This window comes from Melitaea cinxia, chromosome 14 (assembly GCF_905220565.1).
Source record: "Melitaea cinxia chromosome 14, ilMelCinx1.1, whole genome shotgun sequence".
NCBI classification, from domain to species: domain Eukaryota; kingdom Metazoa; phylum Arthropoda; class Insecta; order Lepidoptera; family Nymphalidae; genus Melitaea; species Melitaea cinxia.
In genome coordinates, this window is record NC_059407.1 from 4550810 (window position 1) to 4694988 (window position 144179).

Genomic DNA, 144179 nt, shown 5'->3' on the forward strand with positions numbered 1-144179 from the left:
TTTTGTTACAATAAACCACATTAATGCGGTTTAATTACGGGGAAAGAACGGATGGTTAAAATATCAACTTGTCGACCGATACAATTAGTATTCTGTACTATTAATAAATAAAATCTTAAGGTCTGAGATTTTAGTTTTTATTCTCTTCATAGACTTTGTCACATTTTAAGTATAACGAAAAAAGGGAAAAGAATCTTAAAGTTTTTATAAGATACCTCTATAGAGCATTACTACCAAAAAAGAAACAAAGAAAAGTAAATATGGTTAATTTCTTATCAACATATATTATTTTAATTCGTCTTAAATATTACATATTATTAACTAAACTACGAGTAGAGCAAACCAATAAAGATCTAGTTACAACTATGAAATTAATTATAATAATAATTTAATAATAATAGTTTATTTATTCACTCCTTTTAACAAAACAATTTACAGCACTTTAAGTATTCACATTACAAACAAAACCATATACGAGTTACCGTTGGCAGCCGTAATAGTATAGACTGTGATACAGCTGCCTGCCTCTTCCACTCTGAGATATGAGACATAGCAACATTATGTACATAACAGATGCAAATCTACTTGAGAATTTTTTTCTTTATTTTATTACTTAAATAAAAAAGATGATTGTTTCACCATGAAGTACATTAGCACCAGAGATTTTAAGAATTAACTACTAGATAATAATTTATGCAAATATCACCGTTGCTCATTTACATCGATTTCACAAAACTTTAGTAAAATTACTTTCACTTATAAAATACACTGAAACGTATAATCACACAGCGTAGATACCAAATGCCGCTTTATCTTTGAGCTTTAAACCGAGAAGCCGCAGGTAGCGTTTTGGTTATTTTATAATAATGCGATCAACCCAATTGTTCGCGGCCACTGGTGGTGAAAGTTGATAATAGCAACTCACCAACAATACACCTGCATATATCAGGTCTGATAAAAATATATAGACTCCTAAACATATCACCTTATCCCATATGGAGAATAGGAATAGCCTAACATTGAGAAATGCAAATTTAGCGTTCGTTTTTTTTGATGGCTTCAAATAAGGAGATGGTCTTATAACATAACATAACAATACACTTTATTGTACACCAAAATAGAGATAGTACATATCAGATTGATTTTAACAGAGTATCATAAGGTACAAAGGGCTGCCTTATCGCTGAACAGCGATCTCTTCCAGACAACCTAGGGGCAGAGGCGATGGTATTGTGTCGGTGTAGGTGTACAAATTGTGTGTGTGAATTTATTTACTTAAACACATATACATATAAATACATACATAGATAGATACATACATACACACATACTTACTGCTCTTATGTTCGTCCATATTTATTTTGATTCTTCAAAGTTTGGCAATATGTTTTTTTTAAACGTTTACATATTTCTCTATACTTAATCATTAAAACATATGTACAAATTTATTATTAATTGTTACATTATAACAATAAAATATAAAACAACTGAATATAATTGCTTTTGTATCATAGTAACAAATGTATTCGTAAAACTACAGGAAAAAGGGTAATTTTTAAATTGCATGCAATATGATACCATCGTATTGCACCTAGTCTTTATATTCTGAATGAAAACTTCTCCAACAATGGACTAGAAAGCAATGAGTGCTCATTGTTGTTATGGGATCTCATATCAAATGTGTGTAGGTTAGATGCTCGTTAGAATTATATTGGTTATTACTCTTTTCTTGTGTAATCAATAAAATCATCTAAATTCAAGTTTCGAGCCATCTCAACATAATTCATAGCACGGCTGAATGGACAAAACTTATTAATTGACATCAAATTGGTTCAATTTTAAACTGACTTTCCTTAGTTTTCAAGAGCTGAATTTTCATTTGAAATTGTCACTCTTGGCAGGGAAGTGAAAAGTCATCCAAAAAATTATATTTTTGGTATAATTTCGCAACAACGTTTGTCCTTTATCCCGACCTGTGCCCAGCAGTTGGATTTTGATAAGTTTTAGGAACTATTTGTACATACAAAACGCTACAGTTTTGTAAGATCGAGTTAAAAACTCATACTAGACATATTACTTAAGACGGACGATTGTAAAGTTTACGTTATAAAATTCTGTAGGTCCTGCAGCTACAGAGCAATAAACAGACTAAAAAAACCACTAGAAAGATCCTTTCAATAGCAGTTAAATGATATTTAATGTAACACCAAACAACAAAAGCGAAAAATACAAAGCTACATAGTTTTAAAGTCTTAAGTGTCTGCATTAAATTTCTTAAAAATACATTTAAAATAAAAACTCTGCAGTAAAAATAAAACCTGCATACAATACAAAGAAATGTTAAACTCTTTAAACTTAATGTATATTTAAATCTGTTTTGAATCTTTATTTTAATTAACACTGTAAAAAAACTCCGAGCTTAAGACATTTAGAATATAACGATGTTCCAGAATCAAACTGTACAGTATGAAAGAAACATATTCAACAAAGATTTAAAGTCCAATAGAATTGAACACAAACTACAGATTGTTACTTTCCGAACAGGCAGTTTATCGGAATACGATTAAAAGCGGTCGACTAGCAAAACGGTACGCGTAAACAAGAAAATACAAATTAAGTTTGAAAATTCTGTATTTTCGAGTAAATGAGAAACCTAGTTTTTGCTTCAGTTTGAAATAATAATTAAAAAATCGTTAGTACGTTTTTTATTTGTTATTTTATTTTAATATTAGATATGAAACTTTTTTATTGTGCCTCTTTAATGTCTGAATAGTTTTATTACTCTCTTAATTTAATTACTTTAAGAGTTCGTTATTAAGTGCGTCTACTTATCACCCCTCTTACTAACCAACACATGACTGATTAGTAAAAGCGTTGATAGTGACCGTAAAAGCTTTAAAACCTATACCAGCTTTATTTCCATAATATATATTATAAAATCTTGCAAAACCAAGAGCAACACAATGACATTAGTGAGTATCTTCTGTTGTAAACACGGCACATCCCCTGAAGCTCTGACTGCCATACTCACTAAGGAACATAACATTGCTTGAGAGCAGTCAGAGTAAGCTGTGATCTTTTTAATCTACTTGCAAAAAACGAGGAGGTTCTCAATTAGATTGTAATATTTTATGTACCTATGTTACCTCAAAACTTTGTCTGGGTGGACCGATTTCGATGTTTTTTTTAACAAAAGGTAGTGCGTGTCACGTGGTCCCACTTAATTTTATTTGAGATCTGATAAGCATTTTTCCGCCGCGTTGGCGCAACGGTCACAGCCATGGATTGTACCTGTTGCGCTGGCGATTGCGGGTTCGATCCCCGCACACGACAAACGTTTGTATTGGCCATACAGGTGTTTGCCGTGGTCTGGGTGTTTGTGCAGTCCTTGTGGGTCTCCCCATCATGCCTCGGAGAGCACGTTAAGCCGTTGGTCCCGGTTGTTATCATGTACACCTGATAGCGATCGTTACTCATAGTAGGGAATATATCCGCCAACCCGCATTGGAGCAGCGTGATGGATTAAGCTCTGATCCTTCTCCTACATGGGGAAAGAGGCCTATGCACAGTAGTGGGATATTCCAGGCTGAAGCGTTAAGTATTTTTCGAGCTATATTTAATAATGCGTTTTTACTTGATTACTTTTTGTCGACCTACGTTGTACTATACCGCATAACTTATCTCTAAGTGGACCCATTTTTATGATTATTGTTTTAATCGTAAGTTAATGCTTATCATACGGCATCACAAATTTGATCGAGATCTGGTGACATATCTTCGAGTAATCTTTGATAACGCATGTTTAATCGGCTATTCTTCAACCTATGTTGTATTTTTTTTTTTATATCACTAGTTCGGCAAACAAGCGTACAGCTCACCTGATGGTAAGAGATTACCGTAGCTTATAGACGCTTGCAACACCAGAAGCATCGCAAGCGCGTTGCCGACCCTATACCCAATCCCCCCCAGGAGCTCTGATCACCTTACTCACCAACAGGAACACAATACTGCTTGAAAACAGTATTATTTAGCTGTGGTCTTCTGTAAGGTCGAGGTACTACCCCAGTCGGGCTGCTCCATATTTTGAGCAGGAAATTCCTGCTTTGCCCTACCTCAGTGTATTACTTGTTGATGTAATTGAAGTCGGTTTTTTTCCGTTTGCGAACAAACACAATTATGTAAAATTGAACTACTTGCTCAATCGAGCTGCTCTACATATTAACCAAAATATTTGTTGTTCCACCTCACCTTGAAAATACATAGCTTTTATGTATACCCTATATGAGTTAAACTTTGTCTTTTGGTTCTTCGTGCCGTCTTTATAGGAAATTTTATTGAGTGATGTGTACACAATAGAACAAATTGGTACATGAGTTATGTCAGAAATGTGTCTCACAATGCGAATTCCTATACGCAGAGATGACCTTTCAACTTTTTATGAATGGTCCTTTCGAGAAAATTTCTGATGCGTATAAGATTTAAGATTTTATTTGTTCTATATTAATATCGCAATACAAAATGCGTTCACAAGCTAAACCCTCCTGCACAGTAATTGGTTTTTTGAGAGACAAAGCTTTGCGCATCGATTGGATTGATGAACTCAAAAAGCACTTTCCAATCGTCATATTAATCTTATATATAAAATTCTCTTGTCACAATGTTAGTTAAAATACTCTTCCGAAATGACTGGACCGATTTTTTATGAATTTTTGTGTGCATATCGGGCAGGTCTGAGACTCTGCCAACATCGATTTTTCATACCCCTAAGTTATAGGGGGGGGGGGAGTAAAGGGGGTTAAAAACATATGGCAAAACAACGTTTGTGGGGTCAGCTAGTAATCATATAATATTCTTTCATTCATTATTAATGGCCAACGTGCAGGAAACACCGACTCTAAATCTAGATTCTGCTGAAGAAAATCGTTAAGAAACTAAACTGCTTTAAAAAAGTCTTTTAAGAAACGAATATCACAAAACCCTTGATAGATGAGTCGGGACATTTCTCAAAGGGACCATTAAAGAAAAGTTCTTATTGTTGACAATTATTTTTCGACGGAAACATAAATAAAGTCTCGTTTCTGTGTCGCTATTGTTATCTCAATCACTTTTCGCACTTACTAATTCAACCTTGAGAAAACATTCGACAACAAAGAAGATCAAAGATTGAAAAATATTTAATCTTGAACCAGTCCTTGTGGCAAATTATCCTAAAATAATTTTATACGGAGTGGATACAAGCGAGATATACTTACATACATAAAATACGTACCATTTCTAAGTTATAGAAATCACTCACCTAAATAGCACAAGATAGGTTTACAACTGAAAAACGGTAAACAACAAATTAAACTTGAACTAATTATGGCATGGTGTAATCAAAAACATAATTTGGCTCAATATATATGTACGTTTTTATTGCGATTTTTTTTTATTTATTTATTATTTATTCATTGCAGCGAAATCTACATTAATTCGATATCCAAGTATCGGCATATTTAAAAAGCCACGTAAAAATATTGCATTTGTATCTCGTAAAAATATATAATTTGATAATTATTCGTTAACGTTAAAAAAAGTTATTTTTACTCCGTTAGATTCTAACTATTTATAATAAATATAACTAATCTAATATATAAAATTCTCGTGTCGCAGTGTTTGTAGTTAAACTCCTCCGAAACGGCTTGACCGATTCTCATGAAATTTTGTGTGCATATTGGGTAGGTCTGAGAATCGAACAACGTCTAATTTTCTTCTCCCTAAGTATAGAATAGGAGGGGGGTGGGATTGAGGAAGTTAATAACATATATGGCAAAACAACGTTTGCGGGGTCAGCTAGTATATGTATATATTCCTTAATTGTTTAATAAGCAAAAAATAAAGCGGGAAATAAAATAACAGATCTAAAGAAACTTAATAAAAAATATTGAGACATTTTAAATTATTTTACTTCTGTATTATAAGTTATACTCGTAACTGTGGTGTTATACAATAATCCATGCTCAAGTATCAGTTACGATTCGTTGAATAACTAGTCTAATGAAATATTCTCAACCAAGGTAATATCAGTACAGGGAGCCTAAATACCTCAAATAACGGTCAAATTCCGTTCCAATATTTTTTTTCCGTTCCAATCATAAATTTACATAGCCAGACCAATGTCATTCTGTAAACTATGCAAGGTCACGCTGGTAACTGTAGACGAAATTGTAGTTTCACTTTACCACAATGAAATTGGATCCAGACAGTAGCGTTATCGAAATATAACCAAAAATAGAATGCCGAAAGCCTTAAATTGCTCTATGAATTGCATGCAAAAGACATCTCGACACTTAAAAATATTTTACTACCCTGTTTATGAAAAAGAAAAACGTGTTATTGACTCGTTTATTTTTTTGGGTTTTTCCAGTTTACATTATCAAGACAGTGTAAAATAGAATAATTAGAGATTGCTCCCTTAGAAATAATACAAAGACATAGAATAATGATAAATCGTATGAAACGACTGATGCTGACGTTTGGTGACTCTGAGAGAGCCTTTTAGTTGTTTCCTTGAGATATCTATATTACGTAAAGAAAAAACTTTGTACCCATTTTTACGAAAATTGCGCGAAAGGAGGAGTATGAAACGCATCGCACACTTATAGTTTATACAGAGAAAGAGTGCAGAATGCTAATATGTTTTTCATCATTCATCATCATTTCAGCCTATCGCAGTCCACTGTTGGACATTGGCCTCCACAAGTTTACGCCAAAAATGGCGTGAACTCATGTGTGTTGCCCATAGTCACCACGCTGGGCAGGCGGATTGGTGACCGCAGGGCCGACTTTGTCGCACCATAAAGACGTTGCTGCCCGTCTTCGGCCTGTGTATTTCAAAGCCAGCAGTTGGATGGCTATCCCGCCATCGGTCAGTTTTATAATTTCTAAGGTGCTCGTGAAACTGTGTTATCCCTTAGTCGCCTCTTACGACACGCACGGTGCATATGCATAAAAATATATTAAATCAATAAAATAATTGAGTTTGCTCGCAAACGAAAAAAAAAACCGACTTCAATAACATCGACGAATAATACAACATAGATCGACAAAAAAATAGTCAAGTAACAACGCATTATCAAAGATTACTCAAAAAGTAGTTATCAGATCTCGATGAAATTTAAATGTGACCACATGATAAACTTCGGCTTTCGATTAAATTAAAAATCATTTAAATCGGTACACCTAATAAAAAGTTATTGCGGATTTTCAAGAAGTTCCCTCGATTTCTCTGGAATCTTATCAACAGATTCTGGTTTCCCTATCATAGTACTAAACTAGGGATATCTTCTTTCCAACAAAAAAAGAATTATCAAAATCGGTACACCTAGTTAAAAGTTATTGCGGAATTTCAAGAGTTTCCCTCGATTTCTCTAGGATCCCATCATCAGATCCTGGTTTCCTTATCATGGTACTAAACTTGGGATATCTCCTTTCCAACAAAAAAAAAATTATCAAAATCCGTGCATCCAGTAGAAAGTTGTAAAAATGTATGTTACATCAGAACTTTTGACCAGGTAGACCGATTTCGACAAATTTTGTTTTAATCGAAAGGTGGTGTGTGCCGATTGGTCCCATTTAAATTTATTTGAGATCTAACAACTACTTTTCGAATTATATCTAATAATGCGTTTTTACTTGACGCTTTTTTCGTCGACCTACGTTGTATTATACCACATAACTTTCTACTGGGTGTACCGATTTTGATAATTCTTTTTTTGTTGGAAAGGGGATAACCGTAGTTTGGTACCATGATAAGGAAACCAGGATCTGATGATGGGATCCCAGAGAAATCGAGAGAAACTCTTGAAAATCCGCAATAACTTTTTACTGGGTGTACCGATTTTAATAATTTTTAATTTAATCGAAAGCTGATGATTGTCATGTGGTCACATATAAATTTCATTGAGATCTGATAACTACTTTTTGAGTAATTTTTGATAACGCGCAGTTACTTGAGTATTTTTTCGTCGATCTACGTTGTATTACTTGACGATGTAATTGAAGTCGGTTTTTTTTTCGTTTGCGAGCAAACACAATTATTTATCTTTTAATCAAGTCAGTATACACTGTCAAATGTAAAACAGGATTACGCCAAGGGAATAATTCAGAAAAGAATGCATAATCCCAGGTAAATGTAATCGCTACATTTGTACCGGACGCTGGAATCAAATATCGTGACAGGCGAACCGATCACACAAGTTTTAATTGGCTCGTTTTCGCTCTGAACGTAACCACAGCCTGAAAATGGCAAACGTTTTAAGTCACGTTTTCATGATTGAAATGGAAAATGTCGTTTTGTATTCATTAATATCGCCATTTCGGATTGATCTTTCATAATTATTCTGAACATGACTTAAACGTTGAACATTACAAGCCTACAAAGATATTTAATGTTTTTTTTTTTTTTTTTAAATGATTTTCGATTGACGCGCTTATGGTGGGGAATATTTTATTTTATGATAAAAGCGTGTTCTTTATTTAAAAAAAATGACCCGGAAAACGCTGTTTCAACGTCTTGATCAACCATCGTATCGTCATTGTTTTTCTAAATTTTCGTTAAAGCGAACCATGTCACCGAACATTAACGAACACCAAAAAAAAAAAAAAATAAGCCAACGGTTAAGTCATTCGGAAGTTATACGCGTAATACATTCCGGTGATTTATTTTTACTTATGTGTTACAAACATGTAAGCCGTTACGAGTTACTAAAAATAAAGTAAATTTAAAGTAGGTTTAGCCGGTAACGATTCATACTCTGTCTATCCCTATATCCCTTTGCCCTTGATAACCAAGTACATATCTTGAGCATTTTATTATTGCCTTTTTCTCACTTCCTTCAACCGCTGATATATCAATACGACCCTTTTCACATGTGATCGCTGCTTGTGCTATTTTATTTGATTTATCTCATTTTTTTCTATGTAATAGCACTTTTTTATAAAATATTACATTATGTGCTTTATATTATATTATAGGTTTTATGTTAGTTCGAATCCTAAATATTTTAATGGTCGACGTATTCGTATAATTTAGTATTTCTTCAAATGGTTTATTCTCATTTCAAATAAAAAAATTCTTCTTTAATTGTATAATTTTATTATTTTAAAATAAAATTTCATAACATATTTAGTTACATATAATTCTTGTAGATATGTGTAAAAACATGCTTTTAGACCCTGTTTTTAAAACTCTACCCATTACACATTAACATTTTTGTGAAGTCTGTAAAACTAATTTTTTTAAAATGACTTACAATTTAGGTAATGAATAAATAAATACGCACTATTTAATGAAAAAAAAATCGCATAAAATAAATATATAAATACATTTTTAATACGCCTTCAGAAATCCTACACCTCCTAACTACCTACGTTTTATAAAATTTCACATGAAAAGTATTTCACAAATATTTTACTAGCAAAATATAGTAAAATTTGAGATCCCTTCATCAGACACTTGAAAATAACTATGACTCATAAGAAGGTAAAACAATTACGATCACGACGAGAACCTCAGAGATTGCAAACCTTTTGTTTCATGTTCCATTTCTTCCTTTATTCATTGTCTTTATTGCGTTAGGCTTTTAGCTTTTACGACTTTAGCTACGTCTGTTTCTGAAGTAGAAAACTCAAACACATGTGTTATCTTAGATCAAGTTTAAAATTTTGAGGTAGGTCTTTTGAGGTAGATCAGATTTACGAAATTGAAGGTTACGAATAAATTGTGACTAAATGTTTGTTAAGGTATCAATAAAATTAATGTACGACCATCAAATCATAGAATAGATAGTCAATTTCTCTATTAGTTTCTATTTAGTTAGATCTTGAGTCAGAAACGAAAAATTTGTAATAATATTTAATTAAATAATCCCTCTATATTTTTTCAGTACTTCCAAAATTTTTAATCAGTAACCTTTAGCTCTGCACGACTCGTACAACTCCATCAAAAGATCGAGCAACATTATCATCATGTCAGTAAAATGTTGTTATGAATAATTAAACAATATATAGATTTTAGCTGTGTTGCCAAGGTTACTACACCGCCCCGCTATTTAATTTGGCCTTTTTAACCGACTTCAAAGAAGGAGGAGGTTTCTCGATTCGACCATATATGTGTGTGTGTGTGTGCTCACGGATAACTTCGTTCTTTGTAAACCGATTTTGATGATTCTTTTTTTGTTGGAAAGGAAATATACTAAGTGTAGTACCATGATAAGGAGACCAGGGTCTGATGATGGCACCCTTGAGAAGTCGAGGTTAACTTTAGGACGAGAAAAATCGTAGTGGCGACTAGTGCGTTTGTTAATTTTGTTCATCTACTTACGTTGTATTTACTTGTCGATGTAATTGAAATCGGTTTTTTTCGTTTGCTAGTAAACACAGTTATTATATCCAACGTTCTCAACAACATATAATAGAGTGTTAACAATTTTTAAAATATCGTAAAACCCGATACAAGTTTAAATTAACCAATTTCCTTTATATCACAATTAACATACATATAATTAGTTGAAGTTTAATCAAATACATCGATCTTCATTGACAAACATTGATACCCCTAAACATAGGATGTTACAGATGTAGTTATGTATATCGATGTAACGACGTAAAATTAATTTCCGCTGCTTTATCAATATATCGATATTGAATTATCTTCTGAAGGGAATCCTTAGGTAAATCCTGTGAGATTGGCTTTACAAATATAGCCTTCGTATATTACACGTTGAGCCTCCCTGTGACGTAAAAAAAAACGCTACTTTTTCACATTATCTAATATATAAAAATTTCGTGTTACGGTGTTTGTAGTTGCACTCAACTGAAACAGAACCGAAACAGCTCAAAACCAGGGTTATAAGCCATGATATTAACTTATCCCTGCTACAGATGTAATCAGGATCACTCAATTTCCTTCCGAAATACTTATTGACTTAAAATGCTACGTAATATTTACGGCTGTATAACTGTATACGACTATTAAACATTTTTTTCATTATGTAATGATGAAGGTATAAGATCTATCTTGTAATTTCTAAGCAAGATTCCAGCAAAAATATGACATTACCTTTTTTAGTTTGTTATATGATCTTACAGTTATGATTCAACGGTGAAGTAAAATTTAGTTTCGTTACCAAGTAATCTTTAAAAAAATGCAAATATTAACCAAAGTAAGTTAACGGAGTAGTCTCTTCATCTAAATATGCATAAAATTCTGTTAATGGGGCCATAAAAGAAGTAACAAATATAACCAGCCCTAACTAATTAATTCCCCTGAAAGAGCAATGGCCTTAATAAAAAAGATTATAGCGTAACAACGTACACTAGTGAACGATAGATCTCTCTTAAGCTAAATTTTTCCGTTCTTTTAATGAATAAGGGTGTTTATAAATAACTTACAAAAAAAACCCTTAAACTCTTGTATTAATTGGTTACTAGCTAATAACCTACTGGTAACAGCCTACAGCTTCGATCGCATGGAAATTTCACCCCTTTCATCGAATGGAATTTATAAATCCTTAAGCACGTGAATTCATATTTATACGCACTTAGCTTATTATCGACTACAATTCGAATTTATTAGTTTTAAATTTGAAAGAAAAAGTTTTATACAAATATTCATTCCCTATTTAACTCATTAAGGGGACGTATTTACGAAAGTCTTTACTTAAATCCTTAAAATTTGCAATGTAAAATTATAACCTCTCATAAAATATTTATTTAGGAGCTGAGAAAATCATACAAGAAAAAAAATTAATAAAAATAGACATATATAAATTATTACTCTATTTATTTACTGTCATATACAATTACAAAATATGTTCAATTTTTTTTGTTGTTCGTTCGCTGTAAAATAATTTACCAATTTACAAAAAAAAATCCTTTCCGAGAGCGTTTTAACTTTCTCACTTTTTAAATTAATCAATATTATAATATCTAAAACGTATTAAACGTAACGTATTTATTTAGGTTTTTGCTATGTTAGGTTTTTACTATAAAAATGTAATCTAAATCTATCTTCACTATTATTTGTCATATTAATTTTCAATAGTCACATAAGACGCTTACGTCATCGAGGCACAATCATTCATCTTTCGGAAAGTATGTCACAAGAATATTTAAGGCTCATTAGAGAGGCCTTCAACATCTATTTCCTTATGATAAAATAGTATTCTGAAGAATTTTATCGTATTTCTCCTAAATTTCTTATCAAATCGTCATCACTTACGAATGATTTATGACGCTATCGTCAGTTAATAATTAGGTCACACTGTAGAGTAGCTGTAGAGCACTGTAGTAAAACACTGTAAAGTTTTGAAAAAAAAAATTGTATTTACGAACAACTTTAGAACATATTTAATACTTTTAAACCAAAGAAATACAATAAATAAGTCCCAAAAACTTAGAAGTTCCAATAACATATCCTGATTATACTTCTTGAATTTCCTTCTCACTCCTATTCCTTTTGTACTAAATCTTTCACTGTTCAAGCTTCTCGACTTTGAAATTCTTTACCCTTGCATATTAGACGTGTACAATCGCTTTCTATTTTTAAAATGGCTGCCAAGAAGCATTTTCTTGATATTCAACGTGAATAAAATTATATATATGTATGTATGTATGTATCTAATCAGATGTATATATGTTCAAGTAAATATATTATATATATACTTTGTTAAAATCAGTCTGATATGTATGTTATGGTTATAGACACGACATCCTCTCCACCACCTCTTAATTTTTTTAAACGCTGCAAGCGTTGATATACCTACTTGCAATAGGTGAAGATAACGCAAAATATAAAAGTCTTCATACAGAGAAACATTAATAATAATAATAATAATAAATAACTTTATTGCACACAGTAACATATAACAATTACATAAGTATAAAGCTTAAAGGGAAAAAAAAATAATTACGTCGCATGCAACGGGCGGTCTTATCACTAGATAGTGATCTCTTCCAGACAACCCACCAGAAAGGAGCTTGTTGAATTTAAGGGCTTGTGCAGCTTAAGAATATAATATAATATATAATTAAATAATATATACAATCCATATATTATACATATATCCACACATGCGCAATACTCACGGTATTAAAAGGTATAAATAGATAAAAAATAATTAAACGTATAACATTACCATTATTTTTTAACTGGTAAAAACTAAATTACATCAGTAGTATTATTACATTAACGGGTACGATGACATGACAAAATCAATGAATGGTAATAATCAATAAATGGTTTGCCAGATAAATTGTAAACGAATTAGCCTTCCCCATAACCTGATTTATAGTAAAATTTTCCTTTTGTCTCCATTTATGCTCAATCACGAAGGTCCATTTTCTGTTAACGAGATCTATTTTCTTGTATCTCGTTTGTCCCTTAAAAAACTAGAACCTGTCGATATCTCATTTTTTATTTATAAGTTATTGCTTGTGTCCTCAATTAATTTCGTTACCAATATATAGACAAAAAAAAAATTTTCACTTTTACAAGATACTTTCATCTAATCACTATTTTCCTTCTTATTAAAGACTAGCTTTGCCCGCGACTTCGTCCGCATGGAATTTAACAAAAAAGTTATTTTCCAGTTCGCAGAGTTATAAAATAAATAAATTTCTAAAATAAAAGTAGCTTAAGTTACTCCTTACTACATCTACCAGTGAAAGTCCCGTCACAATCGGTCCAGCTGTTTCAGAGATTAGCCGGAACAAACAGACAGACAGACAAACAGACAAAAATTGTAAAAAATGTTATTTTGGTATATGTACCGTGCAATCCATCATTCATCATTATCATCATTTAGTAAAAAGCGGTTATTTTAATATTACAAATAGAGACACTCCAATTTTATTTATTTGTATAGATACCATCACTACATGGTATAAATTAAAGTCGCTTTCCGTTGTCTCTATGCTTAGATCTTTAAATGATGCGGTCTTTTTTTTTTAGTAAATAGCGTGATTCCAGAGGAAAGTTTATATCTATAATACATGGTATGTAATGTGATGTCGTAAATAAAAAAAAAATTGCGCTTACATTGCAAATATTTATTTTATATTTTATATTTATTTAAAGAAATAAAGAAATTGTTTTAAAATTAAAAAATGACATGAATAGTTTTCTTGTTTCTTCATCTTTGGAAATATTTTACAAAGCTTTTTTGTAGCCAAATGTATTAATAAAAATTTTTTTTGCAATTAGTTAAAATATCACGAAAACTATACAAAGAAGGAAAATACATGTATTCATGTATTTTCCTTCTTTGTATATATACATGTTTCAAATCAAATAAATAAAAACGCGTAATGTTCAATCATGTATATTTAATTCGAATTTGCGAACATAATTCAACTTCGATAATTTTTTTCACCTACTCCAAAATTATATGCTTAAATTGTATGAAACACGTGCCTAGATATAATACACAATAGCCTTCCAAGTTAAATTCCTTTAGGAAATTTCTATTGAGTGAAATATTGTTATTTCCCTCAAAACAAATCTCACAATAAAATAAATTGGGTAAGTTCTCGCAGTGTTCAGACTACTTTTGTTAAATCTGTCGCACGAAATACTACAAAGATACTGTAGTCAACAATATCCTTCTCTTTAAGGACCTTTTTTTTTTTAAATTCCTCAATGTTAATAGTTTTTGAATTATTAAAAAAAAAAAACGAAATTCCTTTTTTTGCAACTTAATTTGTTAATAACTCCTTCCGACCTAATTTTCTAGGCGTCATTCGGGATCGAATGAGCTCTGTTTAACTCGTTTTTAAACTTGTTGACTAGACTACGAAGGTTTTATTGAAATTTCAGATTGACAACTAAACCAAAATCTGTTTTTTCCTTACTTCTGTAGAGGTTGTGGTTATTAAACATCGGGTACTGGGAGTTATTTTAGTAAAGCTTCATAAGTTGGGTTTCAATTGAATAAGTAGATACAGTTTTTAAACTTTCCTTTCTTTATAGACTGGAATGGCGCGATTTTTAAAAAATATTTTTGTTGAACAAAATATAATATTGTTTTCTATTGTTTACGCGAATTTCACTCATTATAACGAAACAAATCTTTCCTCCCGTGACCATGGTTGCTGTACAGTTGCTATCGTCGTGGATGTAAAAAACCTAATAAACCGCGAGAAAATCCGAAAAAGTTGTTATAACATGATATATTTAAGATAGAAGATGCGCCACGCAGCGATTTAAAAAATTACGTCAAACGTATTAATCTCATATTCGATTAATAGAAATAACATTGTTTACTTTTGATAAGCAAAAGTTGTTTATTGTGTATTTTCGATGTCGTTGGTCATCCAATTTGGAGAATAACCGTTGCAGCGCAGTCAACGCTTAAACGCAATGATTTTAATCGCGGGATTTACGCCCGATTTGAATAATTCAACTTACGCTCCATGCTCGTATTAGTGGGTTAACGAAGAAGATTAAAAGGCTGTAAAGCATTGTTAACCATAAGAATAGGTTGCCGTACTTAGCGTAAGAACTCACTATTAACTATAAAAGTCCAATCTACGTAACCTAATTAGGCAAAACCGTACGATAATTCTAGTATAGTGCTAGTTTTATATATAGGTACAAAATAAATACTAATTACTCACTTATTCCAATTACGACAGGACTTGAATTATCTTTACTTATAATAAAATTGTAACTGTATATGCGTGCAGGTCTTATTTTGTACATCAAATTTCATAACTGTAAGGCAAATAAACTAAGAAATGAATTAGTAAAAATAGTAAAAAACTAACCTAACCAAAAACTTGAGGAATGTTAAGAAAAAGGCTATAATTAGCATTCAACTTGGAACACAAATTTTATAAATAAACAGCTTCGATGGTTGGGAAAGCTTAAAATAATGTATAGACTAAGAATTCTTGATTTTTAATAATAGAAAGCCAATTTAACCGTAAGCGATACTGAGATATGCAAATAAATTTTTTGCTAATTATTAATAGAATTCTCACGTTACACATTATGGCTGAAACGTGTAACTTTTAACGTTTACTAAGAAATATAAAAAAATTAAAATACGGTGGTATAGTGATCTCAGCAACTAGTTCATCCACTAGTGGTCAAAGGTCGACCTCCGCACATGTTAATATTGGTATAAGCCACACAGATGTTTGTCGAGGTCTAGGCATTTGTGCTTGAGCGTTGTGTTTGTTTCCGAACCCTTCCCGGAAACCCATTATTGTTTTATAATTTATTTTTTACGATATTTTTATTTTTTTAAATATTTTTTTTGTACTAAGTATGTTTGTGTAGAAGAAACGACAAAAATTAACTGAGTTATCTCAGTTTCACGACGTAGTATAGTTAAAATCTCAGTGTTCAAGTATCATTCAGTTCAAGTTAAGATAATAAAGCCATTGTAAAATAGAACAAAATAAACCTTACCTTTCACACTTATGTGGCTCCTCTGTAATGTGCAATGCATAATTTAAAGGCTTGCAATGTAAGCTTATAGACAGTAAGTTTCGGAAATATACATAGGACTTATTTGCGCTACGTATCAACGTTAGGTACGACCTACTTTTATAATTATAGCCTCACGTATTTTAAACATCTTTATCGTAACTTATAAAACAGACTCAGTCACGTTAGATTTTAATTAATTTGTTTAAGTTTGTAGTAAAGAATTTTTTACCGTAGTTACGACCGGACATAAATTATTGCTGCTTAGGAATATAGCACATAATTAACAAAAATTTAACTTTAAATAAAAACCAACCTCTGAAATCATAAAAACTCTACTAAAAACAGTCGTGTTTAATTTAATTCTATACTACTACGCAATTTTTTCTTTAAAAAAATACTACGATTTTTTTTCTTTACGTAATTAATTATTTTTATCAATAACAAAACGTTATTATAAAATACATAAATGAAAATTAATGAAATTAACTGGTGACATTTTTTTTCAATGACTAAATTTATCTTAAAATATAATTTTATGGTCAATGGTAAAAAAAACTGCCTGTTACTGGAACAATTTGTTAGAAGAAAGTTTTTTTTTCTTTAAAAAATTTTTAGTTTGCCAAAACTATCTTATGACTTCTCCTATATAACCTTATGCTCAAAGGGTCTTTCAAGATTACGTTACGATCCTTAGCAAATATTTGTCTTGAATATATTCCGCTCACTTAGAAGTTGATTACAGAAATGGTCTAAACACAGCATAGAGAAGTTAAACTGCCTAAGACAAAATGTTAATTACTTGAAAACAAATTAACGCAACTTAACATGAACAAATAATTAAACTTAAAAAAAATAACTTGAATATTATGATTATTGTTTTATTATTATAGTTATTTTATTGTTTGAGTATTTTTACGTGGGGAAAATCCATCATGGATACCCTCCGACGAAAGGCGCCAGAGGGTTATGTCAGACTCCTACTGACTAAAAAATCTCGACGTGTGAGCAGTCGTCCGTCTGGGTGAGGCAAGATGGGGTCGCGCTAGCATTCGCCACCTCGCCCCGACGGTAGGCCTGGACGAAACATCCGGGCCTCGGCACAATGGTGGGGTGGCCTCACTCACAACAGGGCCGCCCTTCAGACATATGGGGTCATGTCGTCTGGCTGGCCGTTAGCCGAAGCGACCCCAGCGCGTTGTCAACCCTACTTCAACTGTCCAGCTGATTCCAGAAACTCAGGCCATCTTATACTACTTCAGAGCAGTTGAAATTCTTCCGTAATCAGATGGCTCCAAATTTTGGCCTACATTTTTTCTGTCCTGCACTACCCGTATCAGTTCGCTTTTAAATAGTAAGAATTCTATAGTTGTACAATTTTTAAGATTATGACGTAAATAAGCAGAGCCTTATGTCTAACAGTGGACTTTGATAGGCTGAAGCAAGGAAATAAGGATCCGTAACCGTAAACAACATAAAATGTTTAAATTTGAATATAAATCTTAATCTATGTTTAAATTTGAATACTTCTGTTATACCAGCTTACTTCTGTATTATATATTAGCTATACGTAAAGTCTTAAGGACACCTAAATTACATTACGGCAAAAGCATTGCGCTTCCAAAAAGCTAAGAGAGGTCTTAGCTCCGTCCTCGATCCATTAGCAGGACATTAGCTACCGTTAAATTTCATCGTATAATAAAGAAACCGAATGTAATTTAGCGAAATGGGATTTACGATCAACTTGAGGTTTACGTCTACATTCTCGCCGTCTTCTTTAAAACTACTAATGTGCGTTTTAAATATTTTTAGGGATTTATTATAGATTATAATATAGAATTTGAAAGATTTTTTTTTCTTAGTTTCGTACTCTACTGTATCAAAATTACTTAATCTCTAAATTGTTCCAATATTTAATGAGAACAGAAAGAAATATACATATTTTTATCATACATACTGAATAGTTATTTCGGGCGTTTTTCTATAGTGCACTAGCTGTATGTACCCTACGCGCGTTGGTACGTTTTTTTTATTTTATTTTTTTTGGTCGTACCAACTCAAAAACCTTTGTAGGCTTATCATGGTCAGGCACAACACTTTGCTGAGGTCATGACATGATCAAATGTTTACGGTTACGATTCTATAAAGGACAACAGACAAACATTAATTTTTATATATATAGATGTGAACGCTTATAGCGTATAGAAAAAGAAATATATTACAAACAATAATCTTATCATTCCATTACAAAAAAAGGCAAACGCTATTATAAAGCGGATCTACGCAATCCAAATTTAATCCATCCAAGAATGTATCGTATAATGACACTTCCAATAACAAAAGACGCTAGTTATACTTAAAATTCTAGTCCAAAAAAAGGTTAATAATCCGTTTTATTGTAGTACGTGCGCTCCTTCGAAATTGATGTTTCCGAGCTTGTATCAAGGGCGTTTTGGTAGAAAAAAAAAAACGATAATCGTTCATTGGAATTGTTATCGCAATCGGTTCAGAGCGTACGTGATAACGCTTCGAGAGAAAGGATTTTAAAAAGTTTCTGACGTCAGCTATCACATATGCATTTTGCTTATAGTCTATTTGCATTAAAAAACAAGGGAAATGTCTTTATCAGCCAGCTAAGCCCCTTGACCAATTTTGATTGTAGTTACTTAGAAATTCTCTCTAAATATCATTGAATGAGCAATTCTAACTCGACATCCTATTTTATTACGATTTTATTAGTCAAGCGACGTGGCTAAGCTAAGTCACGGCGATGAATCTTTGTTTTCTTAATGCGAATAGACTATAAGTGCTGTAATTGTTTACACATCAGTCTTTCTGTGGGCACCTGTATCCGCCATTTTTTGTATGTTTTACTTAAAATCTACTGTACTCTTTGCTAATTAACGATAGGAGAATTCAAAAAAAAAAGTGTGTACTTAATAATATGTGTACATTTACAAAACAATATTAATTATTATTAAATATTAAATACTACGTACACATAGAACGCTTGAGACAGGCAAATTTCAGATAAAATCCATAGTGTTCAATGAATTTCGAATACGTTATTCAAGCAAAAAGTTTGAATAAATAGTTCTCAAAATAAAATACCAAAAAGAACTCCCAAAGAATCGAGAATTCTAAATAAATATGAAATATCAAATAACTTCCAACGTTCTATAACAGGCTAAAGTTCGCTTCGTCGCCCGTAACTACGAACACGGTGAAAAGGTTAGCAACTGTCCCTAAATCAGTTGGGAAATCTATGCCCTTTATTTTTATTTTATTATTTTTATTTTATTATTATTTTTATTTTATTATTATTTTTATTATATCTAAATAATAGAATAGCAACCACCTCTCTTCCCGTGGATGTCGTAAGAAGCGACTAAGGGATAACACGGTTCCGCTACTATTTTGGAACTTAACAAGCCGACCGATGTCGGGATAACCAACAAACTGCTGGCTTTGAAATACCCGAAGACGGGCCAGCGGTGTCTTCAGTGCGATAAAGCCAGCCCTGCGATCACCAATCCGCCTGTCCAGCGTGGTGACTATGGGAAACACACACGAGTTCGCGCCATTTTTCGCACGAACTTGTGGACGCCTATGTCTAGCAGTGGACTGCGATAAGCTGAAATGCTTAAGCCTGTCGCAGCGCTGCGATAGGCTGAAGCTTAGTTGTTCAAACAGGCCCTTAGCTGACCATACCATTACATAACCATTTAAATATTAATGGAAAAAAGGCAGTCAGTTCAGTTATATTTCACTTACTAAACAAGTTATCATCCGAAAGTTAAAAGTCTAAAAATTATGAACGTGACGTGATGTCTAACCTCTTCCTGTCACTATTATTGACTTTAGGACGATGTCGTATTAAAACAGTAAGAGTTGTCAGTCATCAACCACTTGCGTGATTTTTATTTATTTACTAGCTGCCCGGACAGACTTCGTTCTGTAAAAGTGTTTTAATTTTTATTTGATTTTTTTTTTGTATTAAAACCTTCCGTAGGCCTTACCCGGGAACATACAAAAAATATTTGCCGAATTGGTCGAGCCATTCTCGAGTTATGCGCTTAGCAACAATCATTTTTATTTATATAGGTATAATATTAAAATAGATTTCAACGTATTTTCTTAGTAATAAAGATAACAAACGAATAAATATTAAACTGTTTTTTAATAAATTACTTATAAAATGTCTTATTTTCGCAGCAGTGGCTTGTAACTCTTGCGCTGGCGAAAGCAAGATCGATTCCTGCACATGGCATGCAATTGTATATATACACATGTTTATGTACACATACATATGTTTGCCATTGTCTGGACGTTTGTGCTTGTGTATTATATTTCCGGATCATATTTTACTTTTTATTTTAATATAATATTACATATAATAAATATATATATATATATATATATATATATATATATATATATATATATATATATATATATTGTTAAAACACATCAAATAATTAAAAAGTTTCCAGGAGAAATAAAAGTTTTTCTATTTCGAACGCAGTAAAACGTCAATTTGAACGAAATTACTTTTAAACACGAAAAAAGTAAAAATAAAGCAAATAAAACAAAACTACGACCATCAAGACTCACTGGAAGGGTGTAATTACACTTTAAAAAAAGGACGCTAAATGCCGTCAAAATTTTCCGTAATGAGCCTCATTTTTTATTTATTCGCTTAAAACAGTTGCTTACGAGCTTGACTTTTTAATTATTCACTTTTTTATTATTTTATACTGTTTTGTTAGAACCCTTTTACCTAATTTCAGTTTTCCTACGTTTATACAACTTTTGACACTTGATGTAATTCATTAAATTTCTAAAATTTTTGAACAAAAAATAAATTCATTCCAAAAAATGAATAGCAAAATTACTTTAGTACCAAACTGGAAAGTTCTTTTTTTGTGTTAAAACAAGGTTGGTTTAAAAAATACTTATATTCACAAAAAAATAGTTACTATATATATATCTAAATTATATTTTAATGCTTTTACTTAGATTAATTAAAATTTAACTTAGCTTAGACCCAGCTTATGTACCATCAGTATATAATAAAATTGTGAAATATGAATATTAATAAATATGCTTATACAAATAAAATCTTAAAGCCCCTAGAGTTTGTTCACCGACCTCGACAAACGAGTGGAATACAGACTTAAAATATGACATACTATAATTCAGAACTAATGAAGATCTTTATAATCTGACAGATCTGTACAAAATGCGTACCTACAAGTTTTTTTTTTATATTTTATAACAGAATATAACTAATTTACTGGTTTTTTTTTTTGCTTGTGTCGTTAAGTTCGTCAACGTGGTACACATAGTATATAATGATAAAATTAATTTCTTGTAAGCAAATAAAAATAACTTACTTGAGCCTACGTAATAACGTAATAAAATATTACATGTTAATAGTTCTAAACTATTTATTAAGTTTTTATATCGTGTATTTTTTTTAATTTATTTAGAAATTGTCTATATTTTTTTAAAGTATTTTTAACACTTTTAAAAATTATTTTACTTACAATACATCTAACGATATTTGTATATTTATATTGTTTTGTTAACACCACATTTATATAATAAAACCAAACCACGTCGATTCACTAGCCGCGATATGGTCTCGTAGCACCTACGCGCTACGACGTAGCGAGTGTCTACGACCGCCGCTCAACATACACTGAGTCGTCTGGACGGGGATGCTACAGCTTATCTTAAATTACCTTTGTAACACCCTGATTTGCTTTTCTTATATAAAGCAAGGATTTTTCTTTATTTCTCACATTCCTATTATTTTGAATGATATTAGTATTTATCCTTACAGCATTATTACCTTAGTAATAAGATTTTCTTTGTAGTAAAGCATTCTCAAAGTATTATGGAAACGAAATAAGTACATTATTTTGTCAATACATTAAAATTTTGATTATTTTAATAAGAACATATTAATACACATTGCTTTCAAATTATAAACTTGAATATTTTCAATTCCGAGTTCAAAAAATCGATTTGAACTTTCAAAAAACTTAAAACAAATATTTTTTTAATATCATATCGAAAATCGACCTTTCCAGCGGGGATCGAACCTGCATCTCCGACTGACCGTTACGGTGCTCTAACCAATTAAGCTATGGAACGACGTATAGATCGAAATTTTGATATGAGAATTTTATATTCGGTCTAAGCGACATATGTATATATAAATATGATATTAAAAAAAATGTTTAGAATTTCCTAATACGCACACAAAAATGAAATCGTACAAATTAAAAAAAAATATTTTAATTGTCAAAAAAATGATTGATTTTGTTATAACGTTTAATCAAAACGTACTAAAATCCTACTAATCCTTTAATGTTTATTATACATTTAAAATTATCCATTGAACACAAACCTTCCGTAACTTCCGGAACTTCCGTAATTTATTATTTTAGAAGGTACCATTTCAAGCAATATATAGTTTCTAAGTGGTTAATTGAAAAAACGGGAAACTAGTATAGTCTGGCAACACAGTCTAGTGGGTCAGACACTAGCAACAGATATCTGTTGCGCTGTCTACACCCTACCCTGTTGTTTAACATTTGGCAGCCGCAATTTAGTTGCCCATTCGAACTTCAATTACTGCAGAGCGCGAAAGTTAACGTTAATAAAAATTTTACTTTCCATTGGAAAAATATTAACGATACAATTTAGTAAATACTCGTTTTTACAATAAAGCTATTATTATTTTATTTTCGTATTACTTATTTGTGTGTACATAAAAATTCCTACTTACAAATACGAAAGTTTATAAGGATAGATATTTATTATTTTAAAAGTTTAAACCAACTTATTTAAATGTAACTTGTTACCTCCAACCATAACATGATATCCATAATCATACACTTTCACAATCCCAACATTTCTATGGGATTGGAAATTACGCGGGTAAAACAAACCTATACAAAAGTTTATTTTATAACGAATAATATTTAAAAGTATTTCTAGTTTTATTATATGAACACTGAGAGTTAAAAATTATAAGAAAATAAAAAATGTGTCATACAATTTGTTATCTAGTAAGCGCGCTTCCCGTTTTCTTAATAAGAAAACTGCACTCGTGAGAGGTCACGGCGAGGCTCTTGTTACTTATAAATATCAAAGCTTCGTATAATGTTATCAAAGTTTCAGGATCAAAGTTAATGAATGAGGCAAAAATATAATATCTTATGACCGTATGATAATAACTTACAATTTTTATATGCAATGTTTCGCGTATAGTATACGAGTACAAGCTATCACATTTCTAGCGCAGTGGTAACATATAACTTGTTTAAACTTCCTTACCACTGCTATATATTCAGTAAGATATAATGCAGTTGTAGAAAATCAGAGATAAAATAGAGCTGAAAGTTAAATAGGAACTGCTGTTTACCTACGAGTAGATTAGATCTTCTTGTCTGTTTATAATATTAGTCCATCGTGACGGTGTTCCCCATGAGATTAAAGTCTAAGACTATGTGAATCATCATCATCACTTCAGCCTATCGTAGTCTACTGCTGGACATAGGCCTCCACAAATTCGTGCCAAAAATGGCGTGAGCTCATGTGTGTTACCCATAGTCAGCACGCTGGGCAGACGGGTTGGTGACCGCAAGGCATCCACCATAAGCCTTGATCCTTCTCCTACATGGAGAAAGAGGCCTATGCCTATGGATATTACAGGCGGAAGCGATACGATTAGAAATAATATAAAAATCGATTACAATTTTTTATAATACTTTTATGCCTACGTCGTGTAAAAAGTATTAGAAAAACTTCCACTATAGGTTGTTTGTTAAAAATCTTATACTAAATTTTACTGACAATAAAGAAGAAACAAATAAATCCCTCAATAATTATAGCCGAAATATCGAAGCACAACTTAACGAAAAATTATTGTTGCTTTTAACTCGTTGAAACGCTATAACACTTCGTACTAAAAACACTGTAAAATGGAAAGCTTATTGTTTATTTTTCATTCGTATTTTGCATAAATACTACAAGAATTGTGTCAAACTTTTTGCTATGAAATATAGCAAAATATGCATCAACACATTAATGACAGTACCTGGTTGACCGAGCTTAGCTCGTAATTTTTTAGTAAATCGTGTTTTTTGGAAATCATTGTTTTTTGGAATCACGAATTATATATTATAAATATGAATAATATATTCTGATTTTACCGACGTAATAATAAAAAATATGAGGTGGTTATTTAAATAAAAAGTTATGAGTGCAATTAGAAAAAAAAAAGGAAAAAAATAATCTATTTGGAGATTTGAAACGTGGTCGATCCCGACCGGCTGATTTCCTACCTGAGCTATTACAACTTTATTGACAATTGGGAAATATACCTTCGTATTCTAACGATATTGTAGCCATTTTTGCATTGCCTAAAAACAGAGGTAAAACAACATTTTCTAAAAATGAATCCTAGCTATATCGATTTATCGCCCCCGAAATCCCCCGCATATAATTTCATGAAAATCGTTAGAGCCGTTTCCGAGATTCAGATTATATATATATAAAAAATATATATATATATATATACAAGAATTGCTCGTTTAATAGTATTAGATATGAAATATAAGTATTTGAATGTAGACATTTGTATGTAAGTTTATTTATTATACATCTACACCACCTACCCAATTTAGGTAATAAGTTTCCTTTCTATGTATGGGTTGTCTGGAAGAAATGGCTAATTAGCCATAAGTCCGCCCATTGTACTTCACTGTCTGTAACTATCTTTATGCTTGATATATATTTGTGGTGTACAATAAAGTATAAAATAAAATAAAATAAATAAATAAATATAATTCCTAGTGACTACTTCAGCCTTTAAACTAGTTATACGTGGTGGTGTTGCGATTGCAGTTGCGTGTTCGGTTACCGCTCGTTTTGTACAGGCAACGTTGGTATTTACGCGTTTATGTATATGTATTGTGTGAGTTTTTAAGGATCATCGTCATGAAAGTAAAAAGTGAACAGAGTACAGTGTAAATTGCGTATTTATACTTAAAATACATAAGCGTGTTGTGATAACTGCGTGATTTACTACTACGTTCGTGTGAATTGTAGATGATTATAATATTCTTTAAAAATCGAACTGTTAGCAACAGATTACTTTTATATTTTTTCCATTCAATTAATATGCACTGTCCGATTAGCTTGAAAGCTTTTTTCTGTACGGTTGTCTGGTAATGATCACTACTAAGTGATAAGGCCGCCCTTTGCACGATTTTGTATTTGTATTCTTAAAGTTTTTTTTTTGCTTTTTTGTTTTATTCAGTAACAGATTATTAAGGGCATAATAGTGTTATTTACCGTATTACATGTTATTAATATACTAAAATTAATTAGTTTAAAAAACACTTAATAAATATATTCTGTTAATATATATTTTCTTATAGTATGTAAATAGTTACGTTGAAGTGTATTTTGCTAACGAAAGACCAAGACTACAACAGATATGTTACGTACATTAACTATGTAATAAATTCGTAGATCTTTCAAAAATACTTGCCACAAGATTACAAAGAATTTAAATATCCTCTTTGATAATTTGCGTATAAGAATAAATTATCTATTTCTTAAAAACAATACAATTTAAATAATGCTTTAAAATATTACATTCCATTAAAAATACGAAATAAGCTCATTGTAAAACTACATAAAAATATAACAGTTACTCATTGTATTTACAGTTCTCTCAGTGTTCTTTCTTTTATACACAGAACAAAAAAAATATAATAAAATCACCCTGTCATACCCAATACTGTTGTCTATATTTTACAAGAGAATAAAGCGTCACGCAGACTTTGCTTTGTCAATCAATTTGGAATACGCCTAACGTATAAAATTTTTAATACAGTAGCGAACATAATTGTATTTGCTCGCAAACGAAAAAAAACCGACTTCAATTACATCGACAAGTAATACAACGTAGATCGGCGAAAAAATAGTCAAGCAACTAAGCGTTATCAAAGATTACTCAAAAAGTAGTTATCAGATCTCGATAAAATTTATATGTGACCATATGATAAACATCAGCTTTCGATTAAATTAAAAATCATCATAATCGGTACACCCAGTAAAAAGTTATTACGGATTTTCGAGAGTTTCCCTCGATTTCTCTGGGATCCCATCATCAGATCCTGGTTTCCGTATCACGGTACCAAACTAGGGATATCCCATTTCCAACAAAAAAAGAATTATCAAAATCGGTACATCCAGTAGAAAGTTATGCGGTAAAATACAACGTAGGTCGACGAAAGAAGCGTCAAGTAAAAACGCATTAGGTATTAGATATAACTCGAAAAGTAGTTGTTAGATCTCAAATAAATTTAAATGGGACCAATTGGCACACACCACCTTTTGATTAAAACAAAATTTGTTGAAATCGGTCAACCCGGTCAAAAGTTCTGATGTAACATACATAAAAAAAAAAAAATACAGTCGAATTGAGAACCTCCTCCTTTTTTGGAAGTCGGTTAAAAATATACCATTTTCTGGTAATAAATTATAACATCATTCATTAAATATACTATTATTTCTTGATATGTTTTTTTTGCGTATTTTACGATGTGTATTGGTGGCAATTTCAAATCTGAAATTGTTTTAAGCAATATAAATGTTTATATTTAATTAAAATGAAGTCAATAACTAAGTTAAGTAATTGACTTCTATTGCTACTGTTTTACTAAACGACTCTGAAATCAAATCTTGAGAATAAGACTTCAAATAGTAAAATTCCGATTATTATTTAAAGATTATTAATATTTTTTTTGTATTTAATCAAATCATAAGCTCGGAAGAAAATTATTAGTCGTAGCTGTTTTGTTTCCTGCGCGTAATTTTTTTTAAATATGTGATACGTTATCTACGAAGCGTTCCGAGACTAAAAAAAACCTGCTTCTTACTTTTTTATGGTGTCATATTTATAGTGTACATAAATAATATAATATGCAATGTCTTCAGTCTTGACGCCTGGCAACATTGTAATAATCGTAACCCATCATAATTATTTTTATACTCTTATAGCCACATCAACATATACTTTTTGATATTACATTACGCCATAGTGTTTTAGAAAGTTTTGAAAGGCCACGTAACACAACTTTAATGCTCGTTAAATATTAAAATATTAAAAAGTAAGTAATTAAATGAATAAAACTATTTCCTATAAGATATAATTTACTCCACAAATTAAGGTTATTGTGCATATAGCTCATTGCATTGAGTTTGATCAGAATTATCTCTTTTGTACTACGTCTAATTACTATAGATTGATTTTATATAATATAATAAAATAAATAAACTTAATATATCTTTACATAAAAAATTGTCTTCTTGGCATTTGTTTTCTTTTAAACTTCAAAAGTGGTCTGAAAATCACTTTTCGTTTTTAAACAAAAATGTACTATGTAAATAATTCATAGTATATGTATTATAATCGTAATATATATCGAAAGTATTATTTCCACTATTAGTAATGAATGAAACAGCGCGCTCTAGAGATAGAGTCCTGTTGTACCATTTCATTCATATATTTTTTTTTATATTATTAAACTAATCAAAATCAGTTGACATGTATCAAAGGGATATATTTTAAGTTTTTAACGTTTTACGTTATGATTGTGCTTGCTTGCAAACGAAAAAAAATCGACTACAATTACATCGACAAGTAATACAACATAGGTAGATGAAAAAATAGTCAAGTAAATATGCGTTATCAAAGATTACTCAAAAATTTTTAATCAGATATCGATGAAAATTAAATGTGACCACACGATAAACATTAGCTTTTGATTAAATTAAAATTCATCAAAATCGGTACACCCAGTAAAAAGTTATACGTTATAATACAACGTAGGTCGGCGAAAAAATTGTCAAGTAAAAACGTATTATTAGATATACCTCGAAAAGTAGTTGTTAGATTACAAATAAATTTAAATGGGACAAAAAGCACGCACCGTCTTTCGATTAAATTTTTTTTTGTCGAAATCGACCGTCGAAGCCCACCCAGTCAAAAGTTCTGAAGTAACATACATTAAAAAAAATACAATCGAACTGAGAACCTTCTCCTTTTATGGAAGTCGGTTAAAAATGTAATAGTATTAAAACAGGCAATGAAAATGTCGTCCGAGTTAATTTTCCTCGACATTAGTTAAATTAAATGAATCGGCATTTATCAGCACATGTTAATTGATATGAGGAAGTGCAATGTATGAATGAAATATTAATAATATATATGATAATTATAATTAATAAATAAAATGTATTATAATTTTGTAGCTGAAATATTATAAGTCGTAATATTTTGCATGATTTCTTGTACCTAAAAATTTTAAATCTACGTTTTAGATTTTAGTTCCTTAAATATACACATAGAGGTAAAAAGAAGTATTTTTTTCTGTTTTATGAAAATGTTATTTATTTTAAAATTAATATTTAAATTGGAATATTTTCACTCTTCTTATATATTATTCTATTTATTATATTGAATGTTTACTACTATCACTGTTGGACATGCCGTTATAAAGGACACTCGTAGATTTCAATAGACTAGAAGTTGTCACGTCGTGAACAGTCACTATCGTCTCGAAGCTATAACCTTTGTCTAGTTATCTAAGATTATCTAAGATTCCATTATTAGATTATCGATATGGTATATATTATAACCTAGTTATCTAAGATTCCATTATTAGATTATCGATATGGTATATTAATGTTTGTATTTTCATCTTTATAAATAACTTGCTGCCCGGACACAATTCGTTCTGTCAAAAGTTAACAGTACATTTTTTTTTAATTCCTTCCGTGGGCCTTTAGGAACATACAAAAAATAAGTTAGCCGAATCGGTCGAGTCATTCTCGAGTTATACGCTTAGCAACATTTATTTTTATTTATATAATTATTATATATATATTAAATCGTCAAAATGTATGTACGACGATGTGTTTAATACTTACCATTCTGTTTCGAATATCCTGCTATTCTTGAGACTTTAAATTAAGATTTGGCTGGTATTTTACTGTTTACCCTTTCCTCAAATAAAGTTTGCTTTTGCAGAAACATAAAAGTTTATACGATGTTAAAGTACAATAAAGTTCACTATCGCGGTTACAAATTTATAGCTTATAAAAATTCCACTTTAGGATAAATGCATTTTATCCTATTATTACTAATGAAATAAGTTGATGGACGACCAAGCTACAAGGCTACAAAACCTATAGAAAATACAATAAACCGCGTCTAAAAAAGTGAGTGGAGGCTGGATTGAGGGTCAGACTTACCGACGTGTATGACTCAAAATTACTGCAACATTTATTCTTCAATTTCCAATGGAGCAATAAAGCAGATAAAGATGAACACTTTTTCTTTATCAGAATTTATCACAATGTAATTTTAAGAGAGGGGGTGGCTATAATCTTTGCTGCCGTAACCACACAGCCTAGTGGATGTGATAATATACGACTCAGGGATAACACTTTAGAACTTAAAAAGCCGACCGATGGCAGGATAACCATCCAACTGTTGGCTTTCAAATACACAGACCGAAGACGGGCAGCAGCGTTTTCGGTGCAACAAAGTCAACCCTGCGGTCACTAACCCACCTGCCCTACGTGGTGGCTATGGGCAAAACACATAGTTCACGCCATTTTTGGTGCGAAGTTGTGGAGGCATATGTCCTGCAGTGGACGGCGATAGGCTGATGTGTGTGTGTATATGTATGTAATTTTAAGACGAAATTATATTTACTGATCTCAATTAGTTGGCAAGCACAGCATATATAATACGAATGGCAAATATAAATTATGAAGGTGAATGAAATATAAGTAATTATAACTAACCTAACTTAACCGATGCCTTACTTGTAGTAATGCCTTTTTATAACTACCAGAAAATAAATATTCTTTACGCGAAACGTAAAAATATAAGTTTAATGCTTCACCATTATCCTTTACGATGCAAGTACTTACTCATCACGGAGAGAGTATTAACACTTCCTAGATGAAGTGTTATATTAGTTACTGATACGTTGACAAACAGACATTAAAAGAGGGTACTTACTAAGATCCCATTTCTCAATAAAGTCTAGAAAACTTCATTAATGTGACCAAAATCCTAGTTAGACATTATATATTTTTTTTCTCAACCAAATTATTTAATTTTCTAAGATCATAGATAATGAAATTTTCCATTAGACTTATAACAATGGAGTTAAAGTTATAGTTATTAAAAGGAGTCCCTTTAGGCAAGGTTCCGAAGATACTGACAGCGTTCCCCCTTTGACTAACCTTTAGCTAGACTAATTCTTTGTCCGAGGTAGCTGCCAGCTCTTCGGTCTCCTGTGATGTCGAATAAGCTTTTTGCTATATCCTTAAAGCGCCTTATAGCGCTAGGACCCAATTAACGATTACCGCATTACGATTCGACGATTCACGCATTTAAGTTGACAGATTTTTCAGCTTTGTAAGGCTACAAAATAAATTTTTACTACATATTATAAAATTGAAGAATTTCTTAATACGAATTTAATCAGTTTTTCCCCTACGCAATATTATTAGTTTGAATATTTTTTTTAAATACAGTTTAGCATAATTTTGCTAAAATGAAATTATGGAAAATATTTCTGATACGTAGTAAAGTAATTATTATTCTAAAGTATAAACTAACATTTAAATCGGTAATTAATTTTGTATAACCCTTGACATCATTTTTTTAAAAATTCTAAGAAATAGATATAACTTCCCAACACTCAACACCAAACGTAATAATTTAATCGTCGTTTACACCAGGTTTATCCTACAAAACAATGCTATAAAGTGACACTTGTTCAATAAATTATAAATAAAAAATAAATAAAAATAAAGGTAAGAGTATTTTAATCTAAGTAGAACTTGAAGGCACAGTTATTAATTTAATTAATCTCCAGTTTAACATTTATTTTACGTATAATAATGCCATATAGGAGTATATTAGAATTTTAAAAATAAGGGTGCGTTTCCTGTGACGCGGAGTGGAGCGGAACGGAGAAAAGAAGTAAACAGTGCTTCATTGAGAAGGGACACTTCTATCAGTCAGATTCGGTCTAGAAGGAATTATTTGTTAAGTAGACTACTAATCACTGACGTATAATAGACCAGACTTCAAACTAAATCTCGTAAAACTGAATATTAACATCTTTTTTTCGGGGTTCTTATAAAACTGTCAAAGTACGCTTCGATGTAAACGGTAAAAAAAATTATGCTTCTAAGATAACTCCTTATTCCTTAATTTTAGAGAAATTATCTCGCACAATTTTCTCGATGTACTATATATTTTTTAACGAATATATTTTAACAAATATCTCGATGTACTATATATTTTTAATAAATATATATATTTTTTAACGAATACTAGCGGACCCAGCAGACGTCGGTCCTGCCCGGAAAACAGTTACCAAATTTGATTGCTTACATACCTATAGAAGCTTCACCTACCGGGTCCAATTTAGACAATAACTACTCTATCTCCCAAGTTAGACCAAATTACAGATGCTTACAAAGTTTGATAAAAATAGGTTCAGTAGCTTCGGAGTTTATCTCTCACATACATTGTGACCCGAAATTTATATATATATATATATATATATAATGTCTTATATAATCTATATATATATATAGATTATATAAGACATTATATATAAGAGAATGTTGTATTTGTAATCAGTACCCAAACTTTAAGAGTAAATAATTGACTTTTGTAACTGTTATAAGTACCATTAAAAAGTTTCGTTAAGTTATTTAACTGATTTTAATATCTTATTTACAGCAAGTAAATGCCATTATTTAAAACTCATTAAGTAATAATCAGTAGCGTCATCAGCAGTCATTGATATCAAAGCAAGTAAAATCGCAAAAAATATTTAGTTAAAATTATAACCAACGTCGCTGAAGAAATAAATGATCTAACCTATTGCTGTATACTGTTTCTAGAATTTTTTCTTCAAACTCGATACGAGGAAGTATAAAAATATTTTTACCATAAATCATGGTTCGTCTAGTGATCAACGAAGTAACAAGACCACTCGCTGCTCCGATAGCGATAGCTTTTTAGGTCGTTATTTATCTGTAAATATGGCGACCTTTCAACATAACATAACTACGATTTTAAGTTAACGTAATATGTTGCCTATCATGTATTAATAAATAAAATATATATAAACATTATTTACGAGTCATATAATTGAAAAAAAAAATGAAATATTTATATAAATATGAGCGGAACCAAAATATCGTCAACGAGTATAAAGTCGTAAATAAGTCAATTTAAACGGTGTTCCTCTTAGTCAAAAACTTAATAATAAAACAGAGAGAGAAAAAACTAATTACACAAAAGAAGTCGAGAATTTCATTATCTCGTGTATTTTTTTTGCTGGCATTAGTGCTAATAGCACAGAAAATAAATTACTGCAGCGATGGACTTTTCGATAGGTTATAGAAAAATAACCCATAAAGACGTTATTTTACGGACTATTTTGCTTCAATAAAAAATCGAACTCTATTAATATCTTTCAACAAATTGACACCCTTTTTAAAATAAACAGTTAATTGAAGCTACTCTTTGGTATACTTATTGAATGATCGCAAAAATATATCAGTAATTAATGTAATGTAAGCTACTGTTGATTCTTAGGTACCTCCCTTGTGGTGTAGTGGTAAAAAGTTCCATTATGACGGTTTCTACTCTTCTTCGGAGCAAAATAATATATTTGCAATTTTTTACTAATATTTATATCTGATCTGAATGTTTGACCTCATTGGTTTTTGTAATATTTGCCTTAGAGAGCACACAAAGCTGACAAAACACCTAACAATATTTGTAACTCTCGGTAATGAAAAGATCCCCTAAACCGCAGTGAAATAGCATAGTACCTACATTGAACTGAACATTGTCCTATACACAGTGGAAAAGAACTTAAGCATTTACAGACTGTTTCAATTTAGACATTTCAGTTCCATTAAATTCTATATCCTTCCTTACTTTACTAAAATGCTACCATTCATTTCATTTTATGGACTCGCTAAAACAAAAGACTTTAAAAATGAAGTTTAAATCCAGATTAGTGACTCTAAAGACAGATAATTTAAATCGTACCTACTTTAATATGCCAACAGATTTTACGCAGATAAAAATAGAATAGTACTTGATATTTGTTATAAAACACAGGCTTACAAGTAAATGATGCAGAAACTGATGGGTCTAGATTTTTATGTATGTGTAAAAAAAACATCATTGATGTAAGTCATAGCAGGAAATATCTTTGTGTAAACCTGTGTGTCAGAGGATGTGAGTATTGAGGTAAGGCTCAGCAGATATATAAATCTTTCTCAACATTTCGGAGCAGCCCGACTGGAGATGTGCCTCAACCTTACAGAAAATCACAGCTAAATAATACTGCTTTCAAGTGGTGTGGTGTTCCCGTGGTGAGTACGGTGGCCTGAGATCCTAGGGGAGGCAGGAATAGGGTTGGCAATTCGCTTTCGATGCTTCTGGTGTTGTAGGCGTCTATAGGCGACAGTAACCACCATCAGGTGAACCGTATACTTGTTGTCGATCTAGTCATAAAAAAACATTCAACGAATTGCATAACTCACACCCATTAAGACTTTAGTTAGAGAACTGACGCAGACAGATAATATTGCTCTGTTTGTTTCAGTTCCTGCGATGAGTAAGGTAGCCAGAGTACTTAGGGTTCTTCTCTGCGCTATATTAGTGCGCTGTGTGACAGCGGCGGAAGGGTCAGCAACGCCTTGCGATGCTTATGGTGTTACAAGTTTCAATACTGCTGAAGCATAAATAAATAGGAAAAGTAAACCTGTAAGCAAAGTTCGTATTACACGCCACCGCCTTTTAGAATAAATATTTACCTACATCACTTTTATAAATATAAACACGACGTGAAAGTCCTAACGACTTTTATAAATCGAAAAATTGAGGTTACTCACAGGCTTATATTTTCATAAACAGTCATAATAATAACGAATTGGAAAGAATCCAAATTTTTAAGAATTTATTTTCACCTATGATTAAAAAATAATAATTATTTACTGGTAAAGCGGTACGGTGGCCAAATAGGTACTTTATTAATATTACAATTAAATAAAAATTAATTTGTATCAAAATACTCTAATCAAAATACTCTAAGCTATTGCAAATCTGGATAACAGATTCTGAAAAGCAGAAAGCCTAAAACATCAACGGTTTAAGGGTTCTATTCCCGCTGGGACGTGATATATGTATGTATTGTACAAATACTTATTTCTAGTATGGATCTGTTCTTGTGGGTCTCCCCACCGTGCCTTGGAGAGCACATTAGGCCGTCGGTCCCGATTTATCATAAATACCTGATAGTGATCAATACTCATAGTAGGGAATATATCCATGGAGCAGCGTGGTGGATTAAGCTCCAATCCTTTTCCTAAACGGAGAAAGAAGCATATGCCCATCAGTGGGATATTACAGACTGAATTCGATGCGATGCGATGAAAAGAATCAACGGTAGACTCAGATCCAGCGTTGCTAAATTACATAATTATATCTTCGCCATACATATTTCTTTATATCATTTCAAAACATCTTTTGTAAATAGATATGAAAAGGCTAATTCAGTAAATCAGTACAAACGAATAAGTAATTAAGGTTAAATAATTGAAATTGACAGCCAAAACGAAAAGAAAAATCAACACACTTTTGGCACAATAATGGTATAATTATTATATAAGCCTCCATGATATTGGGTTGTTTGGTACATATCAATTTCGATTTCGGTAATAGAGTTTTTGGCCAATAAAGTAGACGGGTACAATAAACGCACTTCATCGCACATTTCGTTTTTATTGGTTTTTTTAACGTTTAAAGAATATTGCATACGAATACTACAACTTTTATTTTGGTCGTTGTAAATAATACATAAACCTTCAATGACCTCTAGTATGATGGGAATCCTATGCCCAGGGTCCGGAAACATATATAATATTGACCAACAAGCAAGGCCACGACAAATTTTTATATAGCCAAGAAAAAAAATCTTAGCGGGGTTCGAACCCAGGACACACTACTGTAACCGGTCATTATAGACATAATTATGTATGTCAGTCAGTCAGTCAATTCAGCCTATTGCAGTCCACTGCTGGACATAGGCCTCTCCAAAATCGCGCCAGCCATCATATATAGATATAGAATAGTTAGGTATTTAGTAAAGAAAGGAAATATGTACCTACATACATATTTAAAAGACCATTTTTTTATTTTAACTGTCATTGTAGCAATATAAGTGTAAGATCACAGTTAAATAACAGCTGATTAGCGAACATAAATGTAATTTCATAGCATTATAGTTATTTATATGCGTGTAGTTGTATAAGTAGTATATTGCGTTTTACAATATTCACTTGCTATCATAAATCTAACATGTCCTGTCATTTTCTTCTCCGTAGCGCCCTCTTCTTTTACGCAACTTTTCTTTAAATTTTTAACTGAATTCAAAAAAAAGGAGGTATACTTTTTAAGAGGTGTACTTTTTTTTAATCTACGCTAATCTCAGAACTTTTGACTGGATGAACCGATTTCTATGGTTTTTTTTTAGCGAAAGTTGGTGCGTATCATGTGGCCCCATTTAAAAGTAGTTGGGATATGACTTGTTGATTTATCGCTAATAATGCGTTACTTGACTATTTTTTCATTGAGCTACGTTGTAACTTATATTTATTGTAATTAATATAACTCATAACTTTTTACTGGATTGACCAATTTCATTGAAGTGTTTTTTGAGTTATCTTTTAATATATCTTTTAATTAATGTAAGAAAGTGGCTACTGTTTCTCGGTCACAAGCGATTAATTGCTATTCAGACGGTGTCTCCAGGCGGCAGATGGCTGTAAACTTTCAGACTCATATTGTTTCTTAGCAATTATTATTTTTAAGTACGACAGAGATATATTTGAAAAGTCGTTTGTAGCATTTTGTAACACGTAGGTATACCTTCCACATTTTTTAAATATTTTCTAAATGGCTTCAATTATATACACAAAACAATATGTCTTACTTGTACTGTTTTTAATTTATTATCAATAAACGAAATAATATACTACTGTTAGCGCACAAGCTTTTTTTATTTTATACAACTAGGTCGGCAAACGCATGCGGTTCATTGATGGTAAGCGATTACCGGAACCTAATAATGTCTGCAATACCAGAAGCATCGCAAGTGCGTTTCCGACTCTACCCCAATCCCCCCCAGGAGCTGGTCACCTAACTCTCCACAGGAACACATCACTGCTTGAATTGTGATCTTCTCTTCTATACGAATGAGTTTGCATAAAAACTCCAGTCGGGCTGTTCCAGATTTTGAACAGGATATGTCCTGCTATAACCTATACCTCAGCTAACTAAGCTATATTGAAGTATTTAGAGACCAAATGATAAAAAACTGACTTATACGCCTACTAAATACTATCAGAAAAAATAGTACAAAATTCATAGTACAGATCAGATATCAAAATAAATAGTACAAAATTCATCTTATAATTATTTATTCACAACAAAAAAACACATTTTGGTTGTAAATATATTGTTACGTGAAATTACAGTATTCACAAATAACCTATAATAATAAGTATAAGAACATGTATTTCTAAAAATAACATGAATACAAGCATAATCCTTGTTTCCGTTTGAGTATGTACCTACATGTAGTAAGTTGTTAATAAAATTAAGAACGTATGTACACTGCTTAAACATTTCATTCTCGGTGCGTTGAGTTTTATCGACGTCAATCAGCTTCGCGTGATCGATTCAAATCAGCAAATTCCTTTTACGACAAAATAAAAAAAATCCTTCGCACTTTATAGAGCTACCTCGTTAGTAAGTATTTACTGAATAGAACATTGAAAACGATTTCGGTTTTTATACTTAATAACTACACACTTACGTAATAGATAACTACTTTTTTTTCGCGGGGAAATGCTTTTACGCACCCCGCCGACGAGGCCGTCAGGAGTGTGGGACTCTTGGCCAACCCAGACTACCCACTTAAACCCAGCAGTACCCTCATCGCCATTGCGGGGCGCCACGGGATCGCTTTCGCATGCTAGCGCGACGCCCCGACGGTTGGCCCGCCATGTGCAGGCCGCCTTCGTCTATAGAGTGCCCACGGGCACTGTGAGCGCTCTATCACCCCGGTGGCGAGCGGGAGGAATAGTGGTGCCCTTCTCCCACTCTATTGCGAAGGGCGAAGGAGCGCATAACGGCGTCTCCTTCCCCCTGGTCGTCTCCTGCGGAGTGGATTGACGTCAGCCTCACGCTGTCGCTCCGCAGCCTCTTTTAGCGCCATGACCTCCTCACAGAAGGAGGTTACGGGCACGTAATAGGTAACTACTACCTAACCTATAGTATCTACCTACCTAACCTATAGTATAGTTACTTGGGACCTAATATGGGACATGCTCACTACCTTTTATGAGGTCACATAAACAAAATGAGTGGTCTAGTACTGGTCTTTTATTTCCAGGATTAATAGAATGACGTGGAGAATTCATAACAAAATAAAGAAAATTAATTAACGTCTGAACTACATTGTCATGATTTTATTGCGAATCTTTTATAAGGTTTTATAAGAAATGGAGGATTTTAATTATTTGTTTTATGTTAACATAAAATTATAAAAACCACATACCTGCATAATAAAATATTATAATTTAATTAAAGTAAATAATATAAAACAATATCAACAATTGTATTACAATTTGACTAGCCCGTTGGCGCAGTTTGTAGTGGCCCTACTTTCTGTTCTGCGGGTTGCGGGTTCGATTCCCGCCTGAGTCTGGGTGTTTATTCTGTTCTATTCTATTCTGTTCTGTTCTTATTTTATTCTGTTCTTTTCTATTCTATTCTATTCTGTTCTATTCTATTCTGTTCTATTCTGTTCTGTTCTTTTCTGTTCTGTTCTGTTCTTTTCTTTTCTATTCTATTTGTTTCTCCGCCACGAGTTCCCACGGGGGATCACCGGCTTGAGCAGAAGTTGCAGCCCACGATACCGTACGGTACCCCCGGATCACCCTCACCGCGATGATCCTCTGCGCAGACCGCAGCGCGGCCTTATTCCTCGCAGTGAGGCGATCCGTCCAAACCGGGGCACCAAACGTCGCCATACTCCGGCAGACTCCGGAATATAGCTGCCTGTAGGCGGCGCTGGGTCAACAACACCACCGGTCGCACCGACGAAGCCGAGTCCGGGGTCCGACCTGCATTAGGAAGTAGGCAGAGCCGACCCTCCTTCTAGGTCCCCGGGATCTGGCCAGACCGCAGGCAGCGGTCAAAAAGTTCCCGGAGGCTATCGCCGAGGTGCCCGAGAGCGATTGCGAGTACTCTCCCGTGCACCCCGTCTGGACCCGGCGCCCACTTCTTACTCCGAAGGCGGGACAACGCCGCCTCCATTTCAGCCTCTGTGACGGGTGGGTGAACACCCTCCTCCTCGTCCGGCGTCTGCTGAGCCATCCTGGGGGGCATGAAGCCCTCGGGTTCGTCGGGAAAAAGTTCCCCGACGATCCTCCCGAGTCGGTCCGGTTGGAGCGTTTCGCTGATGGGGGCCGAATGGGCGCGGAGCTTGTTTCGCGCACATTTATACGGTTGGCCCCAGGGGTCTCTCTCCAGACCCACAACTAACTCCAGCCAGGCCTCTTCCTTGGCTCGGCATATGGCCTGCTGCAGGATCTTCATTCTCTCCACGTAGTTCCTGCGCAGCCTGTCGTCCCTGTCCACGTCCTGGGGGCGTCTCTGCCTGCTCCGAGTATATTGCCTCCTGGCCCCGTTGCAGGCGGCCCGGAGACCGGCTATTTCGGCCGACCACCAGAAGAGCGCCCGCCGCAGGGGTGGACGCTTGGCGAGTGGCATGGCCGCTCTGCAGACAGCAGTAAATGCGTCGCAGAGCCGGTTAGCCGCCTGATCCACCCCAAACTCCAGAAGCGGCGGAAGACTCCAGCGGCCGATGATTGCGGCCTCCTCAGCCAGTTCCCGGTTGAGCTTGGAGAGTGCCCAACGCGGAAACTGACTACGCCCACTGAATGACGTTGATGACGACAACAACGCCGGCCGTACGGGAGCTAGAGATACCTCGAACCTTATATATTCTATTTGTTCTGTTCTATTCTAATCTATTCTGTTTTATTCTGTTCTGTTATGTTCTATTCTGTTCTGTTCTGTTCTTATTCTGTTCTATTATGTTTTGTTCCGTTCAGTTCTATTCTGTTCTCTTTTATTCTCTTTTATTCTGTTCTTATTCTAAAGCATTAAGTTGGTTACCATAAAATAAGCATTTAGTTGTTTACCATAGGAACAACCGTGTGTGTATGTAATATGTAAACCTGAAAAAACCTGTTAACGTACCTTATCAAGTATTAAATTCTTGAATCCTATTTATATCCCTTAAAATATATATTCCGACCGAATCGCCGAAGAAATTGTATTTCTTAAAATATAACGAGGTGATTAACAATACGGCCAAAAGGGGTAGCAAACGAAATAAATTCTTACGGGAAAATTAATGAGCTTTGACCAAACTTCCTTATAATGATACTTTTAAGTTATGGTTAGTTCTTACAATAAAAGAGTTTTGGTGCCCTCAATTAAGTAGCGGTGCAACCGTGAATTTGTCATGTTCCCTTGGGACGATTTTTCCTTCAAAGCTAAGTATACTACCGGAATAATACGAAAAGTAAGTCTATTAATAATATTAAAAAGTAAGCAGTCATATGATATATAAAGTAAGATGTCATATCGACTGGTGATATATAGAAATACTGAAGTCTATGTACGACGCGGCGACGATGACCGTTCATGTCCAGGACCAGAGAACAAGGCCTATTTCCCTCCAGCGTGGATTAAGACAGGGACATGTAATATCATCGAACCTGTTTACCAGTGCACTGGAGGATATTTTTAAGACCTTGGATTGGGGGGAACGAGGCATTTTCTGTACAAAAAAAGCAAGATTTATATGTGTATGTACCTATACATCTATTATTCGATTCCCAAACAGTCGCCTTTAAAAATAAACACGAACCCATGAAACGTCTTTATTACATGGGAAACGATCCGCACTTCGAATTTATAACAGACGTGACTGACGCGATCATAAAAGTTCCAATGGCAGTATTATTTAGTTGTAGACGATATGAATTCAGATCGTGTGTTACAAGGCGCAGTATATTGAAGCTGGGCCTTGATATATCACAGGCCTTGATTACAAACCGCAGTCTCACTGCTTCATAAATGTCGTGGAGGAAATGTTAATCCTAAGTGAAATTAGAATTGTTGTTATATTAAAGTTTTATTATAGTGTGAACAAAAGATGAGGACAATTAATTAAAACATATGTATTTAAAAGTTATGATTCAAACCCTTTAGAATATTAGAGATGTCCTCTCTAGTGTGTATTTATACATATTTCCTTATTTTTTAATTGTTTTATTTAATTTACCTTTTTCTCTTCTAAATAAAGGTATATAATAAGGAAATGTTAACGGAAACGGAAAGCGAATTTATTTTTGTGCTACGCGCCATGTACCTAATTTAAAGATTATTTTTGTTAAAATAGTTGCAGTTTTTCAATTGTCCGACAATTAACAAATTAAGTATCCACAGTACTCGTATTGAGGTACTTATAGAACTTGAAATATATTAGATATATGATAAGACTCTTAGAGTTTTGTTTCTTATACGTATATTTTTATGAAGTTTTATTTGAAGGACACACAGCGCCCCGGGGCGGTGGCGCCATCGTACAACACACTTGACACTAATGGATTGTGTAGGACTTTAAGTAGGTATGTATGTAGAAATAATATAAGTATGTATAATTATTATTATAAAAATAATTAAAATTTGAATACAGCTATTTTTGATTTGATTTACTGAAAGTGTATTACATCGCTTCAGCCTTTAATATCCCACTGCTGGGCATAGGCCTCTTCCCTCATGTAGGAGAAAGATCAGATCTTAATCCACCACGCTCCTCCAATGCGGGTTGGCGGATATATTTCCTACTATGAGTAACGATCGCTATTAGGTGTACATAATAACAACCGGTACCGGCGGCTTAACGTGCTCTCCGAGGCACGGTGGAGATACCCACAAGAACTGCACAAACACCCAGACCACGGCAAACATTTGTATGGCCAATACAAATGTTTGTCATGTGCGTGAATCGAACCCGCAATCGCCAGCGCAACAGCCACAAACCAGTACCGTAACCGTTGCGCCAACGCGTCTAATGCCATTTTTTGCCCTACAAAAATCAGACCAAAAGAAGTTGTATTTTTATCTATATTCTAAGAATCTAACTCGAGCATATGTACTTACTACCTACCTATCTGCAAGATAAACGGCTTATCCGATTTACAAATGTGAGTTACCCTTATATTAATTTTTATTCCATGAGTTACTGGATACCTTAAAATTTTCGAAATAAAACTATCAAAATTTGGACGCCATATTGTAGGATTTAAAAAGGTGTTCTTCCATTAAGCGTGGTAAAACTAACGGATTAAAATACATATAAGTAATCCAAATTTTTGTAACTTTTTAACCGACTTAAATAAGGAGGAGGTTCTCGATTCGATTCTATTTTTTTTTTATGTATGTTACCCTAGAACTTTTGACTTAGTGGATAGATTTCGATGATATTTTTTAATCGAAAGGTGGTGCATCTCATGTGGCCCATTTAAATTTAATTGAGATCCAAGTACCTACTTTTGGAGTTATATCAAAGAATGCGTATTTACTTAACTATTTTTCGTCGACCTATGTTGTACCTATTTATACCGCATAACTTTTCACTGGATGTAACGATATTGGTAGTGAAACTGTGTTATTCCTTAGTCGCCCCCTACGACACCCACAGGAAGAGAGAGGGTGGTTATATTCTTACTGCCGTAACCACACAGCTGACACAGCGAACCTGCTGCCGTAACAAACCTTGAAACTTAAAAAGCCGACCGATGGCGGGATAACCATCCAACTGCTGGCTTTTAAATAAACAGGCCAAAGACGTGCAGCAGCGTCTTCCGTGCGACAAAGCCAGCCCTGCGGTCACCAACCCGCCTGCCCTATGGGCAACCACATGAGTTCACGCCATTTTTGGCACGAAATTGTGGAGGTCTATGTCCAGCAGTGGACTGTATTAGGCTGAAGTGATTGAACGATATTGCGATATTGATGATTCATGTTTTAATCAAAAGCTGATGCTTATCTTGTAGTCCCATTTAAATTTGATCGAGATCTGATAACTACTTTTTGACTAATCTTTGATAGCTCGTATTTACGTGACTATTTTTTCGTCTACTTACGTTATATTACATTTCGATGTAATTGAAGTCCGATTTTTTCAGTTGCGAGCAAACACAATTATTATTATAAATTCAGTTGATTTCTTCAATTAAATCTAAATTTTTTTTAAAGTAATATTTAATTATTACTTAACCTTACAAAATACAAGCAAATGCTTAAAAACTTTTGTTTACAGGTTAGTTTAGCGGTTGCAGAAACTATTTACCTACTCTTAACAGACGAGCGATTCGATCCCCGCTCGTGACAAACATTTGTAAAGGTTGAACAGATCTTTGACGCGGTCTGGTATTTAAGTTGTATTTGTTTCCGAAGCTCTAGTAATGGGTCACAAGAGACAAAGTGAAACATTAATGAACGGTCTTTGGGTTTTTTTATTTATCCTCTTTATTTGATATCCGTATTAGATGAACAGTATAAAGATAAATAATCCACCATTTTGTGATCGTGGCCATAATGGATTTCAATTTTTTTCATAATGTATTGTAGTGTACAAGGTTATCCTCTTCATTTGATAGTCATATTGGATGGGTTGTCAACAAATATTGTATTAATACACTATTTTTGATGGTGGCCATCTAGGATATGTTTTTTTTGCAATAAAACCTTTTAAAAAGAAAACCTTCAGACTTTTTATCCTTTTTATCATGAAATAAAACAAAATACTGCGATAAACCTTTTATTGGTTTACAAATTTACTTACTCCATCCACAATATATCTATCCGTATAACCGATTCTTCGCAAAAAAAAAATTGACTTATTTACTTTTCCTAATATAATAAAAATGGTACATTAGAATAAAATAATGCATTACCTTTCCAAGACTATCTTCAAACGACAACAAAATCTTTTATTAATAGTTATTATTTAATTTAAATTATTTAAAATCTAGTTGCCTCTAAATCTGGAAGATGAATTAATTAAAACTTCAATAGATTTTGGCAAAAGTTTAAGATTATAAGAATACTTAATATTAAAGAGAAACAGAACATGTAGATTATTGAGCAGTATATAAATAAATAATGAATAAAACTACTTATTCAACTACGGAATTCAGTAAGACTACATAGTTACTTCTGCAAGCACTGGTTTTGTTTAACACTAAACTGATAAAGCGTTTTATTTTTAAGAACAAAAAGAAAAAAAGTGATGTGAACTATTTAAACTTCAAACTAATTTATAGATTTATTAAGTATTATTTATCAAGTGTACGCTTCACTCCTTTCACATTAGATTTGCTTTAGCTGAGATGAAATATTTTCACCGAAAAAGTATTTTAAACTATCGATAAGACAAATTTAAGATTCAATTTAATTTTTTTATAATTACATAGGATTATTCACATAGTATTTCCTGGTTTTATTAAATTGATGTCTGTAGGACGGATTTATGGGATTTATAGAAAATATAGACCATTTGCGACTCTGGAAATGAAATTAACAAAATTCAAGATATCTTTGCGACTAAGTTTTGTACTAAAAATATTTTTTGCAAGATTACATAGGTAAAAACAAACTTCGTTCTACATTAACCAATCGGTATGAAAATACACTGAACGTCTTACTTACGTGTACTTACGTATGTACGTTCTTCCATCGTACTATTTCAGACTAAAACTGTTGTGAATATTTAGAAAGCTAGACTCCTCAAGTAATACTTAATACTTAATAGAAGGTTCATGTCTTTACTACTCCAGTTTTTTTCTTATCTGAAAACATACTTATGTAAAAAAAATATTTTGCTAAAACTGCCTAGAAGAGTGTCCGACTATACAAGTTACATACTATTCCCACTAACCGGGTAAGTGCTACATAATATATAATAATTCCAATATAAATAGCAGATATTCTATTAAATGTTTTATTTTGTAAATAATATTTTCATTATTTTAAAATTAATACATTATATATACAATATCATTACATTTATGCGAAAAGCATGATTTAAACCAATTTCCTATAAACAAAACTTCGTGACGGTAAGTATAAGATAGTTCGATACCACATTAATATTATACAATTTAAAAATATTAAAAAAATTATGTTTTTTATCATAATCCTCTCGCTCATAATCCAATATTCTGATTATAAGGAAATATTTATTTATATTAAATTAATTTTTTTTATATTCGCAAACCAATAAAAAAATATAAGCAAGAGACATGATCTTTTACAAAAATACATAGTTCTCGAGACTATCAATTTAAACCATTTTTTCGATATAAAATTAAGAACAGTTTTATGTTTCAACTTTCAAATATATTGCACTAAATAAAATCAATCGTGTTCTAAATCACTTTCATATTAATAAAAATTACAGGAAATAATGATACTATTAACAATATTTGATATTGTTTTATTATCTGTTCAACAAGGACTAACTATGAATTCCTTTATCACATTTAATCATTAAAAAAAATACGAAAAAAAGTCTTCAAGCCGTGTACATTTTAGACTACGAGCCCTAACTTATTCTAAAATTCACATTGCAGTATCACAAGTGCATAGAAGAAGAATATATCTGTCTCTGTCACACGCCCGGTCGCGTCATTATAGCTATCTGTCTAGTTGCTCGAAGCGACGGTGCTCTGTTGTTGCTGTTTGTGTCGCCGGTGGTCGTAGTTGACCAGCCTCTGTCCCACGAGGTATTTATCGTTCTTTATATGCTCGTACAGTTTCGTGAACTGACGAATCTGGAAAAAACAGTATTGTTAATCATTCAGTTTTTTCTCGTAAATTTTTACACTAAAATCTTAAAAAGTAGTCTTTATTGGCAGGAAAATTTGGACAGTAATAATTGATGGCATATACGAGTTTTATTGGTTTAATGGTGCCCAATTTCCATCTTTAGAAGAATTATCTTCTAACGTAACGTCGTGTGTCAGTGTGACGTGTGTCAGTGTGTCGTGTGTCATGTGCACGGTCACCTGGAAGAGCGCGAGCGCGGCGAAGAGCACCAGCAACAGCAGCGCGGGGTAGACGCGGCGCGCCAGCAGGTTGCGCTGCGCCGGCGAGCTCAGCAGCAGCGGCGCCACGCTGTGCGCCAGCGCGTACGGCACGGCCAGCGCCAGCCCCAGCCAGCGCACCAGCGGCGCCGCTACACACCGCAAGATGAACCTGGCCGACATCATAAACATATACTGACTTGTTTGTTATACGGCTAGGTCGGCAGACAAGTGTACGGCCCACCTGATGGTAAGCGGTTACCGTAGCCTATAGACGCTTGCAACATCAGAAGCATCTAAATCTCACTGCCGACCCTACCCAGGAGCTCTGGCCACTTTGCCAGAGAAACACAACACTATTTGAGAACAATATTATGCGGTTGTGATCTTCTGCATGGTTTAGGTGATTCCCCAGATGGGCTGCTCCAGATTTTGTTCAGGATATATGTTACCGTGTCCTACCTCAATAGAATATAAAGTATGTGCTGAGTACTATGCTACATTATTAAATTGGAAGAAGAAAATTAGAACTTACTTTAAATCCATTTCCCTGATACCGTCTCTGTAAGCTTTTTCGATTGCTCGTCTCATACTCCAGTCTGGGCCCATCATGGTGAGCGCACACACTATCTTCGTGTATAGAACTCCTAATGCCCAATCTTGCCATACGAACAATACTGGCGACTGTTCCAGTGGAACTCTTAGTGGTATCACTAATACCTGAAAATAATGTTTTTTTTTTTTATTGCACAGATTTACCTTCAAACCTAACAAAAAGATACTAATAATAATTTGATTTGCAATATGTGGATGTATGTGCATATTCCCGCGCTAGACAACTTGTAAAAGTTGCATGACATATATCATTATTTTGAATTCTGAATACGAGTACAGAAAATACCAGTGTGAAGTGCCAATAAAGCCTATACATGTTAAGAAATAAGTGGCTCATTGCTGTCACTTAGCTTACAATTGGATGGAACGTACAAGCTCGAGCAACAGGTTAAACATGAGTGGCACTGTAACATTTTTTTTTAATTTCAAACATGGAATGGAACAAGAACGTCACGGGCACGTGCCCAGAAAACTTTTTTTAAATTTAGAATATGGAACATACAAGCTCGAGCAGCAGGCCGAACATGAGCGGCACGAGGCCGAGCAGCGCCAGCGCGGCGAGCGCCGCCCGCGCCGCACGCCGCGCCCACAGCGCGGCTCGCTCCAGCAACGCCGCACGTCCGCCGCGCGCCCAGCCCGCAGCCAGCGCGCCTCCGCGACCCGCTGCCCAGCATACGTACATGCCTGAAATTGTTTTTACTCATTATAACATTCTTATTACTTCCTTTTGTGAAACTTTAGTTATTCTATTATCATCTATTAATACTTTTTAAAAATTACCTTATGTATATTTTATTTGATTCATGTGACTGAAAATTACAGTCTAAAGTGCGTTCACAAGCCGAGGTACCAAACTAACCATTAAAGTATGAAGGGTTTTGTACCTTTTTTTTACTTACACTTATTTTTAAAATGTAAAATATATTTATATCTTGATAATAAGGTACTTTCGGTAGTGAAAAATATAAAATTTGATAAAAATTAAAATTTATGTAGAAATACACTTAAATATTCTGATTTGGAATCATATTGTTTTATTATATGGAAATTAAAAGTCGTATATTTTATCTCTATATCACGTGACCTAAAACACGACCCGCCATGGTATGACGTCATACGGGCAATAACAAAAACAAACTTTTTCTATGCGCTGTCCTATCCAAACCTCCTATGTCCTAATGTCCTACCCAAAGGTTGTCTGGAAGGAATCGCTCTTTTAGCGATAAGACCGCCTTTGTACATCTTCCTCTAATGATACTACTTTTGTTTGCATCTTTTAATGGTATGAAATAAAGAATATTATTATTATTATTAACTTCTGCCAGAGCTGTAAACAGCTAGGTAGATATCTATCAACTTTATCTTCAAGGAGTAATACTTGTGCTCTTTCGTTAGTGCATTTCATTTGTACCTATTTATTTATTAATATTTAAAAAGGTTTTGTAAAAGCAGATAGTACGAATCTGCCAAAAATTGATTTAATGATGGATGCAAAGTTTTTTGCATGTAACCCAGACTTCTGTTCTGCCGAATTTCGGAATGTTAAAACGACTTTGTAAGTATCACTTGTTATATTATACTGTTTTTTTTTTTTTAAGTAGGTATACCAAATTTGAAAAATAGTGTTAGAAAGTGTTAGGTTATGTTTTATTTCTTGTTACTGCCAAATTAAGACTTAATAGTTTTTTTTAATGCTAGTATTTGTACAGCTATACACTACACACCAACGATAGCTATTGTTATTCATTATTTTACACAAAAACACCAAATATTTGTAGCTGTTAACGTTGAACGACAAAGAGTATACGTATAAGGTATTGACCTTTTGACGTATTGAACGAGTTCGGTCTTACATACGTCATACACGACTTTTGTTACCAACCATATTACGTCACCAAAATGGCTGATAGCATTTTCGCGAAAATAAAAAAGGTTTAAAATGTAATTTAATTTTATGGCATGAAAGCGTGTTTATTTTGCCGAATTTTTTTTTTTTGGGTTTTAATTTTGAAAATCACCATTTTGAAGTACTTTTTCAAACATAGTGGAATACCCTATTACTTAATTAAATATAATAATTAAGTATAGTTACGTATATAAAATTTGATACTTCTTAAATAATAATTATCAAAATATAAAAACCACACACAGCGCTTCAGGACACGGAAGGAAATAAAAATAAATAATACAAAATCAAAGGGCCATCCGCGGTCCGAATGTTTTCAAAGCTAGTTAAAATATCAAAACGAGAAAGAAAGAGATAGACTATCTTTTGTTGGTTCCGTCGTTGCTACGAAAAAATGATGGGCTTTGTTTACGTTTGGTATCGCTTTACAGACTTTAGCGCTGTTAATAATTGTTTCAGTTTCCAATTTAAGAAAAGATTTCATACTATACAGGTATTGGACTCCTAGCTACGTTCCTTCAAATGGGGGGTTCTGGAAGTGTAATAGTAATATGTCACGTCAGTCATCACATTCCGAATTAAAAAAAAAATTAATTACTTTTTCTTAATATACGAACTACTTTGGCAAGGTACTTCCGCATAACCATCCGATACACTTTTTTTTATTTCAAAAAAACGTCGATAAAGTGAAATATTAATACTAACTGCCGCATACAACTAAAGAATCATATGCTATTAACGAGTTACTTTTCTCGTAGACTTTTCTTCATTGTAAATTATAGCCGTGATTACGGCGCTTACGAAAGGTATCGTACGAAATGAGTCTATCATTTTTTTTTTTTTCGAAATGACTGTTACAGTTGGCCGAGTACTATAGACACCGGCCGCAAAGGAAGATGTGGTGAGTCTATCAAGGTAACTCGTCTATTTAAACAGTCCAATTTAAAAAGAGGGAGGATTTGATTGGAACTTGATTTATTACACTTACAGAAACCACAACTTGAAGGAATGCAGTTAGGCGTCGAACACCTTATACATATAATTGTCGGTCGTATCTGACAGTTTCCTTTTTACAAACATTTCTATAGCTTTTCTTCTTTGTCCCAGTCTACATTTTTCGTCTTTTAATATGTGTATAAAATATTATTCTTACCACAAGCAGCTGTGTAAAGTTCGTGTACGCCGTCGGATGCCTTTGGTAACCATAGGGCCATGACTTTTCTACCTATTGCAACGGGTATTACCTGAAAACGCGCAAAAGGAAAATATAACACTATAATTAAGAAGGTAGGAGAAAATGAATAGATATTATTAAATCTGCAAGGACATCTGCTTAGTAATAAATTGCACTAGTGTGAGTATGGTGCCATTTTTATAAAGCCACCCTCTACAAACTCGCTGTATCGCAGTCATTAGCTCAATATTAAATTGTATTGGTGTGTATATGGCGCGACTTTTAAGTAACTACCCTACATGTGTTGTCTGTAATAGTATACTCACGAGTGAACAGACATAGTGGATTAAGATAAATAGATATTAATGTCCACATAAACATCAAGATCAATATTAAATTGTGGTGAGTACGGCACCACGTTTAGGTAATAAGATTTGTCTGTATCTGTTAGACATCACTATTTAGTGCGGCTTTCCGAAGGCATGGAAATGGATCTCGCTTTACGCCACTTCCATAAATATGTCGATTGATTGCACTACTTGTTACAATTCCTTTTATACAAAACTTAATAGAGTACTAGTACACTAAGATATCTATTATTTCATAGTTATACGTTAGAATACAGTATCAGTATACTCACAAGTGTAAGCGCGCTGGCCATCACCAGCGAAACGGACACGAGCGCCAATAGGGCCGCCAATCTCAGCGGGAACCACGATACTCGTACGTACGGCTCGAAACCGGCAGGTCCGTCACGCCACATCAGAGCCTGCGATGAAACATAATTGCTATTGCTTGAATTGCTTATTATATTGATCTATTTTCCTTATCTTCCAGGAAATATTATATTTCACAACAAACGTACGTACGTCGCGAACCCGATAGGTCCATTGCGCCTCGTTTTTTTTTTTTTTTTTTTTTTTTTTTAATTATACAACTGACAATCAACCGTAAGGCCCGCCTGCTGATCAGCTGTTACCGTAGCTAGGCCTAAGGCCAAAGCAATGCAAACGCGTTGCCAACCCTACCCCTCATCCCACCCATAAGCCTTATCCACCCATACGGTCTGGTTCTGCGAGATTGAGTTACATCTCTAATCAGGCTGCTCCAGATTTTGAGCAGGATATTACCGGCTGTGCCCTTTCTCAATTATACACAACAGTCACTGTTATATACATACATCAACGCCTATGGCGAGATATAGCTCTACTTTACACAATTGAAGTTGCTTGAAATGCCTAATTATAGTGATTAATTTTTAACAAACTTTAAAAAAGAACATTTTCAACTCAACAGTATCTTTATTATATGTGTTAGTTACCTCATAATTATTTACTAGGTGTACCAATATTGATGATTCTTTTTGTATTCGAAAGCTAGTTTTTGTCGTGTGGAACACCCATTTAAATTTTAAGGAGATCAGATGACTATTTTTTCTTTATTTATAATGCGTATTTAAAGTCTTATAAGTTCTATTATATTGCAAGTATTTTATGTCATTTTTGTTTGAGAACGTACATACAATCATTCTTGATTAGGTAGTTACACATAATATTCAGTACACATTTCTAATTTACAGACATTTGGAGCAGCGCCTCTAATATTTAATAGTTGAACTATAATATCAAAATATTTCAGTAATAAAATAATCTCGGCACGAAATTGAATACAAAAAGTAACAATTAACAAATGATAGCCACTAGAGCAATCGATCGCGCGCTTATTGCTCGATTATCGCAATTCCTCACCCGGTGTGCAGCTCCCAGTTGGTGGGGAGGGTGCGGTGGTGGGTGTGGCTCGTCTCGCGCCGCCTCTCCCAACAAGTACGATCGCAGTCCAAGGGCGCCAGCCGCGCACGCGCACCAAGCTCTCAGTCCGCCCTTCAGCCACGTACGCGTGTGAGATTGCTCCAGCAGTGCCGGCAGGATCACCTGCAGTCATTAACACTTTAAACAAAAATATGCAATAACTCCATCACTTCTTCCGATTCTTCAAAACTGTATAGGTGTATATTTTTAGTGTTTTTCACATACTGTGACGACAAAATATAAATCACGTATATATTTTTCTGTGCAAAGTATATTAAATATTTCAAAATATAATCCTTAAAAAAAGGTATTATCGATTAAATTTTGAAAATTTTGGAATGATGCCACAAATTTCCAGACAAGCATCAAGGTAGCAAGGTGTTAGTTGGTTGCTTTTTTGGTTTAGAAATGGTACTTTCAACTAAAAATAAATAGACGTGATATATCATTACAGCTCCTCCTTTTTTCGTGATTTATCTCCGAACAATGATATAAATAAGGAATCCTTCCTACACATCATTTTTGTTTTTATTATGTTTATTTTGTAAGTATTTTTATGTGAAATAAAATATTTAAAAAAATGTTAGGTGTGTTATAAATGTTAATAATGTTTTGAATTCAAATTATTTATCTCAAAATAAATCATTTTATCATTGACTTACCTTGCATAATCATCATATTATATAAAAAAAGTTAGTCAAAAGCCTTTTCAAATTTAAAATGTCTTAATTATTTTAATTACCTGTAGTAACAGTAACTCCAAGCTGAGTTCATTAACGGGAGCCTCAGTGTGAACAGCGACAGCGTAGGGTAGAAATCCAGGAAGCACATATTTGATCACTCTTATTGGCAACCACAACATAAACAATACAGCCGTTCCAAACACCATGGCTGATACTACAAGACGACGTATATGAGACCATACTGGCAGATGTATCATTTCCTGAAAAAGATAAAAAAAAGTTCAATAAAAAATACTGATACACATAAATTTAAACATTATATATTCTATTCATAGGTCATACAAAAGAACTATCATAACTGAAATTCTTCACATAATTTTTTAATAGAAAAAATTGTTAATTCAATAAATATGTTTGTTCGCAAACAAAAAAAAAAAATGAGTTTGATTGGCATCGGCAAGTAATACAATGTAGATAATCGAAAACATAGTCAATTAAATATGCATTATTAAAAGTAACTCAAAAAGTCGTCTTGAGCAAATTTTAATATGACTAAACGACAAGTACCAGCTTTCGATTAAAAAAGAATCATCAAAATCCGTGCACCCAGTAGAAAGTAATGAGGTAACACACAAAAAAATACAATCGAATTGAGGATCCCCGCCTTTTTTCGAATATGGAAAAAAATGGTGCAATTGATTAATTTGAGCAATATTCAACATTTAAAAACATATAAATAACATAACATTGAGTTTTTTTTTTTAAATTATATATACATTAATATAGCTATATTACAATCTCAAGGGCGTAATATAAATAAGTTTTTATTAATTGTATGACGACGCGTTGACGCAATGGTCACAACACTAGTTTGTGGCTGTTGCACTGGCCATTACGGGTTTGATATATTATAAAAATAATAAAAGAAATATTTTTATAAATATCTAAAAGAAAAGTAGTAGTTTAACCAGGTTTATATGTATAATTACTGCTTGCATATTTCAATTTCATATATGTGTAATTAAAATTTAAATGAGCCAGTTTGCATTTAAAATTAGATTAATTAATACTAACATATATAAAACAAAAGAGTTTTTTTAATGGTTTGAAAATACTAAACACAGATGTTTTTTTTCCATATAATAATAAAAAATTAAAGTTACAGTTTTTTTTGATGACAGGTAGTTTATTAACTATGAAATATCATAATACGACTGATGCCATGGATCCAAGTAAAGTAAAAGCTGGTTTAGTACACTACATAATATAAATCAGATGTATTAGATGTATAGTGCAAATACGTTAGAATATGTACACTGCCTAAATTTTATTATTTATGAATGTTAAAATATAATAAATACAAGAATATTTTTATTATTTACTAGCTGACCCCGCAAACGTTGTTTTGCCGTATATGTTATTAACCCTCTTAATCCCCCCCCCCATCCGTATAACTTAAGGGGATGAAAAATAGATGTTATTCGATTCTCAGACCTGCCCCATGTGCACACAAAATTTCATGAGAATCGGTCAAGCCGTTTCGGAGGAGTTTAACTACAAACACTGCGACACGAAAATTTTATATATTAGATAATATTTATATAAATTGTATATTACAAATTTTAACAGGAATATTTATAATTACTACAAACATGTATTTTATATCACCTTGACATAGCACTTCTTATAAAAAATGCAAATTTATAAAGAATAATTTATAAGTACGTTAATTACTTGCATTCCTATGTTGTATTGTTTTAAATACAAGTAAAAGTAACTTTTATTTGTAAGGTTCAGTAATGTTATAGTACCATACCAACAGTATTGATTCTTTATGTTATTATTTTCATTTATTAAATTAAAAAAATCGTGTTAATAATGTAAAAAAAAATGTCATATATTAAGTTATTTATATAAATAATAATAATTTTAATTATATATGTCTTTATATGACAAATAAATTTCAATATATTTTTATTATGCTTGTATCATAAATACATAGTACACTTAAAGTTTACACTAAGTTTCAATACTAAATAAATCTAGTCACAAAACAAGTTTACCTAAAAACCTAAGTATATTAATATGATGATAAAAATTGCATATAAATCTTAATGAATAACATAAAAATATTATTAAAATGTAATAAGCATTAAAATGTGCAGTAAACGAGCCAAATTATTGAACATAAAAATTTGACATTGGAAATAAAGATACCACTAGTTTTTGCACTTGAATAAATAGAATTATAATAGAACATAGATATAAAAACCATTTCTTGACTATGAGGAGCATTTGAAAAAAACCTAGAATATATTACAAATATTTAAAGATTTTACCTTTTAACCACTTTAAATTTGATGTAACTATAATGACTGTCTTTTATACAAAGTAATGTTTATAATCAATCAAGCTACAAAAGATAGAGCAACTGAGGTAAGGCTCAGCAGGAAATTTCCTACTCGAAATATGGAGCAGTCCGACTGGGGTAGTACCGCGACCTTACAGGAGATCACAGCTAAATAATACTGTTTTCAAACAGTGTTGTGTGCCTGTTGGTGAGTACGGTGACCAGAACTCCTGGGGGGACTTGGGGATAGGCTTGACAACGCGCTTGCAATGCAGGCATATAGTGGTATAGACATAAGCTTAGGTAATCGCTTACCATCAGGTGATCCGTACACTTATTTGCCGACCTTGTTGTATAAAAAAAAGATATTAAAGTAATTGACAATCATTAACAAACTGTGCTTCAAATTTTATCTGTAATGTCATACTAATCTTGTGAAACAACAAATGAAAATTTGGATTGATAAAATTTCCTATAGTAAAATTTATTTACAATAAATTTAGTACTTGTGTACCAAGACACAAATTGTACAACTTGCCATTGACCCTACTCAGGAGCTCTAGCTATCTTATTCACCACAGGAACACAACACTACATGAGAGAAGTGTTACTTGGCTGTGATCTTCTGTGAGGTTTAGGTAGTCGCCAGTTGGCCTGCTTCAGACTTTGAGGAAGGTTTTTCTAGCCCTACTGAAGTAGGGTATGTATGTATGCTCAGAAAACACTTCGATAACATTATAAATAAATAAAAATACACACCTGTACTGGACTGAAATCTGGATCATTTAAGTTTTTCAAGAACCATAGTACTCCTGGTCGGAGTACCTCTCTCAGCAACAATATGAAGGATGCAAAGTAGTACACATAAACCATACCGACGAGCCAGTGGATAAACATTAAAGTCCAAGGCGCAGCGTGGAGACTCAACTCCCTGTCCTTGAGGGTGGCATCAAACATGGATAGTGAACATAGATCTAACCACCAACCACACACTAATGGTATTACGCCAATCTAAAATATTGGAATTTTGGACTTAATAAGACTTTCATATCCGATTAGAATGAATAATAAATAGAGAAATGTATAGATTTGCTGAACTTGAATTGTTATAATAACATATTTTAAATATAGATTAATAATTTATACAAAGGGTCTAACATGACAGGACAATGTTTTTAACTAATAATAACATATTTTATGTACTTTGATACATAAAAAAATGGTAAATATATATGTAACTCACCTCAATAACAGATAACAATGCTACTTTCACCACTACATAGCAAAATCCTAATGCTTTCTTAGCGCTTCTTAGCCTTAGCAACGATGCCAAACCATGCAGAATGGCTAGTATAGCCCCCACTATCACATATCCAGCTAAAGCTGTTAAGAGACCAGCAAAGGGTCCCTCAGCATTCAAACCAGCTACAGCAGCACCGGATTTACCGATGTGATAAGGGCAAAATGCAAAGACAACAATGAACAATGTGTTCAAAGAAACAACCCAGAACACATGCTCCAAAAACACCATTGATCCATCGAGACCAAGTAATCGGGCCCAGGTTAACTCTTCAGCTGCAGCTCTGTCCCATTCCATTGGGTTCCAATTAGCTTCATCTCCCACTAATGGGTCGTCTCCAGCTTCCGCATTAGGTTCCTCACGTGCACCCCCATCGTCACCAGCACCCTCATTAACATGATCATTATTATTATCCTGTAAAGGAATATCCTCTGCTGCAGGAGCTGGGTGATTTTCTCTTTCCATCCAATCGGGGCCACCTCCGTGCATAATTTGTTCTCTTAGCCACACCAATCCAATAAAAGAAAATAAAGTACATGTCACAACAAAGCATCCGGAGAAAACATCTTTCGCTAGATTCTCAGCAGATACTATGTCAAATGGTAGTGATATCACTGGGTCTAGGGATCCCGAGAACAAGCATCTGTAGGTTCGACAGGCGGTGAGAGGTACAATACCGAGCCAGGCGAGCGCGACCAAAGTATAATGGAGCCAGTCTTTCACAGCTGATGCGACCGACGTCACTAAACCACCGACCACATCACGAAGTGGTAGTCTTCTTGGCATGTCGGGTGAGTATATAGGCATAAAAGAAAACCGGTGTCCACATAGTTCGCATATTTCCTTTCGCGAGTATCGCATCCATTGTACGAGACACTCCTGGTGTATCCATTTGATGGAACCTGTGCATATGCAAGGATGAAACAGAGGTCGGTCAGACGAAGCTTCAGATCTACAAAATCTACAGAAGTCCGCACCGGACGAATCTGAGTCCATCATTGTTCTCGATCCAGTTTTTCTGCTTGATTATGCGATCTGCGAAAGTTGACGTATTGTATTAGTTGTGTTTGATAAAGGCAAACAAGTCACGGTACTTAAATGAGTTTTATAAATGTATACCGTAACAAATGTTATTAAAACTTGAATCCGAGAAAACAAAAATTTTAGGGAAAAAACGGAGATTTCACCCGAATAACTATTTGTTTGATAGCTACACTCACTGAAGATTGTAGTGTGACCACTACATAAAGGAAATTTGCACTTTCCTAATTGTATTGCCAAAGCTAAAAATAAAAATGGCCTATATAGTATATACTTAAGACAAGTTCCATTAATGAAATTAATATTAAAATTTTAAAAGCATCAAATTGAGCCCTACTCGATCACTTTTTCGATACACCTCGTCACATTTATTTTTAAGCAAATTTATTTTCAATATAGTAATAATTATAATCAATAAATTCAAAATTTGTATAAATCACACTTCATTTTATTATGTGATTCTTACATGATAAATAATAAAAATAATATTGTGTGTATTTTAATATCCATCTTTTTAAAATTAAAATTGTAAAGTACAAATATAAAATAACAAATATATTTTGTAAGAAACGAGACTAGTTTTTGAACATTAGTTGATAAAATGTCAAACTGCTTTACGTGGTTAGATTTTGATGTAAATACTCTGGTAGATATTTATTTATTTTATTAAATATTAACGTGTACATAAAATTAAGGTACAATTTAAAATATTCCTGAGATATTTTTTTAAAGATTTAACATTCTCTTTATAGTTTGTGCCTCGTGAAAAATATATAATTTTCTATTTTTTGTTTTTATCATGTTTTTATTAAGATTTTCGATAATGCTTTTAATAGAGTGGTATTAGTAAATAATTTTAAAGTTTTTATATACTCTAAATATCCAGTAAATATACGACGATATTAAGCAGTAAAATATTCACCAACTATTGTGTAATCTTCAAATAATACGAGGGAATTTTTATAAATTTTGACGCTCAATTTTTCTTAAAACGGATATTACGGACGTAGTACTAAAACATATTTGAAGCTAGTAAAATATAAACTACATGCATTTTAATAAGACACTTAAAATTGAGCCACCTTCAAGGTGTTTGATTATACTGTTAAACATAAAACAAAAACTTTCATTACAAACAAATTTTTATTCTCCATTGTAATAATAATTGCTATTTCTTTTCAGATAAATGAGAGCAATGTATAAATAATTAAGTAACTATAGTTAATTATGAACATTCACCATGTCTAAAGAAACTGTAATTAAAATTGATGACCCGCTGAATAACAATGGCCAAAATAAAAAATCAGAAATCAATATACTATGCTTAGACATAACACCATACAGCCCATTAGTTCAATTTTCTTGTTGTTCAATATTTGTTTTCGTGTGCTACTTGGCGTATGGATATTTTCTAGAATTAATATTTTCTAAGCCTGAAGTAAAACCAGTGAGCCTGTACATAACTCTAGTTCAATTTTTAATAACAATGTCTCTTAGTTATGTTGAATCACTTATAAGGAATCCTATAAAACGAAAGTAAGTATAAATATATCTATACTCTCTCATTGTTTACTTTTAAGAATATAATGAGAGTGATATGACCATAGTATACTAAGGGCCTTTTACAAGTTGCAGATAATGCTATTTATACCTTTCTATGTTTAGTATACGTCCCATATATAAATATTTCTAACAAGAATTAGTATAAATTTATAATAACAATGTCTCCGTGTAGTATTCAAAGCATTAAATATTTAGCTTCTGTTTATGTTTTCAGATTTATTATCACAGAATTCACATTAATAGGGTTGAATTTTAGGTATTTAATTTTTTATCTTTTTACAGAGTGCCATTAAGAACATATGCCATATTGGCTGCTCTGACACTGGGAACAATGTCCTTTTCAAATTTAGCACTAAGCTATTTGAACTATCCAACACAATTGATATTTAAGAGCTGTAAATTATTACCAGTTATGATCGGCAGCATTATAATATTAGGGAAGAGGTATGGATTCCTAGATTATGTGGCAGCTGTTATTATGTGTATAGGACTGACAATGTTTACATTGGGTAAGGTGGTAATTATTAAATAAATTAAACAATAAATTTATTTAATTTAAAGAGTCATTATTTTATAAAAACTTTGTTAAATGTTTCTGATCTGCTCAGTATTCATTATTCAAAAAAAGAAAAAAAGAAGAGAATAAAAAACAGGTACTGAATAAAGTGCCAAGGCAGTCTTATCACTGACAGAGATTTCTTACAAAAGACCCGTCAATAAAGGAAACATTTGTAACATATAACAGACACGGTGCAATTTAAAACAATGTACTATGTATAAGATTTAGTTTAGTTATGACTCCTTGGCCTTTTGGCACACTTGCCTATTCTTTCTATGGTTGTTGGTTTGAAGCCCCCTAAAATATACATTTATTATACAAAAGTGAAATACACATGCCAGTAGGCTGTTACCTAAAAGAATGGCATTGAGCGGGCATCCATTAATTACGTGAGCCATTTTTCGATCAGTTTAGACTCTTCTCCCCTTAGGTGAGATTTATTGAGATTTGCCTGGACCCCTAACCCCCCTTTCCCCTTTCGTGAGTTTGACACTAAAAATATTTTAAACTAAATTTATATTTATTATTCGGGAAAATAATAATGCATTCAAGTATACTATAGTTAATAACTAACTACCTAAATGATCTGAAGTCATGAGATTTATTTTAGCATGCAAAATGAACACACAAAATTTTTTTTTTTTTAATATCTGTAATATATTTTTTGAAGTGGAGGTGAGATTTTCGATTATCCCCCGCCCCCTCGGTTAAATAAGATTTGGTAATATTTCATTTGTCCCCTCTCCAATTTGAGTTCACGTAATTAATGGATGTCCACTAAGTTTCCTATTATAGGAACACAAGATCAAAGGCAATTGTACGATAAATTATCGTACATGAGTGATTTTTTCATGCCTTTGTACAATGTATAATGGAACCCTAGTGTCGTTTGCGGATTGTACGATAATTCCGTTGACGAATTTACGATTTTTGGAAATTATATTCTACGGCCCTGGTACACACTGTGGTTGGAAACACTGTAGAAATATACTACCGTATGTGTATGTTAAAAAATTGGACAAGTTGATGTAATTGCCTCACCCGAATTAAACATATTTTAATTAAAGTTATCTTTACAGCTGACTCTACAACATCGCCTAATTTCGACGTCATCGGAGTAATTGTAATATCTTTAGCGTTGTTGTGTGACGCTATTATTGGTAATGTTCAAGAGAAGGCTATGAAACAATTCCAGGCTTCTAACAATGAAGTTGTATTCTATTCTTATGCAATAGCGTGTTTCTATCTCATTGTTATAACTGGCTTCAGTGGAATATTAACTGATGGCTTTGTTTATTGCTCTCAGGTACATTTTAAATAATTATATAATGTATAATTTGATAGAAAAACTTCATTAAGTAGGTAGTGAGATTATAAGTCCATGCAGAATTTTTTTTATATGAAAGTTATATTGCCAATTTAAGAAACTTACCTCATGATATTTATTTTATAAAATAACAGATAATACTTTAAAAAATATTGCTTAAATATATTGTTTAAGCATATTTTTCCTTGGATATGCTATGGTTAACAAAATACCCCATCTCTATAATTATAATTATATATGAAACGAAATACAAAAATAAAAATACATATTTAGTTTTGTATTTGTTGTTTTTACGATTATAACTCATTACAACATTATCTTCTTTTGTTTTAAACTGAAACATTCGACTTTACTTAATAGAATAAATAATTAAACACAAATTTATTAAAATTTTGTCTTTTCAGTCCCCAACGACAATGTATTTAAATATATTCCTGTTAAGCTTGAGTGGATACATGGGATTGCAAGCAGTATTGACGTTAGTTCGTATATGTGGTGCCACAGTGGCAGTTACTGTTACTACAATGAGGAAGGCACTCTCTATAGTCATATCGTTCTTGCTTTTTAGCAAGCCATTCGTTTTTCAGTAAGTATTATAATGTTATCATTACCACATTTCTAATTTTATTTTCAACTGAAATTTTTTATAATCACATTGTTTTAGGCAGTTTGAGTTTAGTAATTCCCATTTTTAATGATAAAGTATCAATTGGACCTACTTACGCAAAACAGAATCAACCCACACACTGACAGTTTTGAGAAAAAGCCGTTTTTGTCAAAATTTTGTATACAGTAAAATTGTTTGTTACTTTGAATAAAATTTATTTATAATATTGTACCAAATCATTTATTCTATGTATACAAATATAATATTGAGGAAAATCATTGGCATTTTTAATAATAATAAAAGGAAAACTCGTTGATTCCTTTTTGCAAAATTATCTCTGTGTGGGTTGGTTCTTTGTTAATTTTTATAAATTTATAGGAAAACAATGAAAAATCCCATATTTCTTTTAACATACCCTTTTATTATTATTTATTTATTTTATTATTGATCGGAAAAGATGATATAGAAGACGATCTTGAATGTTTTTCAGGTCAATTTCCCATATTTCTTTTAACATATCCTTTTTTATTTTTCAATAATATTCTATATCATCTTTTCCAATAAGTTTTACATAAAAATCATGGGTGCCTTGCGGAATTAAGTGTAGCATACTTTTTAAATCCTTTAACTTAGCGTCAGGGACAGCTTTCATTGTTGGCCAAAGTGGCTCCATTATCGATTTTGTTATAAAATATTGTCTTCCGCGAACATTTTTTTTATATCCACAACCTTAAAATCTTCATTTAAATTAGTTTTCATGTAAATTTTGAACATTTCATCCTATTTAATCATAATTTCTTTGGTATGAAGCCATGAAACTTTTTCTCCGTATCTTTTTCTTTCTATTTATTATATTTTTTTCTAACTTCAATGATGACAAGAAATCTTCACTTTTCATCCTATGTACATGCATTGGTTTCGTTTTTTTTTACAAGTTTTCATAACCTGAATATAATCATCCGGTGTATAGAGCCTCTGTTGACGCTTAAGGGCACATTCTATCTTTCTAAAATCTGTATCATTTGCGAGGAAGCTACGCCTTGATTCAAGGAATTTTATATTTATCTGGTCTAAAGTTGGATGTTCATTCAACATGGCTTTCAGCATTAAGATCAATTTTATATTGCGGTTCTGACCTCCACACGCATCACTCCATAAAATCAAATATTTTACCTTGCCATCAAGCCTTTCCATGATATGTTTGATGAGGCAAGACCCCACCTCTTGAGCATATCGGCCAGCTTCTCCTTCTACCCACACATTACAGTAAGCTTCGTCTTTGCTCCCAGTATGTATCCCTAAACTGTGTACCCAGAGTTGTCTTTTGTAAAAGACGATATTTGTAGGTAGGTATACGGGGTAGAGGTAACGTGTTTTCGAGGTCAAAAGTCAGAGTCTCGACAGTGGGATCATCTTTAGCTAGCTTCATGTCAGTCCTCAATTAGTTAATTTTGTAAAAAACAATTTGTTGACTTTTGCAGCAGATAATATTTTCACGCCAGTGGTTTTCGCTTCATCGACGTATAATTCGTATATTTTTGATAAAGTCTTGTCTGCTCCCAAAAACTTAACCCCTTCTGTTTTTGTCGGCGATAATACATATGTCGACAACCTTTTCATAAGGTTAATAAAAAACTCCTCGCTTTCAGGAGATGCTCTATTGCAACCGCCATGCGAACCACGATTTCCTTTAATTCAACTGTGCGATCGCACCTTACAAAGCGACGTATTTATTCGTTTTGCCAACGTCTGTAATGTTTTGTCAAACATATCTCTACAAACTGATACACCATCTAGAAAATATTGGCGAGAGTAAGACTTTTTCTTTTTCTGTGAAATTTTAGTTTTATTGTCAGTTGCAACGTAATGACGCTTCACAGCTTGTTCTTTTATTAAAGCTGTTAAAAACATATTTTGCGCATTATATGATCCTAGGGGATAAAACTTTTTAAATGAGCTAATCTCTTTTCTACTGAAACATTTTAATAATAATTTTAAGGAGGATTTATTACACAACACAGATACAAAGGACATGACTTCTTAGACGTCGTAAATAAAATTATATCAACAAGGAACAAGTAATGTGAATCTTTGTAAACTATAGGATTACACCTATTTTAATATGCAAACAAGAACCAACCCGCATGGTTCTACTTATTTGATTAAAAAATAAAAAATTAAAGGACCATGTGGTATGGATCTTGTTAGTTTATTAAACAACTGCTGTTATGTTGGTTGATAACTTTGTCATAGAAATGTTTTATACTGTAAAAATTGTCAGATCATTTTGATCTTTACAGGGTCGATAGAAGGTTGATTTTTGAAAGCTTCTGTGTCATTATCTCGATTATGGCATTTGTGTGGATTGGTTCCCTTTTGCATAAGTAGGTCCAATTGGATTGGTCCCTTATTTATTTAATTAAAGCATTTGTTATTGATAAAAATACCAAATTATTATTTGTTCAATATATATATTAATCATTAGTTAATCTTCTACACACAGTAGACTAGCAACGATTTTATCAGAATATATTGATATTGAATATAAGTGCAGTACATTAAATCAACAGACACCCTATATCTAAATTAAAAAAAAAATGTTATTCTTAATTATTGTGAAACTGTGATCTAAAATGTTGAGATGAGATGAAAAATGATGCTTTGTAGTAAGCCATTAATGTTTTAATTTTCAGATATGCATGGTCAGGTATGCTGGTCGCGTTGGCAATATATCTCAATCATTACAGCAAAAAAAATCCACATTACGTTCCTTACCCACTATTAAAATGCTGGCAGTGCACACAATCCTTCTACCAATCAGAATATAGATACCTAAAGGTAAAAAGTAAAATGTATGCCGATTCAGTATAAATTTATTTTATATTTTAAATTATATGTGATATAATGAAACCATTATTTACATTATTTTAGTATTAAAGTTTTATTATTATGCTCAAACTCTTTTTGTATTAAATTATTTTATATTGACATGGAAAGGAAAAGGATCTAAATATATTTTTTATATCCATTTTTTTTTTTTTTAATTATGTTATGGGCTTACTCTTGACCTCAGTCTAGCTCTAGAGCACAGACGAGGTCGAAGATGGAGCGAGTTCGCCCAGAAGAAGCCTGTTCACTCAATTACGTATAATTTTTATTCAATCAATTATTATTAATTATTCACTCCATTTCAAATTACGTACGTTACGTATAATTTTTTTGGATAATGTTTGTAATTTTTTTAATAAATTAAATGAAAAATTGTTATAAGTATCTTAATATGTCATGCAAATATTCAATTTGTTACAAGACAAAATTCCCTTGTAATAAACAAGGAAATGTGTTTGTTTGACCTTGCAAATCTTAGGATCAGCCAAATGCGCTAGTATTGATGTTGAGTATACTCTTTGGAGTAGTTATTGTAAATGCAGATGAAACTGTGCGGTACATTGTTGTATCAAATTTTAACTATATTATTATTTATTTGTAAACTGCATATACCCTTAACAGTCCAAAATTCTTTTGATCACTAAATTTCAAGATGCTAAGCATCAAACAAACAAACGTTTCTATTCCACTTCTACTTTATAAATATGATAAAATAAAATAAAAATGTCGAAATATTCATTTAGCGTTAAATTTTATAAGATGTTTCATAATAATAATAATAATAATAAATACTCTTTATTGTACACCACAAAGAAACATTACAACAAAAGTGATACATGAAAAGAAAGATGTACAAAGGCGGTCTTATCGCTAAGAGCGATTTCTTCCAGACAACCTTTGGGCATAGGACATAGCAAAGAAAAAGAGAAGCGGTAGGTTTCATCCTTTCTTTTTATTTACATTGCTATTTTCTTCGTTTATTTTTCGAGTCTTATCTTCTGTATAGCTAAATAAAGAAATCCAAAGTTTGTAAATAATGTGAGTTCATTTTTAGAAAGTGACGTAACATAAGTATAAAGATAGTTAATGTTTTTGAATGATTATTATAAATAATATATTATTATATTATGTGAGATAAGAAATAAAACCAATTTCTATATTAATGACATTTATTTCATTGTATGTACAAAATCTTATAAATGTAATCGTTTTCATACAAAAGTGTCCAAATTTAAAGTGTTTGATTACTTGGAATGTTATAAGACACTATTTTTCATTGTTCTATACAATTTCTAGGACGATGAAAATGATGAAGTGATTAAAGCATATTTTTAATACTTTAATGAGGCGAAAAAATTAGCTTTAAAGTCATGGTATTATCGTAATTTTTCGTGATCAGTCGTATTAACAAATATATTTATATTCATGATACAATTTTCAAAATGAGGGATATTGGTCAAAATAATTAACAATACACAGGTCACAATTTCTAACTACTCTAAAAATTAAATATGCCCCGCTTATAAACTATCCTTCGCTCATAATGTACAATAACTCTTTGGTATATGGTCCTAAAGCTATATTTATTTTTAACATGAAGGATCTTGGCCCCTTTGCTTGGTTGTGACAATTTTATTATCTATGGAATTTTAGTTATCTATGGGTACATGGAGAAAAAAAATCGCAAAGGAGCCTGAATGGGTCAGTCGAGGTATTTTTTTTTTCGATATAAATTGTATATTTTTAAGAATAATCTCAAAGTGGCATCCAAAATGTGTACGTACTTTTTTATTATTATACATATATTATCATTATAATTATCTATGGTGTCATTATATTTTACAATTGCGTCAACTTTTTTGTGAGTGTAGGACCTGTTTGCAAAGCTTAGAAGAAAATAACGTAAAGCACACAATTTATAGTCAGCCCCCTAATCTTTAATAGTTATGCAGTAAGAGACTAAGAAAATAGAATAGCTAAAGCTTTTTCCATCAGCTTTGAAGTCAAACAGATTTTTGTACATACATATTTTTTTTTTTCTAATTACTGATTATTGCCATGTTTGTGAAAAATAATACTTTAGGGCCGACTAGTTGCTAGCACCATTAATTAAACGAAAAGTGGCGAAGGTACACAGACACATTATTACCTGTGATAAAAAAATATCACATTTCAATTTAGAATATGAAAATACTGTGTTACAGTTAATTTTGATTTTTAACATTATTGCTTATAATAGTGAACATTTTTTTACAGATGCAACATAATACGCTAAATGTGCTTAAGCTACTACTAATAAATAAGAAAATATGTGTTGTTAGTCACTTATGTGTTACTTTGCCATGGACATATTTCCGTGTTTTTTTCCACTTAGGCGCTATACAGTCGACATCATTTATTTTCATAACTACAAATCAAATGAAAAGCCCATGAATAAAATCGACAAGCTCACACTTTCCTGTATAGTTTTATAACGCTTTGAGTATAAAAATACTAAAATTAGAAAGTATGACGGTGTGTGTGCATCATATCTCTTCACATATTGACTTATAATAGGTAATTGTAGATCACTTTATGTTCATTTTAATGTATTTGCCACACACACTCGTCATAATTTCATTTATTCGCTAAGGACCCTACACAAAATCCTCACGCTTGTTCAAACACACGACATGCTCCCAGTTAGATTATTAAATGTCATATAATTTTCATTTTAGTACAAAGTTTCACGAGTAATTGTCAGTGTTCCATTATACATTTAATATTATTGTTTAAGTCTTAATGCGGCAGCTTTAAATCACTTCGATCAGCAAAACAAACGTTCAGCGAATTCGTCTACAGTTTTAAAATGAACAAGTGTTTAGAATGGCTCATCACTATCACTTGAACGCACCGCGTTTCGAGAAAAACTAACTGGAAGTCCTAAAAAACTATTTCACTATATCACAGCACTAGTCTTGCACTTCTCTGTACGGTATTTCACTGGTCACTGTGAACGATTCGAAATAGTGGTTGAGGAATTCGAACGTTGGTCGTTTTTCTGGAATCGCGTCCCAACATTGGAGCATCAGTCTATAAATATCGTCGGGCAAGCAGTGGCCGACAGGTTTGGGCATTCTGTAACCCCGTTCGACTTGCTCGATTACTTCTTTACCATGAAGACCTGGATAGGGTATTTGTCCATACGTGAAGAGCTCCATCAGTAATATGCCATACGACCAAACGTCACTCTTGATCGAAAATCTTCCATATATGATGGCCTCTGGCGCTGTCCACTTAACAGGGAATCGAGACCCTTGTTTAGGGCAATACTCGTTATCCTCGATGACTCTTGCGAGTCCGAAGTCACATATCTTCGCGACATTGTTTTCACCTATCAAAACGTTCCTGGCCGCTAGATCTCTGTGTATCAAAAGTTTAGATTCGAGGTATTCCATGCCGGAAGCGACTTGAGCCGCGATGTATATGAGATCTTCGAAATGTAGGGATTTCCCTTCACCATTTCTTAGAAATTCTAGTAGGGAACCCTTGCACATATATTCCTGAACGATGTAAACGGGCTCTTGTTGTGAACAAACCGCGTACAGGGCGACTAAGCGTTTGTGACGGAATTTTTTCATGATGGCCGCCTCTTGGAGGAAGGCCTGTTTGGACATCGTGCCTTCCCTCAGTGTTTTTACGGCGACCTTGAAACAAGAAACATGTCATTTAGTGAAGAGTACAATTAAACACAATAATCATATCATTAACAACTAATATAATGAACAGGATAAAACAAAGGTTTTTCGTAGTGTTGAATAGAAAATGAATAGATTTTAGATGGTAGTTAAGCAATTTCTAAGTGATGTGCTTCTTCTTCGATGTGATCCTGCTAAGGTTTATTAATGTGAAATACATGCAAGACAAAAACTTTGACTAATCAAGAATATAAAAATATAAATGAGCAACAACAGTCCCTAAAAGCTTTAAAAAATATATATTTTATTTTAGTTCTCAGTTTAAATCGACTTTTTTGTTAAAATGGTAAATTGAACCGTAAACAGTTAGAACATTAAGAACGAATATACCAATCAAATCAGCAAATTTTACCCAACTCACCTCGATATTGTTACACCACTTTCCATAATACACCTCGCCGAAGTTCCCCTGACCGAGTTTTTTGATAAGTTGTATCTGGCTCCTTGGTATCTCCCACTTATCTCGTAGTTCAGGACCAAGATCCCACATCTGTGGCTCCGGTTTAGGGCAAGGACGGGCGAGTACGTGGCACAGACCTAGTGCGTTTTCTGTAACGCGTGAGCACACATCATTGGAATTAAGATTTGTCTAAGTTAGTTAAGCATACGGAAAATGAGTTTCAACCTTATATTATAAAGATAATTGAGGAAAAATTGTTATTTTCCTAAAATAAAACCGACCACCAGTAAATTTAGAGATAGAGAGAGTTAATAGTGGACCTCGCAAACCCTTAAAATAATATTATCACAAGTTAATAAAAACTTACAAGGTATAGTACTTAGCTGTATCATAATAAATATTTTACTTATTTTACACTATGTTAAATAAATAAATGCAAAATCATCAAAGTATACATAAGAATACTTAAAAGTTTTCATAACTAACATTAATTGCAAAATTTAATTTTTCAATGAAAAAATATCTATAACAAAAAAAAAAATCAATGAACTCACTTGTGTAAGACATGACCAGAGCTGGCAAACTCGGGAAGGTCTGATTAGTTGCTATATAAAAACCGCCATTGTCGAGAGGTTTTATCTTGTAGTGTTTCACATGGTACCCTCTGCCTTCTTCCCAATCTTTGACACTAAGGCTGAATCCATGTGGATTGTGTTCTGCTGGTCGAACGAGGAAAGTCCCACGAGGATTGCTTTCTGCTAGAAGTAATTTATCCGCTTCTTTCCTTGACACGTGCGGGAAAAACCAACTGCAATAATTTTTTATCCATTAATAAGATATTGATGAATGTAGATATTGGTCGATCATACAAGTTAACACCTTTAGAACATCTAGAAAATTATTTTCTATTTCCTTTTGTTAATAATAACAACCCATAAGAAAGTTTAGAAAATTATTTCCTATTTTTCTTTTGTCAATAAAAACAACCCAAAATAGTCTTAAATCAAGGTACGGGCCTCATGTCGAATTTCTTACAAATTTATCCAGTATTTTGAAGTAACGTACGGCCATAATACGGACTATCATAAAAAATACAGATCGGGTTTTAGTATCGACTATAAAATACTCAACAAATATTGTTTTCAAAACATCTGCATTTCAAATAATTCGACCTGCTACAGTTCTATTACTTCTATAAATATTTATACATAAAAATATTATACGATATTTATCCCTGACTTTTTTATTTGAACCCAATAACTAAACCCTCCAAATACTCACGAAATGATCAACAATCTTATAGGACTACCAAAATCAATTCCAAAAAATACTCACTCTTCACATTCGACGGAACTCTCCTCGGCAACAAAATTTGCGGGGACGAGACCCTCCCGTCTCGTGGTTAGATGCAGAACCCTCCACCAGTCGGTTTCCGCATCGCTCAACACTTCCATACGATCTCCTTTGCGAAACGAAATATCGGACTCCGCACGGGCGGTGTACGCACATAGTGCTTTTACGACCCGACGTCCACCGTTTGATATGCCTGAAAGTAACATATTATTTAACATAAGAAATTGAAGACGCGTTGGCGCAGCGGTCACAGCTCTGCCTGTTGCGCTGGCGGTCGCGGGTTAGATTGCCGCACATGGCAAGCATATGAATTGGTCATATTCATTTAATATGGTTTGGGCGTTCGTTCTTAGGTATTGTGTTTTCGGACCCCTAAACAGAAGCAAACCCTAGTAGATACTGTTAAGTATTAGCCTATATTGTTTATTTATAAAAAAAGAAGCAGTACTGTTGAAAAATTGGTTAATCTGTACTCAACCTCCTATGTTGAAACAACTTTAGTTAAGTGGTTTTATATTTAAGTTGTAGACGAATTGAATCAGCGTTTAATTTCAATTTTATCTGATAGTATTTCGTATTCTATATAATTAATTTGCTCCCGAGAAATAACGACGTGAATATTTTAAAATCAAATTAAGCCGTCAAGTTACATATTTGTATATTCATAAAGCAATGTCGCCAGACAAGGGCAAGGGAGGCGCAGTTTCCTGGCTATGTGCCAATTTGTGATTAAGATTGCTGAAAACCCTAACTTAATATTTGACCGAGTAAAGTAGATGCCTCTTAAATAAACTACGTAAACGAAATCCTAACTAAATATTATTTAAAGAACCTTAAATATAGTATATCTAATAATTCGTTGTTCAATTGAATCAATAACTTTATTTGATGAAATCTTTTGAACATTTATAACTAGACGAATTTCATGTTGCCTCTAATTATACTCCGTAGGTTTTCTTACAAAGATTGATTTTAAAATATTCAAAAATAATTGATAATACGTCTTATAATATTATTAATATATAGATATCGTACATGCTCCAGGGTTGCGTGTACGCACGATGTCCGCCGGTCTGCGTGAAACCGCTCGATTGTTGGGTTCGCCTGTGTACCGCGTCTCCAAAGACGGACATGTTGTAAACCCTGCTTCGTTTTTCTTGTACGCTGGATATACTGAAATATAAACATCATAATATTGTTTTAAAATGTATTATTATACACATTTTATTATGTTCTAAAAATCTCTTTTTATTAGGCAGACTAACAAATAAAATTGGGTGTAAATAATGCTTACGTATAAAGATCACTTAATTTATTTAAAGTATTTTATTCAAAAACATATTAATTTTTATTTTTATTCAAACAAATAAAAATGTTTATTTATAAAACATTCATTGTACGTTTTTCTCTATCAAAAATATAAAAATGAATGACATATATTCCTATCCAAATAGACCACGAGAATGTACAACCTTTTAGCTGTTCAAGCATTTTCTTTTTAAATTAATTATTCTTGTAAATATAACGTTTTAAAAACATTTTCATTTAATTATGTATTAACGCACTCTTTATGGTTGTCCCTAATGAACGTTAATTAAAACAAAAATTTTAATTTTTTACCGCGCTAAATACATTTTAATGAAGATAATTTTAAATTTAATTTTACCTGATAAACTTTCTATCGTAACAAAAAGCTTGGGTTATATTTAACGTTTCTCTTCTCGTTAATTTTTATTCACAAATCAGCAATTAATATCTTTCTTAAATTACATTTTAAGGTAAGAACTTAAAACTATAATTCTAACGAAAATGAGATTTTTAAGTATTGAACTTGAAAATGATTTTAGAGTAAATCAGTTAGTCAACGAAAACTCGACTTCAAGTTCAAAATAGCATTTACTTTATCTTTGCAACACAGCGGGTGAACAGTGCACACTGATTCATCACCCTTCATACACATTTGATATTTTTAAAAATAACCTTTTTGTACCATAATACATTCATGACTCTTCTAACATCTTCCTGTAAAGTTTGGTCGCTTAAAGCCAATATTAATTGTATACAGACTATAGAGTAACGCAACCAAACCCAGTTTACTACGAAACAAGCCGTCTTCCTGTCAATTTATCAAGATTTATATACTTAGGCCGATAAAATTGATTAATAGGTTCAAGCTTGCTTGCAACTGTAACGCTTCTGAAGATCTACGGATGTATAATTTCTGATGTGCAGTAACTGAATTAACTATTGTTGCCCAGTCAATTATAAATAAATTGCCATTTTTTAACCGACTTCAATATATATATATATATATTGAAGTTTATTTTAAATGTAAGTTTGGGGATAACTCCGTCGTTTATGAACCGATTTTGATAATTCTTTTTTTTGTTGGAAAGGAGATATCCCTGGTTTGGTAAAATCGAGGGAAAATCTTGAAAATCCGCATAACTTTTTACTAGGTGTACCAATTTTAATGATTTTTAATTTAATCGAAAGCCGATGTTTATCATGTGTTCACATTTAAATTTCATCGAGATCTGATTACAACCTTTGGAATAATATTTGATAATGCGTATTTACTTGACTATTTTTTCGTCTATCTACGTTGTATTACTTGTCGACATAATTGAAGTGGGTTTTTCTTCGTTTGCCTGCAATGCAAACACAATTATTTATGAATATTTTTTCGAAGGTGATCTTGGGGCCCCTTTGAATAAAATTGTTTTGATTTTTATTTTTATTTTGAATAAGTAATAATTGAGATACGGAAAAATAATGTAGACGCATTTCATTTTGTGATAGTTATTGATCAACAAAGGATTTCTTTCTTTAATCATTTTAAAAGCACGGACAGTTGATGCAGGAGAAAATAACGGGAAACTGGGACGCGTGCATTCACAAGAGCGTTTATTGAGTCAAGCATATTGATATTGCTAAAGCTACTTACACTTGACCGGTGCTAAATGGGTCTTTGGCCGCTGTTCAACCTTATTATCGCGACTATATGTAGCCGTTGAGTACTAACGACATTGATTGATACAACATATTTCACAAATACTTATAATATAGTCATACACATATAAATTACGCAAATCGACGATAATGATTGCGTATTATAATAATAAAGTTACGGTAGCTAATAAACAAAAGCATAATTTATTATTATAAAATATAGTTAGCAATAAACGTAAAATAACGTCATCATAAAGATTACCGTTTAGATTATATTACAATTTTCTTAAAATCTTAAAATTAAAGACTTAAGACAAAGAAACGCCCTACTATTCGGATAGTGCCTAACCGTTATTACTACTAAGAAGTTTCGTCTCAGCAAAATGAAACATAAGAAGTCTCCATTCATTGTTGAGTACGAGATTAATGAAAATTACACTCAAAGTAGAAGTGCTTACCTCCTGATAAAATCTTTTGTCATGTCAAAACTCTTGACTTTAAGATAGTGAAATTTGTTTTAACTAATATTGTTGAGGTTACACTTTTTCGTTTAGTTTGTAGACATTCAAAGAAAGACACCTACTATACATTTTTAACCGACTTCCAAAAAAGGAGGAGGTTCTCAATTCGACTGTATTTTTTTTTTATGTATGTTACATCAGAACTTTTGACTGGGTGGAGCGATTTCGACAAATTTTCTTTTAGTCGAAAGGTGGTGTGTGCCAATTGGTCCCATTTAAATTTATTTGTGATCTAACAACTACTTTTCGAGCTATATCTAATAATGCGTTTTTACCTGACGCTTTTTTCGTCGACCTACGTTGTATTATACCGCATAACTTTCTACTGGATGTACCGACTTTGATAACTCTTTTTTTGTTGGAAAGGAGATATCCCAAGTTTAGTACCATGATAAGGAAACCAGGATCTGATGATGGGATCCCAGAGAAATTGAGGGAAATTCTTGAAAATCCGCAATAACTTTTTACTGGGTATACCGATTTTGATAATTCTTTTTTTGTTGGAAAGAAGATATCCTTAGTTTAATACCATGATAAGGAAACCAGGATCTGGTAATGGGATCCCAGAGAAATCGAGGGAACTTCTTGAAAATCCGCAATAACTTTTTACTGGGTGTACCGATTTTAATAATTTTTAATTTAATCGAAAGCTGATGTTAGTCCTTTGGTCACATATAAATATTTTTTGAGATCTGATAACTACTTTTTGAGTAATCTTTGATAACGCGCAGTTACTTGACTATTTTTTCGTCGATCTACGTTGTATTACTCGTCGATGTAATTGAAGTCGGTTTTTTTTTCGTTTGCGAGCAAACACAATTATTTATAGGAACATTGTAGTTTTTATTTGTCATATTTATTTCCAGAGGGATTTAGTTCGAAACTCAAGATGGTATTGGTATAGGTATTTGAAACGATTTAGTATTAACATGACCGTAGTTCTCAACATTTTTGAATATCATATCAAAAATTGAATTTCCTGGCGTCTCCGACTGACCGTGTCGGCGCTCTAGCCAATTAAGCTATGGAACGATGTACCCGTTAGATCGAAATTTTTGATATGATGATTTTTATTTTGGGTTTAAGCGAACCGTGGCGCCGTCTATAGTGAGTTCTTTACCTTAGTTTGTTAGTTCTTTCTGAAACCCGTAACTATTCAAAGTTTCATATTACAATGAAAATCTTTAAGAGGAGACGCAGGTTCGATCCCCGCTGGGACGGTCATTTTTGGATATGATATTCAAAAATGTTTAGAATTCCTAATGTGTGGGTAACACAAAAATAAAATCATACATATGACTGTAGTTGAAAAGTATCAAAGTAAACTAAAACAAAGGAGAATGATACGATTCCATACATTCTAGAGCCAAAATGTAATGAAATGAAAATGGTATCAATTAATGCATTTAGGCTTATTGATCCCTCGCTGAAAATTATCTATATTTTGGCTATCTGAGAGTGGAGTTATAAGACTCTTTGTAAAAGTGAGGTTATGTTACAATGTCTATAAAAAACCCGATCACTAAGTTCTTGTAGCATTAATGTTTGTTATATTTAGTGAATACTGTTTGAAAACTCACTACAAATATTGATATACACTTGAAACCATAAATAAATATCAGGAATGGACTCAGAATCCATCGGAAAATAGTAAACACGAAACGAGTGACGGACACAGTATTATTGTTAGTCAACTGTCAAAGGTGTCATTAAAAATATGATTTATTTTAAATCGATATGAAATCAATTTTTTAAACAATATCTCTACTCATTACATTTTGGCCCAAAAGTCCCCATCTCCTTTTCATTCATTCATTCAAATTTAATAACGAAAACAAATTAAAGTAAAACTAAATAAAGACGATATCAAGCAGTACGTAATAGTTTTATGTGTCAGTGCGGCTACGAGTTATGCCATGTAATCTAAGATACTAACTAGACGTGATCTTCATTCATCTGCTTAATGGATAAAAATTAAATATTTATCTTCTTAAGTATGTTAAAAATAAATTGCGAAAAAGTTGTCTGAAATATTCGTGGCCAGGCTATATTATATTCGGCAACCGCCATTCAAACCATACTTTTAGCAAGCAACCCTATGTCGTATTCGCAATTATACAGCGCTCATTTTTATGTAAGATTTAATTATTAAATATGTGGGTGAAAGAAACTAGAACAATATAAATTAATACACTTTTTTATACCTATGGTTACGCCGGGAAAATAATAGGTAACCCAACGTTTGCATTTTTCTACAGGCGTTATACTGTCGTTTATTAATTAAACTCGTACGTGAATTTTTAAATAAAAATAAACGTTTTCATTTCGAATTAAATATAGAATTTCCAGGATTTTTCTGGCAACCTTTTCGTGATTGTTTTTATAATATAATATTTGTTGTTTTTATAATATAATATACTTTATATTTATTTTATACTAAAATATAAAGTAATTTTCAACCATTAATAAGATGGTTGAAGTTAATGTCTAGTTCGCATCCCCTACTAATATTAAGTTTAAAAGCCACATGTATACGGGCGGAAGGCACTGTTGTTGTCGTAATTGTAGATTAAAACATTTTAAAAATAATATAATGATTAATTTTATCCTCATAACTTATAACTACTTTCGATTTTGAATTCATTCCATTCTACATTTTAAGAGCATAAAAGAACATCGGAAAATAATGTTACTAATAAAGAAACTAAAGAGAAAACGCACTACAAAAATACCATTCCAGAAGTATTCCAGCTCCTAAATGCTTTTAAAGTTTAAATCCATGAATAAACAGAGAGGACAGTGCTGAGAATAATAAAAAATAGGAATAAATAAACATAAACAGACTGTAAGTGGCTAACTTTAAACATCGGCATCGTGCGAAAAAATCTCGGGCATTGTTTTTAAAGAAAATTATTTCCGTTCGAGCATTCGAGACGGGAAATTTCGCGGTATTTACCTCGAATGATAAAAATGTTAAGTTATTTTTAACTTAACCCTACCCGTATATGTCATTACAGCTTTACAATTTCTACGGAAATAAATGAAAGTTACATTGAAACATTACGTTTGAACATTTTTTTTTCAATCAAATGTTTATTCAAATCAAACATTTTTTTATTATAAATAAATATATAACACGTGGTTCAATAAGTCCCGAGACTAAGTACTAAAAAAAGGTCTTTTTTATAAAATTAATTTTTATTCATCAACATAGTCTCCTCCAAGAGCGATACAGTCCCTCCAACGCTTTTCTAACTTTTCTATCCCATGTGTGTAGAACGATTTGTCTTTGGCTTCAAAATAAGCCTCCGTTGCTGCGATAACTCCACTATTTGAATCAAATTTCTTACCCTGAAGCATTTTTTTGAGGTCTGCAAACAGCCAGTAATCGCTGGGGGCCAAGTCTGGCGAATAAGGGGGATGAGGAAGCAATTCGAAGCCCAATTCGTTAATTTTGGCCATCGTTCTCACGGACTTGTGACAAGGCGCGTTGTCCTGGTGAAACACCACTTTCTTTTTGTTCATGTGAGGCCGTTTATCCGCAATTTCGTACTTCAATCGCTCCAATAAGCACATTTAATAGTCACTATTTATATTTTGCCCCTTTTCAAGGTAGTCGATGAAAAGTATTCCATGCGCATCCCAAAATATAGACGCTATAACCTTACCGGCCGATTTCTGAGTCTTTGGACGCTTCGGGCGGCTTTTACCAGCCGCTCTCCACTCCGCTGCCTGCCGATTGGATTCCGGAGTGAAATGGTATATCCAGGTTTCATCCATTGTTACATACCGACGAAAAAAATCCTTTTTATTATGATTCATCAGCGCCAAACATCGCTCTGAATCATTGATACGTTGTTCCTTTTGATTAGTTGTAAGCAAACGCGGCACCCACTTAGAAAAAAGCTTTTTCATGGCTAAATTTTTATGTAAAATAGTGAAAACACTACCAGCTGAAATCTTCACTATCTCGGCTATCTCTCGCACTTTTACCTTCCGATCTTCCAATACGATTTTGAGGACTTGTTTAATATTTTGTTGAGTCACTGCTTCATTTGGACGACCTGAGCGTTCCCCATCATTGGTGTCCATGCGACCGCGTTTGAAGTCGGCATACCACCGACAAATGGTTGCTTTAGAGGGAGCTGATCCTGCATAACATTTTATAAGCCGTTGCTGTACTTCAACGGTATTTTTTCCCATTAAAAAACAATGTTTTATCAACACGCGAAACTCGTTTTTTTCCATTGTATCGAAATCACAACCGTAGCGTCACTTAAATGTTTCAAAATCAATAATTTTATTGTTCCATTTTTAAAAATTTGACACATATTCTTGTATTGATAGCCAGTACTTTTTAAAAATCAAAAGAGTTTTTAATATATGCGCCATTTCCAGGTTAGTCTCGGGACTTATTGAACGATCTAGTATATATCACGGTCGTCTGTTTCTATAGTAAGCAACTTAATGCTATAGGTAGGTGTTATAGGTAACAGCCGGCAGATAGATATAGCTATATACTTTTTTTTTGATAAATATACATAGAAATGCGGGAATCGAACCCGCAACCCGCTGAGCAGAAGACTGGGCCACTACAAACTGCGCCAACGAGCTAGTCGAAATTGTAAAATTAATTTTAAGAAAATGTTAATATCAAATGTAACGACAAAAGAAAATTCCAAAAAAGCATAAATATCTACGAAATTCTTTGATAAACTGTCAACAAAACTTGATAAGAAGCTAAACAAGTAATTTCTTAATTAAGAATTCGAAGGACTTGTGCCTTAGGGTTTTTATTGAAGCTACTTAAAGGGAGCACCGCTAAGAGGATTAGTGGGAAAGTTTCGAGTTTAACAAGAAATTAATACGACGAAATGTTTACGTAAGTTTTGAAAAGAACAATATAAATATGTTTCTGTACATTTGCATTCATAATTATTTTGATATACATTAAGTAATAATATAACATAATTACAACTTAAATAATTGTATTGATTATAATGAATTAGATCAATAATTTCGAATTATTTATATGGGTATTATTAACAGGTATCAATTATAATGTCGATAATTGATATACATGTATGAGTTTTTGTATTTATTACTTTCCTGATGGATATATTTTCACGTAGTAAGCTCATGGACGTTTTCATTATATTTCAAAGTATATTTAAAAACCCCTTCAAAATAGTCGAAATGAACACACAAATGATAGACCAAGAGTCAAGATAAAATGGCTCAGGTTGTTAGCGAACGTCTGAGTGCATCTTAAGATTCTTATATGAGGGTGAAGGAACGGTAAACATTGAACTCACCTAAGGGTCTGTCGGGATCGTGACGGCGGCTACAGCACTTGTTACCCATGGCGCGGCCCGCCCGCTACGCCGCGCCAAGCCGCTTCTGTAAACACGAAATACATAATTATACAATTAATGAATGACGATGTCATACAGCACACTCAATTTGCACTGAATTAACTCTAAGATAACACCTTAATTTATTGATATTTATTTAACAAGACTTATAACTTAATGGTTATAACATTTCTATATTCCACAGGATGAATTGTATGGAAATAGAAAGTTTCCTAAATAGTAAGTGAACCTTAACAAATATTTGTCGAAATAAGATCAACTATATATCTTTTGTCATAAAATGCTTAAAAACTGTTAAATTCTCGTTGACGAATAAATTTTCAATCAAGTCACATCAGTCTTTCCTTCTTTCTTTCCCTCTCGTTTTATTTTAATTTAAATGCAATTTAAATTCTATTTAGAACAGCCAAGTAAAAGAATCTATACATTAATACGATATCTCAATAATAAACGCGTTATCATCGTTACTGGGCACGTGTTTTAATTTCAAGGTTTCCTAATTTGATTTGTTCCAACAATATTCATTTTATTATACTGTAAAATTATCATTAAAAAAGTAAAACTTTTTTTTACTTTTGTTTTTATTTTATAATTTTATTAATTATTGTTTTTTTTTTCGTACCAACGACGCTGCTGCTCGTCTTCGGCCTGTGTATTTCAAAGCCAAAAGTTTAGTTATCCCGTCATCGGTCGGCTTTTTAAGTTCCGAGGTATAAGTCGAACTGTGTTATCCTTTAGTCGTCTCTTGCGACACCCACGGGAATTTTTTTCAAGCAGAGATGTAAATTGTAATTAGGAAACCACAATGTGTTAGGGAAAACATTGAGAGCAAGAGATGAACGACTATCTCTAATATCTGGTCTTGAATTTAAAACTACATAATTATATGGAAACGTGTCTGTCTTATATAGGATTGTTTTACTTGATAAAGTGTATTGTAGCCAACTTCTGTTGCAATTTAGAATTATAACAATACGTATTATAAAAGTTAATAAAGAGCAGACATATTTTCAAAATTTTGTTTTATTTTAGATAAATATCAATACCTACAGCGAAATAACTACTAGCTCTATACTACTCTTAAAAACACACTGTGAAGATTAAACAAAAAACATTTTCTAACATATTCTATTCCTTAGTACCAATGATGAATCAAAATGAAATGATGGTCGGGCATACGGAGAAATCAGCGATAAGCAGGTCGAAAGTAAGTAGTGGGTATTCGTGCATTCTGGATCAACCTTCGGTTGATCCAGAATACACGAATACGACATGGCTCCTCGGCAAAAAAAAAAACATCAAAAAGATAGAATTAGGAAATTACAAATCTTGTCTTTTTAATAAAAATATTCAACATCATAGTATGTATAGGTTTAGATCAATTAAACACACAATATTTACTCAGGAAATCAATAAAACTTCTTTGTCATACCAAGATAGCAAGCGCTACATATTACCAAACCAAGTCGATACATTGGCGTGGGGTCATTACAAATTAAGAAAAGTATAATAGGTACATAGTTTATTTTTATTTGTTTTCTTATATTTGTGGTTTTATTGTAAATAACTTTTAAATTTTTAAAACATGTTTATCTTTCTTTTTGTATTCTAATGTAATAAAATCAATCCTTTACTTACTTGAATTTTTGTTGTCATAAGTGTAATATTTTCAGAATGTATATATTTTTAAATTGTTTTTAGATATAATAAATTTGTTTTCTTACCTCCATTGTATTATTGTAATGTTTAGTTTAAGAATCAATAAAACAGTTTTAAAAAGTAAAAAATGATTATTGTTTTCTTGTACCTCGTCTAATCCACACGTAAGGAAAAATGAAACATTTTATTCATCCATTCACTGCAATAGTTGCGGGACCTAGTGGTTGTGGAAAATCAAATTTTGTTACAAAATTTATTAATAATATGGAAGAAATATGTAACACATCTTTTTCCCAAGTAACATGGTGCTTTGATGAGTTGCAACCCTTATACAATTTAAAAAATGTTAACTACTTTCAAGGATTACCTGACTTAAGTATGTTTGATGGTAAAGAGGCCAATTTGATTATAATAGATGATCTGATGAGAGAATCTGATGGTCGCATTGTAGATATATTTACAAAGGGTAGTCATCATAGAAATTTAAGCGTATTTTATATAACTCAAAATCTGTTTCATCAAGGAAAAGGTCAGAGAGATATTTCCTTAAATTCGAACTATATAATTTATTTTAAGAATCCTCGTGATAAAACACAAATTCGATATTTAGCTCGTCAAGTTTCACCAGATAATGTAAAATTTGTACAAGAAGCTTATAAAGATGCAACGACAGAGGCACATGGTTATTTAATGATAGATCTCAAACAAAATACTAATGACATGTATCGTTTTAAGACGAATATCTTCCCAACTGACAAAAACTGTTCAGTTTATGTACCGAAAAGAGGGTTTAAATACGACAAGAACCAACAAAGTTCTATCATTTACAAATAATGTCTGGAGCCTTAAAGACACATAAAGAACTGCTCATCGCATTGCAAACTTTAAAACCAAAACATCAAAAAGCTTTATTAAAATCATGTGATGAAGATGAAATAAATTGCATATGTGAGTGTATTCATAATGTGCTACAAGGCAAAGTCCCAATAAAAGAAAAGGATAAAAATTTTTTAAAACAATATATAACATTACTCCGCAAGCTTGTTCGTAAAACTACAACCAAAGTTAGAAAAAATATAATTGTTCAAAAAGGTGGTGCATTTCTACCTATTATTTTAGGTTCTATATTAAGTGGATTAGTTAGTGGTCTTATTTAAAATGGAACACACTAAGAAAATGTTACTGGTGGAACCAAGTTTGATTGATAAAATAAATGAAAGGAACGCGAGTCACGAAAATCCTAAATCTCGATTAGATACAGAAATGCAAAATATTCTTAAAAGTAACGATGACGACAGAAAAAAATGGATTTTATACTTACAAACATTACAAAGATATTTGCACTTTACCAGAGAAGATCGTCAATCTTATCAACTTCCAATAATAACCTCAAATATGGATTCATCTGAAACACTTTTGAAAAAAGAACAATATGATAAAAGTAGTGATTCATACACCAAAGATCCTATTGTCGACCACACATGGAATGAAGAAGTTGTACACAAAGAAAGTGACACAGTTCAAAATAAAACTATATACTCAAAAAAGCAAATATTAAGTTTAATACCTAAATCGTACATTAAAAAAGGTGAGTCATTATTAGATTTCCTATTAACAAATCAGAACAAAGTACACTGGAATGATGATGGTACAGTACTCGTGGATAATAACAAAATAAGTGGGAGTAATATTGTAGATTTAGTTAATGATTCATTAAGACCATTAAAAAAAAGTGATCCAATAGGATGGGAAAAATTTGCTAAAGCTTTGAAGGATCTAAAAGTCCCACTCACTTATATTGGTAATCCTAAGAGAAGCGACTATATTAATCAACTTCGGTTAAAAAGTTTTGAAGAAATATCTGGTGACGAGGAATATTCTACACCTACATCCGAAAAAAAGTATATTAGAAAATTAAAGAAGAAAATCGATTGGGAAAAATGGACCCCCTACTAGAAATTCACAAAATTTATTATGATGCATCACACCCTGCTGGTTATAGCAGTATTGAAAAACTTGCAAAAGCTATGACAGGAAAAATGAAAAAAAATGAAGTCAAGCAATGGTTACAATCACAAGAAACGTACACACTTCACAAACCGGTTTACAAAAAGTTTCCTCGAAACAAATATATTTTATCTGACCTTAATAAACTATGGCAAGCAGATTTGAGTGACATGCGAACATATAGTAAATATAATGATGGTTATAACTATATATTGTGTGTTATTGATGTATTTAGTAAGTATGCTTATGCTAGACCTATGAAAAATAAAAATTCTTTAACAATCAAAAAATGTTTTGAGAGTATTTTTGAGGAAGCTCATACAATTCCTACCCACATACAGTCTGATAAGGGTACTGAGTTTGTTTCCAAAGATGTTCGTCAATATTTTAAGAGTAATCATATTAATTATTATACAACAAATAATCCTGATATTAAGGCCAGCATTGTAGAAAGATTTCAAAGAACACTCAAGTCAAAAATGTGGCGCTATTTTACACATAAAAATACGTATAGATATATAGATATTTTACAAGATTTGTTATATGCATATAACCATAGTTTTCATTCAAGTATTAAAATGCCTCCATGTGACGTAAGTTCTGGTAACATTATGACTGTTTGGAATAATTTGTATGTTCGAGAAAATGAAAGATCTCTACGAGATATCTCATTACCAAAGTTTCACGTCGGTGACTATGTTAGAATCACAAAATACAAACATATATTCCAGAAGGGATACGAATCTAACTGGAGTGATGAAATTTTTATTGTTTCAACTGTAATCCCTAGATCACCTTGGGTTGTGTACACCTTAAAAGATTTACAAAACGAAGTTATAGAAGGTACTTTTTATGAAAGAGAATTACAAAAAGTTACTCCACCTAACCCCACTTCAGACTACAAAATAGATAAAATAATAACGTCTCGATATTCTGGTAGCAGAAGGCAAGTGCTTGTCAAGTGGAAAGGTTATCCTGATAAATTTAATAGTTGGGTTTTGGCATCACATTTAAAACAGATATAATGAAAGGAAGTTTTTATTTAACATTACCAAGCAACAGTTCAATAGAATATTTTCCAGATAATATGACAACAAAGTTTTCTACTAAATTACCGAAATCAATCAAATTAGAGGGGGAATGGGTTGTTGGTGTTGTTGAATTTCAGTACCCGTGTACAATGTTCACTGTTCAAGAACATGAAAATATAGTTTATATTAATAAGAATATGTTAATGCCAAATGAAAAATATCCTTCTATTGTTTACTATAAAAAACATATCCCCGCTACTAACTATGACAATATTAATCACATTTTGAAAGCTTTAAATAATATGAGAGAAAATATAACCTTTCGATACGATGAGATATCTAAGTTCGTATCTGTGACAATTGCAGATGATTCAATAAAGTCCTTGACATTATCACATAAGTTATGTATTCAATTAGGGTTTGAACCTAATAAAAATTTGGTAGAAAAGACGTTTGGAAAACGACCTGCAAACTTACATCTGGGATTACCGTCACAACTGTTTGTTTATTGTGATATAGTGGAACCACAGATCGTTGGAGATGTTATGACCTCTTTACTTAGAATTATACCACTAGATCCTTCAAAATACATATATGGTGCAAATAAAATGCATGTGTTTTCCCCTCCTCACTACATATCAGTTATGCGCAGAGAATTCGATACAATTGAAATAGATATAAGATCAAGCACTGGTCAAAAAATACCATTCCAGTTTGGAACAGTGTGTATTAAACTACATTTTAGAAAGTTATAATGTATCCTCACAGTAACATAAATTGTCCATACGAAAATTATTATACTCATCAAGCTGGTTCTGGAATAGGAGTCATATACAAAGGAGTTCCTTATCAACGTGGTCATGGCATTGGGAACTTTTTGGGAGGGTTATTTCGATCTGTTTTACCTTTGCTTTCAAGCGGTGCTAAAGCCATAGGAAAGGAAGCTTTGAGCGCGGGTGTTGGAATTCTCTCTGATATGACAAGAGCACGACCCATGGATGAATCAATAAAGTCACGACTTAAGGAAATTAGTTCAAATTTGAAAAGAAGAGCTGATCAAAAAATTGATAAATTAAACATGTCTGGTACAGGCTATATAACTAAAAGAAAATGTCTTGGGACGGTCATTCCTTCATCGAACGGTAAAGGAAAAGGTGTTAAGAAAAGAAAATCAACTCGTCAATATCAAGGAGATATATTTACATAAATTGTAAAACAATGTCTTTCTTACATAGTCACTCTTGTGAATGTATAAAATCTGAATTAGATTTGTTTGCTTTACCATCAACACAAACAAGCATAGAAAGTGGAATGTGGGTGCAATATAAACCAATATCATCTTTAGCTGACGATGGTCCTATAGAATTTCAAGTCCCTGGAACTGGTGATGACTATATAGACTTATCTCATACACTGATTCAATTAAAAGCAAAAATATTAAATGAGGATTCTTCAAAACTGGCTGCTTCAACTGTTGTGGCACCTGTAAATAATTGGCTTCATTCAGTTTTTACTCAACTCGATGTTTATTTAAACCAAAAATTAGTTTCACCTCCAAACAATACATATGCTTATCGAGCTTACATTAAAACTCTTTTGAATTATTCATCTGAGGCAAAACAATCTCATTTAACGTGTAGCCTTTGGTATGAAGATACAGCTGGTAAAATGGATTCAACCGAAGAAAAAAATTCAGGTTTTACTAAAAGACAGCAATTAGTTTCAGAAAGTAAGGAAGTTGAAATGATAGGACATCTTCATGGTGACATATTCAATCAAGAAAAATTTTTAATTAATGGCGTTGAGATGAGTATTAAATTGGTAAGATCACGTGAAACATTTAACCTGATGGCTCCAACAGACGATGTTAAATACAAAATAAACATTACAGATGCGACTCTCCTTGTTAGAAGGACAAAAATTAACCCCTCTGTCTTACTTGCCCATCAAAAAGTCTTAGCCACCACAACTGCAAAATATCCCATAACTCGAGCTGAAGTAAAAGTTCTAACGATACCGTCAGGGGTCCAGGGTAAGACATTAGACAATATCTTTTTGGGTCAAGTACCTAAGAGATGTATAGTTGGATTTGTAAATAATGCAGCATTTAATGGTTGTTTGTCTAAAAATCCGTTTAATTTTGAGAACTATAAAATGAATTCCTTTTGTTTATATATTGATGGTCAGCAAATACCTTCATACCTGGTAATAATATTTTCACTGCAACCTATCATACATTATTCTCAGGAACAGGGATACATTTTCTTAACGAAGGTAATGGGATATCTCACGATAAGTATTCAAAAGGTTATTGTTTGCTAGCATTTGATCTCACACCTGATTTATCAGCCAATTCATTTAGTCATTGGAATCTAATTAGACATGGTAGTGTTAGATTAGAAGTTCGCTTTGAATCTGCTCTGACTCAAACGATCAATTGCGTTGTTTATGCAGAATTTGATAATGTCATTGAAATAGATAAAAATCGTAATGTAACCGTTGACTATAGTAGCTAAGAGAATGAATATTGTATTTCCTTTCTAATTATTATTAAGTTCTCACTCTGTAATATGTGTTATTGTGTAAGTAAATGATTATTTTTAAGTTTTCTTTGCGAACCGTTAGAGTTAGCACAAAACGGGTGAGTGCAATCGATTTAGATGACCCCATAACCTTTTTTTTTTTTTTTTTTTAGGCGAGGAGCCATATCGTATTCGTGTAGAATGCACGAATATCCACTACTAAAGTATCTGATGCTACAACATTAATCAAGTTCATATCAATTCGGACTGTTATCACAATATCAACAACAAGTTCCCACGACTCTTTCCGATAACAGTAATACGTGATCCGGAATATCGTAACGATAGACAGTGATTTATGTATCGATCTCGACATTTTGTCAGAGGGTTTAGCGTTGAAAAGGTCGTGATTTGTAATATAGTAAAGGTTTTAACATAAGTTCAATACTAGTTTTTATGTGATAAGACTCTTATAAGAATATGATTTATAGGCAACACTTGTTTACTATGTTTGTTCACCATTTTGAGTTCCTTACATTTCGGCACTGTTGATAGCGACATGGTCATGAAAACAAGACCACATAGTTTATCTTTTACAATATATAAATCATAGTCTTATTAGTGATATTGAAAGTATAAAAACTAAAACGTGTATAAGACTTTTAAGAATTAGGTATGTAAGTTTCAGTAACCCGACTCCCTCTTTTAAACAGTCTCCCACGTCACCAATATTAAAAAAATGTAACATACACATACATACTGAAAAAGAAATTAAATCTATAGGATAATAATTATAGGATTATTTACTTTTATACTTATAACGAAATTCATAATAGTTTGTAGAATGAGATACTATCACATTACCGGTGATAGGGGTTCTTGGATTAGGTACTTGTCATGTTATATATATTCAGCATTAGTTATGAATTCCTCTATTACGATGGAAATTGCTTACCTACCTTGTTGAATATTGTGTACTGCTTATATCTCTTGTTAATATAAACTATAATAAAATAGTAAGCTATTTAAAACGTGATTTAGCTCGTACATACTGCATTGAAGTTTAGTCAATAAGTTCTGAACGTGAGAAGCATTTTATACATCGTTCGTGCTTCAATATTTTAAACATGTATATTAATCTTCAAAGTATGTAATTTAATGTCAAATTCTGATATGATGAAATATGTTGTAAATTATTCAACAGTAACGTCAATTTATTTTTGTATTTGAATATTAAATTTATATTATAATCATTATAACTAAACAATTTATACTATACTAATATGATATAACAGTTGACTGTTCTTAAGGTAGATGAGTTTTCCCAACTTAATTATTTTGGTTGACAGCCGGCTAATATATATATATATATATATATATATATATATATTACTTTAATATGCTAACGGATGTAATATAAAAAATATCAATATATCTCAGTGTAAAACCGTGACGAATATCTAAAAATCTATTTGAAAGGTAACCCTTTAAAAATATGCATTTTAACAATTTTGAGTTATAAATATTTTAAGTATACAAAAAATCACAACATCGATATAGCACTTAGATATTAGTTTAATTTGAATAAACCTTATAATTTTTATACGTAAATTTTTGAGTGGTAAATATTAAGTTTAGGCCTCCTATTATGAAATATTCAAGAGAGAATTCAATTTAAAGAGTTCCCAGAATAGCTCAGTAACCCCGTTAAATCAATGTCAATTGACTATCTGTCTATATAAATAAAAATGCATCGTTAAAATGTACGTCCGTGCATAACACCCGTGCGACTGCACAAAAAAAGAGACAGAAAATTAAAAAAAAAATCAAAATATATAAAAATAAAAAAAAACAAAAATAATATAATTATGTGTAATCTGATGTCTAAATATTTATGAAAAAAATATATAATGCTACGAAGCTCCGTCGGATCAGCTAGTATACGTATAAATTAAATGTCCTCGATTTCCGTGTCGTCGCAGTCATCAACGTTTATAATCCACTTAACCGTTTCTATTGATATTCCATGTATGTTGATCACGCTTTTTACACAACAAAAGAACTAAACGCATTACTGGATAACAAACTCTATTATGGACGATACGAAGAAAGCCCGTTTATAGAACACGTTACTTGAATTTTGAATAGAATCTTTATTTACAGGGTATTCATATTCTTACGGGAAATGTACTTGTTACGTTTTGAATTACATTGGGACTAAATGGAAACTAATATTAAACTTACCTAGGTATGCGTAAAATAAAATGGTAACAAGACAAATTCACATTCAGCCTCTAACATCCCATTGCTAGGCATAAGCCTCTTTCTTAATTTAGGGGAAGGATTGGAGCTTAATGCACCACGCTGCTCCGCTGCGGTATGGCAGATATGTTCCATAGTATAAGTAACGATCGGTATCAGGTATTCATGATAACAACCAGGACCGACAGCTTAACGTGCTCTCGGGGGCACGGTGCGCAAACCGTCGGTGTTTTAGGCGACTAATCGCACCACTACACCAGAACGGTTGTTAACAAAACAAATTCTGCGCACCCAATGTTTTTTTTAATGGCAAGTTTAAATAATATCTATATATATAAAAATGAATGTTGCTAAGTGTATAAACTCGAGAATGGCTCGACCAATTCGGCTAATTTATTTTTTTGTATGTTCCTTAACGCCCACGGAAGGTTTTAATACTAAAAAAAAATTAATAAGTATTAATTTTTAATTTATTATTTACTTTAGGCAGAATGAAATCTTTCCGGGCAGCTAATTAGATTAATATAGATAGAATTTTGACGTTAGCTTCATACAATTATGTCGAAAACCTATAGCTAGTAAACAAAACCAGAGATAGAATATTTATATCTGTTCGTAAGTAATTGAGTAAGAAGTAAAAAGATTTTGTATACAAAACTACTATTGTGACCAAAATAATATTTAAAACATTTTTCTGTCACTTTGTGAACGCCTACATATTATTAAAATGGTTATGTTGAAATTTAAGATAATTATATATAAGATTATAAATAATTCCGTCTGTAACACCCCACTGCTGGGCATAGGCCTCTTTCTTAATTTAGGGGAAGGATTGGAGCTTAATGCACCACGCTGCTCCGCTGCGGTATGGCAGATATGTTCCATAGTATAAATAACGATCGGTATCAGGTATTCATGATAACAACCAGGACCGACAGCTTAACGTGCTCTCGGGGGCACGGTGCGCAAACCGTCGGTGTTTTAGGCGACTAATCGCACCACTACACCAGAACGGTTGTTAACAAAACACATTCTGCGCACCCAATGTTTTTTTTAATGGCAAGTTTAAATAATATCTATATATATAAAAATGAATGTTGCTAAGTGTATAAACTCGAGAATGGCTCGACCAATTCGGCTAATTTATTTTTTTGTATGTTCCTTAACGCCCACGGAAGGTTTTAATACTAAAAAAAAATTAATAAGTATTAATTTTTAATTTATTATTTACTTTAGGCAGAATGAAATCTTTCCGGGCAGCTAATTAGATTAATAAAGATAGAATTTTGACGTTAGCTTCATACAATTATGTCGAAAACCTATTGCTAGTAAACAAAACCAGAGATAGAATATTTATATCTGTTCGTAAGTAATTTAGTTAGAGTAAGAAGTAAAAAGATTTTGTATACAAAACTACTATTGTGACCAAAATAATATTTAAAACATATTTCTGTCACTTTGTGAACGCCTACATATTATTAAAATGGTTATGTTGAAATTTAAGATAATTATATATAAGATTATAAATAATTCCGTCTGTAACACCCCACTGCTGGGCATAGGCCTCTTTCCCCATGTAGGAGGATATAATAATATAAAAGTGGTTATAATTTAGACTATAACTTGACACAATTATTCATACAAACAAATTATTAACCAAAGAAAAAATAAAGTCAATACCTTGAGAATTTATAATTCTGATAGAACATTAAAAAAATGGAAAATTCCAGCCCATATTTCAGCCCTTTATCAAACTGAGTTTTAGTACAAAGTTTTTAAACAATTTGTCGGCCTAAAAGTATAACGAATTGTTAGTAGGTAACAAAAGAAAACGAATATGAGAAATTTTCGGTATATTTTTGTAGTAAATCTCTGTATGATGGAAAACGCACCAGTTTCCTCGGGTCCTGCAAAGTTTCAATGCCAATATATCTTGAAGTTCGTAGACTGATCGTTAAAAGTGACATTCAAAATATAAGAACATATTTTACTGGCCGTTATCCAAACTTGCATATTAGTTTTAGAAAACTGATACCAAATTAACGATTATTTGTTACTAGATGACCCGGTGAACTTCGTCACCTACGTATCTTTGTGAAAATTATGGACAAAAGACTTTCTGAACGCACCTATAAATATTTGACAACCAAGTGATAATATTTTTAACGAGACATCAAGATGTTTTACAGCTAGAAACATTTTTTATTGATAAATTAAATTGTCGTTTTTAATATTTTCCGTTACTTTTTATGCATGTTTCTCACCGTTTAAATCTTTCCAGAATATCCACAAATGTGTTAAAGTCAAAATTAGCGAAACCAGTCCAGCCATTCTTGAATTTTAGCGAGTCAAACGAACAGCAGTAGATTTTTATTTAAACATATATAAAATAAATAATAAATAATGTATACTAAGCATTACTGTACGAAATCGACACTAAATTTTAATGTAGTTCCTTATCATTAAATGCTAAAATTGTAGTAAGTAAAAATGTATCAGTCTGTTTTCATCTTATTTATTCTAGGTAACAATAATAGGTAAATATCAAAAACAGATGAGCGGCCATCAGTTGATAAGTGATCTGATGGTCAATCCCTATTAACATACCATTGTCAATGTGCTCTCAACCATTAAATGCATTAATGCTTTTTGTAGATGTCATTAAATTTTCTGATTCACATGAACTTAAAACAAAGGCAAATAAGTATTTGGATTTTGGTTTAAATTTATGTAAGAATATCTTATTCAAATGGACTCAAACAAAATTCCATTGTTAATTTATTATTCACCATTTTTTTTTTTGTCAAACATTTATAAGTGTTTCCAAGGATACATTACCAATTGTTTGTAATATTTACTGATTTTAAACTATTTATTTAACATTAAAATAAGGAAAAATAATTCTTAGGTATCTGCATCAGCAGTTTTACTCCTGATAAATTATATTCTAGTCCTTTTCTTAATTAGAGTTGAGATCTTGCATTACCGTAAGATATAATAATTTTGTTTTTATTAGATTGTAATATATTGCTTTTTACGAGACACTAAGTTGTTTAACTCATAAGCCATACGAACCACAAATCAATAGTAAACCATTGTGAAAGCAATATTGAAAATAAAAGTTTTGTTGTTGTTATTCTTAATATTGACAAGTGTACTAACTAATGACATTGCAAACTCCAAAATTAAAGGAGACTCTTGAACCAAATTCGTGAAGAAAGTGAAGGTGCCGGCAGTGCGGGGGACGGACGCCCCAACGACCTGTTGCCTTCAATCAATAACATCAACGCAATACTGCTCATACATAAACCCCCTTTCGACCAAACGTTCGGCGTGCATCCAAATCCCTTCACAAATTCCCAAGCTACAAAACAAAAATGCGATGAATTTTATTATTAAAAAAAAAAACAGATTCATTGCGCAACAATAGCTATTATTAATTTTAAAGAAAAGAAATTAAAGAACAAAGACTACTTAGTTCAGATGGAAACAATGTGAATGTAAATACCTCTCATTTTAAATGAAAAATAATATAAGCTGCATAATATTTCCAATGGTACTTAAGAGTGTTATAAAAAGGGCTATATGAGAGTCTGGTCAAACAGTCACAATTGAGATAAGAGAAGTAATCAATACACAAATATTGAGTGAATGATTATAGGTTCGATCCGAACCTTGTGATATTGGAAAACGATTTATCGTGAGTATAAATATTAATGCACTATTTTACAGATTTTTATTAAGTATAAAATATCTGCTCGTCGCGCATGTACCGATAGCGGTCAATAACCTGGTGGGCGGAATCTTGAACTTGAACTAGATCGCATATATGAAAACATTAAATTTTATCCTAAATTCAATGCCTACAAACAAATAATATTTACTCAATTACTTTGACAAAACAAGATAAACGTTTTAAATTAAGACATACAAGGCGATAATGAAACAACTATCAAAATTATTGGAAAACATAAATAAGAATGTATAGTACATATTAAATGTAATGATTAATTAAATCGTTTGTCATTGATAAGATTTACAACTTGTACAGAAAGAGGTACGACAGCTAAAACTTGAGAACGGTTTCCAATCTTGTGGCGTATTCTCTTACAAGCCATCTGACTTCTTCACCGTTTTATCACGATTTAAACCACAAGATGAGGAAGTAACTTGATCGATCACATGGCGATATTCTAAAGTTCAATTAACAACCATCTAACAACTATCAACTAATAAGATACATAATGTTAAGCAAACAAGTCCTATGTTTCATGAAACAATACCTAATTGTAATTTTGTGTCGAATGTAATGACGATAAGGTAAAAACCTAAACTTGTAAATGACGAATAAAAGAATGTGTTTGATATAGATAATTAACAGTTCAGATAAACGATTTGTTTAGAGCCAATAGCATTTAAATAAACGTACATGTATATAGCTGACACAATGATAAGAAAGGAAACATTACAAAATATGATTATATTAATATATATTATATCAAAACCGAATTCAACTCGAGAACAGTGCAATTCTTTCTCCAGACGAATTATCAAATACGAAGGACTATCGAGTTTTAACAATTAAAAACAAAATGAATAGACACTCAGACGGTTGTACAAATGGAGGAATAACATCGCTTTAGCGTGTACGTTAGTGAGTCCCCACACGTCGGTTCTGTTGAACTTGACAATGATTTGTATTTAGAGGACGTCGGCCGGTCGTCAGGCGCAGCTACGGACGAGACAATGGCTGCTCTAAACGCTGTTATGATTAACGTACTCACATCCACGGGAGCTTCGCTTTCATGTGAAATATACTGCATAATTAAGAAGACGCGGCAATAACAAAACAGGAATAATTATAAAAGGAGACATGAAAAATAAAAAGTGATATAACTTTGTATATCAATATCTGTTAGTGGATTAAGGAGAAGGTTTTGTTTCTAGGTAACGCTTTTAACCTATTGATTCAAAATTTTCACGAAATCGTAAGTATCCCCAATTAAAGGAGTTTAACTATATCAGTATTGAAGACTTGATTTCTCTTGAACAAAACATCGTGCTTCTTTAACTTAAATTTAATATTTTGTAATGAGAAAATATAATATATTACCTTTATTTATTATTTTCTTACCCAAGTCGTCTATAAGCATCAACATTATTATAATATATATATATATATATTTTATTGTCAATTTATTTGCAAGAATGCTTTCGGGTCACGGTTATGATGTTCTAAATAACTTATATTACTTTTCATAAAACAGTATTTTACATTAATATGGATAAGCATGCTATTAAAAGTATACCCACAAGCAGTTCAATGTTGCAGCAACAATTAGTGTCATCACATCTAAGATTGTTAGAGATTAAGTAATAAAGAGTAAACCATCGGTGCGAAAACATATAAATCTCAGGATATAATTGCTTTGGAAAATAAATTTGTGCTCATGAGAAAAATCCAGACGCGAAAGTAATTTCGTATTTAATTGCCGAAACTTTCCACATATTGAAGCACAAATGTTTCGTTGTAATTAAGTCTACGTCATTTTCTTTCTTAGAATAAAATACATCTTCATATTATTCACATTGTTTCACAGAATAAAATTAAACCATGAATGGGGTGTAATAAATGTAATAAAAAGCTAAAAAATCACATAATGCAAAGTTAATTCTTGAACTTGAAGATTTGACGTAATTAAGCTGTAAACTTCTGTGAATATCATAGGATTGACCAGACCTGTAACATTATCCATCGAGGTAAAGCCGACGGAGCGCTGAACGCAAGCTATGATAAACTAGGAAGGTTTCCCAGGAAAACGACCGCTGATTATGCAGGAAACGTCGAGTTACAAGTGTTTGGTACCAAGATTATAATAAGCCTTGTTAAAATGCTGTACACGCTTCGATGGAACTCTAGAGGCATCACGAGACGTTTCCCGCCGGAAACCGTTGCTATAAGATTCTTATTAAAGCATACATCATGTATTGAACGTTGAAAAATGTAATAAATGTGTTTGTTACTGTTTTATTCATTGTTGTAAATAAGAAACGTTAATCATTCTTACTTTGTAAAACCATATTTGTTACGACTTTAGTGGGTAATATTTTTAAATTTTACGCTTCAGTCTTTAATATCTCACTACTGGGCATAGGCCTCTTCCCCCATGGAGGAGAAGGATCAGAGCTTAATCCACCACGCTGCTCCAATGCGGTTTGGCGGATATATTCCCTACTATGAGTAACGATCGCTATCAGGTGTACATGATAACAACCGGGACCGACGGCTTATCGTGTCTAACTGACACAACTAAAAGCCATTAAGCAAAGAACTGAACTGATCTAAATTACGCCACTATCCGAATATTGTAAATATAATATATTGTCGATTCGAAACCTATATTTAAATACGTTTCTTAATCTTTCTTATCTACGTCTTCGTAATTTTAGGGAGGAATTTATCGTATCGAAGGGATGAATATTAAATGTTTGACAGTTACGAAACTCATGAACATTTTGTACTGGAAAATTGTTTGCCTTTTATTTTATTTTTTCATCAATTTTCCAATGCTTACTTATATATCTACTTATTATCCTATTCCAGACTAAGAGAAATCCAAAAAATCAAATATCATAAAAATTGGTCCAGTCTTATTGAGCACAGCTTTTCATTACAGCCTATACAGTCCACTGCTGGACATAGGCCTCCACAAGTTTACGCCAAAAAATAACGTGAACTCATGTGTTTTGCCCATAGTCACCACGCTGGGCAGGCGGGTTGGTGACCGCAGTACTGGCTTTGTCGCACCGAAGAGGCTGCTGCCCGTCTTCGGCCTGTGATTTCAAAGCCAGCAGTTGGATTATTATCCCGCCATCGGTCGGCTTCTTAAGTTCCAAGGTGGTTGTGGAACCTTGTTATCCCTTAGTCGCCTCTTACGACACCCACGGGAAGAGAGGGGGTGGCAAAATTCTTTAGTGCCGTAGCCACACAGCACAGCTTATTGAGTTATAAATGGTGTAAGTAACAGGCTTTGTTTTATAACTATGACAGTTTTTTACTACAATATAATTTATTGTCAATTTATATATAACACTCGTAAATATACAAGCTAATAATTTCTCAGAACCTTGATTAAAGTATTTTGATACTTAAAATGTTAAAAACATTATTCATTACAAACGCTCTAAAAACTTTTCGAAACGTGCCGATTAAATTTTTTGTGTACATCAAAAATAAGAAAAAAAAAAATTGAACAAGATTTCGATAGAGTTCAGTAGTCGTTGCGGACGTCGAAACAAAAAAAAAACAGGGAGACCCACTATCTCACGCTCTAAATCATCGCTCCCCCAAGACAAAAATATCTTGGACATTTCCCATTTTAACCCTCTCGTGTACGTAATATCCGCTGACCGAAAGGTCTTAACTTACTTTGTGGTCTATAAACAAGGGAGAAGGTTCCGGTGAGTGAAAATAACCGAGAACTATTTGATATACTAAATTTGCCATTTCCACAAAAAATTTACAAGTGTTTTAGTTAGTATGATTTTTCCTATAGCTCAAATTCCTACTACGTCTTAAGTTATAGACTTGTATTTTGATGTATTCTCAATATCACGGGACAAAAATCTGGGTGTACTGCTTGAGCCGTTAATCTTGTTTATCTCACACTACCAGGGCATAGGGTACATAGAAGGTAACGACAATGTACCCGCATATAAGCTGTTAAACGCAATCTCGTTCCGGCACAAACAAAACCAGTCAATTTATAGCTTTCCACCCCACAAGCACCAGTTATATTAGATTAATAAATAATAGTTCAAAATTTTATCTGTTACATTCATTAGTTGGAGGTACGCTATTTTATTCCAAATTGAAATTATTTTTATAAAATTAAACTTCATTTGAGTTCGATTTATTGAAAGAAATGTTAACGTTTTCCTGTATACATTTTAAAATTTGTTCCGATTTATTTCTTTTATTTTTATAATTGATTTCTTTTAATTACGAGTATAATAAAAATAATACGATATCTCAAACAAAAAAAAAATATCCTTTTTTTGGAAAGAAGATACCCCAAGTTTGGTACTATGATAAGGAAACTAGGACTACTAGGAGCTGATGATGGAATCATAAAGAAATCCTGGGAAACCCTCGAAAATCGTAGTGACGACTAGTGCGTTTGTTAATTTTTTTCGCCTACTTACGATGTACCTATTACGTCTACTTGTCGATGTAATTGAAGTGGATTTTTTTTCGTTTGCGAGCTTACCTATACACAATTACCTATATAGAAATAATTATTGAAAAAATATGTAATTCCTTCTAAGATTTTCTACCGTTTGATGATGTTGTTGTTCTTATTTTATATCGAAAGACACTCGAAACTATCTCGTAGTTCAATCTATACGGAATTTCAAACTGCTTATCGTTGAGTTTTAAGATAGTAAAGAATTTACAGTGAATTTTTAATTCTACATTGCTTTTTGAATAACCAACGAGGTAAAATAAAAACAAAGTCTTTAATTACACTGGCCTCCAAAAATAAAATTGTGCTCTGTACCTTTGACTAGACACATAAGTATTTCGCTGCGTTGAATCCGAAGTAGAGTTCCGTTTGGTCCCTACACTTGTTGTCTAAATTCCAAAAAACCGCGAAAAATGTGCGTTTATGCAAATGAAATATGTTGAACAGTATGTTTTTTAACTAGCACAAATGTGTCTTATCTTCATTGAACTCAAACCCGTAGTTTAAGGAAAAAAATTCGTTAGCACAATTGCAACATTTTATGATTGTTTAGCAATTAAAAGCAGTTTTTTGCAATTTTCTCCAAATTTCTTCGATTCTGAAGAGTCTTCCGGCTCAACCAACTTCAGATTAATTTTTGTTCGCATTTCATTTGTACGATTTTTGCGATTTTTAGAGGTTTTTTGCAATTTACTCCAAATTTAGAGAGCTGACGAACCAAACCAACTTCGGATTTGGATTCATTACATTGAAATACTTAAGAAACATACTTGTGCTGGTTGAAAAATAAATTATTTGTATAAATACATAGTTTTTTTTTTGGAATTTATTCAAAATTAGGGAATAAAGGGACCAAACGGACATCAATCCGAGATGAGTCTAGTCAAAGGTACAGATAATTTTTTTTTGTGGGCCTGTGTTATTAATTTAAAAATTTCAGAAAATATTATTTGGCAAATTATTGGTAAAATATTTACCACGATATGCCTAATAAAGATTAAGTATCAGTAGTTATTGTTTATGACATTGATGTTATTGTAATATTAGTGCCTGTATAATATAATTTAAAACCGTCTTTGATTAGACAAAGTATTGCTGTAAATGAATATGCAATACTATGTTATCAGAACCAATGATTCAGTACTATCAAAATTACACATAATAAAAAAAACTAAAGCTGCAGTTCCATGTAGTGTAGTCCTGTTTTACACGTGTTTAAGTTACGTACACTGAAAAAAAAAAATTAAAATGTAAGTGTATTGTACTTATAGCCTTTAAATTCATGTGTAGAACCCAATGTCGGAGTACCCACATGTCCATATGCTGACATTCCTATACGATTCGGCGGCTATTGAAGTTGTCAATGTAATTTTTAATGTGTTCGACCTACCGCATGTGTACATTTTTTCAATAGACATTTGTCTTATAGTTGAAAAGAAATAGTTTTCTTATCGAAACGACAGAATCAGAGATTACCGAATAAACAAACCGGCACACACAGCTCACCGCTTTCGGTCGCAAACACTGGTATTAATTAGGGTAAGGTGGGGTACAGTGTTACAAAAAAAATAAACTACAATATAGTATCAAAAATATTGTATTAATCAGCATATTTTTGGCAAGGAAATAAACTTTAACAATCTCTCTTTAATTAAAATAACTCAAACATTAACATTATTAGCAACTACTTAATTTAAATTGCACATTAATTAAATCAGTCGATTGTAACACTTAGCCCCGTATCTGGGGTAGTCTGTTACAGGGTCAGGGGCTCAATGTTAAACATTTAAAAAAGTAATAGAAAAACTAACAATAAAAGAAAAAGTTCTAACAAATATTAAATTTCTTTAAAATATCCTATGGGAACTTATAGACATCTGTCTGACATGCTTTGCATTTGCTGCTTTTCGAAGACTCACGCCACTTTCGAAGACTCACGCCACTTTCAACCATCATAATCGCTTCTGCCTGCATATCTTTTTCACTATGAAGACCGTAATCCGTCTTCCTCTTACGATTTCGCACCATTTTCTTTTAATACCTTGAAATAGTATAAAAATGTTAATTGTTACAGTGTCATACAGTGCCATGTAACACACTGCCCCAGAGAGGTAAACCAAATAAAAAAAATCGTAGCATATTTTAGGTTATGTTTACAACAAACTACTTACAAGTAATTTTTAGCTAAATATACATTAAATAAAGGAAAATTACCATCACTTACCTAAATACAATACCTCCGGAAAGAAATTAAAAGCTTTGAAATTATTTTTTCGTCGTTTTATCACATAAAAACCTTTTTTGTTTATTATTTTTTAAATTCGGTACAAACTGCCGCGATGAGAATTGTTTAAAGATGGCTGCTTGGGAGCTTGACAAACGTCTATACCAGCATCATAAATATAAAGGACAGGGACGAAGATATATGCATTGTAACATTGTACCCCGTGTAACACTGTACCCCACCTTACCCTACCCGTAAAAATGATTTCGGCTTTTATTATTGTCAAATAATGTCGTAATACTTTAGAGGACCTAAAATGATAAATTTCGGTATATGCAATCTTATATACAAAATTCTCGTATCACAATGTTAGTTACAATATTCCTCCGAAACGGCTAGACCGATTTTTATGAAATTTTGTGTGCATATCGGGTAGATCTAAGAATCGGCCTACATCTATTTTTCAGACCCCCAAGTTTCAAGGGGGGATTAAGGGGGGTTAATAATATATATGGCTAAACAACGTTTGCGGGGTCAGTTAGTTTTTATATAATATTTTATACGCGTTAATAACATACGGAAACTCAATATAATAGATAGCCATAAAAGTATCGAAAATTAATACGTGCTTTTTATACTAATTACCCGCAAAACTGTTACATAAACAGTACGCTTGTGTATTAGGTTTTAATTGGTAAACTCGTTTCCTACGTACGCACTGATTAAATTATATTTGGTTAACCCATTTCCTCAACTACGGGATGTTTACGTGAACACATAGGATGCAATGTTAATGTATAAACATGCGACACCACAGATCCACACTCTTGTCGATTGAAACAAGGCTCCATTAAGAAGATTGGAACGGATGTTTGACGTCTATTAGAATGTTAGGATACCAGTGTTGTCTGTGAACATTCTTGTTTCAAAAGTGATAAACGTTGTTACTGGTTTTTCGCTTAGTAACAAAACTATAATAACGTAACAAATATTCAAATACTTGCTTTTTTCAAATGCTCTCTCGCTTGCTGTTTTTAATAGCGGAACACAAACAAAATCTCTAATTTCATCCCCTTTAAGGTGGAATTGCTAAAATACTGAAACACTAAGTCTTACTAACACATACTTTTTAAAATTAACGTTTCATCATAGTAATGCTGTGTGGCTACGGTAGTAAAGAATATAGCCACCCTCTCTCTTCACGTGGGTGTCGTAAGAGGCGACTAAGGGATAACACAGTTCCACTACCACCTTGGAACTTATAAAGCCGATCGATGGCGGGATAACCATCTAACTGCTGGCTTTGAAATACACAGGCCGGAGACGGGCAGCAGCGTCTTCGGTGCGACAAAGCCAACCCTGCAGTCACAAACCCACCTGCCCAGCGTGGTGACTATGAGCAACACACATTAGTTCACGCTATTTTTGGCGCGAACTTGTGAGGGCCTATATCCAGCAGTGGGCTGCGATAGGCTGAAGTGGTGGTGATGATGGTGGTGGTGATGATGATGATGATGATGATGATGATGATGATGATGATGATGATGATGATGATGATGATGATGATGATGATGATGAGGATGAGGATGATGATGATAGTAATCGAATATAAACTATTCCTCATTGGTAGATATTGTACTAAAGGTCTACTATTGTAATAAAGTAGACTAAGTTATTATTTGTTCCCCTTTTATAAAATGACTTGGTTCAACAAGAACGAAAATCCGAAGATATGGCAATATAATATTTATAAGTAAGTATGCATATTTCTTGTCTCAAACAGAAAACTACAATAGCATACTTTAAATACACGTTTAATAACTACAGGTATATTTATATTTAGAACGAATTGAACAATGGCGTAAATAATTTCATAGCACTACCCCTGTTTTCGAAGCATATTACATATTCAGTGAATTCGTAAATATATACCGTGAGTAGCCGCGTCGAAAAATTGTTAGCGTAAACATAAGATCATCCCGGAAAAACGAGTAATTTTTGCAAAACAACTTTTGTTTTCCACTCATTTGGGTCATTATTTTATGCTTGGCAACAGCAGCTTTGTATTCAAGACGTATACTGTACTTACGACGACGTCTTTCATGGACTTACTGTTGAATTCGTCTGTATATATTTTTTTGTCCTTTGCAACTTTAATAGTTTTGAGTTTGAAACTTGTGATGTGACTCGTGCGTTATACTCGTGATATCAAGAGATTACTTACACACCATATTTTAAAAGAGATGCGTAAATATATATAAACATTTAAATTAAAACAGACTAAGGTTTTCAAGAACAAAAAGGGGCAATTAATAATGATGATACTCGACACAACATTTCAAAATTGCTATCAGTCATGAGCAAATATTATCGTCTTAAGCACACAAAGGCGATATGATGCCCTACATAGTATGTAAATATAAAACTAGCAGATAAACACGTTAGAAGATTACAATGTCACAAAATACTTAGATAAATAGTTTTGGTGATCGTTATGATGCCTTGTGGTTAAACAACTTTCTTAAATCTAATAGATGCTATAAGGCAATAACAAATGGTATATTTTTAGCGCTCAGCTGTCAGTGCACATGTTTATTGGAGGCCGGGAGCGCCCTCCTGTCGCCGATGGTCACAAGCGTGGGGCGCGCGCGATCAATACGGCAGGGCTTCCCTGCTGGCGTTACGCGGGCCACGAGAATTAATATAGCTCGCAGTGGCTTGTAAGCAATTCGCATAGAAATTCGTTATTATTTTCGGGAATTCAGAAGGGTTGAATTGGTTTAAAATAAATCTTTCACAGCATTCTTAGTATTAAATTAACTAGATGATTCATATGCTTCTAATAATAATAAAAAAAGTTTTGACGACAACTTACATTCTTTCCATATCTTTATTAATTTAATGAAGATATAAATTGGCTGACTTATCATCTTATAACAAACTAACAGCTACTGAACGCTAAAACATAAAATTTGGACAAGTGAAAGCTTATGAAGCATCTGTTTTCGGAATTCGACTCCTACGGGGGTGGAAGAGGCTTTAAAGATTTTGTGACGGATAAAAACATCTCCTAACTATTTAAAATCAATAACGAACTTTGAAGAAAAATAACCAAACAACTATCAAAACTTTTGCCAAAATACGTTCTCTAAACGTAAAAACGGTAAAAGTCAACACGGTAGAAATCGAGTAGGTTAGTATAATCACATAACAAAGGCTATAAAAATATAGAGCAACCTATTTATCCCTTTGTTGTAACACATTTGGTGTTCCACTGTTATTGGTCTAACGATGTACGTATGTTGGCCGCATGTTGGTTGTCTCATAAATCCTATCAAATAGACGAGCGGACATTTTGTGACCAGATCAAGAGCTCTTGTTAACGACGTTTAGAATGCTTCGTTATGATGGAGTGCTGCATGTAAGTATAGAAGGTAGTAACAGTATATTTAAATAAAACAGTAGGCTTTTGCCTAAAGGCAAGAAGTTGAATTCTTTAGGAATAGTTGACAATAAAGATGGTACATTGATTTCAACATCAGGGGACAGTGTTGTACAGTTTCACACATTTAATTGAAGTTTGTTTCATTTAGCTTTATTGGGAGGGTACCGATATCAACAATATACGAACGCAATAAATTTAATTGAATAAAGGGGAGAATTTTATATGGTGGATATAATTTACGAAAGTGAATTTAATTGTGAAAACGACAGATATTTGAATGTGTGTGAAATAAATGAAATTGAAAACATTACGCTTAATTATCTCGAGGTCTTACAAAGCTTGGAAACAAGACTCTGAGAGACCACATTAGATTTGCATGGACGCCTACTCATACATACGTATGTAGACAAATATAATATATTTTTTAAATGTTTACATATATTTAAATGTTTATGAACAGTATTAATTTACATAATGATTTTATCCATTCCGATATTAGTCTACGTCACTCTAATTACTAATTTAATGATAAAATCAAAATAGATATTAGGGAAATAATTGAACGTGACAACTAATAATTAACTTATAGGTAGTTCTAATTCCCTTTAATCGATTTTGTTTCGCGTCATGAGTTCGCAATAATTGTAATTAGATTTATCTACACACCACACATACGTTTAATTTTATAAGCATGTTTTATTTTAGTTGGATGTTCGACTCCTAACAACGTTCCTTCGTGTGCAATTTCTTATAAATATATTTATTTAGAAATTTTGGGTCTTCTCATTAAAAAAACAAGACAAATAGTTTTGACGCTACTCTCTTGATATTAACTTTACACTAACTAAAGAGTTCTGAAGAGATCGAAAAAGATAAAAATGTAAGAGCGCAAGATGATATTTGTATTAAGACTTCCCAGTCAAACTCTCTTAATTTTTATTGAGTGACTTAAGACGTATGTGGTCGGGTGTTGTCGTGATGAAAGACCGCAACTTTTCTAATCATAAATTCTGGCAGTTTCTCAATTTCTTACTTAAGTTTCATCACCTGTTGACAGTAGAAATCCGAATCGATGGTTTCGGTAGGTGGTAAAAGCTATAATGAATGATGCTTTTCGAATCCTACCATACACTCAACATCAATTTATTGCATGTCAACTGGTTTCGCGATAGTTTGTGCATCTTGAACAACCCTTGATTACGATATTTTTACTTACCTACATAAGCTTTATGGTAAATTTAAAATGATTAATAATGCAGTCATAAAAGCAGTTTTACCTCACACATGGGCAAGGGTTTCTTTCTAAGTTAAGCCATAGGATTAAACTTAATCCGCTGTACTGTTCCCTTACGATTTAGTGGGTAGTTGTAGTAGTACATATAATATGGCACAGCTTTACTCGTCTAAAACTTTCTATTCGCATCCAGTTATTCTTACGTTTTCACACTAGCGAAACTGATATTTTTTTTACTGTATTGATAAGGTCTACTTATTTTCTCGGTAAAAAAACAATATCTACGTAGTACCTACCAAAAAGAAATTTGTGATTTTTTACGAAAACAAAAAAAAAAAACAACAAAAAACAAAGTGTATACATATTACTGCGGCACACGTTTTCTACGTGACACAATGAATTCGCTTTAAGATGGATACGCGGTTTTATTTCTCCGACACACGGCCATTCGAGGGTTTTATAACGGAAGGTGCAGCCTTATAACGTTCCGGCCTCAGAAAGGAAATACATATTTGTTCTTTTTTTGTGCGAGACTACTTTCCTTCAACTTGACAACTTGTTTTTCATACACCTAAGTGAGGTTGTTAAAATTAAGTATAAATAAACATAGTTACCCGTCTGGTGTCACCTGCTTCTCTGTTTTTACAAAATCAAAATCAAAATCAAAAATAGCTTTATTCAAATAGGCTCTAAGAGTACTTTCGAATCGTCATTTTACAAATCAAAACTTTAAAAATAAATTATTATTTTTGTAAAAGTGAAGCTACCACCGATTCGGAATGTAGATTCTGCAGAGAAGAATCGGCAAGAAACTCCGCAGTTACTCTTTTGAAAATAAATATAAGCTGTTTTTTAGTACAAAATTAGAAACATGTTGCATGAAATACAGCGTCACTAAGTCCACACATCTTTATCAACTATGTAATCCTGCACCGAGTAATAAGCTTTATCTATTAATTTTTTTTAATAAAAACTTTAAATTTATGTTGAGACAATTCCAAAATCGTTTGTGGTATTTTATTATACATGCGAATACATACCTAATGACGAAGTATTTCGGCATACGCTGATTTTTCCATTTTCTTTTTGTTATTAATAATGTTTCTATGGACGTATAGTAAACATCGTGTCTTAGTGAGTTTTTACGTCACATAAACATGCAGCAGTACTTATTCCACTAGATTTGGCAGTATTGTAGAAGTATGAATATATACAATATTATATGAATATACAAATAGCACCTAAAAATATCCAAATATATTCAATCACAACGACATCGCAATTTCTCTACATGATATAACATCATAGATGTCATTATTTATGAAATTCAAATTCCACTTTTCGTTGCGATTGAAACTATCAATAAAACAGTATCGGGGCAATATTTGACCTAGATCGTTACAAAGTTCGTGTCAAGTAATTGCATTGACACCATCACACATCAGATTTGAATCGGTTTTCAATTTTTAATCGTACTTTCGTTCCTAATCACAAAAATGAATTGAAAAGAGATTCCAATCACTTTTTATTGAAATAATTAGATGTGAGCCCATTCATAGAGGTTCGTATATTTAAAATTGGGGATTTTTAATAACTTTTATCGCGAGATAGTTGTCTATTACAACACAAAAAGCGCACACTCGTAACTGCTTTAACATTAATTTGTTTATTAGGTGGCTTTCTAGGTGGCACTCGTGCCTAAAACTTTCCATTGAAGGGCCTGTTTAAAATACGAGCGTTGCTTGAATGCGGGTTACCTAGCAAAAATGTCAAAAAGTGATAAGACTTTAGTGAAAGTTGATACAAGCATTGGTTGACACCAATCAATGTACAAAACTAATTCTTCATGATTAAAATATCATTATAACACCAATATGATTTTGACGTTCAAGAATGAAAAAATATATAAAAATAAAAGAAACCGGCCAAGTGCAAGTCGGGACTCGCGCACCAAGTGTTTTCGTACCATTATCTATAAAAGCGGCAAAAAAAATCATGTCTGTTGTATAGGTTATTATAATTAATATTCTTTTACCCCCTTAAATATTTGTTTTATTTTAGTTTAATTATTTATTTTAATAGTGAATATATAACTTAATATTCTGTGAATATTTCAAGCGTCTACTTGTAATAGACTCCCGTTTTACCCTTTGAGTACGGAACCCTAATAATAAAAATCAAAATCATATTTATTAAATAATAGCAATGACAAAAAAAAACAATTCATTCAAAAGCAAATTGGTGTGGCATGCAGCAGCTTAGCAGAAACAACTTTATGTCCAAGAAGGGTCGAGAGTACAAAGGCATTTATATAGTGTGGATTGTGAGGATGAGAGTCCTCTTTTGATTGCACCTCGAATTGCGAACGTTACGGAAGCGTGGAATCGTTAGGATTAAAATTAGTAGCTTCATATTCACTTGAGACGCGGTTAGTAGGTGTGTTAGACGGCATTACTCGACTCGTTACCGGAAAGATTAGTGTAAGATAAAACTTTATTAGGAATTCCACTGGTTTCTAACGTACGTCATGGTTGAAGAAAATCATATTTTAAACGACTCAAATCCACTCTCGATGAAGAGTTAACGTATTATTCAATGAAATATCGCGATACATTTTTTTTATTTACTTATCAAATATGTACGCTAGTGGTAATATTAAATTATGCAACGGAATACTTACGTGAAAAACGTATATTTCAACACTTTTACTTTCATAATATCGCAGGAAATAACGAAAAATCAGTTTGTGCTATTGCACTAGCGGCAATCTCAGTAAGTATAACTAGTTCTTATTGACCGAATAAATAAGGCATCGAAAAAAAGTGTAAGTTTTAGATCTATTTACGAAACGTGAGTTTCTTTATTTCAAATAACTAATCTCGATACCTAACAGTTCGATGTCAATACTTTTTACGGTTTGAAAGCCTACTTACTTGTTGAGAAGTTTTAAACGCTGCGGCGCAGTAACGGTGTATATGCCATAAATTTCAACCTATCCGACGGGTATCAAAAGTCATCGCGTGTGAAACCTCGTTTAGAAATTAGTTAAAATTTCTGAACCATACAAGAGAACATTGAAAACAATTTAAACAATAAGACTTTTTTTTACAAAAATAGCTTGTAATATCAGCCTTATCTAAAAGTAATAGCTGGAGAAACCGATTATTTGTTTTATCAGATTTAATAAAGTCAACGCCAATATAACCAACTAGTAACGCAGTTGAGAACACGAAATACTAAATTATTTTAATTTTAGAAACGAATTCCCACTAATTATAAGCTGGGAGTATTTACCTACTTAAACCTTGAGGAACATAGGAAAAGCATCTCTGTAAGAATCTTACAGAATATTATCGCCTTCTTAAGACGAGACTTACAGTTACACCAATATAACCAACTAGTAACGCAGTGAAGAACACGAAATACAAAATTATTTTAATTTTAGATTTTAGAAACGAATTCCCATTAATTATAAGCTAGGAGTATTTACCTAATTAAACCTTGAGGAACATAGGAAAAGCGTTTCTGTAAGAAACTTCCAGAATTTATCGCCTTCTTCCGACGAGACTTACAGTTACGCCAATATAACCAACTAGTAACGCAGTGAAAAACACGGAATACAAAATTATTTTAATTTTAGATTTTAGAAACGAATTCCCATTAATTATAAGCTAGGAGTATTTACCTAATTAAACCTTGAGAAACATAGGAAAAGCGTCCCTGTAAGAAACTTTCAGAATTTATCGCCTTCTTCCGACGAGACTTATAGTTCGTTCGGAAGTTTCTCAGAATTTTTACTTACAGGAAAGTAACGGTTCTTTCGTGAGGATTATGTTTGAAAAGGGGCAGTTTTTACACATACGGAGACGATATGGTAAATATTTTATGTGAACGAAAAAGTTGATAAATTCCAATTGAGGATCCGTAATATGTCACTGTCTAGCGTTGCTTATCATTCTAAAACGTGGATGGAGTGCTAGATCGTAGACAGAACTCAATCTAAGTAAACCTAAGTGAAAAACTGACGTCAAAAAGATTTCTTCAATTTGGTTGGATTTAGACCATAGACGAAATATTTATAATTAATTATTTTCTCTTTTAATTGTAGAATAAATTTAAATTTATAATGTTCCTATTCAAGAAAGAAGCTCTTTTTTGATGGTTACGAGTTTTTTGTTTGTTTTTTGGAACGGGCTATGCTTAGGGTCTCTCTCAAAGATAGAATCAGAAATAAAGACTAGCCGCGAGAGCCGGACATTCCGCTGGAGTATACGTGTCCTGGAGTGGATACCTGGTTTGCAAATACAGAGTGGGATGAGGATTGCAGAAAACCGGGATGTTTGCGCGTACTTGGGGGAGGCATATGTCCAGCAGTGGACTGCGATAGCCTGATATAGTTAATTACATTTGAAACATTAACTTTATTTGTAAAAAATACTTTAATATAATAATACAACTATTTATAGTAAAAATAGCAAAAAAGACGGGAAAAAAGTGCAGACGACTACTATTTATTACACCTTCCTGGCGTGTCTGAAGTATCGACGAGAACGGAGGGTAGTTTGATAAAAGTCAGTGTATAGGTAAGAGTCCTTTACCTACGTACAAAGGTTCTTTAAAGGCGTATAAAAGAATGTGAGGTTAGTAAAAAAGTGGGTTCGTAAATATAAATATACGAAACAAGTTTTAACGGTAAACTATTCTCCGATTATGGACAAAAACGTTTTCTGCCTTTGGTGATACTTAAATATCCATTGTATTGACTAAATTGAAAATTAAATGTGTTATGCAAAGAAATGTTCTTTTAGATATATTTGCTATTTTTTGTGCTAGAAAAATCCATAACAAAAATAATATTGTATTTCTTCATAAAATAAGGAAAAATTATATGAATTTATTACTTCATTTAAAGTGTTTTTTATCATCTAAGTTATTCTTACATGTATAATTCCTTATTTATATATCTTTAATGAGCTACTTTGTAATTATATTGAGAACGGACGGAAGAATAGCGTTGAATGATTTCCGTCTTTAATAACAGAAGCCGAAAAAAATATCTCGGTCACACTAAAACGAAGGAACCCGCATTGCAGAAGTCAGAGTACTTGGAAATTTTAAAGAAAGGAGTCTTTATTTAAAACATTCATCGGACTTGACGAATACTTTCCAACTTAAACTGGAAATTGTATTTTTGGTTATGAAGTAATAACGCATCCAATAATGTTACTGCTGAAGCTATTATTGGCAATGTCTGTTAAAGTTGTGATCACTTTTCAAAACTGAAATTAATATAATAAATTATAAGGGAAAATATATAGGAATAATATTTTGTTAATATAAGTACTTTAGTTTACAACAGAAGAGTGTATATAAATACTACCTATATATGTTCACTTATTATAATATATACATAGAGTTCTCCTTAGACTTTAAAATTAACATTGTTGAGGTCTAGTTAACTTATGCAAAAAGAAGAAATACCTTAAAAGGGACGTGTAATGATGTCTAATTAGATGTCTTACGTTAATTAGAATATGCAATAAAGATAACATCATTAATACTCATAGTATTAAATGTCGAACCGCTAATAATAATTTTAATCGTTTAGGGAGAAGCTAATTTGTTAAGGCATTCGTATTCAATTTTGTAAACACCTGCATATAATAAAACTACGTAGTCTACGTATAATTTTTCTGTTCGTTACTAGATTTCAAATTAACACCTTCTTATAATAAGATTTAATTTGTTTTGAGGAATGAGAAGCAAAGATAAGCATGTTTAAAAAACTGTTTTCGTTCAATTAAAAATTCGAGATTTGCTCCCCGATGTCTAAGATTAAGAATATTACTGATTTTTTATTACAGATTCAATACGTTGTTATTCGAATTGCATCTTTACGGTATAACTTATAGATTTAATGAAATTTTTAATATGTTTTATTCAAGCTTCGCTTCAGCCTGTAATATCCCACTGCTATATAGGCCTCTTGTTTCCATGTAGGAGAAGGATCAGAGCTTAATCCACCACGCTCCTCTAATGTAGGTTGGAGGATATATTCTCTATCTCTACTATGGGTAACGATCGCTATCAGGTGTACATGATAACAGCCGGGACCGATGGCTTAACATGCTCTCCGAGGCACGGTGGAGAGACCAACAAGGGCCACACAAACACTTAGACCACGGAAAACATCTGCATGGCCAATACAAATGTTTGACATGTGCAGGGAACGAACCCGCAACCGCCAGCGCAACAGCTACAAACCAGCGCTGTGACCGTTGCGCCAGCGCGTCCTCTACTCTAGCTACGTATCTATACAATGAAATTTAGCATTTATTTGTTTGTTTTTAAGCGCAGATAAGATATTTGAAGTACCGAATCATTTACTTTTAACATTATATACCAAAATAAAAATTATATACGATTATATAAACTTTCGATTATATTTAAAGTATGATTATGAATACTTACTTATATATTTTAGTCGTACCCTAAAGTCGATAAACCAACCAAAGTATAAACACCTCAAACCTGTGATTTAAAGTATACAAAACCATCGTCCTTAATTCGTCCGTACATATTGTGATACACTAGAGAGCTGTCGAAAGCGTTTTATGCTCCAATTAGGCAACCCTTTCATATAAAGAAAAAAACTTTAAAATTTACGTATGTTACGTAAAATTAACTTTTGCTCGTGTACAACTAAACTGGTATTTTTACTCGTATTAATATAAAAATACATTTTTTTCATGTGCTAGTACAACAAAAAATATCACAATACGCTTAATTAATTTGAGACGTAAACAACAATGAATAGGAAGCGAATACAAAACAGCTTTTTTTAATAGCGGAGATTTCGAAGAATTTTTGTTATTCGTAATAAACGGAAATTATACATTTGAGAAGAACATACACACACACAACACAAGATACAAGAGGTTTGTTTATGGAATATATTTTTACAAAGTAGGTAATAGGTGAAATGTAACGTTTAGTTTTTTAATCTAAAAATCAAAAGCAATACATTTACATTATTTCAAATAGGCTTCAAAGCACTTTTGAATCGTCATTTTACAATCACCATCATCACATCAGCCTTTCGCAGTCCAAAATTATATTTGTCTTAACTAATTATAGTTAAAAGTGAAGTTACCACCGATTTGGAATGTAGATTCTATAGAAAAGAACCGGCAAGAAACTTCGCAATCAGCAGTAAATCAGTTGATGATCCAATAACAATATTTGTTTATTATTTAATCTGTTATAAATCACCATTATTTGACTCGTAAGGAGCACTACCCAATAATAGAAAATAATTAATTATTATTGTTAATTTATATAATTTTTATTGAAAATAATAATAATAATTTATATAACATTAAGAAACAAAACGCGAGACAAACCACGAGGAGCATCGAGTTTATTATTAATCTTCATAAATATGCGCACGTTCGAAACGTTTCTATACGCAAAACCTTCTCGAAGTTATTTCAATAATGAGGATGGCATTAAGACTATAAATTACAATAACAAAATTACTTTAAAATAAAATTGGTATAGCGTTTTATTAACGTAAGCATTTCTTTTTTGTAAAATAACCTTTTCATAATGACCAATACCATGAATAATTAATTTCATTTCATTCGCAACAAAAACGCGTCTGATGTGTTTTATGAAAGTAAGTCATGCGATTATTTCACAGGTGACTTCATGCTAATTGTTTAAGTTCCTTACGTAATGATTCATTTAACATTAAATTAAAAACACGAAATACATTTTGCTAATCATGTGCAAATGTATTAAATAGGAGCGTTGCAATAGTAAAGTAGATCAATAGGTATAATAGTATGTTTAACGTAAAATGAAAAAAATAACACACACATGTGTGTGTTATTGATGCCTTACGCAAAACTCAGTGTCGGTTGCTAGATACATACGAAACAGGACTTGTACGATGAGTATCCTTGTCAAGGATGACACTTAACATGATTACAATACGCAATAGTATGTTTTGTAAGTTTAAGTTTTACAGACTGACACAATTTATATACAAGGTGTACTTAAATAAATAACAAATGTACGCATAAACCCGCATACCTAGTGTAAACAGCAACACTGTTCATTTATTTTGTTATGTATATAGATATTAAACAAATAAATTTCAGAACGTAAACACAGACAGCGCATCCAAGTTCAAAAGGAGTGCAATCCCAACTATTTGAAGTGTAAAATAAAGCTGTATTCCACGAGTCAGGTTATAATAAAACAAAGTTTTATTTTGACAGCAGAAATGCGCTCTGTCCGTTCTTTACGAGGTATTAAACCGAATAATGAATACGTGGAAAACTACCAAACTTCTAAGTTGTTTAAGCATCGCACAGCTATTAGTGATATAGATGTGGGCGTTGTTAAAGTGACAATGAACTTATAAAAGATATTTTTAAAACGATGCTCTAATGAATTTATAAATAAAACAAGCATAAAATAATGCAATTCTTTCGTCATATTATTTGTTACAAATCTAAAACATTTAGATAATTGTTTGACAACACTACTATCATAATTATTTAACCAATTAATTTTTCGTCGTATCACAGCTCATTGAGCATTGTAGTCACTAAAAATATCAATAAATACATATAACAAAGAATCTAAAACTTTTAAAATAAATAAAAGTCCTAAAAGCCCTATTTATAAGATAGTTTACATTATTTCATAGGTACCTTGAAAGAATGTATACTGTAAAAAATTAAGTTCTCGTAAGTGTTTTTAATCTCAAAAAAGCAATAACGTAAGTGGTTAAGTCGACACAGTGTGTAACTCTTTCAATCTTTGTACACAAACATTATTTTCCATCATGTTTCCGCAGGTCAGGAGTGATTGATGAGACGATATGGCAATTTTCTTTGTATACCTACTAACTAGTACGCTTTCAACTCCAACGGCTTATTGCTTCCTACTTCTGTGATCGCTCGTGCATTGAAAACTACATGTAACGTAACTAACCTCATTTATGACACATATGAACATTTTAAACCGCGGAGCTGAAACATAAGTTTTATATTTTCCCTCTTGAGGGCTTAATACCTACTTTTACGACCGCTACCTCTTGGTCTGAATTTCGGCATATACAGGTCAAAGAAGCTAGCGTTTATTTAAAATGGAAGTTTTTAAATATGTCGATCCGTTGCTAAACTGCACAGCGGCTGCGAATTATGCAACGTCTAAGATAATTACCCTTCAAATCTATGTGATTATATACCGTCATTACCTGGACATAGAAACTGAAGTTTGTATGCAATTTGTATACAAACGTGACCACACGTGTTGATCGGTGACGGCTAGCTTATTAAACATAGTCAATATAACTTTAAACATCTATGTATTTTGCAACAAAGCGCAGCTGTTGATTGACCACACACGCCGATGCAATGTTTTGTGTACAGGATGCGTTGCTAGTCCTACTTCAAACACATTAATTTGTTATTCAACTATCAAGAACTACACGTTAGTTGGCGATATAGGAAACGTCACGTTTAATGTTTGTCAAAAATAAACTTATTGCAAGCAATTTATCGCCGTACAGTATTGAGTATTGTACTCGTAGTTACATCAAATCGATTTCCAGTTCAGTAAGATGTGGCTTTGCAATATGTTGCAGACGGTGAGCACAGCCGGTCAGTGCACGTATCACACGCTCAATTACACTTGCGACGCGGACCACTGTCCCGAGGATTAGACCTTCGCGCTGTAACCTTTGTGGATGCACCGTGGAAACTAATGAGATGGATCGGTTGCACTTAATCATAATAGTAAACGTACGTGAGCAGGTCTTAGTCATAGATACATCGACAGGACTTCTATATCAGTATCGAGTTTTGCATCTGAATATAATTAGATTGATTAAAATATACAAAAATAATAATAATAAAGGTTTTTTTTATGTTGTCGCTATCGCAAATCTATTTTATGTTCCGTAACTATTCACATTATATTGCTATTCGAACTTTAAAGGAAATCAGTGGAAAACGGAATACCGATTTTTTTTTATTGTAACTATAAGCTGTGGACAATAAACGAAATCATCCTACTTTATATTTAACACGTTACTCTTGAAATACATGTAGATAAGTAAACAGATGTAAAAATGCATCTTAAATGAAACCTGCAACTCGATTACACATAATTATGTTCAATGATGTTTACCGTTGCGTACCAAGAAACAATATTCCTAACAACCTTGTTTGCAAGCATTTCGCCATAACAGGACAAGATATTTCAAACAAGTAACTAAAAAAATGTGGGAAAAGTAAAGACGATTCAAACAAGTTCACTGTAGACGATAAAAACGTATAACCTTTATGCAGCTGATAGTGTATCTTGTGAATATAATTCGATCAAAACTCGTAGGTAATAATTAAATTCTGTTGGGAAATAAATTGCGAAAAAAATGCGAGTCTTTGTCAGCAAATGCAGGCTAAATCCACTCGTGAGGTACTACAGTGAAACATTTTAGCTTTACGTTGTCAAAGGCTTTGGACTGACGCGGTTGTTTTAAGCTGAAAACGAAGTGATTTTTTAATACCTTTGCTTTAAAAGTGGTTTTAAAATATTGTTAAAGAAGATTAGATTGTTGTGGCATCAAAATAAACTGTCGAGAAATAAAGAGATAATAAAATGAAAAAATATTCTTTGACCTATTTTATAATATTATTAACTTTGTATGGATGTTTTTATAAAATTTTGAAACACTATCGTAGACATATATAACTGCTATTCTAATAAGGGTTTATCTTTACAACATAATTATATTTTTAAGATATGTAGTATCTAAAGATATCTTGTACAAGACATGTTTTTATTATTTTCGAATACAATAATAATAATACTATAAATAATGAATATGAGTTATTATTTGAATATCATTCAACTTATAATCAATATAATATATTGTAACTTAAGGACTTCTAGACATTCCGGCGCTGGTCATACATTATTAGGTTCTTGAACTTGGGACTAAATTACTTAAGTATTTATAACACTGCGCTTGCTACAAACTAAAGTATATTTACACTTTGCGAACGCATGAGTAATCCTAAATAAAATATATAATAATACCTATAAGATGAAAATAATTTTCTTGCATTGTATTGACATCCAATGAAAACAAAAAAAGTTGGTATTAGTACGCGTTAGACCATACAGTTATTGAAGTTTAGTAATCATAAATAACATACCAGACTTTGTACTAGCTTACTTAGTAACAAACGAAGTTATATAATATAAGATATTATATTATATGATTTGGTCTTTAAATACACTAGAATAAAGAAAAAAAAAACAGCAATAATTTCGAAGCAAAGAAATGAAAAAAAATCTGGAAATTATTACTGCTTTATATTAACCGTCTTTATTAATGTCTAATCCGCGTGATTGGAAAAAATAAAAAGCAATTATAATTGATATAAAATTTAGAAACATAATTAATATAAACGATTTATGAGAATTCTACTTTTAGCAAAGGAATGCTTGTAAAAATTTTAAGATTTTAACATTTATATGTACTGCATACTATTTTACAAATCCCCGTTTTGAATGAATTTGTGATTTTTGTTTTATATTAAAGTGACCTTTTGGAATTTTTTCCCGTCATCTTTTTTTTCTCTTAGTTCCGCAATGATCATTTTTACTGTTGAATTGTTATCGATTCCCAAAAGCTTGTTCTAGAAAAACAGAGATACAACTGAACGCTGATGACACTGGTAATAAACACGCATTGTTATAAAAAGCGATTTTGCCTTTATTGTCCGAGATATGGAATGTTGTGAGCATATAAGGTAACCAAAAGGCGGCTCTACGGCATTCTTTAGCATACGATTGGCCCAGTTATTTATATATTTATTTTTTGTAAGTCATTGAGACAGGTGTTCAGATGCTGCGAACGATACCCTCGCGAGAATGAGTCATCAAAAACTTTTGATAGAACTGAAACATTACAAATTGAAGCGTTGGATTGTCATTTGACTGTGCTCGAAATATACTGACTATCAGTTTGTGTGGTTAAATGATTACGTGACAATAAACGGACGAACTGTTATATTTTTATTTTTTTGGCGGAGCCTTAAAGATTTGTTCTAGTAAAAAAATCAATGAATGATACCAAAAATGTTTTAAGAATTAGTTATATTTCACTTCAGCTGAATTGCTTTTTTCAATACATCTACATCTACAAAAAATTCGTATACGAATTGTTCCTTCAAGTGGAACTACTACGATTCCCATAATATGCTAAAATTCTTTTAACGTATACAAAAGTCAAATCCAGTAACTCAATACCAAACAAATTACGTGGAAAGATTCCAAACCGAAATACGTGACCGGGGGGTGGCCTATGCGTATGGCATCTCGATATTTGGTCAACGAGCTCCAATGGGCTTTCACAGCCTAATGGTACTGTTTTACCGCAAAGTTTATACCGATCAATTGATCCGGCAGACAGGATCCTACGCTTAACAAGTTAACACAAACTTCTCCTCCTCCCGTAATATATAATATTTTATCCCATATTCCGACAGAATACCAAATTCTTTATTAAACTTTTTATAGCTTTATAAACGCCCTGGGACACCTAGACATTTTATTTTGATCTTTTAACTCGCTTAAGCCGTGGACTTCAATAAAAAACGAAAATTCATGAAGATTAAAGTCTACGTCTTCTTCCTCAAAATACTAAACTAGTTTTTTTTTTTTTTAATTATTGTTACACAAACGGCAGTGATATGAAAGACCTATACGTAATAGGTGTCAGTTTAGTACTAAGCCAATGAAAGTCTTTAGGTACAATCCACTTAGCGGACAACGCGCTATTAAACCTTGAAAGTCATTAAATTTATTCTATTGATTCTAACACACTAACATCTACTAACTAAGAAATAATGCAGATGCACCTATACTTTTTTTGCACCCAAAAATAGCAACTAAACTTGGTTTAGCCCCGTTTTTACTAGAATAAAATTATAATGATGATGTCATGATGTGAGAAAACGTTGGGTCGAAGGTTCACGCATTTAGTTTCTTATTGTCCTGCTGACCTAATGCTAGGTTGGTTGCATAATAACTACAATTAAATCGAAACGAATCACCCAACAGGGAACAGCTTTATTGTGAACTAAGTACTTGACAGCATTTCATTATGTATCACCCCTCAACCGTATCAAAGAACTAGTAACCACTTTAATTGTGCAATCTACATCTTTATATAAAAAAATGTTAAAATTTAATCTTAACTCTTCAATGATGTCAATGCTTTTATTCACTTTCATTCTTAATGTAGTTTTGTTCTAATATTTTCAAATTAAAAAAAGTTCTATAAATATAAAAGGTCAAAGTCCGTTAATATCCCTGTATGGATACGCGTAGGTTTTCTATAACCATAGAAGGTCGATGATCTAAGTTCAGTCATGCGAGGGTTGCCATGTAAATGAATACATCTTACATTTCTTTGTGTAGTTCATAAAATAAAACCACAAAAAGATGATATAACACGGTTGGATGACTTTAAAACCAATATTATTTTATCTTCTTTCTTTTATCAATAAAACTACTTATAGTATGAAAGCTTTAAATTACTTACCAATTAAAAAAAAATTACATGACTCGTACCTGTAAAATAAAAAATAAAACTGTAAAATTATACAAAAACAATATTTTATTTATCATCATCATCATCAATCTATTGCTGGTCATAGGCGTCCACAAGTTCGCGCCAAAAATTGAGTGAGCTCATGTGTTGCTCATAGTCACCACGCTGGGCAGGCGGGTTGGTGACCGCAGTGCTGGCATTGTCTCACCGAAGACGCTGCTGCCCGTCTTCGACCTGTGTATTTCAAAGCCAGCCGTTGGATGGTCATCCCACCATCGGCAGTTTTTTAAGTTCCAAGGTGGTAGTGGAACTGTGTTATTCCTTAGTCGCCTCTTACGACACCGACGGGAAGAGAGGAGTGGCTATACTCTTAATGCCGTAACCACACAGCAAAATATTTTATTACTTTTATACTAAGTTTAGATACATAAATAGATTCAGACTACGTTTAGCTGAATTTGTAAAACTAAAGTCATGAACCCGCTAAAACCGATTAATATAATCTTTACTCATTTGACCAAATTTTTTTACATTGAAATTGAAATTGTGTTATTAAAATTTTTATTTTTATTCGAGAACGAGATTAATCGTTTTGTTGCCTTTTTATCAAACCATAGCAGTATTAAATGTTAATGGTTTAGCTTTTAAAATTTTCACACCAGTTTCTATATATTTCTTTTGTATATGGAAAGAGGTCTTGAACAACTTAACTAGATCTATTGAACTCTATCTAATATAACACGTTCTAATTTTCTTTTAGGTATTGATTTAAACATCACGCTATTAAACTGGAAAATTTCTCGACTACTTAGAATTGTATATCTGGTACATATTTCGGTATTGAATATACATTACACCATCGCACTAAATTATAGAAACAAGTTACAACATCCACGTTACTATTAATTTAGAAATTAGTTTGTGCAATTGCATGCGTATTAGAACACTTGGCTTACCAATCTTTGAACAAATCCATATCCATTGCTTTATTTATTTTTTCTAGTTTTAGACTATGTATTTTACTTTATTATTTATTTATTTAAAAAAAAAAGTACAGTTGAAGAAGTTGTAAGTAAAGAATGTATAAATCAAAGAAAAGGGATGGTCACATAAGCGTTCGTTAATTTAACAGCCACTCGGCGAGGTCAGCGCACCACAAATATCGTACGGACACTGTCATTTCAACTTTATATTATCTTATCAAGGCACCGTTTAAACGTTCGTTTTATTACTTTCTTTCCGCTACACTAATTTTAACAAACAAACATTCCTTCAACTTATTTATATATTCTCAAATAATCACTTATGGTAACGAAACTCTCCCCTGTGTTTTATTTTTGGAACCTTTAACTATTTCAGTGACATCAAAAGAAATAGTAATGTTTCAATAAACAGTGTGTTAATTAACAGGCAGATTCGGCACTTCGACCCCGCTCATGTAATCGCTTGAATCATTCGACTCCTTTGATGTGGGGGTTTACGAAGATGATTTATAATACTTGTATAGTGGGCTCTTTTCAACGTCTCGCGTCTAATGTGTACGGATTTGAACGCAATGTTCCAATTTTAAGCTTTTCTTTACTCTAATACGAGATTAAAAAACACAGTTTTAAGTTGCCAAGATACGGTAGTTAAGTGTTGTAACTTGTAATAAATTTCATGTTTTAATAATCTTTACTAAGCTTTGCTTTTAATTATCTAATAGCAAAGCGTTGAAAATAACAAATTGACAAAGAGCGTAAGACTTTAAAAAGAAAAGTTAATTTTCTGCTCTTGTTTTATGCTACATCATCTGCATAATAAGAACAAAAGTATGGGGATATGATATACAATAGCCTTTATTAAAGAACGCCTACTCTAAGTAAACCAGGCCGGAACATAATTTTTGTGGTTCGAGATTGTCCTGTGAGCAACGGCGGTTTACAAATACAAAGCCAAAAACCGTACATAATTTAATACGTCAAACACACTAATTGAATGGAATGATTTTAAATACATGTTTACTGTCGGTTAATATTTGGTAAAAGCCAATGGATGAAATATTAATTACGAGAAACGTTTTCAATTAAAATATAATCTTACATTTTACACATTTAAAAGTGGCTTTTAAAATGTAAAATCCTAAACTCAGTTCATTTAGCAATTCAATCAGCAATCATATTTATCAGAAACATTTTTTGTTATCAGTATTTATGTGTTTTACAAACGTTTAAAATTTTAGATCAAGATGAAGATTATTCAGATTTGTATGTTTTTAAAATATATTATTTGCTGATTATTTCGAATTATTTTTAATTAATAATAACGATTTCTAATTCTAAATGCGATAAGTATCGTATTATTTTATTACTTAATTGAAACTAAAATTACTTTTTTAATTAAATAAATTTGTAGCTATACATTTTAAAATAAAAAGTAACAGCTACGTAGTCTCATAAAACAGCTAAATCCATCGGTAATTCTGATTTTATTATCTTGATGATGGACTGGATTAACTAATAGGTGTGTCTGGAGCGTTAATTGAACTTAACTGTACGCCCTGCGTTCAGTCACTTCACGTTGAACGCTTAATCGTCCGTAATTAATATGTTATAGAATAAAACTAGCAACAATTTAACAGCCTTTAGAGCATACAACATCTCTTTACTCAGATTTGTATTCATTGTTCTCATGACATTCAAATTTCCTTAAATTTTTGTCGCAGAAAACGTTTTTACTAATTATTTTTTTATATAACCTTTAGTCTTTGAAGGCAACAACTTTTAACGTTTAAGGAAATTATATTGCATTGCATTATATTGCATATAACATGCTTAGTTAAGTAGAAAGAAATTGCTAGTCATTTGACACACATCAATACCCAAAATGAGTCATGAAGCCATTGGCCTCTGAACATTTTATGGAGAAATGGACAAGCCCATTATTGTCCGCGCTTAGCAACTTTTTTTGTTGCGCTTACTGGTGAATGAACTATTTCTTCGGGGCTTTATCTCAAAAACAACCTTAACCTTTTATAAGGTAAGTAACTGGTATTTTGATTTTATCAAAAACAAAAACAGGGAGCGAAATATTTTTTAACACGCTATAGGTTAATAACTACCTCCTCCGTCAAGGTCGATGAATTCGTCCTTACGTTTGGTAAAAAAAAAAACACAATTTTATACATTGATTAAATAATTAGTTATATTGCATGACAACGAAGCTGTAAAATACGTAACGAGCTGTGTTCGTTATGTCTAAAATTAGGTCAGATTTTAAGCTAGAATTTTATTGTAACAAAGTGTAATTTAAATGTAGTGCGTACCTACATTATCAGCGTATGTCCTTAATGTACAACGTACTAACGTCGAAACTAAATGAGGACACTAACCTTCAAATTTTAGGTTAAACATACAAACCATAATTAGTAAATAATTACCTATATTTAGATGCAGCAATTACAAAGCCCTTCAGTAGCAACATATTTGCGAAACTCCAGTAATTGTTTGTAATTCCTAAAGTCATCACGACAAGCCTTTAATGGTAGTGATCTCCCGTCGTGCAACGCTAATAGGAAGCGAGACTTCCGTTTTGTATAAGTTGTATATTTAAATCGTGTCTTAAATTAATGTAATAAAAACGACTTTTATAGGAATCAAGAGAGCCGAAATAATGTCCTAAATTTAGGTAAACATATATTATTGTTTACTGTAAATTTTACACGTTTGCCTATTAAGATCTATAAAACCTTACCTTATTATACTACATGAGCAAGTAGGTATAATTATAGATTGTTCTCTACAGTTTCATGTCTTTAAATTATTTACTACCGATGTTTACGATTCTGTCCAAACCTCAAATAGACGTGTGCCCTAAGGCAAAAGTAGTCGTAGCGAACTAGTATAATATTTATTATAAAAAAAAAATAATAATATTTGAAGCCATTGATTTACCTTTATTAAACGAATCTTTTAAACGAAGTAGGATCAGACGCCGAATTAATTTTTATGGGAATATCAGGAATAAGAAGAGTCTATAAATTGACGATGTGTTCAATGCCAACTTTGAAACGTAACGACCTCTTAAGGAACGGCCTACATTAACCATTAACAGTATAGTTAATGATGTGTACCGAATCAATCGACAGCACATCAATAATACTTTAGGCCTTGGCTCCACATCAATGACAGGCGATTATAGGTCATCTTTTCAAATATCTCAATGAATGAAAACTTTCGATATCTACATTGTGAAAAATCGTTAGATATATTATGAACTCTTTATTTGCATTGTGAATTTTTTTATATACTAAATTTTTATTTGACAGCCATACTTCATACATGTCAAAAAGTCACTGTAAACAGATCTTACTTAATTTATGGACAATTAACATTTTAACATTAAATGATATACATGTGTGAATTTTATACAAAGTTTAATTGAATTAATAGATAATGGTACGCTCATTGATTTGAGTTAGTATCACGATTAGTTATGCCGTCGACGTACACAGGCAGGGTCATGATGGTTCGTGGAAGCTCGTTTTGCAATAGTTACTAACATCCAACGTCCGCTTAACAATACGATGTTCATTTTATAAAATAGTTATTAAAAAAAATTAAGATGTACCTTAAATATTCTTATTCTTATCAAGTAGTAGTAATGAGTAAGTTAAGTTATATTATCTATATATTTTCCTTGAATAATATTTTAAGAGTAATTGTTACATGTCGTTTCGTACCAATCATAATAAGTTTCAAAAGCCCTTTTATTTCATAATATAAGCAAAGTAGTAATCACTATTGCACCACAAACCATGCAGGTCAACTAATTTTTTCAATATAATCTTCGTTCAATTATTAATTTAAACCTAATTACTTTATTTATATATTTTAATAGGCAAAATTTTGTTGACAAGCATATTAATATTTACAGAGATATAAAAGTAAGATAAACAACGTCAACTAATTAAACACGCAAATTACTTTAATCTATACCATATATCTATTGAATAGAATACATAATAAAATTCGAAGTGCAGGAATGTAGACGAGGAGCAGTCTTCAGTTGCGTGAAACATCTCCATTTATTTCCATATGAAATTGATGCGAGGCAGGAAATGGCGACAGCGATGCGATGCTGGTATCTCCGCAGACGTTGATCACGTTAGTAACGCTAGATTATTTCTTGTTATACTACGTTGTTATGATTAATAACTTTAAAACGAGTAAATAGAAATTTAAAATGAAGTATATTTATTTAGTATATTTACACAGTTTTTCTACTTTCATATCTAATAATAGGAGTTACTGCGGACCAAGTTTCTTTCATATAATATTTAGTGAGGATAGATTTAAAAGAATTTCGTTACTCCGCATAATTAGGAGATTTGTATTAAGATCACAGGACCTATTTCACGAAATTCAAATGAGTAATGTATACATATAGTGCTCGATTTCTTCGTCTTAATGTTTTTATTGCACAGGTTTTTGTTTCTTTGATATTTGCATGTCGGTTGCGATATTCTTAGTGATTAATAAGTATTTACAGACACATGCAGTTTCCCAGAAGCGCTAGATGGCAGAATGAGCAAGCTATAAATATTAATGACAAACTCCGATTCAATGGTAGACCCTTAGAAGGGTCAGCGGCCTATGATCCGATTGTTTGATGCTCATATCTTCATCGTAATTAGAAATGCCAAATATGCGTAAGACACGTTACGCTTATGAATAAAATATTAGTCAAGAAACGTGGAAGAAATATTTTATTAGACAAAAGTAAATAATTTTTGTTTGTTGACTGACGAAGTACGGTTAAATGAATACCACGTAATGATAAACGCAATACCAATAAAGGCAACAATCATTCCTATTATAAAGTTTTCAATGTGAAGCCCACACAATAATAGCGTGATTTCTTGTGTTGTTTCTGTGAAGTTGGCAAAATTGAAAGATTCCCGGTTTTAGTACTTAGTTGTATTTTTAGAATCTTCTTAATCTAATCACATTATTGTATAAATATATCGAACGTTTTTAAATCTTAAAAACAAAATTTCAATCAGCTTCTACAGAATATTGTTAAGAATGTAATTTTAAGGAACGACATTTGAAGATGGGGGGCGGCCTTAGATTTTTTTTAATGACGCATAATAAACCTCTCATATTTTGGACATATCGTTTTTTTTCTATTGTCATAAAACCGTCAAAGTATTAAATATGATTTTTTGGAGATATACCGGCTTATAGTCGACTACTACGAGTATGCATTACAGCATGTTTTTAAATATTTTATAATATATTTTAAGCTGAGGTCACCAGCCTTATAGAAACACTGCTATCGTATCATTACTAAACTGCATATCACCTGACTGGCGTTTATGGTTGGCTACATATCAATTTAGATCAGGGCTTTGTAACTAAAGAAATGAAAATAACAAGTCATCTCCTTCTAATATATAACAAGACGTTATTGTTTGACAGACACATATTGATATCAAAGTTGTTTGTCATGAATTAACGCATCGTCAATTTATAAACTGTATTGACAAATAATTCAACAATAGAAATAAAATAATAATAAAGTTATTAAACATCATTGTTAAATATGAATGCTAAATGAAATTCTATTTTCTTTGTGATAATACTATCAGGGCTTCAGCCATTTTTAAAGATCCAGTAAAATCAATAGTGTATCTAGAATTAGAAATGGCACTGTCTATTTTATAACATAAGCAGTGCGATTATTTTACGGGATGAGTTTTAGTCCTAATTATATATTAATATATTCTAACGGTCTATCATTTTTTATTTAACTACTTATTATACTAAAGTAAACATAATTATAAAAACTTTCTATCTTATAATCTATCTGTTCAATGAAGATCGCAATTATAGATAATAATTTAATATATAAAAATTATACTTCATAAAAGACTTTATTATTTTAAAACAAGTTAGATCACGTTTAGTTGCCAAATGTACAAATTGCAACTTGTATAATCATTAAATATCTAGAGTAATAGCGTGTAGAAAGTGTTACAAAATAACCATCAATAATTACTATTTACATAATTATGTCCAAATGAGATTATTTATTTAGAGCTAACATAAATTTGAAATAAAATGTATTTTTATTTTAATTAAGTAGTTCTACGTAAAAATAAAATCCAAGCTGAGTAGTTTTTATTTGTTTATAGATGCAGGCGCTAACCTCAGGTTCACTTAATTGATTTACTCGTAGTTAATTGTTTATGTTAAATCTATTTAATGAGGAAGTTTATATGATTGCCGATTTAATTGATTTGCCCGTTGGCGTTGTTTTCAGTAACCCTGCTTTCTTAGTCTTACTTAGTTAGGAGGATTTAGTTACCAGGATAGTGGGCCCGATTTCCAACGTGAGAATGGGTGTAATAAACATTTATTTAATGTAATCCTTAAATGTACCTACAATTATGTCTACATCACTTAGGAACAGCTACCATGTGTGTCAGATAAACATTATTTTATTTAGTTTATCATAACAGCTTAATATAAATTTCAATAAACAAATCGAAAAACCTAAAAACAGGTGACGTGGCACAGATATTCCAGTTACAATTACATAAGTGCTGACATTAACTAGCTATGTATATTTTTACATTCCTAATCACAATTATCATGTTTCAAAGTAAAGAACATATCTTTAAATGACACGTTATTTACGATAACTGTCGTCAGTTGAGTAAATCGTAACTGGTACGGTTACAGTGGGTCAGCGTCCTTCCTATACATTATAGGCGAATGCTCTCACATCACTAAAGCAAATTAATGTTTATATGATGACTCGGCAAACGTCTTCGAAATCAAAATATCAATAAACTTTACACCATAATATTATTACTTTATTATAATCTATACTTAATCCATAATAAAGATTAAATACTAATCTATAAGCTGTTGAAAACAAAATGGGGCGGTTTTTTTTTTATTTAGTAAATTTTAAATATGTTTATGTTTGTACTTTATAATGTATTTTGGTGTTGTATTTTTTATTAGTTAGAACAATAAAACAACATTCCTTGGTCAGGCATATAATTGAACTGAAATTGTATATATAGACTAGTAATTATAGTTACTTTATGTAAACATTTTTTGAATATTTTTTTTATATTTACTTTATGGAAGTTGTTTTTGAAATTGGGCGCATCAATGTATCTATTTATTTATTTGGGAAACATACAATATAAAAATCACATACAATTAATTTTCTTACAAAAACACATTAATCACTAAAGTTTCCACTAATATTAATATACAGACATGTCATTTGTCAAAAGTCGTAATTTTAAATCAATTAACACAATATAAATTAAATTAACTATCAAAAAAGACAAAAAAAAATCACTCAAAAAAAAGTCATAAAAAGAGTCGAGCGTGTCAATTATGTCAAATGAAAGGATTATAATTTAAAAATAAGTCAAAGATTAGAATTAAAATTAAGATTAATACAAAAATTACTGTAATAAATCAAAGAGATACATTATTATTTTTTTTACTTATCACGTCCCTAACATGCTGCTTAAATGAGGTTAGGGTACAATTAAAAATGTCAATAGAGTTAAATATGTCGTCATAGTTTTTACAGGACCTGAGAACAAAGATGTTTCCAGCATATTTGGTCCTGGTTACAGGGACAGAAAATAACCTTTTTGAACGCGAACTCGTCCGAGGGCATCTCAAATTAATATTTTGTAACAAAAACGCCGAATATAATATCGATGTATTCGTAATTTGCGCAATCACAAGTTTTCTAATACAATATTGTTATCAAATATCCACCTAAAAATTTACACTATTCCAAGTAATCATTTCAGTAATCAGTTGTAATGATAATGTAATGCGTTGTTATGACTGTTTTATGGGAGTTATTATTTTATATTTGTAAAACATTTAGGCAGTTTTAATTGAAAACGTGTGCCCTTAATTTTACACTTTTCATTATAAAAGGTATTGAATATACATTCATTTCAATATATTTAGTGTCTCAAGGTTCATAAGCTGTATATATTAAAGGATTCTAAAACATACGATAAAGTATATTTCCTTTCCGGTGGTCATCGGCACAGAGGCAGGGAACGCGTCCACAAATTTACATAGCTCGGAAGTTGCGTGTCCGAATCTGGAGGAACTGAAGAGGACACCGCTTCACGGATCGTCAAAGCACGAGCAACCTTTGTGCAGCTTCGGCCCATATGGCTATCACAGAAACTGACAGGGAGACTCAAGCTCAAGATATACCGGTCCAACGTAAAGACCGTTTTGCTGTATGGGTGTGAGACGTGGAAGGTCGCTAAAGATGTCTCGTATCGACTCCAGGTCTTCGTTAACCAATACCTTCGCAGAATCCTCGGCATTACTGGTCCGACAAACTTTGGGAGCACTGCAGTGAAAGCCCGATCGACCATTAGATTAAACACCGGAAATGGGGCTGGATAGGCCACACTCTCCGGAGAGATTCTAACCATATACCAAGGCAAGCCTTAGACTGGAACCCTCACGAAAAAGTGCAAACGTGGCCGTCCAAAACAAATCTCGCGGCAGACCATCATTGACGAAGCCAAGGCCATCGACAAGGCAAGGAGTGCAATTAAGCGAGACGCTCCGGACCGCTCGGGATGGAGATGGAGGGGAGAACTATGGACGCCCTCTGCCTCAACTAGGGGTCACAGAAACCTAATACACAGTACATATTTTGCTATAATATTTATTATTAATATATCTTACTTCTGTTTTCAACCCAACTCAAAAATATGCATGTCATGTTAGTCTTTTGTTTGTCTATTTAGCATTTTTAATTAGTACTTAAATGATAGAAAAACCTGGATTTTTTCCTAATATTGCAAAAAACAAAATATTAAAAAATTGCGTTAATATATTGAATAAATACTACACCAGCCTACATAGCCGTATAACTACACTATTCTTTTATCGATAAATTATACTTTATTGAGACCTTTAATTTTCAAATAATATTTATCAGATAATTATCAGTAGTAACGGATTTTGTTCTTTTATACATTATCAATAGATCGAATCAAACTGATATTAAATTAGATTTTTTAACAATAACTACATCATTGACACGACGATTTGTGTTCGAACTTGTATAAAAATCGATATTATCTTTATCGATAAAAATTTTATGTTTGAGCAATTTATTCAAACCCATTTCTAAAGTTATAAGTGGCACAGAAAGACGATTACGGGAAACGGTCGGCTAAGCATTGATAACTGTTAAAATATCAAAAATCGTTGCTTTTTTTACGTAACAACGTAGACCAATTTACTTATTCAAGCTTTTTATATTACTTTTTTAACTTTTTTTAAAAGTTATATTTATGGAATACGTATTAAAAAAATAATCTACAGATATTTCGACTCTTGTTGATAAGTAAAGAAGACAGAGAAAAGGAAACAAAGTTCAATAAGTTTGCTTGCAAACGAAAAAAAAATCGACTTCAATTACATCGACAAGTAATACAACATAGGTAGACGAAAAAATAGTCAAGTAAATACGCGTTATCAAAAACTACTCAAAAAGTAGTCATCAGATCTCGATCGGGGATCGACAAATAAAGCATCAGCTTTCGATTAAAATAAAAAAATATTAACTGAGTTAGGGCCAAGCAGGAAATATCCTGCTCAAAATCTGGAGCAGCCCGACTGGGGAAGCACTTGGACCTTACAGAAGATCACAGCTAAATAATACTGCTTGCAAGCAGTGTTGTGTTCCTGTGGTGAGTAAGGTGGCCAGAGATCCTGGGAGGGATTAGTATTAGTTTTGGCAACGTGTTGCGATGCTTGTAGTGTTGCAGTGAACTAATTCCATGTTCATTCCTCTTCTCGATAAACTTGGAACGGTTTTGTTTTGATGGATTTGTGTACTTATGTATTTTTTCTTGACACACGAAAACCAGATACATATATAATTCATGGTAAAAATACACATAATATTACACTAAAATTCCAATTGGATTATAGAAATGTTTACCCGACTTCCAAAAAAGGAGGAGGTTCTCAATTTGTCTCAATGTATGTTACAGAACAGAATTTTTACTGGGTGGACCGATTTCGATGATTTTTTTTTAATAGAAAGTTGGCGATTGTCTTGTGGTCCCATTAAAATTTATTTATCGAGATCTGATGACTACTTCTTCTATGACTTCTACTACTACTTTACGAGTTTCTTGCCGATTCTTCTCTGCAGAATCTACATTCCGAATCGGTGGTAGCCTTATTTCTACAAATATAATAATTTATTTTTAAAGTTTTAATTTGTAAAATGACGATTCGAAAGTGCTCTTGGAGCCTATTTGAATAAAGCTGTTTTTGATTTTGATACTTTTTGCGTAATCTGTGATAACTCGTATTTACTTGCCAAATTTTTGTTCTACCTACGTGTATTACTTGTCGATGTAATTGAAGTCGGTTTTTTTTTTCGTTTGCGAGCAAACACAATTATCTTATAAGTATTATTAATCTTGTATTTGTTTAGGTCACCGCGATAACACTTCACATTCAAAACGTTCAAACGTGTACAGACAAGATAAAACTTGCATGATACGGGTCTAAAGGGGGCCATTGACGGTCAGTTCAACTGATCAGTTTAACTGATAAGTTTTGCGCGCTCTCTGAAATTTGATCGTGAGTGTAGAACCATCGCTCCAGAGTTTTAACTGACGACGCGCCACGTAAATCCATCCCGGCGCGTCGCGCCGAACTAGGATTGTTGATAAAATATCGATATATCGAAATATCGATATTTATTACTAATACTTTTTTGGACGATATATCGATAGTTTGATATTGAAATTTTAATATCGACACTCGATATTTTGAAGTAAAACTTCTTTACGTACACTTGACTTGGGAAGTAAGCTGGTAAATACGTACTGAGAGTGTTACGAAAAGTGTGATCAGGTGAGGCAAACGGAAGTTGAGAGGGACACATTAGTTAGTGAAAGTAGAAAGAGAGACAGACTTATGTTTCGTAACGCTTCGTTTTTTTTAAGTAAATTTTAATTATTTTATTTTTTCTCGTCAATTATTTAAACTAGAACATAATGATAAGTTTATTATGTTCTAATTTAATCCACTAACTTCTTCTAATATACTGAACTTTATCTACACTTTTTTTTTTTAACCGACTTCCAAAAAAGAGGAGGTTCGCATTCCGACAATTTTTTTTTAATCGAAAGATGTTGCGTGTCATTTGGTCCCACTAAAATTTATTTGAGATCTAACAACTGCTTTTGGAGTTATATCTAATAATGCGTTTTTACTTGACTACTTTTTCGTCGACCTACGTTGTATTATACCGCATAACTTTTTACTGCGTGTACCGATTTTGATGATTTTTAATTTAATCGAAAGCTGGTGTTTATTATGCGGTATTACTTGTCGATGTAGTTGAAGTCGGTTTTTTTTTCGTTTGCGAGCAAATACTATTATTTTTTTAGTTTAGTTATTTATATACTAGCTTTTACCTGCGGTTTCGCTCGCTTTGAAGCCATTAAATAAGTTAGGGAGATCTTATTTTTCGTAAAATATATATATTTTTATATAAAGTATTCTATGTTGCTTTGATACCTCCAAGAATATATATACAAAGTTTCATGATGATCAGTTAAGTAGTTTTTGCGTGAAAGAGTAACAAACAAACACATTCACATTTATAATATTAGAAGTAATTATCCTTAAACGAAATGTAATTTTCGTAGGCGATTCTCCACGCAGAGAAAAAGAAACAACTTCATCCTCATGGGACAGACATGAAAATATGATATTACTCTTGAAAAATTTGTCTAATGACTTTTTGTCACAATTTTTGTTACATACATACCTGCTGAATTAAAGCAGTATTTAGATCAACCAAATATTTCAAAGTCATTAAATGCACTAAAAATTTGGATTGATAGTAAACATTTTACTCTGGTGCTATCGGAAATAGCTGTGAATATTATTTAATCAAAAAACGAAAAATAAAGCTGTTAAATATTCGATTTCTTTTGCTACATCTATAGCATTTGAACGAATTACTTCTTTAATCAATCTTTTAGTGCCTAATAATCGTAATAGTCAAACAACTGCGCATATAAAACAACGAGTATTTTTAAAAACTCTTACTGAATATTGGGTACACATTATTGTTTTATTAAAATTGAACAATAATTACTTAGAAGCTTACATTTTAATACACTTATAATTTAATTTGTTTTACAAATATACTGAATTATAAACTGTGTAAATTATTTTTGAGCCGACTTATGTTTATTTATTTTTTTAAGCAAAGGCGATTAAATCAAATCGAAAAAATATCGATATATCGATTTTTTAAAAAATATCAACAACCCGACGCCCAACTGCCCGTGTGTGTGTGTAATCGTCATTCCAACCAATCGCGTCATTTTGCTCGCAGCGTCCGCGGTGATTGAGAGTGCACTAGTGTAGTTTTTGTATTTAAAACGTCGGCGACGGTGTCCCCTAGACGAGTCATAACGACAGAATTTATTGAAAAATATGAAAATTCAGAATGTTTGTGAAAAACGGACGAAAATTATAACATTTAAAAAAAAAGTTTTATTTTACACCTACTATTTATTTAATACATATTTATAACATATACACACGGTCGTTTCTTCCTACAGTAATCAATGTAATGCTTGTGGTATAGGTAACTGCCGGCTGATGAAGATACTTTTTTTATAAATACATATAAATAACACTTAGAAAAAAATAAATACATTTATAATTAATGGCATTAACGACACCGTGCATGATCGATTGCCCATTGACATACTTATTACAAATGAGGTACAACTAATAATAAAAACTTTTCATATAAAATTATAGATCATTGTAGACCAGTATATGGCAACAAACAGTAGCCGTTTAAGAATTAATGTTTCTTCTTCTTAATCGGAATCCATTTTTTTTTTCTCGACAAAAATAGGTAGTACCTACACGTCCTTTAAACAGCCCGGTCGGACGAAAACTGAAGGGCCGGAGTGACGCCAGTCAATGGGCAAATATTTCAACTGACGCGAAAAACTGATCAGTTGGACTGATCAGTTGGACTGATCAGTCCAACTGATCAGTTCAACTGACCGTCAATGGCCCCCTTTATAGTCTATAACCTTAATAGGTAGACACCAAGAGGAATAAAAAAAAAATAATGTTTTCATAATACCACACTTCATTTTGCATGTCTAGACTTCAGTTCGTATAATTCTATTATAAATAACATTAAAGCAGTAAGGACTTCCATCGTCAAAAATGGGATAAGGATTTTAAAGAATTAGTTAAATGCCTGTCTGAGTACATTCTCTTGGAAATCCCTCTATTGTATCCGAGTGCTGTTAAACACTGGCAAACCCTGTATTGGAATATGGCTATCCCGTTTCCTCACAACACACAGAGTCCCACCCTCCGTTCATAATATCGTGGGATAATTAAATATTTATGTCATCGCATATGACGAAAAAGTAATTAACAATAATAAAAGTTAATTTAACTGAAGGCAATAATTCTTCATTAAGAACACCAATTAGTACTTTTTAATTAGTTTGAAACAGTATATTGTTATTAAATTACATATGAAAATGAAAGAAAGAAATGTGTAATACTCATAACAATGGACTATTGTCATGTATGAAATCTGAAATTATTATGATATAAATTGAACACATATTTTACTCAACAAACCTGTAAATTTCGCAAGATTCTATTCTCTTTGAAACATTCCGACGACATAAACACTCTCACGAACTTAGTTAAATTAACGATATTGACACAACTTTACCGTTATCATTGACGGTTCAACGACAAATGTGTAACTCAATGTGCACGCACTGTATCACTAGCACTGTTTAAAAGGCGCAGCTGTATGTTTTTGTATTGAAAATTAAATAACACTTCATCATAAACTAGACGAACAAGCTCGGAATCGGAAAGCTTTTATATTGCTCAATATACGAGCGGTTCTTCTGACTATACAATGGAGACTGCATTAGACGAGGGCAGCTGGGGCGGGGGACGGCACAGTAGGGGGCGCGCGCGTCGAGCACTCGCTCGGAGGCGTCGAACCAGCTTTGTATCTCTCTGATATGATAACGAATGTTTACAAAGGCTGCGATAATATGCAACGCAGGGAAAGAAAATATCAACAAACTAAATGTGGAATGATTTACATGTAAATTAATTCACTAAATTTAAGCTCTTCTCAACATGGTAACATGAAGTGTATTATAGACATTATTTTTACTATTTCGTAAATATTTCAAACATATTTATTCATCACGTTATTATTTTACGGAAATGAAAACACTAAAATCAAGATATGTAGATCTAGATTTAGGCGGTTAACGAAGAAATAATGTCATAAATATGGTTTATATATATAAATAATTATGTTCAATAAAACAAAAAAGAAGTAGATTTAATGTGTTTCAAGTAAAGGAAGTACTTGAGGTCAAAATACTCATCATGAGATTAATCATAAATTGTTTTTATATTATTTTTAATCACGTCAACTTGTTTTTGAGTATTAGTATTTATGTTATCACACAATATTGTGTAATAAAATTTAAAATTGATAGTTTTTAATTTTCAGGGTTCGGCACTATGTGATTTCTCACGAAAGCTTCGTTGATTGTCCCGTTCATCTGTCTCCTACGTCTTTGGAATCGTAATCACGAACTAAGAATATTTTCTATTTCGCGATCATAATTAGTAGACACTTGAAAAATTAACAACATGCTACAATGTGTACCGTGGCCCCTATAACATTTTTTAAATGTAATTTAAAAAATAAATAAAAAGATTATACAAGGTTTTTCTTGACGTTTTCAGCTTGATTATACACATGCATGTGTTAAACTTTATACGATAGCAAATAACTGTTAAGGTATTCCAAGTATTTTTTGTCGAATATAGCTCAATATTAATTATACATAATATGTGTACAAATGTTAACGATTTTACAGTTATGCGGAACCCTTCAGTAGACAAGTTCGATTCAAACTTAGTCGTTTTTTAGTTTCGTATCGATCGGTCTGAGTCACTTCATTTGCAGATGTATTAAGTTTATCAAAAACCTGTCGAGATCAAACGATCATATAATATTCATTTTTTCATAAAAAAAAACACATTATGAAATAAATATATTCATTGCAAGTAAGCAAACATCTCAATTTACATTTCAAATTACTATTTGACGATGGGCTGGCTTAGTGGTCACATAAAGGTTGCGCTAGCAATCACGGATTCTATCCCCCGCTCATGACAAATATTTATCATACAGAAATTTGTTTTGGTTTCTGGAGTCCAACACAAAATTTCGTCCTACTGCGTGTCGTTAAGTGTGCTGGGCTTTTGTTTAGGGACATGAAATTATAATTATTAATAAGATTGTATTTACGTGATTCAAGTCGTTATATCCTTAACTATTCTATGTAATGTTACAAAAATAATAACTCAGCAACTTATTTATAAGAAGACATTTTTTGATGAAAAAATTCTTCACTTGATACCCAAAAATAAACATATTTTTGATCAATGCTGAAAAGTTGATCCCTCATTCTGGAAGATCGTGACGCGTGCCAAAGTAAACAAAAAGAGACTGTTTCGTTACGTCTTACGTAATTAAGTAGCATATGGTTCCCATTTCAAATAACCGTGTAGTGTTGGCTAGTTATAGAAGAATTATGACTTCAAATATAAATAATTTTTATAATTACATTCTCCTCTTTTCCAATTCATTCTATTTCTCCGACTTAAAAATACCGAATAGTTTTATTTAACATTGATGAAATAATTAATAGTAATTAGTCCTTAAAGTCGCTAAACTAATCATTATCTGTTTTTATACGGGACAAGTATTCTCTTTCGACGAATGAAACGTTGCTGATTCATAAACTGGATCGTAAAATCAGCGTCTGCTCGAGTGGCAAATGAATTTTGTGAGTAATACAGCAACAATGATTAATCTTTTTACACTGTAAGTTTAAGTTTTTGATTTCAAGAATATAACAATTACAATATTTATGTACAGCTAAATGGGAATAATTAAAATATTAAACACAAAAGATATAAATCATTCAATGAATTGACTCACACCCATTAAGACTTTAGTTAGAGAGAACTGCCGTAAATGAAATGGAACCGAAACGGCAATAAATAACCGACACTCACAACGTACTAAGATAGAGGTTAAACTTTTCTATTTTTCATATTCTAAATTTAAATATAGAAAGATAAACTTTTCAAAAATTATATTGCAACTCAACAAGTGACGAATAGAATTGGACGCTGTGCAAAAGTTAAACGTGCACTGCAATGGCTCAGTACGGCTATAAAAATACTCGAGTACCACGCCCGAACCCCACAAACGTGCCGATCTTCCATGTGAATTAGTAAGTTGTATTTTCAGACGACATTCGGTAAGCAAACGTTAAGATTTATTGGCAATCAGTGCGTGTGGTAGCCAACAATGCTTAGCTTAACATGTGTTTATGTTCTATTGACGTATTCGAACACATTGATAGATTTGGAATTTTTTTTAATAATCTATACACAGAGTGTAGTGTACTATTTCACTGTGACAAATTATGCACACTGAAATAATTGTGAAAAAATTTCGGAAAATTGGTTGCGTTTCATTTTCGTGGAATTATTTTTGATACTGAAGCCAAAAGTATATTTTTTTATCTGTCTGTCTGGCTGTATCTTAGTCTAGCATCACGCCGAAACTACTGTTCGAATTTTAATGTTACGAGACATGATTTGAATCCACATTGCGAGGAAGCTGGATATATTTTATCCTAAAAAATAGTTCGGCTACCTTGGAGACATTATTTAAGTAATTTTTAATAGCTCACATAGTCGCTGATAGTATCAACCTGATATAGACAGCTACAAGCATATATATATATATATATATATATATATATATATATATATATATATATATATATATATATATATATATATATATATGCTTGTAGCTGTCTATATATATAAAACTTGTTGCACAATTTTTTTTGTTTACAAAAAATAATACTAAGTATAATAAAAATACTAAAAAATATATAGTTGTAAGCATTTTTATGCTTACAACTATAGCCTATAGAAATAAAAATGGTCTTGCTAAAGTATAATGATATGAAAATGTAGGACACAACCTAACTTATAAGAGCACTGAGAGCGAAAATGGGTCGCTGTAAAAGCATCTATTATAAGATAGAAATTATACACTAAAGGGGTGGAGGTAAAGGGTTAATCACAAGAAATTAAGTGATAATATTCATGATATCTACAAAACATAACAATACAACATTTAATTTCCTATGCGGGTGTTTTCATCAATTAGGCTACACCGAAAAAAAAAACACATGAATATCAGTAAATATAATAAAAATACATTAAATTAAATTTAAACGAAAAATAAGAAATCTTATATTTGCTATTTTATTACCCTTGAAGTTCTTGAATTCGTATAATTTGAAGAACAAAAACAACAAATGTTTGCATACAAATGCCAATCATTGATCTTGAGTTTACGATATAAAAACAGCACGTGCTCGTAAGGGTCTTCCACTCCCCCAAAAGTCCACGACAAGTATGCAATCGAAGTCAATACCAACAGATGTTGGTAGCGTTTATGTAACGGCATATTGCATCTGATGGCAAGCTATTTACCATATGGTATTTTTAAATTTTTGTAAATGTAAGGTCTCAGTGCTTATATATCAAGCTACTTGGCTTCTTGCGAATTTCAGAAAGGGTTAACAAAATATGAATATGATACTCCCGCACGAACATCAGGTGTTATAATAAGAGGTATTGAAACGTTTCGAAATTGGCTTTAATAAAACATTTCAATTCACAAGATGTAGAAGACTTTGCACATTATAATATACACCTACTTAAATCTAATAAAAAGCCTAAGCATTTCTTCTTATTAAAGGATATTTACAAATATAATAGGATAATATTTTTTTATGCTTGCTTCAGCCTGTAATATCCCACTGCTCGACAAAGGCCTCTTTCCCCATATAGATGAAGGATCAGAGCTTAATCCACCAAGCTGATTCAATGCAGGTTGGCGAATGTATTCCCTTCTATGAGTAACAGGTCACACATATCTCTATCAGGTGTACATGATAACAACCGGGACTGACGGACTGTCGTGCTCTCCGAGGCACGGTGCGGACAAGGACTGCACAAACACCCAGAGCACGGCAAACATCTGTATGGCCAATACAAATGTTTGTCATGTGCAGAGATCGAACCCCCAACCGCCAGCGCAACAGCCACAAACCAGTGCTGTGACCGTTGCACCATAGATAATAAATCCATGACAGGTTAAGATACAAATAATAAGCCACTATTGCCAATTTTGCCCAGGCCAAAAAGTTTTATTACCAAATATTTAATTACCGTAAGTTTAATATTTAGCATCACTAACACGCTTGTATTTGTGAATTAGACGTCCTTAAACCTTGATACTGGAAAAAGAATATAAATTATTTTATTATATACAAATATTAAGATATATTGGTCTTATACTAACTAACAAGGCGTTGATCGTAGACGCCCTCATATTATCACGGCGGAAAAGTTCAGCCGTTAGTGATTGTACAAACGTGATCGATATCATCCGCCCCTTAAATTACCTAGTAATCTCAGAAGGTAATTGCTCAATTTACTAACGACTAGGAGATAATATCAATCGTTCGATGATTAAGCAGCATGACATATACGTCATGGATTCAAGGTTGCTATTTACTTATCTACAGCACTATACTTACAACTGTGTATAAAACCTAGCCATGAATTAATCTTCACGGATTAATGACTGCAAACTAATTATGAAGAGCTATTAGAGAAAAAGGTTACACGTTTATTTATATTACTTTTAAGACTCAATTACTGTAAAATTTCAATACAATTAGATCTTATTAAGTAATAATTTTGTCATTTATGTCATCAATTGAAACAGTAAATTATCAGTGACTTGTAATATCGTGGTAATCTGCATTCACAGATACATAGTTTATGGGTGATAAACGTCGCATCAGTAAAGATAATTATATATGGAACGGACGCGACCTAAATACTGGCACACGTGAACGACTATTTCCAGACAACGAACGGGAAGGTATGTCAGGTACCTTTCGAAATAGCACCTCCATTTCAATCCGTACACATTAACCGGAATTTATTTTTGGCTTTATTTAAGGTTTTCGCAAAATAACTAAATATAGAATTTGTTTTAATATTAAAAAAAGCCAGCTTTTATCTTAATGAAAAGATTCAATACAATTTGAAGTACATATGTCGTTATTGTCCAAATATTTTATTATATAATACTTCAAAAATTGTTTAAGCGGTCGTGAAGAAAATTTACATTTAAGGTAAATATGACACATCCATGGAATTTTCTGTTCTAAAAGCAATAAGGATTAAAAAGTACAATATAATTGGACATCCCAACAATAGCTGCAGATATGCACGAGAGCAGACTGGATGCAAATAACAAAAATCAATACGCTGAACGGGCTAACGCAGCAACTCAACATACACGAAATTAACTATTCTCACCATTGTATCACTTCATATTGGTATCACGATAACTGGCGAAATCCCAATTCCATTAAGACAATGGTCGGTAAATAACAATGCAACAAAGAGTATGTACGTCAAAAAGATGTATGATTTACAAATTATAAGGTGTTTGAGAAACAGCGCCATGTAGACAATTCTCAGACGCTCTCAGGCGTATTCGTAATAGACAATAGATGATCTGACATCCGTTTACGAACGCCGTCTGATTAATAACTAGCCTACAAAGCCAGCACTTGGTAGTTTGAAAAAGTTTACCATTATTAGCTAATCTATATATATATATAAATAGATTGTTAGTTTTTCTCGCTAAAATTGGCTTGATTTGCATTTGGCCAATATTGATTTTGACATATTTGTGGAAGTTCGGGGAAGGCTTAAACGGTGAGAAACAAATAATAAGTAACGGAACATACTAAAACGACACTTTTATTTTCCAATACAAAATGTTCCTAAATGTGAAACATCTGATGTCTTTACTCTTTAGGTCTTATAGGTGCGTTCAGAAAGTCTTTTTTCCATATTTTTCACAAGTAATAGTGTAGGTGAAACGAAGTTCACCAGATCATCTAGTATAATATAAATTTTAGTTATATGTATGGAATTTCTAACGAAGTGTTTGAGAGACTGAGTCCGTGAGCTAGTGCTTGAGTGAACCTGTTGACCCAGTAAGCAACGCCGGCAACTGAAACTTCGTCTCCACCTGATTCTACTGAGATTATGGACTTCGAACAATACACAGGTATACGAGAATGTTTAAAACTAACTTCTATTGTTAGCTTTAAAATATATTTAAAGTAAGAAAATAGGAAGGTTAAATCATTTTAAAGTGTTTTTTGAAGTTATACTTCACTTGGCGCATTAGGGAAAAAATGTGATAGTAAATTTTTACGTTGCGCGCGCACACCGTCACAAAAAAAAACCGACATACTGAAGTTAGGTAGCCAATGAAGTGTAACTTCGTACGTGCATACATACCTACACACTTTTTTTTTAACTTTTAGATTCACGAACTATTACAATTGTTAAAAATATTCAATTAGTGGAACGGCCACCATTTTTTAACAGACTTTAAAAAAGGAAGATTCTTAATTCGACTATTTTTTTATGTGTCAGTCAGTCAGCCAGACAGCCTATTGCAGTCCATTGCTGGACAAAGGCCTGCCCAAGTTTTCGCAAGGCTATCTCTCTACTAGCTCTATATCTAGCCGACCCCGACAATCTTACGTAGATCGTCGGTCCAGCGGGCCGCAGGACGTCCCATACGGCGTTTACCAACACGCGGTCTCCGGGACACATCTGCTTCAACGGCGATCGGTCTTGCAACACAGGCGACCAGCCCACTGCACTTAAACTTGCTAATTCTGTGCTATGGCGGCTGCTTTCGTTCTCGCTCAGAAAGTCTCGTTTCTAATCCTATCTTCGAGAGAGATCCCAAGCATAGCCCGTACCATTGTACGATGAGCAACTTTAAACTTGTGTGTGAACCAGTTCCTTCTGCAGTGTCCATGTCTCGGCACCATATGTTAACACAGGCAGGACGAATTGCTCGAATACTTTTGTCTTAAGCATTGCTGACTCTTAGAAGTGAAGACTCAGCAAAGCCTGCCAAACGACACCTAGCCCAACCGAATTCTGTAATCGGCTTCCTTCTCGAAGTTGTTACGGCCTAGTTGGTTGGTATGGCCTAGGTAGACATAATCCTAAACTACTTCGAGAAGTGTACCATCAAACGATTCCAGTCTCGGTATGACTTAGTTGTTAAATAAATAATAACTTTCATCTTGTCCAAATTTATACCGAGATCGACTCGTCGAGAGGACTTATTTAGGCCACCCAGCATTTGAGCTCCTCCAAAGCTTCCGCAAAGATCACAATATCGTCAGTTAAACGAAGTTGAGAGATGTATTCACCGTTGACGTTGATCCCCGGCCTCAATACAGATTGCCCGATTTCGGAGCTAATATTTTAAGTATAACTGAGGTACGAGGGGTACAGCAGGAAATTTTCTGCTCAAAATATGGAGCAGCCCGATTGGAGCAGTATAACTCGACCTTACAGAACATCACAGCTATATGCTTTTGGTGTTGCAGACGTCTATAAGCTACAGTAATCGCTTACCATCAGGTGAGCCTTACGCTTGTTTGCCGATCAAGTTGTATAAAAAAAGTTATTGAATACAATGTTTAACCTTAATAAGTATGACTATCTACTATACATATAAGTTTTAATAATTGACATTGTAGTCTATTTACTACAAGATAAATCTTTGACATAAAAAGTATAAGGAAAACTCTCCGAACAAAAATGTGTTCTCCTTTGCTGACTGGACTTGATTAACTAGCATTTAATATACAATACACCACTAGTTTTATATTTGACAAAGGAGAAAACAAAGGAAAAAACATGCTATAATATATTAAGAAAAAGCTTAGCTTTATAAACTGTATAAACACCACAAACAGGGTCTGTCTAGACTGACACTACAGACACGAGCAACTTCGTTAGAAGCTGGAACAAAGACTATCTTAGAAACAACTACGCTCATTAATGTAACATTTGAGTCACAAAATATTCTAGTGCCGCTTTCTACCATTTTATATTCACTTGGACTTTTTGGGAATAATATTTTATTTAAGATTCTTTCTCTCTATTACGTTTCAGACGCAGACAATATTGATAGAAAATTTTCAAAACTTGCCTGTATCTGACATTTCATTTCGGTCACCAAGAACAACTTGACAATCTGACTGGAAATTTCGTTTGATTGTGATATTTAAAATGGTAAAAGACTTATGATAGTGAGATTTTTTGTGAAATAAAAACAAACTTCTGAAATACTTTTTAAATAGGTGATTTAAAATGAATAATAGAATCCCAGCGGGAGGATAATTACATATTAAAGAACTTCTTTTTTTTTATTCGATACGTTGTATTTAACCTTTAAGTAGAGCTTCATTTATTTATATAACTATATATAATTAATAATACTATCGTCTCTTAATACAGCATTACACGGAATATGGTGGTTTTATACGATTTGGCATTTTAAATTACTTAGTAACATCAAACGGAAATATCAATTATGTAATACTTTATAATGCTTAACGTGAAGCAGTACTTTTATAGATATCTAATTACAACTTCGAAGAATTTTCGTATATTTCAGTTGGCAACACAACGGTAACCATTAACCAGTAACATAGTAACTAGGTTAATATCTCAAGAAGGCACTAAGAGGTACGAACTTATTGACCCAGAATAACAAGTGAAATTATTGAGAGCACCTATCGCTGATATACTTAATCATACATACGAAAAATAATGTGAACAAAATAACAAAACCAAATATATATATTTGAAACAAAATATATATATAAGACTTAAGTTTGCTCGAGAATATTCAAAATGTACTTCGGGTTAGTAAAAGAAATCTTGTGGTTCTGACCCGAACCTGATAGAACATGCATGGGACAAACTTAAAAGACGGATTTGGAGTTATACACCAGCTGTAACCTAACCATCAGTGCGGAAAAACTGCTGCTATTGAGGAGTGGCAGAACTTTCCAAAATTGACATCCAAGACACACCTGATGGACGGACCTCCAAATTGGTTACAATGGTTTACTAAAGACCGATGAGAAAATATCCAATATGAATAATAATAATGAGGTCGATAATAATAATAATGAAGTCGATAATTTAGTGCAAACTTTTTTTAAATTAATATTTTACCAATTTTTAGTTTTTGTAAGAAAGTTACACATTCTCATTTTTTCAATTGTTTTTCTCATAGAACCATTGACAACTTCCACATATTCAGTTTGAAATTTCGAAATATTATTTTATAACAAAACTAGCTGTGCCCGCGACTTCGTTCGCGTGGAATTTACCAAAAAAGTTATTGTTCAATTCGCAGTTATACAGTAAAAATAAAAAATCTAAAATTAAAGTAGTCTAAGTTACTCTTTAGTATATCAGCTATCTGCCAGTGAAAGTCTCGTCAAAATCAGTCTAGCCTTTTCAAAGATTAGCCGGAAGAAACAGACAAGCAGACAGACAGACAAAATGAAAAACAGACAAAAAATGTAAAAAATGTTATTTATGTATATGTACCGTGTACACGTCCCTATGCCTTTAGTAAAAAGCGGTCATCTTAATATTAAAACAGACACTCCAATTTTACTTATTTGTATAGATAAATTACATTGGAATAGAATTTAAATTTGAAGAAACCAAAAAAATGTGGTTAGTTATGCCGCTGAGGGTAGCACTTAACAGATTTAAGATAGCCTTACTTGTGTCTACGTGTATAAGATATATAGTGTATACGAGTAGAAGTACCTATGGCTAAGAATGGATTTTGATCATGTATTCGAAGTGACCTAATTTTCGATCAAGCACTTTAACAATTGGATGTATTAAATTACTCGGTTTGTTATTTTTATACCTCAGCTTAGAGACTAACTTCACCCATCTGCTTAATGGATGAAAATTATTTTATATTTTTTTTAGTATATTAGAAAAACAATCGCGAAAGAGTTGACTAAAAGGTTGTTCTGGCCAGGCTATATTTAAATCAAAATTAAAAAAAATTACATTTATTTAATAATAGACCTACAAGTTTAACGATTAAATTTAATACCTACTGAAAGTTATGAAGCCTGTAGAAAATGCAAACGTTGAATTGAGAACAGAAAAACAAACAAATATCAACAAACCATCAGTGTATTAGGCAACTACGAGTACTCTCACCACAACACCAGAACGGTTGTTTTTATGGTAACATTTTTTAAATATTGTATCTTTTTATAGAATACTTAAAAAATGTTACCATAAAAAATAATAAACTTCAACAGCTTTTGGTAATGAAATAAATAATATATGGAAATGTAATATTAATAAAGAGTACAATATAAAATATTGTTTCCAACGATGCAGGAATTTTTCTTCTTAGTCCGAGGCTAATATTTGTATTACAGCTGGTGCGGATTTGAACCATAAGCTTTTATTTTTCAAGCGTAATAAGAGTGGATAACTTTTTTATATAACCTTCATGTAATTTTCAACAGTTTAATCGGTTTTTTTTATTTGTACGTAATAAAGTATGTATAGTTAAATAAAAAAATACTGCAAGTTTTTGAACGCGAATAAACATAAATACATACCTACTACATCTTCTCATATTAGAAAGGATTCAAGTGAATCCTCAAAAGTCAAAACAATATCGTACGTAAACAATTAATCAAACTTAAAGACAGTTATTGTACTATTTCTAAAGCTTTAAATTCTTAAGATAACGTCAAATACCCTATTTTAGGGCAATTAAGTAGTTTCATACTCACATTTATAGAAATCCTTATTTACCTACAAAAAGTTAAACTTAATAAAAATAAAAAATTTAAGTACTTTTGATCATTAATGTCAAGTCTCTCCTAATACGGTCTTATCGCTAAATATCGTCTCAAAACTAGACATATTTTTATGATTGGTTATATGATGTTCTGTGTGGCTACGGCACTAAAGAATTTAGCCACCCCCTCTCTTCCCGTGGGTGTCGTAAGAGACGACTAAGGGATAACAAGGTTCCACAACCACCTTGGAACCTAAGAAGCCGACCGATGGCGGGATAACCATCCAACTGCTGGCTTTGAAATACACAGGCCGAAGACGGGCAGCAGCGTCTTCGGTGCGACAAAGCCAGTACTGCGGTCACCAACCCGCCTGCCCAACGTGGTGACTATGGGCAAAACACATGAGTTTACGTTATTTTTGGCGTAAACTTGTGGAGGCCTATGTCCAGCAGTGGACTGTATAGGCTGTAATGATATGATGTTCAATAATTATAACTTATGATATTTATCGTTAATTCATCATATCGTCAATCAATCAAAATAAAAAATAAGTTACTAGAAAACTGGCGACATATTATATAAGATTAAAGAATCCTGGCTGTGTCATAGTTTACCAAATATTATTAAATACTTGTTGTCGTTAAATATTCTGTCCAATCGAAGTGGAGAAGCGTGGCAGATTAAGCCTGAATAATTTATTTTTCGCCTTGACCTGCGGTTGTCAGTCGGATTTTTGCAAATTCTTTGAGTTCAGATCAGTATCGGTAGCTAGAAAGCTAAAAATGTCTTTTTAATTAGTAATATATTTAATATAAGTATTTATGGTTAAAATTTATTTATTTAACTACATTTGAAGTGTAAAAATGCAATTTCAATACAAAAGCAATAATAAAAATTCTATAGACGTAGCAAGGGTAGGGTAATGATACTCAGATCAGCTAGCCTTCAATTTTATCGAGTTATTAATCACCTCGAACGCTTGAATAAATGTCGCTTCGAAATAATCTTTCACAAAGTTATAAAATAATATCGACTGGCTTCATTCAACATAGGAAGTTTATTTCGTTTTAAAACCTTAACTTTGTTGACTAAAACGCTAATCTGCATTTATAAAATCGTTAGGCCACTAACTCATCATGAAATTTCAAAAAAAGCTGAACGCATAAAGATGAAATTTGGCAGGGAGGTAGTTTATAGTTAGACATTGTGATTTTTTTTTTTTGAAAGTCTTTTATTTTTTATGCTACCCAGCTTTGAATTTGGCAGCGAGATAGTTAACAGTTAGTAAACGTTTGGAAAGAACGGATTTGTGACAGGATGGATTTAGGTAGTCTAAGGGCTCGAAGAAGTTTGTATTAAGGTCTTTCATTTTTCTGCTACAAATACAACAAATTTATTGTAATAGACTTCCAATAAAAACAGTTTAAATGGGTGAAATAGGGGATGAAATTTGTATCGAAATCCGTTTGTAGCGTGATTGAGAACGAGCTCTGCAGTGACCCGAGCCGCGACCAACTGCTAGTACGAATATAATGCCAAAACTGAGGTGGGGCACAGCATGAAATATCCTGCTAAATCTGGAAATGGAATCTGGAACCCGAATGGGGAAGTGCTGCTTACAGAAAATCACAGCTTAATAATACTGCTTTCAAGCAGTGTTGTGATCCTTTGGTGAGTAAGGTGACCAGAGCTCCTGGGGGGAATGGGGGTAAGGTCGGCAAGACACCTGCGATGCTTCCGGTTTTGCAAGTGTCTTTAAGCTACGGTAATCGCTTACCATCAGGTGAGCCGTATGCTTGTTTTCCGCCCTAGTTTTATAAAAAAAAAACAATCCTCCAAATTAGTCAGATTTTTTTTAATTTATTTATCAAATAAACAATACTGTACTTATTTAT

At 32.4% G+C, this 144179-nt stretch overlaps 5 protein-coding genes and 2 long non-coding RNA genes across 7 annotated transcripts; 5 read left to right on the forward strand and 2 right to left on the reverse strand.

Moving 5' to 3' along the window:
- Positions 1-43577: 43577 nt before the first annotated feature.
- On the reverse strand, positions 43578-56691 carry LOC123659579 (E3 ubiquitin-protein ligase MARCHF6). Its single transcript, XM_045594787.1, has 10 exons — positions 55636-56691; positions 55152-55403; positions 52102-52302; positions 51300-51482; positions 50192-50320; positions 49531-49621; positions 46974-47155; positions 46392-46576; positions 45839-46028; positions 43578-45604 (listed from the first exon to the last, which is right to left on the reverse strand). The coding sequence occupies exons 1-10, from the start codon at positions 56689-56691 to the stop codon at positions 45476-45478; spliced, it is 2598 nt and encodes an 865-aa protein (XP_045450743.1). The 3' UTR covers positions 43578-45475.
- A 637-nt stretch (positions 56692-57328) lies between these two features.
- Positions 57329-63693, forward strand: LOC123659635 (adenosine 3'-phospho 5'-phosphosulfate transporter 2). The gene is made up of 6 exons (XM_045594836.1): positions 57329-57428; positions 57916-58269; positions 58579-58805; positions 59935-60161; positions 60587-60768; positions 63483-63693. Exons 2-6 carry the CDS (start codon positions 57974-57976, stop codon positions 63658-63660), a joined length of 1110 nt encoding a protein of 369 aa, XP_045450792.1. The 5' UTR covers positions 57329-57428; positions 57916-57973; the 3' UTR covers positions 63661-63693.
- Positions 63694-64401: 708 nt separating this feature from the next.
- Positions 64402-64838, forward strand: LOC123659636. Its single transcript, XR_006744047.1, has 2 exons — positions 64402-64439; positions 64615-64838. It is a non-coding gene; the product is annotated as an uncharacterized LOC123659636 (long non-coding RNA).
- A 1791-nt stretch (positions 64839-66629) lies between these two features.
- Positions 66630-78005, reverse strand: LOC123659634 (tyrosine-protein kinase Src64B). The gene is made up of 6 exons (XM_045594835.1): positions 77957-78005; positions 70204-70341; positions 69151-69361; positions 68370-68623; positions 67777-67964; positions 66630-67364 (listed from the first exon to the last, which is right to left on the reverse strand). Exons 1-6 carry the CDS (start codon positions 78003-78005, stop codon positions 66630-66632), a joined length of 1575 nt encoding a protein of 524 aa, XP_045450791.1.
- Positions 78006-82260: 4255 nt separating this feature from the next.
- Positions 82261-82707, forward strand: LOC123659856. The gene has a single exon (XM_045595021.1). It carries the CDS (start codon positions 82261-82263, stop codon positions 82705-82707), a length of 447 nt encoding a protein of 148 aa, XP_045450977.1.
- Positions 82708-83931: 1224 nt separating this feature from the next.
- LOC123659857 (uncharacterized protein F54H12.2-like) lies at positions 83932-85229 on the forward strand. Its single transcript, XM_045595023.1, has 2 exons — positions 83932-84745; positions 84961-85229. Exons 1-2 carry the CDS (start codon positions 83932-83934, stop codon positions 85227-85229), a joined length of 1083 nt encoding a protein of 360 aa, XP_045450979.1.
- A 3147-nt stretch (positions 85230-88376) lies between these two features.
- LOC123659709 lies at positions 88377-108800 on the forward strand. Its single transcript, XR_006744071.1, has 2 exons — positions 88377-88406; positions 108738-108800. It is a non-coding gene; the product is annotated as an uncharacterized LOC123659709 (long non-coding RNA).
- Positions 108801-144179: the final 35379 nt, after the last annotated feature.

Coding starts and splice junctions, on each gene's coding strand:
- LOC123659857 (XM_045595023.1), top strand. CDS start 83,932: ATGTCTTTCTTACATAGTCACTCTTGTGAATGTATAAAATCTGAATTA. Junction 84,746..84,960: donor GATACCGTCAGGGGTCCAGG/GTAAGACATTAG, acceptor CATTATTCTCAG/GAACAGGGATACATTTTCTT.
- LOC123659579 (XM_045594787.1), bottom strand. CDS start 56,691: ATGATGGACTCAGATTCGTCCGGTGCGGACTTCTGTAGATTTTGTAGA. Junction 49,622..50,191: donor TGGCCAGCGCGCTTACACTT/GTGAGTATACTG, acceptor GCGCGTTTTCAG/GTAATACCCGTTGCAATAGG. Junction 45,605..45,838: donor CCGCGCTCGCGCTCTTCCAG/GTGACCGTGCAC, acceptor TGTTTTTTCCAG/ATTCGTCAGTTCACGAAACT.
- LOC123659634 (XM_045594835.1), bottom strand. CDS start 78,005: ATGGGTAACAAGTGCTGTAGCCGCCGTCACGATCCCGACAGACCCTTA. Junction 70,342..77,956: donor CGATCCCGACAGACCCTTAG/GTGAGTTCAATG, acceptor TTTATATTTCAG/TATATCCAGCGTACAAGAAA. Junction 68,624..69,150: donor AGTTCCGTCGAATGTGAAGA/GTGAGTATTTTT, acceptor AAATTATTGCAG/TTGGTTTTTCCCGCACGTGT.
- LOC123659856 (XM_045595021.1), top strand. CDS start 82,261: ATGCCTCCATGTGACGTAAGTTCTGGTAACATTATGACTGTTTGGAAT.
- LOC123659635 (XM_045594836.1), top strand. CDS start 57,974: ATGTCTAAAGAAACTGTAATTAAAATTGATGACCCGCTGAATAACAAT. Junction 58,806..59,934: donor ACTGACAATGTTTACATTGG/GTAAGGTGGTAA, acceptor TTATCTTTACAG/CTGACTCTACAACATCGCCT. Junction 60,162..60,586: donor GCTTTGTTTATTGCTCTCAG/GTACATTTTAAA, acceptor TTGTCTTTTCAG/TCCCCAACGACAATGTATTT.